General features: G+C 45.7%; 3 protein-coding genes across 8 annotated transcripts; 1 reads left to right on the top strand and 2 right to left on the bottom strand.

Annotated features, from left to right (window-relative positions):
* Positions 1 to 32,556: 32,556 nt before the first annotated feature.
* LOC141741579 (astacin-like metalloendopeptidase) lies at positions 32,557 to 43,083 on the bottom strand. Its single transcript, XM_074582425.1, has 13 exons — positions 42,983 to 43,083; positions 42,727 to 42,751; positions 40,422 to 40,438; positions 39,685 to 39,709; positions 38,671 to 38,742; positions 37,532 to 37,666; positions 36,728 to 36,845; positions 35,767 to 35,945; positions 35,556 to 35,640; positions 35,060 to 35,187; positions 34,401 to 34,516; positions 33,741 to 33,966; positions 32,557 to 32,788 (listed from the first exon to the last, which is right to left on the bottom strand). The coding sequence occupies exons 1-13, from the start codon at positions 43,049 to 43,051 to the stop codon at positions 32,754 to 32,756; spliced, it is 1,230 nt and encodes a 409-aa protein (XP_074438526.1). The 5' UTR covers positions 43,052 to 43,083; the 3' UTR covers positions 32,557 to 32,753.
* Positions 43,084 to 63,320: 20,237 nt separating this feature from the next.
* On the top strand, positions 63,321 to 80,420 carry SYT13 (synaptotagmin 13). Of its 2 annotated transcripts, none has more exons than XM_074584338.1 (6): positions 63,321 to 63,859; positions 68,973 to 69,195; positions 71,118 to 71,252; positions 72,883 to 73,193; positions 77,353 to 77,482; positions 77,757 to 80,420. In XM_074584338.1, exons 1-6 carry the CDS (start codon positions 63,677 to 63,679, stop codon positions 78,059 to 78,061), a joined length of 1,287 nt encoding a protein of 428 aa, XP_074440439.1. In that variant the 5' UTR covers positions 63,321 to 63,676; the 3' UTR covers positions 78,062 to 80,420. The 2 variants fall into 2 exon arrangements, with proteins under 2 accessions (XP_074440439.1, XP_074440438.1); XM_074584337.1 differs by having other exon boundaries at positions 63,329 to 63,859; positions 71,112 to 71,252.
* Positions 80,421 to 88,388: 7,968 nt separating this feature from the next.
* PRDM11 (PR/SET domain 11) lies at positions 88,389 to 139,773 on the bottom strand. Of its 5 annotated transcripts, none has more exons than XM_074584333.1 (8): positions 139,446 to 139,773; positions 121,450 to 121,568; positions 120,848 to 120,951; positions 119,659 to 119,921; positions 118,604 to 118,671; positions 102,491 to 102,678; positions 98,740 to 99,390; positions 88,389 to 97,904 (listed from the first exon to the last, which is right to left on the bottom strand). In XM_074584333.1, exons 2-8 carry the CDS (start codon positions 121,563 to 121,565, stop codon positions 95,740 to 95,742), a joined length of 3,555 nt encoding a protein of 1,184 aa, XP_074440434.1. In that variant the 5' UTR covers positions 121,566 to 121,568; positions 139,446 to 139,773; the 3' UTR covers positions 88,389 to 95,739. The 5 variants fall into 5 exon arrangements, with proteins under 5 accessions (XP_074440434.1, XP_074440433.1, XP_074440435.1 ...); XM_074584332.1 differs by lacking the exon at positions 139,446 to 139,773 and adding an exon at positions 138,927 to 139,398; XM_074584334.1 differs by lacking the exons at positions 98,740 to 99,390; positions 139,446 to 139,773 and adding an exon at positions 138,927 to 139,398.
* Positions 139,774 to 143,738: the final 3,965 nt, after the last annotated feature.

Here is a 143,738-nt window from a genome sequence, read left to right as displayed (position 1 = left end):
AGAAGAGTCTGCATCCATCCTCTTTACACCAACCCAGCAGATATTATACATTTTGATAATCTGTTCCTTGAGACTTCTTTTCTCCAAGCTAAACAATTCCAGCTCCCTTCCTCATAAGAAGACAGATGGTCCGGTCCCATGATCATTCTTGTGGCCCTGGATGGATAGACCCAGGATGGCCATTTTCTGGCTGGCTGGGTGATTCGGCTCCTTGAAGCAGTGTCTTTTTTACCTTTTCCTGAAGCACTGACAATTCTAAACTGGTATTCCTATTAGTGGTAGTTTCTCAGATGTTTGATGTTTAGCTCACAAACTTTAGGTTAAACTCCTCCTCAAACTGAGGTTTAGGAAGAAATTTTTCCACAGGTCAGAGTGACCAGAAGCCATTTAGGAGAATATCATTTGCATCAATAATTTATATTGAAAATATCTCATAGACAGATTGGACTCAGAGGACTGTTCTCTTTCCTTTTAAACAGAAGTTCTGGTTACACAGGAACTGTGAATTTAACTACTTGCTACTCCACGGAAACCTGACTGCCAAATCATGGTGTTTCCATGAAAGTAGGAAGTATTACTGTAATTTCTTTAAACTGTTTTTCTTCTTTCTGTCTCTAATGATATTTTTTCCAACTAAATTTTTCCATTGTTGCTAGCAGCAGTTAACGTCAAAGAAGAGAGCATTACTGTAAGCAGTGCTGCGGGCAGTAACTAACATTTAAAGCAAAGGAGGGCTAAGTGACCCCCTTTGCAAAACATCAGAAACTGTCAGCACTCTGTTTATTCTACGACTTTTACCTCTGATGCTTCTGGCTGAGCTACTGTACTGGCTTGCTTAAATTTAAAATTATTAAAATGGGCATTAGTGAATAATTGTTCCAGTATGAGCCAAGAGCTATTGCAAGCCCAGATTGCCACCAGGAGTTATTCTAGACTGTCTGTGAGGTAAGTTGAAGCTTGTAGACAGACTTCTAGCATGGTTAGGAAATTTTAGCAATCAATTCCCAGTTCCCAGTGACAGGACGAGGGGCAACGGGCACAAGTTAGAACATAGGAAGTTCCGTTCAAATACATGGAAAAACTTCTTTACAGTGAGGGTGACAGAGCACTGGAACAGGCTGCCCAGGGAGGTTGTGGAGTCCCCTTCTCTGGAGACTTTTAAGACCCGCCTGGATGCAGTCCTGAGTAATGTGCTCTAGGCAATCCTGCTTTAGCAGGGGAGTTGGACTAGATCATCTCTAGAGGTCCCTTCCAACTCTGAAGTTTCTGTGATTCTGTGATTCTTGATGGAGACACAGTCTCTCTAGTGTTCTAATTTCTTGGAATCTTCTCACTGAGGAAGATTTTGTCAAACAAGAAAGATGAACACTGCCAATTTACCTCTGAAGAAAGCAAATGACCTAAATAAGAATCATTACATATGTATTGACCATGTATTTTATATGTACTGCTGTAACACAAAACTGCAAAAGAATACAAAAGGTGTGCCTAGTTTTCTGCAAACAATTCATTCCTGTGCTGCTGTGGAAGAGGAACTGTCTGAAATAATAAGATATGGCTGAAGACTTAACACACAGTTAGGATCACAGTAGCTTAATAAATAAGATACCCCAGCAACTGGTAATTTGAGGGGAGAAAGAGGTCTCATTGTCAGCATGGGCTCTGAACCTAGTGTTTAGGGGTGGGACTGTAAGAAATTGAATGTTTTATGATCAGTTTTGTGGTTTTGTTACATCTTCACCTTTTCTGTTAAAACTTGTGAAGGTAAAAAACCCCAAAAACCTAAGTAACGCTCAGTTTTAGAAATTTCCCTTTTAATTGCATAACTACTTGTCTTATCCTGTCAATTTTGACATGAAAACAGATTCAATTCCTTGGCACCAACAACTCACCATCTGATAGCCGCAATAAAATACATCAAGTATTTAAGTAAATGAGATGCTGATAGAAAATGGAGAGTAGTATAAACCTGGACAATTCCTCAAAGTCTGTCTACTTTTTCTTGGAAAGATTTGAAGGACCAAAGAAAGAACAAATACTGCAAAAAGTGCAAAAAGGCAAAAAGACAGAATTAGGAGGACAATATGATGGCTCATCTAGTGCATCTGGGTAGTGAAAAGGCATAGCAAAATCTTTGCCATCTGGTAAGGAAGACGACATCAAAGGACTGTGGAAAAGAAGAGGAAAAGCTTGGTTTTCATTGAGACAGGTGGTCAGGCAGATAAAAACAAATATCAACGATGCAAAGCTTGGAAACCAGAAACAGGAATGTGTAGGTACTGTCAAAGAAGAACCGAGGATTTACTCATCTTTGCTAGGTTAAAGTCAGGTTTTAAAAAAAAAAACAGGTAAAAGAGCAGGGAGGAAACAAGAAGGCAAGAGACTGGGATTTCTGAACATTTTACATTCTTTTATTACTTATGGACAATTTCATTGTATGCATGATAATTTTTGGCAGGAAGGAGTGCAGCTATTGTAATCAGTACTGCACATTAGGAGCAGTAAAACTCATTTTAGGCCTAAACATCGTGATTAGCCTCTGGCAGTGTTTGGGTGTTCCATATGAGCAAAAATGGACTAATCACCTTTTCTGGGCCACCTGGTTTCTTGGTAACACAGTTACTATTTTGACCCCAAAACTGAACTGAAGTGTAAGGAATACATTTTCATATTTTACTTCAGGACTGTTTCCATTTCATTAGGTATAATTGAGCATGAGGTACCAGAAACTGAAAGTAATCTTTGCAGTTTAACACATTCTGATATGATATAAACAAGCGGAAGCAAACCTAGAAAAGTTATAAGAAAAAAATATTCCTATAGAACCTGCGTGACACAGCATTGGGTGTCAGTGTGTTTGAGGGCCATATCACACCCTTCACTAAGATTAATTGCTAAAGTTCTGTATTAAGCTAAATCTGCAAAGTCTTTAGAATTCAGCCGTGCTGGAAGCTTTCCTAAGCTGACTAAAATTCTGAACATTTTGTCCAGACTTGCACCACATACATTGTAAAACCTGGAATTAATTCTTCAAGAGCCTGCCTACTGCAATTGTTCTAAAGCCTTGTTTAACAAAGGAGAAAGGAACATGTGTGTCCCCAGTGATAGCTAAATCCCTGAAAATGAAAGAAAAGGATGAGATGTATTAGAGAGGGAGGGAGGTATATAATTAACTGTTCTCTGAATTATCCTTAGCGGAACGATCAGATCCAGAAGACCATTGTACGCCACTTCACAGTGAACCCAAGCAGGCGCAGGCCTGTGTTGTGCTACGTTGCACTTACAGCTTGGCCTTCGGGTGAGTGTGTTGCTGTGCGTGATCCTGGGACACAGGGAAAACTCAGCCAGATGATGGTAACAGAGGGGCTGACAGGCAGCTCCCTCGCAGTAACACTGACTAACCTGCGTGTCCCTGCCTTTACCTAAAAGTGCAGCAGCAAATTCCTCATGTGAACTTTTTGTTTGACAGTAGGAATGATGAATAGAGTTGTTTCTTTTAAGAACATCCTGTAAGAGCTCAAAAGACCAAAATGCTGGATAACCTTTCCATGGATGGGGACTGCACAGTGTGCTGCTCCATGATGCTCCATGCCTGTTGATGCTACGCAACTCAGGGTTCCCAACAACTGAAGGGATGTAAAATTATCTATATTATCCTCTCTCTCTTTATAGATTATCTGCCTTCAGGATGGTCAAGCTCACTTCAGACTGGTGAGAAGATGCCAACACTACTCAGTTCCACACAGAAATACCTACCCTTTCACCAAACCTAAAACTCAAGTTTTGCTCTGTGCAAGAAAAACTTTATGTGAAGCTCTTCACCAAAATCTCGTTCACTAAAAGATTGATAATAACTCCATTGAGAAAGCTACAACACACACTGTCAGTCTCCAGAAGGGTTTGAGTTAGACCTGCCCTCTTTCCCTGCTTTCATTTCTTTTGATCCGTCAGGGGAGAAGGAAGGAGGCGAACAGCCTGTGTCTCTGCTGCTTGTGAATGATCAGGCATAGACAATGCACTAGACTCCACTGGGGATGGGATTTTTGGAGAAAAAAATACCATGTTTTACAGCTGGTTGCTTATAGGACCTAAACACAAACTCATAAACCTTGAGAAGATATAAGCGCACATAAGGCAAACAGTCCAGTAATTCCTTTGTAATTCTGTATTTTGCGAGAAGCCATATGCCCTTTCAGAAAGCTTAACTGTCTCCTGGACACACCATTCCATTTACAATATTTACATTACAGCTTTGGTAGCATTCCGTATGGCCCCTATCAGGGTCACCTGTGTTTCTTGGCTTAGAAATGTACACTAACAACTTCCTCAACTGATTTTCTTCCTTACTGTTAAGACAGACTATCCCCTGGCTGTGAAATCAGTTCCTGGGCTACCTCACCAAACAAGAATTAATTTTCAACACAGTTCCCCAAGAATGAATTCTAAATATTCAGTCATTTAAAATAAGCACCAAAGCACCAAGCTACCAATACTTTTATTTCCCTGCCCACAAATAATCTCCAAAATATCTGTTGCTGTGCACATTAATTTGCACTTTTGAGTCAGTGCACCTGTCTGAGCCAGTCACCATTGCAATCTGGGAGGCCCTTTTCATAGTTTTGAAAATGCCAGGTAAAAATCTACACTCTGATATACTCCTATTTTGCTGCTTTATTTCTTGATCTCAACTTTGAGTACGATGCCTTTTGAGGCTGCTCCCAGTTATCCCATTATTCAGCAAAATATCCAGTGAGGATAAAATCTCTCTATATATTTACATGTAAGTATATACACACAAATATATTTTTATATATATATATATATTTTACATATATATATATATAAAAGTACACATCTGTACACAAATACCTGGCTGCAAATTTGACTGCTAAGGCTTTTCAAAGGCTGCCTTGGATCTTTCTGTGCTTAATCACTCCTGCCCACACTGACTGGTGGTTTCAAATTAATATCTTCAGATCTTGCATTGCTGCTGGGCACACTTGCAAGGTTTTTCATTTCCTCAGAATTAAGTGAATCTCTTTGTTCAGAGACAGTGGAAGCTAATTCTGTTTCCTCTTGAATGACTGCTGGTGTTGCCTTGATGCGTCATGAATTTTTTGTTACTCTGTGCTGGTCTACTCAACTCCACAGTGTAGAAATCCCCTATCTAACCACACTCCTCGTCTGCTATTTCCATGCTTGTCAGTTGAAAAGGGGTTTTACCTTTTCTGTAAACTGTGACCAGTTTTCAGCTCTGGCAGCTACTGTTTGATTTCTAGATCACAGCGTGTTTTTGTTTTGCAGGGGTCTCCAATTCGATGGTTCATCTAATTTTGTACTAATAGACTGGGGAGAGTATTGAGGTTTGCCCACACATTAGCTGTTGCTCAGAGGAGTTAGTAATGTCTTCTGCCGGGTCACACTGCTAGGCCTGTGTAAACTTCCAAGCACGGCTACTGTTACTCTTGCTTTTCTTCATTTCTTCCTGGCCATTCTGACTGCTAACTTTCAAACGAAGTGGCTATGATACAGTGCAGTGTTATATTCTCTTTCTCTTGCTGACATGAACAGAAACAAACTGCAAACAATTTTCTAAGTGTCAGAATCCCAGGATACCACTATTTTAGGCTGCTGAGCTCCCTTTTTTTTTTTTCCCCCTTAATATCTTATTTACTCAGTAGTTTAGTCACATAATGGCAGATTTCTTTCAACAGCTTCTCCCTTCGCCTTTATCCTGTCCTCTTATGCTGCTTATGCAGTAAAAAAAAAAAGAAAGTGGGAATGCCCAAGAGAGTCATGGGAGCAGCCTACCACTATGGGAGAAGGGATTTGCCTATAGCAAACAGACCTACAGTAGGAATGAATCCATGCGGTTCAGTGACGATAGCTGGCGTTATTTTCAGCAGAGTCGTTTCTCACATTACTTCTTTGCCATTTTGCTATCAGGGGATAGCCAGACAGTCAGAGACACAGCATCCTCTTGGGATTGTTATGAAAACAGAAAATGCCACCATTGGTTTTCCACTGGGAATGAATGAAGCGTTCAGTAAACAGAATGGTCCTACTTAAGGCAAGTTTTATATTATATTGAGAGGTAACTGCCACTCCCCTGCTGTCTTTCATCAGTTCACAATATATGAAATAGTAAAACTGGTAACAATTTACATAACGCCTTTCATCTTGAAGCATCCCAACAGGTTTAAAGGGATCGCTTTCCCTACTGCTAAAATACAATAATCTCCAGCACCCAGTAACACTATGCAAAATTACAGGACAGGAAATAGAACACTAACAAAAATCCCATGGCAAGACTAAGTTTGAAAGTATTTAGCTATATACTGAGCAGATTTCAGCAGAAGGCAAAAATTTCCTGTCTTGGAGAAATAAATCTCAAATTGTTCCAAATTGTTGGAACAATCCAACAGAACTGTCCTGTCCATGTGCTTCAAAATTGCTCTTGAGACATCAAAACCTTGGCATCAAAAACATGTTCAAACTTCATAGACTATGAAGGCTGCCAGTAAACTCTTTCATACTGCATCTTTTTGATGAACCCAGCTAGGAAACAGTGCCAAAATAAACAGTCGTCATTTGCTAACAATCAGTCATCAATCAAGCATGATATGCAGAGACTTTGTATGTAAAGTAAGAAGGCATTGTCATTGTCCTGAATAAATAACAGTATAAGCACAGAGATAAAGCAATGTTAATGAAAACAGTAGCTTCTTCCTTGAAGACAGAGGAGGAACAGCCAACATATTTAAGTGCAGCACAAACATAATGGGTACCAAACTCTTCCTCAAGTGTAGAGGGAATACCACAAAATTAAGACATTATGAAGATAGGTTTACCTACAGAAGGTTCCATTTGATCATTTTTCTTCTGGATAGTTTCTATCTTAGTAAGATTGAATGTTAGCAACTGCAAAGAGATGATGAAGATGTAAAGACGGGTAATACAAATTACAAGATGGATTAGCAGTAGTGAGAAAAAGAGGAAAAGGAGATAAAGGCATTAGAGCAAGGACGAAAGAGCGAATGCAGCATGACAGGCTCAAGAAATTACCTTAGGTCAACACAGCTAGTAAAAGGAAGGGAAACAATATTTCATATCCAAGTAGATTAGCGACGATATCTTTTCAGGTATTTGGACCCATCCATTTATTCTGTTTCTGATGTGGTATCTTTAGAACTAGCTATTTGCTACCTGAAGGATTTTTTTAACAGTCACTTAAATTTGAACTGAATCTGAACTGGCTACTATAGAAGTATTAGTGTGCTGTGCTACTCCAAGTCAGCCAGGTCATTTTCTTGCTGCAAGCCTGAAGGATGCAAAATATTTTGTAAAAAAAACCACACATGCAGTATTTGAATCAGGGAGAGGAGATGTCTGCGTTGGAACTTGGAGGGATTCCACAAGGCTCAAAAACATCCTTCTGCTACTTGACAAGTATTAAAACTTTCCTCTTTAAACAGAAAATAAAGCATCAGTAACATGATGACTACTAGCAAAACATGTCACTGTAATGGTCTATGAGAATCAGTCAGTGTCTTCACTACAGGGTTCTGACTCAGGCTGTACCGAACACTGTGTTTTGCTGCTGAAGTTTAAAGCACTGCTGCCATCTACAGGGGTTTATCCTTGATGTCATTTCAAACTTGGTGAGCTTGTGGGAATCTAAATACTCTCTGAAAACTTCCCCATCCAGCATCACGCTGTGGCCAGTATGTCAGACTCCATCTAGATTGCTCTTTTGCTTATGCCACCCTCACTTGGACTCAAAAGGCCAAATATATCCAAGGTTAAACTTCAAGCAAGTCAAAGGTAAATTGGGTCTATACTTGGCAATTTCATTGCAATTGCCCTTTTTTAGACTATATCCTTCCTGTGAGCTTATTTCTAGTACTATAAAATATATTATTAGCCTATTATGAAACGTTGCAAACTTGATCAGCAGTAAATTTATTCAGATTTCTGCTCTATAAAAAGAGGTGTGATTACCTCTTAATATGGAACAATCCTGCCCTCAGCTCGATGCTGGTCTTATATGTGCTCATGTACTTATATCCTACCTATATACTTTGAAGATAGCGTATTATATAACAATGAATAAAAGAAGAATCCAGGTTAGGGAAGGAAAAAAAGTTTCCTGGAGTAGACAACTTAGTATTTGATGCAGACAGAGGCTAAACTATTAGTGGTGGTGTATGGGATTATTCACAATGTAGACTATCTGCACCAAAAGAAAAGGGGAATGTTGGCTAAAAAGAGTCAGGAATGTGGTCATGTGAAGACAGAGGGACAGAAATGGATACAGCTAGAATGACATATGGGACTGAGCAGTAGGGCAGTAAATGGGAGAAAATGGGACTATTTAGTGCTGGTGTTATGTGTAATTTGATCATGAAGTTACATGTAAACACTCAGAATACTAGAATGAGATGAAGAACTGTTCTGCTGACACACATACAGGCCACTAGGCCAGATCAGTTAGTAAACTCAGGAATATAAGATATAGTACTGTGAGCTAAAGACACTGGATGCCATGAAGTCCTTTAGGCCCTGGGATTACAGGGTTCTGTACAGTTTGTTTGTCAGAGATGTTAGAATAGAATAGAACAGAACAGAATATTTCAGTTGAAAAGGACCTACAGTGACCACCTAGTCCAACTGCCTGACCACTTAAGGCATGACCAAATGTTAAAGCATGTTATTAAGGGCATTGTCCAAATGCCTCTTCAACACTGACAGGTTTGGGGCACCTCTCTACGAAGCCTATTCCAGTGTTTGACCACCCTCGCAGTACAGAAGTGCTTCCTGATGTCCAGACTGTATCTCCCCTATTACAGCTTTGAAACATTCCCACGCATCCTATTATTGGATCCCAGGGAGAAGAGTTCAGCACCTCCCTGCCCACTTCTCGTCAGGGAGCTGTAGAGAGCAGTAAGGTCACCCCTCAGCCTCCTTTTTTACAAACTAGACAAGCCCAAAGTCCATAGTCGCTCCTCACAGGACATTCCTTCCAGCCCTTTCACCAGCTTTGTTGCCCTCCTCTGGACGCATTTGAGGACCTTCACATCCTTCTTAAATTGTGGGGCCCAGAACTGCACACAATTCTCAAAGTGAGGCCGCACCAACACTGCATATAGCAGGATAATCACCTCTCTTGACCAGCTGGTTATGCTGTGTTTGGTGCACCGCAGGATGCAGTTTGCCCTCTTGGCTGCCAGGACACACGTCTGACTCCTATTGAGCCTGCTGTCGACCAGCCCCCCAGATTCCTTTGTGCAGGGCTGCTCTCCAGCCCCTCCTCTCCCAGTTTACACTTGTGCTCGGTGTTAACTCCACCGTAGGTGCAGAATCTGGCGTTTGGACTTGTTAAATTTCATCCCATTAATCATAGCCCAATGTTCTAATCTATTTAGATCCCTCTGCAAGGCCTCTTGTCCCTCAAGACAGTTGACAGCACCTCCTGGTTTAGTACTGTCAGCAAACTTGCTAATGGTGCCTTCAACTCCTCCATCCAGATCATTGATAAATGTATTGAACAGAACTGGCCTTAGAACTGAACCCTGAGGAACACTGCTGGTGACTGGTCACCAGCCAGACGTAGCTCTATTCACTACAACCCTTTGAGCTCTTCCCTTCAGCCAGTTCTTCACGCAGTGCGCCGTGAACCCACTCATCCCACAGCTGGACAACTTGTCCAGAAGGATGCTGTGAGGGACAGTACCAAATGCCTTACTAAAATCCAGAAAAACTACATCCACTGCCTTCCCTTCATCCACTAGTATGGTAACCTTATCATGGAAGGATATCAAATTACTTAAACAGGACTTTCCTTTTGTGAATCCATGTGCCTGATGATTGCATTATTCTTCAAATGCCTTTCAATAGTACCCAGTATAATCTTCTCTGTATTTTTTCCAGGAACTGAGGTTAGACTAACAGGTCTTGCCTCACGCCCTTCTTGTAAATTGGAATAACTCTGGGTAGCTTCCAGCCAGCAGGGACCTCCCCAGACTCCCAAGGCCTTTGGCAGATGATCAAGAAGGGTCCTGCCATAACATCCGCTAGCTCCTTCAGTACTCTGGGATTAATCCCATCAGGCCCACGAACTTGTGAATATTCAGCTGATACAGCTGGTCCCTTACAATTTCAGTGTCCACAAATGGAAAGTTGCTGTTCCCACACTCCAACTCAGGGGACCAGGCAGCTCAAGGTCTATCAATATTATTAAAGACTGAGGAAAAAAAAGAAAGCGTTGAATGCCTCCACTTCTTCTTCGTCCCTATCAGTCAGACGACCACCTTCAACAAGTATCGGTCCAATGTTTTCTTTAGACCTCTTCTTACTACTAATGTACTAAAAAAGCCCTTCTTGTTATCTGACACACCACAGGCCAATTTCAATCCTAATTGAGATTTGGCCTTTTGTGTCTTCTCCCTGCATGTACAAACCACAGCTTTGAGACACATGTTCTAGGGATTTGTTACTGAGAAGAAAAATAATGAGTTCAAATATAAGGATGAGTATGAGTTTCAGACGTGATTCCTCTGCTTGTCAGTTCCAAGAGCAAATTAAATGAGATAGAGCGAACACAATCCTGCTTTTGCAGACTAAGAAAATTTTTAGCCTTCTTTTCATGTGAAAGTACTTGCTGCTGAGGTCCCATTTTTCCTGGCCTGAACAACAGCACTGAAGACAAAGAGATTTACTTCTGATTCCATCAAACTTCTGACTTATCTTTAGCATCTAACGGATTGATTTGTTTCTCACTTGGAGAGCTCAGTTTCAGGTCAATTTCTGACTCTTCTTGATTTTTTTGACAGGGTTCTCTATCCTACACTCAGCACGAGATCAGTTTCACAATAGAGATAATTAAATATTTAGGACAGACAGAAAAGATTTTTCTCTGTGTGAACTGAAGGTAAGGTCAAAAAGGAATCCTAACCTTCAAATTTGTTTTATTTGGTAGCTGTTTTGCTTCCCCAAAAACCTCATTTCATGAACAGCAGCAACAGAAGTTTGCAACTGGTATTTGAGGTTAAAAAAACATTAGAAATTAGTGTTGAAATTTAATTTCCAGCTTTAGGTTTTTGTGATACAATCATTAGACACTGCAGCCTTGAACCTGCTGTCAAATAACTGGTATCATAACAAACCTCAGAATCTTTCCACTTGACTGGTAATATGGGCTATAGAGCTCCTAAGTGACTGAAATAAGCCTAAAAGTGTCATTGTTAGGCTCTGAAGCCCTCATCCCTAAGAATGCATGAGTTGTCCATAAGCTGTTACCTGGGACCAAGGCAAAGCCGTGCCATTTTTTTTTCTACTAATTAAAAGCGAGTATGTGCTCTGACATGTGATCTCCACAGGCAGCAGTTTGTTCAGGAATATCCATCTGCTCTGGTGTGGGTCCTCCTTGGGCTGCAGAAAATACCTGTTCTGATGTAGGTCCTCCACAGGCTGCAACAAATGTCTGCTCTGGTGGGGGTCCTCCATAGAGACTGGAGTGAATATCCTTCTCTGCCATGGGGTACCTCTTCCTCCTCTGACCTTGGTGTCCCCTCTGTTGTTCCTCACTTTTTGTTCCCTTCTCCTCTCTGTATTCAACGTTTTATACCCTTTCTTAAATATGTTTTCACAGAGGTGCCACCAACTTGGTTGAAGGGTTCAGCTGTGTCCTGTGGTGGGTCTGTTGTGGAGCTGCCCGCATCTGGTTGCGTCCAGCGCAGGGCAGCCCTTGATGTCTTTCCACGGAAGCCATCCCTGCAGCCTCCCTCTGCCCTGCTACCAAAACCTTGCCACCTTCACTCAATATAAAGTGACATTATAAATGAGATGAAATTAACTTCTGCTCATACACTTTTTGTTCTCAGGCCCTTCTCTCTTGAGATGAAGCAAGGTTATGCAGTGGAGGGGTGACTGTATGTGGGACACTGTGCAACACTTGTTAGAGAAAGCGTTGGAAATAGTAGGCTGAATAAAAAGATAGTCTTATGATTTGTGCAGTAAAACTTTACTCTGGAGAAACAGATTTAATCCAGATTTTTGCCATCAATTTACTAAGCAGTACTTACCAGTTATTTAAAACAAGGTTGACCAAGTTCTCTAAGGCTGGGAGATATTTTTCCTCCAAGGTAGTGACTCACAGCTAAGAAATTAACTGGATGAGTATACAATCGTATCTTCATTAGCCACGGTAGCAATGTGGCTGGAGCAAGGTAGGTACTTAGAACATACTAGGTATTCTAGGCCTGACAGGACATACCAAGGAGCATGGCATAATCCGGAGAGGATTTACATATAGTGAGCTCAGACCAATTGCTAGCTGAGCTCTGTCTGGGCTTTTTAGGTCAGTCTAGAAGTGCCTGCACTGCTGAGCTGGCCACTCCACAGCTCTTTTTGCACCACATTGCATCAAAGCTAACAAATCAGATAAATCATCCCTAGGTAATTAACAACTGCACTTTTAGTCCAAGGATGCTCAGCTTGTTCCCATATCCATGTCCCTTTTCCCAGAACCCATTTTTCTATGCTCTGTCTGCTGTACCACCACCACCCCCCGCTGCGCCTTGACTCTGTATTTTCTACTTCCATATAGAATCATAAAATCATAGAATTGTCAGGGTTGGAAGGGACCTTAAAGATCATCTAGTTCCAACTCTCCCTGCCATGGGCAGGGACACCTCCCACTAGATCAGGTTGCTCAGAGCCCCATCCAGCCTGGCCTTAAAAACTTCCAGGGATGGGGCTTCCACCACCTCTCTGGGCAACCTTTTCCAGTGTCTCACCACCCTCATGGTGAAGAACTTCGTCCTAACGTCCAGTCTGAATTGACCCATCTCTAGTTTTAATCCATTCCCTCTAGTCCTACCATTACCCGACATCCTAAAAAGTCCCTCACCAGCTTTCTTGTAGGCCCCCTTAAGATACTGGTAGGCCACAATAAGGTCTCCTCGGAGCCTTCTTTTCTCCAGACTGAACAACCCCAACCCCCAATATATACATTGGCGACTAAGAGCTACTTGTTCAACCTCTTGCACACCTTCTCTTAGACAAGATTGAGAGCTTAAAGTTGAGGATTAGGTATCTCACTCTTGCTCTGAAGAATTTCCTTAAAGCTTCCATTACATTCTTGAAAAACTGGAATGCAATTAAAGCATTGCCCATTTTACAAATCAGCAGTCAGGAGAACTTCAAAATGTTAAACAGTTTGTTTAAATAAAAACACTTGTTCTATGCTTGGCATTAAAGCTTTATATCAAAATTCATATGAACACAACACAAGTCAGATCAGAGAATCGAAACACCTGGAGAATCTTAGTTCTGTTTCTCAAGACCTCAGACTATTTAGTAATCATTTTCTTCTAAAAAAGCAAGTCATACTTTTACTATCCATATAGTCTGCACTAGCCGTCCAAGGAACTTACCTATTTTAAGCAGGAGTAGCTTGCTTGAGGATGTTAGGCAGATTTCCCAAATTTTCAATTACTGAAATAATATCACATATTGGCTCATAAAGTACAGTGTTATTTACAACATTGTTTTCAAATGCAAACGACAATGTCTCCAGCTGAAAAGTGGTTCCAGCTCTGAAATCATTTTCCACTTCCCAGCCACTGAAACAAGCATGCTGTTCAGTAAATCCAATTGTTCATGCAAGTCCTAGGCCCAGATTAACGAGTTTAGATACAGACACTAACATTCAGATACTCGTACCTGATATAACCCATAATTATTCTTTTTTTGAGCAAAACTCAATCCAGTTCCATCAGCCACATTCACAACAAAACCAAACTGAACACATAGCTCTGCTTTATTAATCTGTCACTGCTGCCTATTTTTCCATCAGGATGGGCATCAGAGCTCCCACCTACGGCCCTTCTGCACTTCGCCATGTGCCTTAACTTGCTGTACATGTAGGATGGCCACTATTTTTCCTACGTGCCATGGTTACTACATATATGCTGTAGTAAGTTATTAATAAAGAAACTCAATTTATATTACTTTCTGCGTTGCGACCATGGCATCTCAGCAACAGTCATGCCTGCTTTTCTCTCTGCGGATGCTTTGCTGACTCACCTGTTCACTGAGACAGCAGCTTTATTTAGCGATTAGCATTGTGTGCAGCACCCATGCACACCTATATATAGCCTTTACTTCTCCTTCCATGGAGCGCTGAATTACACAACTTCTAAAGGATGCAAGGAGGGTGGGTTTTGTCTTTGCTGACATGTGCTGCTGTGGGCTCAGGGGAGAGAATTAAGGTACAGCAAGTGAATGGGTGCATTCTGTAAAGTCAATAACCTAAAAAGAATGTTTTGGTTTTCTTTCATTGCCAACAGTTGGTGTTCTATCCTTTTCTTTCAAGAAGATGCAGAATTCCCATGAATTATCTAAAGCTCATGCCAAACATCAATAACTGTGTAAGCTGGCATTTTAAAAAGAGTTACTGGCAGTTAAACACTGTAAATAACGTACATGAATTTTGGTAAAATTCTTGAGAGTTTAAGCTGTAAGTTGTGGAAACAAGAACTGTCTTAAACTTTGTACTGATTTTTTAGGAGTGACTTTTTTTATATTACCTCAGTCACTAAAATAGAAGATACAACTTTGCCAGAAGGACTGGTATTCTACACACAAAAACACAGAAACAAGGAAAGGTATACAATAGAGATGCAAAGAGGTAAGTAGCATGTGTACCTTGTTATTTTAGTTTTCACTTGTCTTCTAGGTTTCTCCTTTCACCTTTCACTGTTGGTATTGCTTCTGCTGCTTGCAGCTCTTTGTATTGTTTCTTTCAATCTCAATCATTTTTTTTCTCGACTTAATAATCTGTACAGTCAGTGGAAACATTATCAAAAACAATAAATAAATTAAAAAAACAAGCAGACAAAAAACTGCAGAGCTTTGTCCAGAATACACTGGACTGAAAAAAGAAACGGCAGAGTTAAGAGGTTAAACATAAGTAATTTACTACCTCCTTATGTTTCAGTTGCTTTTGTTTGTAAATTTAGCTTATTGGGTAGCTTGTCTTTGTTCACCAGATTGCTTTTACCAATTCCAACAGTATCGCCATTGATATGACACATGCTAATACACCTGCCAGCTTCTCTCTTTCTGACCTCGGTTTGTCTCTCATGCAAAAGGTGATGGAAATATGCAGAATATCTTCTCATCCCCTGAAGAAATGTAATAACTGCTCTCCCAAACAGCAAACTCAAACTTCCCAGTGACATCAGTTTTTGTATGAGATTGCCTCTGGACAAAATGACCTAGGAAACTGCTGGAGTTCTCATTTCTGCCTTTGTGGTTTTTGCACATAGAGAAACAAAAAGGCCGAAGAAGTCTGATATGCATAAAAATGAAATGAAATTACAAAAAGGAAATCACAAGTGTGCAACAACAACGAAAAATAAAATAAAACCAACCCTCAAATACTGAGAGCTACTACACTGTGGAATTAATCCTTATAAGTCGTGAAGTGTCTACAACTGTGGAGTGCAAAACCAGATGCGAGCTAGCGCTGGAGAACACTAACCTGGGACCAATGTTGCATAAACGATGGTATCCAGTGCTGAATAAATGAGTTACAGATGTAGAGAGCATTATGGATTAATCCCTATCAGGACAATCAGTTCCTGGATGTCAGTTCTTTGTAGACTATTGCTTTAACTTCCTTATAATGCTCTTATAAAGAGCATGAGACTTAGTCAGGGATTTCAGCAAACATCTGAGGAGAAGCTGCATGTAAATGATTGTGAGGGTCACAGAACAACTCATGTTGAAAATCCTAACCCTCGAAAATGCCAGTTAAAAGATCTGCCGTATCATCCTGTATATACCAAATTAAAGTAGCCACCCAAATAACTTTTTAAAAGGGCTATGGATATCCTCACCAAAAAACCCTCTGTCTATGAGAGCATAATTTGCTGTGGTGGCTTCCATCGTTTCTCTTTTGCGTATAGATGGCAGACTTACAATGAATTTTGTGATTCAGTCAATATGCCAATATTCTGCCCTTTAAAGTTGGCTGTTGTTTGAGAAAATTCTCAGAGGCTAGGCTTTGGGGCTAAGAGGAAAGGAAAATGCTTGCTGGAAAAAATGGGTATGTTGGATAGTGCCACTTCAGTTTTGCCCGAGTTGAGTTTGAGATAGCTGCTCTTCCTCCCGGAACTGATGCTTTTCAGACATCGTAGAATCCTTGCAGTAAGACTGGTTCTGTCTCTGGAAAAGGAAGAGATGGAACTCATCAGCAGAAAGCTGGTGTATTCCTACATGTTCAGGAGAAGAATACACAACTTCTGTACTTAAAGAATGCATTACAGAGAGAAGTTGTTCCCACAGTCATGGAATAAATAATAAGCCAACTGGAAGAAATGAAATCATGCATCTGTGTGGAGAAAAAAATGCTTGGCAACAGGCCCTGCTCTCCTGTAGACGTGTGAGGTTCATAAACAGCTTTTCCATCAAAATGATATAATCCTTCCGAATGAGACAGTTAATATGTCAACTGAGGAAGAAGACACTTTGATCAAGGATAAAAAGAACATTTAGCTACTTTACAACAGTGCTGATAATAGTCTCTGATGCTGCCAAAATTTCCACTGTGAAGTAATCAATAACTCCAAGTCATATTATACAGGAAGAAAATTCATTTTCAGTTCCTGGACACTGTTCTGTGTCCTGAGATACTTTAGGCCTTTCTCAGCTCACAAACTCTTTCTCCCTACCAATTATGCTTTCACTGTACATTTAAAGTACAACCACCAGATTCTTTCCCTATTTCAGCATGCTGTTCCCTCCCCTACACGCACAGAATCACAGAATGGCTGAGGTTGGAAGGGACGTCTAGGGATCATCTGGTCCAATCCTCCATCTTGAGAAAGTATATGGAAAGGATCTTATATCTTGGGGTACCTTTCATCAAAGTATCCCAAAGGGCTTCACTGGATAAACAGATTTCACTGGAATGAAGATATCTGCAGCGTACTGTGACAAATCCTCCCCAGCCCATAGGAACTTTTCAAAATAGTCTAGAAGATGAAGTGAAGGGAGAAGGCTGTACACTGAAACTGCAGGGAAAATCTAGGTCAGCAAAACGCAATTACTAGAGCTGAGTAAGCAATAGGAAAAAATCCACTACTATTCATTAGAATTAAAAAAGCCAAGCCTTACTTTAACTTGCAAAAGTAAATTTAAATGTGAAAGCTTAAATAGTCCCCAAATATACGTTTGAATGTGATTATTCACACTTTATAGTCTAAATGGGAAATGTGTGAGTAAGCTGCACAAGTCACAATTACAATTCAGAAACTGTACTACTTAGGAACCATGCTATTTAGGAACTGAATTAATGCTATAATTTGAATCATGAATATCTACAACAAATTGTTTATAAAATATTCACACAGGGAAAACATTCTTCAAACAAATTTACAAACTCAGGCAATAAAGTTATGTAGGAATTTTCTGAGCATTTGGTGAACAGAAGAAAGAAAATAATGTTCTGAATAAATAGTCCATCAGAAATAGCCTCTTATTTTGAGATTACTGACTAGATTAGCAAGAGTAACAAAAAATATCATGGAACTGAGCATCAACATTACATTGTACAATTGATTTAAATGGAAACGCGTGGATCTTAAAATTGCTGTAACTTGTAAGTCTACCTCATTTTATACACTTGACTAGGATCCACTACTACCGCACTGGGATAGCCTTCGCCTAAATACTATTCTAGGGAGAGAAGAATTGTATATCCTGCAAGGAAGGGGCTGATTTTTCTGTTTCGAAAACCACTTGAACATTATTATCATTATTGAAATGGATTTTCCCACAGGGCAGTTTGGGTAAGATTCTTTATTGTGTGAAATCTAGGTGTGGGCGACCCTAACAGAAACTGGTAGAAATGGGATCAGGTACAGACTTCAGACCTAAGCAAACTAAGAATACGTTTAGTTTTGCAAAGGTATTTATTTTATTTGTAGTTATATTTTACTATGCAGAGTGTAACATAAAAGATTTTGGGGTAATACCAGTGAATTTAAGTAGACTGTTACTCCTCTTTCATTTACATTGCATTCTATAAACATTTCCCCTCAAACCAAGCAACGCTGTATATCCATTTCCCAAGGGTATCTAGTGTATCACACACATATCCAAAACACACAAATGCTAGACAGGAACATTGCTAGCAGTTACAGTCTCTGGAACACTTTGAACTGGAGTGTCGCCCATCAGCTGACATCTGTGTATTGCTTACGTACAAAAGACAATGCCAGATTTGAGTTAAAAATTGCACGTATTTTGGCTAAAAATAATAATAATGTCTTCTTCTGGAATGAAGTCAAAGGGGAACCTGAATCTTACTGTATCAGATACGCAAAGTATCTTGACAACTACTGTGAAAAGAGGCAGCATCAAAACCAGATCAAATTTAATGCACCACCTAATTTGTTTTTATAATGTATTGATGATTTTACTGCTGGTGAAAACAAAAACTAGGTTTCATTCAGAAAGGAATATTTTAAGCTCTCTTGAACATCTGCATTCCTACCAACAGCCATGTTACTTCCAAGAGCTTAAAAAGATTACATTTGGAATTTTAAACGTAACCACAGCATCCATTCTTTCTCACTTTGGTACACTCTACATTGCACTTCCTGTGAATGAGTTATATTTCAGATTCTAATAATATCGCTCAAGTTTAACCTGTAATACCTTACGTGATTCCAGTCTCGGGGTCTCATACAGCTTTGCGTGTTCATGTAAACAGCTTCTCCTTTTATTCCTCCTACATAATATAATCCTGAGTTTGCAGTCAAAATGTTGAATCTGGGTTTCCACAAGCCAAGTCCATCAGCTACCCCCAACTTAATGCTTCTACTCAACAGACCTACGTCCTCATCCCACTTTACTTTAAACAGTAACTTACAAATGTGATAAACTGCATCTAAATATGTGAGGAAATCTAATTAGCAACATTCATATGTACATTCAACAGGTGGATCTATACAAGCTGGAGAAGGCAAAGTATACAACAATGCAGAACCATTGAGATTTAGAAGCTGAGAGCTTCCAGACAGTTTTGCACTGTTTTCTGCTAGAAAATTATTTCTGAATTTCCATATTAAGATGATCATGCATCTTCCTAATAGAGAAGCTTCTCCAAGATTGCCATATACAAGAAGAATAATTAAGTATATTGCAAATGGAAGCTTAAAAGTCAAGAGAAAATAATTATATACATGTATCTCCCTGTGTGCATGTTCTCTCCCATTATGATTCTTTCAATTTAAATAGATTATGCACAGGCAAGTATGACTGGATTTAATCATTACAATCCCATAACACAATGATGTAAAAGGAAATAGCTATAGATTAAAAGCATCAGAAAAGATGCTCTAGAAGACAACTGCATAATAGAAGTAGACATCATGCAGATCCATCAAGGCACAGGACTGGAAAAAAAAGCAAAAGCTTCTTCCATCAAGTGGCTTCACATACAATAGTCAAAACAAATAAAATTGATAGGTGCACAAAATGCCAGCAGGGCAAGGTGGCAGCAAAATCACAGAATAAACAGTCATGGCCTGTTGTTGTTCACATGTTAACTCTTAATACATGTATAGCACTCAGTTGTCATAAAAAATAACTCCTATGATATAGTTACTGCCTAAAACAAAACCTCACAGTCTGGCGTGTAATTCAGATTGAGGTTTGAGAGAAATGGAAAACATTATAATTAATCAAACCGCTACCTAAGCATTCTCTTAACTTTTAAGAGCTTTTATTTGCAGATGGTTTAGCAGTTCCACATTCATGAATATCTGTGGTACTTGCCGTTTTGTTACCTTGGGACACACCTCGCAGAACCACCCTAAGCCTGCCCTAAAGTACCCTGCTACCTAAGGAACAGCAACATCCCCAACACCATTTACTTCCTGCTCTCAGGTCCCTCAGTGCACTAATAGGCTTTAATTGCCCTGATGAGCCTGACTTGGGACTTCCCTGCAAACCTTATGCTCATGGGCCCAGGAGATTCATTTAAGCTCCGACCAACACCTTCAGTCTCTGGTAAAGCTACATGGTAGGTATATCTGTCTCTAGTGCTGTCACCGCTGTGCCTCTACTGGACCATAGACCTTGTTTATCCTGACCTATGAATGGACTTCCTGGCTTCACTGTGGACCTACCTTGTCACTATGATCTTGCCCGGTGATCACTGAGCTGTGTCTGACCCTGGTTATGGCTACCATACTCAATCTTGATTTGCTGACTTGCATTCCTGGCTTGATCATGGATCTGCCTCATGCCATGGGCTCTCGGTTGAGCTTGGCCACGATTTCTGGGTCTGTCCTGCTTCTCTCGTCCAGGTACAGGTGAGTTCCCGGTGCAGTCAGTCTTATTATCACTGCTGACTGCCAGTCCCCTTCTGCTTCCTGACACCCATCCCTGCCTTTCAGCAGCACAAGGTTGCACTCTGCTGCCTTCACAACTGGTTCAGGGAGCTGATCTAGTGTAAAAGTTTCTATCTCTGTGTAGACGTTGAATCAGAACCTTCAGGAATGCACAAGTTACATTTAATTAAAAAAAAAACAGCTAGAGCAAAAAAATAAGCCTTAAGCATCATCAAGGACTTGGGGGTACTGGTGGATGAAAAGCTGGACATGAGCCAACAATGTGCACTCGCAGCCCAGAAGGCCAATCGCATCCTGAGTTGCGTCAAAAGAATCATGGCCAGCAGATCCAGAGAGGTGATTCTCCCCCTCTACTCTGCTCTAGTGAGACCCCACCTGGAGTACTGTGTCCAGCTCTGGAGCCCTCAGCACAAGAAGGGCATGGACCTGTTGGAGCGGGTCCAGAGGAGGGCAACGAAGATGATCCAAGGGCTGGAGCACCTCTCCTATGAAGAGAGGCTGAGAGAGTTGGGGTTGTTCAGCCTGGAGAAGAGAAGGCTCCAGGGAGACCTTATAGCCACCTTCCAGTACCTGAAGGGGGCCTACAAGAAAGCTGGGGAGGGCCTGTTTGCAAGGGCATGTAGCAATAGGATGAGGGGCAATGGTTTTAAACTAGAGCAGGGTAGGTTTAGATTAGACATTGGGAAGAAGCTCTTTACAATGAGGGTGGTGAGACACTGGAACAGGTTGCCCAGAGAGGTGGTGGAGGCCCCATCCCTGGAGACATTCAAGACCAGGCTTGATGAGGCTCTGAGCAACCTGGTCTAGTTAAAGAGAGAATCATAGAATCTTCATGGTTGGAAAGGACCTTTGAGATTATTGAGTCCAACCAAACAACCTACAATCTCTGCCACTAGAGCATGCCCTGAAGTGCCACATCTAGACATTTCTTAAACACCTCTAGGGATGGTGACTCAACCACCTCCCTGGGCAGGCTGTTCCAGTGCCTGACCACTCTTTCAGTAAAGTCATTCTTCCTAATATCTAATCTAAACCTCCCCTGCCGCAACTTCAGACCATTTCCTCTGGTCCTGTCATTATTCACTTGGGAGAAGAGGCCAACACCCACCTCTCTACAACATCCTTTCAGGTAGTTGTACAGGGCAATGAGGTCTCCCTCCCCTCAGCCTCCTCTTCTCCAAGCTAAACATGCCCAGCTCCCTCAGCCTCTCCTCATATGACCTGCTCTCCAGACCCCTCACCAGCCTGGTAGCTCTCTTCTGGACACGCTCCAGCACTTCAATGTCCCTCTTGTACAGCAGGGCCCAGAACTGAACACAGTACTCGAGGTGAGGCCTCACCAGTGCCAAGTACAGAGGCACGACCACTTCCCTGCTCCTGCTGGCCACGCTATTCCTGATACAAGCCAGAATGCTGATGGCCTTCTTGGCCACCTGGGCACACTGCTGGCTCACGTTAAGCTGGCCGCCCACCAGCACCCCCAGGTCCTTTTCTGCTGGGCAGCTTTCCAGCCACTCTTCCCCAAGCCTGTAGCGTTGCTTGGGGTTGTTGTGACCAAAATGCAGGACCCAGCACTTGGCCTTATTAAACCTCATACAGCTGGCCTTGGCCCATCGATCCAGCCTGTCCAGGTCCCTCTGTAGAGCCTTCCTACCCTCAAGCAGATCAACACTCCCACCTAGTTTGGTGTCACCTGCAAACTTACTGAGGGTGCGCTCAATCCCCTCATCCAGATCATTGATAAAGATATTAAACAAAACCGGCCCCACAACTGAGCCCTGAGGGACACCACTGGTGACCGGCCACCAAGAGGATTTCACCTCATTAATCACAACTCTCTGGGCACGGCCATCCAGCCAGTTTTTAACCCAGGGAAGAGTATACTTGTCTATGCCATGATTCGCCAGCTTCTCCAGGAGAATGCTATGGGGGACGGTGTCAAAGGCCTTACCAAAGTCCAGATAGACAACATCCACAGCCTTCCCCGCATCCAGAAGGCAGGTCACATGGTCATAGAAGGAGATCAGGTTGGTTAAGCAGGACCTCCCTTTCCTAAACCCATGCTGGCTGGCCCTGATCCCTTGGCTGCCCTGCACTTGCCGTGAGAGGTCACTCAAGATGATCCTCTCCACGATCTTTCCTGGTACCGAGGTCAGGCTGACAGGCCTGTAGTTTCCCGGATCCTCCTTCCGACCCTTCTTGTAGATGGGTGTCACATTAGCCACCCTCCAGTCAGCTGGTACCTCCCCTGTTGACCAAGACTGTTGATAAATGATGGAGAGTGGCTTGGTGAGCTCTCCTGCCAGCTCCCTGAGTACTCTTGGGTGAATCCCATCCGGCCCCATAGACTTATGTACGTCTAGGTGCAGAAGCAGATCATTGACTACTTCCTCCTGGATTACGGGTGGGTTGTTCTGCTCTCCATCCTTATCTTCCAACTCAGGAGGCTGAACATCCTGGGGATAGCTGGTCTGACCATTGAAGACGGAGGCAAAGAAGGCATTAAGTATCTCAGCCTTCTCCTCGTCATTAGTTGCAACTTTCCTCCCCCCCCCGCATCCAGTAAGGAATGGAGATTCTCCCTGGCTCTCTTTTTGTTGATGTATTTATAAAAGCTTTTTTTGTTGTCCTTAATGTTAGTGGCCAAGTTGAGCTCCAGCTGGGCTTTTGCCTTCCTAATTTTCTCTCTGTATAACCTAACGAGAGCTCTGTACTCCTCCTGAGTTGCCTGTCCCTTCTTCCAAAGGAGGTAAACCCTCCTTTTATTCCTAAGTCCCATCAGAACTTCCTTATTCATCCAGACTGACCATTTTCCCCGCCCTTTAGACTTGCGACACTTGGGGACAGCCTGCTCCTGGGCCTTTAAGATTTCCTTCTTGAAAGGCGTCCAGCCTTCCTGGACCCCTTTGCCCTTCAGGACTATCTCCCAAGGGACTCTCTCAACCAGTGTCTTGAACAAGCCAAAGTCCGCCCTCCGGAAGTCCAAGGTGGAGGTTTCGCTAACCCCTCTCCTTACATCGCTACGTATTGAAAAATTGACCATTTCATGATCACTAAACCCAAGACAACCTTCGACCACCATATCTCCCACTAGTCCTTCTCTGTTTGTGAGTAGTAAGGCACCTCCCCTGGTAGGCTCACCTACCAGTTGCGTCAGGAAGTTATCTTCCATGCACTCGAGGAACCTCCTAGCCTGCCTGCTCTCTGCTGTGTTATATTTCCAGCAGATACCCGGCAGGTTGAGGTCCTCAACCAGAACAAGGGCTGGCGATTGTGAGACTTCAGCCAGCTGCTTACAGAATACTTCATCTGTCTCCTCATCCCGGTCGGGTGGTCTATAGCATACTCCCAGCACAACATCTCCCTTATTTCCCTTCCTCTTCAACCCTACCCATAAACACTTGACTTTATCATCACTGGAATCTAGCTCTATACAATCAAAACACTCCCTAATGTACAGAACCACACTCCACCCTCTCCTTCCTTGCCTGTCCCTTCCGAAGAGCTTATAGCCATTCATCGCAGCATTCCAGTCGTGACAGTCATCCCACCACGTTTCCGTGATGGCAACTACATCATAGCTGTCCTGCTGCACAATGGCTTCCAGCTCATCCTGTTTGTTGCCCATGCTACGTGCATTTGTGTAGATGCACTTGAGCTGGGCTACCAATTTCACCCCTATCCTTGGCCCTTTATCCCTAGGCTCATTACAAGTGGGCCTGGTTTTATCCCCTTGCCCCCTCGATTCTAGTTTGAAGCCCTGTCCATGAGCCTTGCTAACTCTTGGCCTAGTACCCTTTTCCCCTTTTGGGATAGGGTTTTCCCATTCTTAGCAAGCAGGCCTGGTGTCCTGCAGATCAAACTATGATCACTGAACCCAAAGCCCTGCTCACAGCACCAGTTTTGGAGCCAGGTGTTGATCTGTCCGATTTTCTTGTTTACCTGTTCGTCAGTCCCCAAAACTGGAAGGGCAGAGGAGAACACAATTTGTGCTCCCGAGGCCTTGACAAGCCGTCCCAAGGCCCTGAAATCGTTCTTCATTGCCCTCAGACTTCTACTCTCCAGCTCCTCACTGTCTGCCTGTAAGATCAAAAGAGGGTGTTAATCTGAGGGCCGTATCAGGCCGGGAAGCTTCCTGGCTATATTCTTAACACGGGCCGCAGGGAGGCAGCAGACCTCCCTGTGGGAAGGGTCCGGCCTGCACATGGGACCCTCAGTTCCCCTCAGAATGGGCCCCCCTATGACTATTGCCCTCCTCCTGCCCTTCACAGAAGCAGTCTTAACGCACGGAGCTGGCTGCTCTGACAACTCCCTGGATGGGGCTTTATCAGGATCCTTAGTTCCCTCATCATCTATCTCCAGAGGCCCATATCTGTTCTGTACGGGCACCTGGGGGGCCATGGCGGGTCTGGAGGGGGCTCTCCTGCTGCCCCGAGCAGGTACCTGCTTCCATTCCCCCCCATCCTCTCTTCTGCCTGGTGACAAGAGGGCAGGGGATCCTCTACCTCTCATGGAGCTCCTCCTGCTGCTTTTTCCCTAAGGATGGCAGGGTGTGGCTCCACCAATCAATCTCCCTTTCACACTCCCGAATGCTCCTCAGTCTTTCCACTTCTACCTTAAGCTCAGCCACCAGGCTGAGCAGATCATTTACCTGGTCGCAGCGCACACAGGTACTGTCCTTGCTGTCCTCCTGACAGACATTCCATGCAGCCCGTCGCCCGAACGGCTGCATGTCTCTTCGTCACGTCCGTTTGTGTCGCTTTATTCCTTCTGGCTTTGGCTACAGACCTAGTGGAGACCATGTTTTCTTTGCGGTCTACCTCGCCTGCCTGCCTGCTCTCCTCTTGTTCCTCCCCTCGCGGTCACCCGTCCCGTCCCGTCCCGTCCCGCGCCGCGCTCTGCGCTGGCTGCCCGCCGCTGGCATCGCCTCGCCCGCGTACACCCTCCTCTGGCGCTCCCGGGTGGTTCCGCGCGTGACACCCAGGGAACGCCCGCTCGCCGCTTGCTCGCCCGGCGCCCCGGAGGGCTGCGGTCGTGAGGGGGCCGCTGGCTCCGCCCCGCTCCTCCTCAGCTGTCACCACGCCCCGGCTGGGCCTGGTCGCTTTTCCTGGCTTGAAAAGCCTCAAAAACGAGCCCCTTTGCCGGCCTTTTTTGCCGCGATTCCCTTCCCCCGTACAGACTTACCTGCCCTGGAGCTGGTCTCCTCAGCGAGATGTCCCTGCTTACTGCAGGGGGGTTGCACCTTTAAAGGTCCCTTCCAACCCAACACGTTCTATGATTCTATGATCATTTAGGATACCGTAGCCTCAGGTAAACATATTTAGTAGTTACATGTGAAAGATCGGAGTTAAAACTTACTGGCATGTATGCAATTGTTTGTATTGTCTTTATAGTGTGTAACCTTGGGCAAGACAGTTGAAAACCACAGGAGGATTTTCCAGTCTCTCCTGGACGTTCCAGTAGAGGAGTTGGACAACCTGTGGTTGTCCTGGCTGCCTCCTCCCATGGCTCGGCCCAGGGGTTTTTTTTGGAGGGGGGCGGGGGGGGGTTTACTCCTTTCAGTCTTGCTGGCAGACATCTGTGGGGAGGAGAGCTGATAGCGACGGGCAATGGGCGTGGGAGATGTGAAGAAAGAAGAAAAAGGGGGAGGGTATGAAACAGACTGGAAAATTTTGGGTTAGGATGGGAAGATTTTGGTTTAGGAATGATGGGGGAAGAGTGGTGTGAGGGCGGCAAGTGAGGGCAGGTCCAGTATCTCCTGCAGCGCCCACAGTCTCAGGGCAGGAGCTGTGAGATACTGTCATGCAGCTCCTGCTGGGGGCTGTGAGAGACTGTGAGGTATCCATCCGGAAAAGGATTTAAATCTGCCTTAAAAACCCATCAGTTAATATTTTCATAAGGTTATGTAATTTTCGATGTGATTTATTTAGATACCAGGTTAAAATCGGATGCCATATGGTTAATGTTACAGCAATTATGAATCAGAAACTTGTATCAGAAGTTAAATTATATTGATCTCGAGATAGGTTTTACCTTGCAACTGCAAGATGTGGGGGGAAAGAGAAGCTGTCAGCTATTCAGGGGCAGGAGGATCAGTTGGAAAAAGCAACTGCTAGAGAGCAAAGTACTGTTTGTAAGGAACAGAAACCTGCAGAGGGACAAGTTGGCATCCAGTATATCAGCAGGCTGGTGTAAATGGGAAAAGATGATGAAGGTGATAACTATACTTAGATTTATCCTAAAACACAGCTAAATGGTTTTTGGCTTTTTGCATAAGTGGCCATCAGCGTGGAAGTGTTGTTTGCTTATTGATTGGCATGCCTACGGTTGGTTAATTTTTACTTCTACCTTTTTAGGCAAATAGCTACCTCTACACAGTGTTACTCTCTCTCTCTACGTAACACTTTATACAATTTTATCGTTTAAAGTGACATCTTGAATGTGTGCATAAGTCCATATTCCTCCTATTTTCTTCTCTGCATACCACCCTAAAAAGACAGAAAAAGGATTTTACGTTTTATCCACTGGTCTGCTAATATCCAGGAAGCCAGATTTTCAAGTTATTAAAAAAGAATAAACTCTTCCCCAGAACAATCTTTTCTATGCAGAACGTCTCTTTCATATTTACAGCTTTTTGAGAACCCATTTGAAGGAAAGGGTTTCTTATTATTGTCATTGTTTGTTTCACTGAAATTACCTTTTTAGTACTGGGCCACAGTTGAGTTAAGATACTGTATAGTTACAGTACCCTGACTAAAAAGTTAATGTAATATACGAGAAATATAATGGATTTAGGTGAGTAACTTTAAAATGTATGATTTTCCACATGCTTCCTCCAGGACCTTATAAATAAATATGAAGTTTACCCTAATATAATGCTTCTCAGCTGTAATTCATGGATTGCTTATGGATTAGAGCACTTGCTGGTCACATAGAACTAGTTGTCAAATTGTGACTAAAAAAGTTTTCATTTCCCTTGTCTGGTCTCTCACTCTTTTGTCCATCACTTTGTTTAAAAGGACAGGTACTTGTTAAAGGCATAGAATGACATTATTGTTTAGTGAAGTTCTGAATGTGCTTTGAGCTGTAACTATTTTCCTAGATTCTTCTGGTAGGGGGTGATCCAATTGCTTTGAAGCTAGGAAGAGATACAGAATAGTTGCTACGAACAACTCTGTGCTAGAAATGGAGGAGGAAAGGGAAGGTTGTGCTTGTTTGCACATTTTTTTTTCTTTTGAGCATTCAAAGTAGTGGGAAAGGCAGACTAAAAGTTACCAACTTTCTATAAAGCAAAAGAAAGGTCATTCTTCATATAAAATAATAATGTGAAAGATATTTGTAAAGAAATTTCCCTTCTCGACACAGGAAGCCTGTGAGTCAATAGAAGAACTTCCCCTTGATGACCAAGCTAAAATTCTTTCAGATGTGTCACCAGCGCATGCATCAGTATGCGCCGCAAGAAAAATTCAAGGGGAAGATTACAGAGAAAGTGGAGCCTAATCTCAAATGAAAATGTAATCTATATATGTAGAACTGATTTTCACTTTTGCTATGAAATCCGGATTGTTCCAGTTCTCTTTTTATTTAGTGTTCCATACCAGAGCTGTTTAGAGAACTTTTTTATCCCTTGGGTAGTTAGATAGATTTAGAATAGTGTTTGTTCTTTTCTAGTTCAGTTAGGTATAAAAGGCTTATTGAAAGGATAGCGTTTGATACACAGTACAGAACATATTACTTGAGCATATTGATGCTGAGGTATAGAGTATTGCACTGCATTTCCACAAAGCAGTATTTCAGTCTCCCCCTTCAAGCACAGTGTCTTAACCCAAGTGGCAGCTGGTTAAGAAAGATTGGCTTTCAATAAGGTACCACTTTCCACAGAAACTAGTTGCCTGAAAAAAAATAAAAGCCAAAAAAAAAAAAGCTTAATCACGTAGCGAAGACATTTAACTTAAACGACTGAAGGGAAAGTAAAATTGCAAATAATGCTGCTCGTATTCCCCTGCTGCTGTTGCAGAGGAGGCTGAGGAGAGGGATCACCCCTGTGCATGCATCTCCTCATGCTGTGGAGACCCCATGGCGAGCTCCGTGTGAGGGAGGGTGGGGGATGAACCAGGACGGGCAGTGGGGTGGGCAAAGAGCTCCAGGACAGGAAGGAGTAGAGGGTGTAAGTAAGGGCTCCCACGCTCTCTGCATTGTCACCGCCAGCATGGGCAGCGTGGCAGGACGGTGCACAGCCCCGGCAGCCTGCACGTGCCTCAGGACTCTGAAAACAGAGACCCCCATGGGGGCCCTGGGGTTCAAGGTGACAGTACAACTGTCCCATGTCTGCATAATGCCTAGTGAAGAAGAGTTTAGACCGTGAGGGGGAACCACCACTGAAATAAGCATGGGAATTACAGCCTTGTGCCTCCCTACAGTAGAGCCTCTTGTGTTCAACCAACCAGTTTGTCATTGCTGGAAGCACGTGTCTGTTTTCCTCCTGGGGTAACAGGAAAAAGGAATGGCACATTTCGTAGTTGCAAACTTGCTGGCATGTGAGTGTGGGACCTTCCACTGACAAGTCATCTGTGCTGTTGCCTGAACGCAGTATAGACCCCGTGGTCATGCCATAAACAATGCATTCCTACCATGATCCTCCAAGGTGCAGTGTCATGGGAGCAGTGTCATGGGAATGATGTCCCTTCTTATCAATACAGGCTGTTCTTGTAACCCTTGTTCAGCTGCTTTTTCCAGTGCTTTCTCACACATGCACATTTCTATCCCTACAGCATTCCTGCCAATCTTCGTATTTTTGCTAAGAATCTCTTCACAAGGACTGGCCTGGCTGGATTGCTATGGATGTGGTTTGGGCGAAGAGATGGTGTCCTAAAAGAGATGTTCTGCCACATCCCTGGGAGGTTTTGTATATATGAAGGCTTCCACATACCCAAAGTGGGTTTGATCCAGTACCAGAAGCAGAAGTCCCAGCTTCATCCCTCTGGGGTAGCACCCCAGAAATAAAAACCTGCAGGGGAGCCTCACAATACTCCTGGTGCTCTGTCCTGCTGAAACAGCTTCCAGACTAGGACTGCTTGAGGGAGATGCCCAGTACTGTCCCAGAGGAGGCTGCGCACACACCTGGATATGGGCCTGGGGCAATCCCAGCTGTGGTTTATGATGCTGCTCTCCCTGCTGACGTACTCCCTTGCCCAGCAGGCATTTTCTCCGTCAAGGTGGTGTCTCTGAAGATGATGTTCCTGCATTATCTGATTTTTCTTCTGGAGATAGTCAAGGAAGAGGATGCAGAAAAATCCATGTGCGTCTGTGTCTGTCTGTCTGTCTGACAATGAGTGTTTGGAACCACAACTGGACCCGCTCAGTAGTAGCCTCATGAAGCCATTCCTAGGCTGAGACACCCATGGTCATGCTGCCCTGTCTGTAGCCTAGTGCATGTTCCTAGAGCTGGAGAGAAACACCCACCTACGTAAGAGAAAGGCTACACTTGTGCTATAGGGCAATAGGTGGAGATATGATCCCTCTGAACAGGATGGCTTCTACCCTCAGGCTGAAATTGGGGTGGGGGACATTTATGGTCACAGCAAGGAGATGTGAAACTCCTCAGGCTAGAAAGCATTTCCAGACACAGACAGCCAGGCTGCCTAGTATTGCTGTCCCCCTACACCCCAGCTGATGTCCGGGAACCCAGGCTAGGTGGAATCAGTGGCTGCCCTGGGCTGCTCACAACATCCTGAGCTGCTGGTACCTGTGGAGAGCTGCCCTGGGGCAAGTGAGTGGTCACGCTCGGCTTGAACCTTGGCTCAGCCTTTGTGACCAGTTTTACCCCTGCTCTGTGCAACAGGGATCAGACCAGCCCCACGCGTGCCTGGACTCTGCTGCCTGCCTCTTGGCAGGGAAGTGGCTCCCCTTCCAGTGGAATTAGAAGGGGAAATTGAGGGTCTTAACATCCATTGGGTTTGGTTTTTCTTAACACAGATAACTTTAATTTCTCTTAAAAGGAAAACCTCTTAATTATTTGAGCAATACACAGATGATCCCAGCTTTATTAAGTTCTCAGTCATTGCCAACATATTTCAGAGCTCTTTTCCACAAAGCTCATCTGCTGAAATCACTATCCCTCCTTCAAGCATAAGAATCTAAATCACCTGAAACTGCCTTTTCATCACCCTGTGGAACACCTTAATCCCAGCTGAAATTCCTCTCCAAAAAAAAAAAGAGGGCTAGGATGTTGGTTCTCACCAATCCACCACTAGATCGTGGCTTTGCAGTATTATTTCCTCCATTTTGTTTTGTAGGGACACAGGAATCAACTGTCCAATATTTGTCTATACAACTGCATTTTTAACAATATTTCAGAAGGACTACCCCTTTTATGATGTGTTGATAGCAACATTTGACTGCTGAGAGTAACTGGAACAATGTCTCAGAATTTGAACCCATCTTACAGTGTCTGAAGAACCGAAGAAATGTCTCTTCTAAAGCAGACTCAAAATTGCTGTGTTCAGAGGCATTTGCGCAGCCACTGTGGATAAAGAAGCAAACTTCAATGGAATATAACTTTCTCTACCATCAAGAAGTGACTGGTTCTTCATCAAATAGTATAAATACAGACAGGGCTTTGAGGATATTCTTGCAAATTACGTCTTTTTGGTGCCTCCTTTAACAAAAGAATATAAATTAAGAGTTTGTCATTTGCTGTATGAATTTTACTCTGAGATTCAAATTAATTTGCCGCTGTTCTTTTTAGAAATGTGTTTCTACAAGAAAAATTCCAAAGTTCCTAGTGTTACAGAGCAGGAACAGGAAAACTATTTGCTTTTTTCAGACCTAAACATACAAGTATTAATTACCGAGGTGAGTCGGAAGAGGAGAGTTAAGCTTCTTGCCTGGCAAAAAAATTTCTTCCCTGAAGAACTGAAGTTGTGCGTGAATTCTAGCAGCATTATCTAGGCCATCTTTTGTCCTGTGATAGGCTTAACCATATCTGTGGATAAAAAATGGCTTGTGGATAGACAAGCACCCTTAGCTGTCCCCTGCCTACCAGACCTGTACAAGCAAAACTGCAACAGGAAGTACCAGTCCTTTATTGGCAACTGCTTTGTCTTGTCCATCTTTCTTGTGATTTAAGGATGTAACAGGATTGTTAAGGGAGTGTCCTGGTTTGAGTGACACAGGATTAATTTCTCTTTCAGTAATTTTACTTTCCAGTAAGGTCTCTTCTAATGCTTGGGAAAACTGCATTTTTTTAAGACTCTAGTGTCTGAAGTTGTGAAAATATTTACTTTACAGGCAGCTATTGTATGTGGGTTTCAAGGTCTTCGTTTTCAAGCCTTGCCAGATGCAGGGATGAGGAGGAGCAAGACCTGGGCACTTGACCCAAGCTGGCCAACAGGGTTATTTCATACCATGAACTTCACATTCAATATAAATTAGAAAGTTTGCTGAGGAGTTTCTCTCTGCTATGATGGCTGCAATCCTGAGAACTTCTTGCCCTGGTGCCAGACCCCTGAGCCTTTCGCTTCCTCCCAAAGCCATAGCGCTCACAATGTCCAACTTCTGCTGTCCACTGCTGGGAGTGCACAGTTTTCTACTGACATAATTGGGTGAGTATAATCATTGTGCATTTTATATTGATATTGGGATCAATACTGGTTCTTTAGTATTATTAATATTAATTATTTAGTATTATTCTATTAAATCTGTTTGTATTTCTACCCTCATGTTTCCTTGTTTTTTCCAATTCCCCTTTCTGGGAGGAGTTATTGGGCAATCGGATAATTGTTTAAATGACAATAAATTGTTGTGGGTTCTTCAAACCATAACAGGGAGTTGTCATTTTTGGAAGCTTGAATGTTAGGCTGGGAAAAGAATCTGTATCTAAGACTTTCATGGTCAAGACCATGAAGATCATGAAATGAGTATGTGAAGTTCAGAGCTGGTCTCTTCAGCCAACTAACTAAACCTATGATGATATCAGGGATATACCTAAGAGATACCCCTGTGGCTGAATGAAAGGGGCTAAGAAGTAACATCACATTGATAGTGTGTATATATATGTACCAGAAAATAAAATTTTTTTTTATGAAGCTTTTTATTTAATTGTTAAATAGAAAGAGGTAATAACTTAACTGTGCAGACAAAAGGAGGAGCACACTGGATGTACAGAATTCATACATTTATATGGCTTGTGGAATAAACTTTCTTAGGAAGATGAAAACTTCGATTCTTAATAGAATTAAATTTCACACTGATCCAAGCCAGGATAGGAGCAAAGTAGGAAACACATGATTTCAATGTTCACAGAATAGGTTCTTCTTCATTAAGTCAGTTGTGGATGCCAGGTTTTCTTCGGGTCCTCTCTGTAAGTGAAATGAGAGAATATTTAGCTTTCAGAGCTCTCTGAACAAACTGTAGTATCTCTAAAGTATGTAAATGTTAAATCACATTTTATCTGACAATGAGGATTGTTTTATAGTTGTTGACACATCAAAGTGGCATGGGGAGTTTTCTTATTCTTCATTCCTTCCATAGCTACAATGGACAGAAAGAGTTACTACATAGAGACAATGCAAAATAGCTGTTTTGGTTTGGGCATAAAAAGCTACTGCATTTAGTGGATTTATGCAAACTCTTTGTGCTTGTTCTTATCCTATGGCAAATACAAGGACATATGACACAGCTGATCTTTCTTTCATACCAAGGCAAGATGCACTACCGTACAGTTGCTGTAGGCTACAGATACGCACACAGGCATTTCTTTATTCCAGCTGATATACGCTAACTTGGAAGCCTGTGGTAACTTAATTGTATAGTTGTGGCCTTAATTCTTAATTAAATCGGACTGAAGAAAATGGATACGTTCCAGGGATCCTGACCATGGAAATACTGCCTCTCTTCTTGTCATGGGGCTGGGTGATGTGGTTCACCATAGATCCGTTTCACCCTCTGAACTGTGAGATTAAAAACTACATCTTTTTCAGAGAAGCAATATATTTAAATACTGCATTAGGATTTATTTGCTTTCTAGTAACACTAGCAGGAACATTAAATTGATGTTACCCTTAGTGGCACATGCTTTGGAATGGCATATATCTGAGAAGCAAGGCAAACAGTGAATCACCTGGCTAACACCATCTGCCTGAATGAATAAATGGTACCAGTGTAGGACTGATCCATTATATCAAAAGCAGGGTAGGAAGTGATGGCCCTTGTAGAGAGCACTTCCTCAAACAATGTTTTTTCTCTGTGAAGAGGAAGGTTGATTTGGCACAGATTGTTTTTCTTTGCTATTCTCCTTGTTCTCAGACTTACCAGAAGTAAAGATTGCTTGGAAACCAGAAGCTGTATCAGCACCATCTGTGACAAACTCTACGAGCATGAGATTACTAGAAGCAACTACGTCATTGGGTAACTTTGATCCACAGGTCTTGTCCATTAGAACTGCAGAAGACTTGCTGGATCCATCATAAACTTTAACGTAATCACCCTGACAGCCTCGGGTTGTTTGCAGCTCAAAGGCTTGAAAGTGCAGGGAGATCTGTAAGGGAAGAGAAAACTAGCCTTTAATATACATGTATGAGACTTCTTTCATGGAGTGTCCTTTAATACAGAATCTAAACTGTAGCCAAGCCCAAACTGGAACTTCTCACCCGCTCTTGCCTCTCATCCCCTGAAGTTGGAGGGTTCAGACCTAATGGGCCTGTGACTGAATGCTCCTGTGCTCAGACTCCTTTGTCTTGATTTTGCAAACCTGAAGCCCAACATATGGAGGTTTTCCAAAACTGCATGCTCTGCAATTGTCTTTGCCCATACCTAGCTTAAGGACATGAAGAAGAAGTAGAGACTAGTCTGAAATGTCTCCCATGAATAAGATCTTATCTGGCAACTGGCATACAGACAAAGCACAAAATGCTTAACATAGAAAGAATTAAGTTCAGACATATTCCGAGACCACTATTAACCTGTGATTACCTTTCTGGATCGAGTTCGGATGAGCCAGACACAGTTGGTGTTATCTGAGTAATTTCTTGGGTAGTTGTCAGATCTCAGTGATCCAGATGCTGCATCGAGAATGGTGCTGCATCGACCTGAGAAAGAAACAATAGTTGCTTCAGCACCAGGCTTGCAGAAGCTTCCACTTATTTACAATTGCAACCTCTTCCGAATGGACTGGTCTCGATTTTCTGATCTGCCAGCATTCATTTCAGAGTACTGGTACATCTTGATTAAAATGAAGAATCATGTTGGCTCAGATCTTAAATACAAACTGCAATGAGGAACAGAGATGTCTGGCCCTCTGTGGGGTTTATAGTTGTCTACTGAGCTATAAGAAACCAAATTACTACAGTGAAGCGTACAACATGGTATGCAGTTAGGCCAGTCACACAGCAGCCACCTATGCCAATAGTGAATGCGTTTGATTTAATTTGGAAGCAGAAAGCATTTTGTCGCTAATCACAATGTGCCTCCAGCTTCACCTTTGCATTCTCTCCCAGAGTAACCCTAACGGATACCATTAATTTCGGAGAACAGCATCACAGTCTTTGAGAAACTGCTGCCTCTGCAGCGCACCCAAACATCTCTGTGAAGAATCCGAGTAGAAGATGAAAGGATGGCTTTGAGATACTTACTGCAATTGTAAAGTTTGTTGATTTTGGCCACGTCCAAGTTGCTCAGTCCCTGCCTCTGTCCAATAGGTACTGATTCATCAGGAATTGGTACAATAGTTGCTTTCCCAGTGGTATTAGAGAATGTGTATCTGCAAAAAAACCATGAAAAATTATGTTCTTTAAGTACAATTTCTTCTTTCAGAATTTAATGGCATGCTTTGGAGGGAGAACAAGAATTGTACACAATTTGTTGTTGTGATCAACAGTGCTGTTAAAATAGATGTGATTAAGATGTCCAGCAGTAAGTAGTCTCAATCTCAAGATGCCCTCATTTGCTCCCAAGCTCAGCTGTGAATGGCTTCTTAATGGAAAGCTAAAGGATAATGAATTAATCTTAGGGAATGGCTTGTCTGGGCTGATTTACGCTGTTTTTCTTAGTTAGGAGGGAGTTATTATAGAAAATAATTCTAGTGTAAGATTTGAGTTCCAACGAAAGCAATGCCATGCTGCTACTTACGGGCCATAGTGCATTACTGAGGAATAGTCATACGGAAGACCCAGGTTGTTGGAGTTTTCAAACTTCTTGAAGTCTGATCGGTCAGCTGTAATATATGATATTGTACTTAGAGTATGCTTCCTATTTACTCCCTTCAGGGAAGAAGGAAGAGCTGGGAACAGTAGGATGTGTCTACACCACTTTCTACATTGAGGAGTTCAAAGGTACTTACCCGGACTGATGTAGTCCCACATGATCTTTACATGTTTATCCCTGTCACTTCGAGAATGTTCATGCAAAAAGCCCAGAGCATGGTCCAGTTCATGTTGAATTATTCCTTTCCACATGCAGCCTCCTTTCATCACAGAGACAGTCTGTCCACCTCCTACTTTCCCGTAGTTGGACCAGCAGCTGAGACATTGAACACCAACAGAAGACTTATGGGATTTTTATTGTCAGGCAGGCAAAGGGACAGTACAGAGAACCTTGCTGCACACATGTCTTGTGGAAGTGGAAGGATTCCTTCCTGTCCACTGCGATACGCAGAGTCTACAGAAGGGCAAACCTGACCATGGTGTAGAAAATGACAAACTGTATGGTCATTACTAAAGCTTCCTGGAATACCTTCATTAGCACGGAGGCTCCTACATTCTGACTTTTTGTACACAGTGACTTTAACTCCTTAGAAATAACTAACTTTATTTTTTCCCCAAAATACTGAACACTGCATAAGAGCTGGAGCTAAGATGAATAGCACTTTCAAGCTAATGGGTGTTGAACAATTGTCTCATAGGCTCTAATTCTGACCTTGACAGCCAACTGTGTGTTTCAGATAACTGTTTATTTCATAAGTTGAAATTGGTTTTGCCTGTGCAAGTAAGACCTACAGTAATCTGTTATATACTGTGCTCAATGTGCATTATACCACATAGAAAACATGAGCTTAGATATTCTTTCCACTTTAATGGTTCTTTCCAATGACCTGCATCACTTCAGTGTCTTCAGTGAGCCCCTGATGTAACTTCTGAGTCCTTGCACTAGCAAGGTATCCAAGGAAGATACCTTGGCACTGTGATAAAAAAAAGTTTCTTCAATAAATCCATTCCTCTTTCCTCTAAGGTCACACAGAATGACTGTAGTGAAGAACTGAAATACAATCTAGAAATAACTTGTTAATTTGTCATTCAACTCACCCATCGGCAGATTTAATGCTGAGGTAGTCACGTTCTGTCTTGCGCTTCACAAAATTAATACAAGTCAGTGTTTCAAATTCTGCCATGGCATCATGAATCCCCTTTATGTGGCTCTCCTCTGGAGAAGAAAGGGTTAATTTTGGGAGTCACACAATGACAATGGCACGTGACATTAAAATCTTACTTAGGTGTGCTCAAAAACAGGGTAAATGGGGGACAGAAACATTAGCCCATGATCGTTCTTGCTTTTTGTTCAGTAATGAATTTCATTTAAGATATTAGTAGCCTGGCACAAGATCCTCTTTATCCAGGTATTTGTCCAAATGGATTCAGGTGGGAGCCTTTTTTTCTCAACTACTTGTTTTAAATTATAGTGGCGATTGTTGATGTATCTTCTGATTGGATACTTGGAGACAGCTTTGTGAAGCTATTTTGCTAGTGAAAAGAAGGCCATTGGAACCACATTGCAACAGGCATGCAACTTATAAAGGCAGGTATTCTGGCAGCTACCATTAGAAGGAATGATCAATATCTTGTCTCCAAAAGACCAGACCAAAACATCACGGATGCAAACATCTCAAGGAAATTTGATCTCATCTCAAGGAAATTTGATCTCTTTTCTTTTTCCCGTTCAGGTCTTTGCAATTTACAATTCATCTGTGCTTGCACAGCACAAGTAAATCCTCAGAATTGATTTAATCAACTATTTTTTTGGCCACTAGAAGTATGTTTCTACCTGAAGCTTATTGGATAAAATCAAATTTAAAAATATTAAAAAATATAACAATAAAAATTTGCACCCACCGTAAGTAGGATCCAAGACATAGGGAACACGAACAATCCCATCACTGGACTGGGGCCAATTGCAATGGCGACAGTTGATGGCACTGCGTCTCCTTTGTGGAGCTATGTCACCTTCTTGCAAGTACTGAGAGCTGTCTGTGGTGAGAGAGAAAGCATAGAAATAGATTGCTGGACAGTTGCTAAGCACATTTGGAAAAGTGTCACTCCCTACTCATCCTCCTTTTCTATTTTTCCCTAAGCATCTGCTCCTGGCTGGCATGAGAAATGGACTATTGGGCTAGATGGACATTATCTGCTTCCCTGTCTTTGCTGCTGTGTTCTTTAGCTAAGAGGAGAGGTTAGAAGCTCCAGCTCTGTTGGATGGAGTTGAGGCAAGACAGGGAATGACTGAAAGCAGTTGCAGTAGTGAGAGGGATGCTGTACTTTGATACTATCTCATCATCCATCACGTGACATTGAATGAACGGCATCAAACATGTGCCGAGGAAGGGTGCTGGGCAAAGGCAGGAGGTGCAAATAAGGAAACCCAAGAGGGCAAGCAAATCAAAAAGAGGAGTGCTGTCTAGAGACTGCAGGAATGTTTGGTGTCCATTTCTACAGACAGCAGCAAAGCTTCTTGAATGATTGTTGAAGGGGAAAATGTGAGAAAGGTAAGCTTACAAACAGGGAATGTTTGGAAGAATCAAGGAACAGGAAGTCTGGAGCAGGGAGCAGGAGTGTAGAACTGACCACAGCTTATCTAGGAGTCTGCATTACAAAGCCGTATGATGACTTAATGCAAGCAATGCTTGCATTCAAGAAAAAGGCAGTTAAATAATAAAGCATCCAGATATCCAGCTTCTCTTTTTATGTCCAAAGAATGACAAAGGTATTGAGAGATAAAGCTGAGGCAACTGCCTGGACAGTTCAGTTGCCTCCACACTTGGTATCTTCAGTATAGACACTATAGATTTGAGACACCATGGGGCTTCAGCAGACCATGCAGTAGTCCCAGTGGCCTGTCTCTTGCCATCTCGTACATGATGGTGTGTAAGATGGGAGAAATATTTGCACAGATTGTGGTAAGACATTGTACCTGCCATATCACTCCCAAAAAGCAACAGGGAGACCCATTATAAGTAGGGCTTTGCTGGCATTACCTTTGTTAACTTTCAGAATTCTGTTAAAAATAACTTCATCCTCAGAGTAGGTCTCTGTAGGCGATGGAGATTCTGTGCAGAAATACAAGAGTATCACTTTCTCGTTCACAGGGAAAATACGAATCCTGATTTTTAATCGGATGAGTTTCCAGGAGCTCACTTAGATCAGGTCCTGATTACAGAGATGCATGTAAAACTTACAGAACCTATTTAGGGACTGGCATAGTGCTCAGTCATGTAGGTATTTCCTCAGTGTCACGGTCTTGTGAACCTCCCAGCTGTGGTTATTTTGGCATTAATCCAGTCCCAAGAGCCATTTTCTCTTTCCCTCTTTGCTTCCCCCCACCTCCCCGCCTCCCTAGCCATTGCATTTTAAGGCCTGTACCTTTGACTTTCGTAAGTCTGTATTGTCCCACTCCAGTGGCCAGCTGGCTGCATGGCTCCCTCTGTGCACTCAGACAGCACAGGTTTCCTTCTGCAGGAACAGTTCACTCCCAACCCCCAACGTAAGGCACCAGGAGCAGAAAAGGATGGAGAGCAGTCCTGCTGTTTGCTGCTGGGCATGCTGACCTCTTGAAAAAACCTTGAAACCAATGAAATAGGAACTGCCCTCCTATTCCATGGGTCAGACTGATGTCCCAGCATCAGGGACTCCTAGGCCTTGCAAGGAGAGTCAGGCAACTCCGAGCATTATGCAAGAAGTCTTGACATCAATAAAAAGCACAAGCGCATGGCCTCTGTGCTTTCTGTAACCTTTGGAAGTGACGTAAGTCAGGGCATTATCTAAGCAGAGCTATTTTTAGCAAAAGTAACAGCTGAGGTTTTTAGCAAGGCCAAGCATTGGCCAAAACGAAGAGACTCTGTTTTCCATGAAATATTATGATGAGTGCATTCATTTAAAATTTATTCCTTAAGATTAATTTGTGTTAAGCACGTGTTATTTTCTGGAGTAACTGGGTGGCTAACAATCAGCATATCCTACCAAATACTTACATTTAGATGAATAATACATACCGTATATATCCTCTTGTGTAGTAACCTGCAAGAATGATGCATGAGTATTATCTCACATTTTATATTATAACATAAATATTAAATAATATAACATGCAAAGGATCAAAAGTCTCCAGGCTGTCACTGAAAGTATCTTTCACCACTGCAGTCTCCAGCTTTTATATACTGTGCTATGTGTAAAGAAGTACCATGGTGTGGTAGATATTCTTCTTTGATATCTTGGCAAATATGGACATCATAAAGGCAATCAGCATAGGACACTCTGGAAATGCAATCTGAAGTGTGGAGTAAGTTTCAGATCTTCCAGCTTTATTTATGTCCCTGCTAGTAGAAGTGCAAGGCTGATGAAATTGCCGACAAAGTCCTCCCTCACCTCACAACAGTGGTGAAAGGCCATGGTACTGCTTCTAGGGAACTGTGGGGCTGGTACCCAGCCGTGGGGGTCATGTCTGTAGCAAAACAGATTGCCATACTTCCCTTGCCTTGTATAAATAAAAAGCGAATTTGAGTTTCCTCCATGACCGCAGAGAAGGCAAAAGCTTCCCGGGATGTGGGCTATATCTGGACATTGTGGAGCAATAAGTGGAATAGGAATGAAAACTGCTCCCTCTGTTACACTTATGATCTGAGATTTTCCTGCAGAGATGGAGATACAGGTGGAGTACCTGAGTCTCAACCTCACTTTCCACAATGCTGAACCCCAAAGTGATGAAAAGAGCTGATTTAGCTGTCCTTACCTCAGTAGGTTCTGTTGCTGCAGAATGCAAGGAAGAAAAAGACAAGCAAAAAGGGTCAATTAGATTCTGAGTGCAACTTCACAGTGTTCAATAGTATGGCCCTCCTCAGCAATGGGAATGCCTTTGGCAGGTCCCTTTGCTTGGAGGGGAACAGGGTGCACCAACTGACGCATAGGCACAGAAATTAAACTGACATTGAGACAAACAGTTATGAAAATTCCTAGTAGATTGTGCTGAAGGACAGAATCCTGGTCATTTACCATCTAAGAATCAACAAAGCATTTCATCAGCTTCAGTGTGGAAAATGACAAAGGAAACTCAGGACAAAAATAGGCTAGATTTCACTGCAACAGGTGCAGGCTAACCAGCTCAACAATCCTCTCTGGTTTCACAGAGTCAAAGAGTGAAGTTATAAAATGGGATGAAGGCTATAATTTAGCATGGGGCAAATAATCTCAGCTTCAGTATGTACCTCACAGCAGCTTGGAACCATTCTGAGTCCTAAGGTGTTTTTCTAGTGTGGTCTCTTTTGATTTCTACTAAATGTCACTTTCTAGATACAAACATGGAAATGAAAATATGATCTCATGTATAAATTTCTGAGCAGAAATTTCATTGTTATAATACCATAAAAGTTTAGAAATTGCAAAGACCTCCAGAGGTCATCCGGTTTGTCTGCTTTCCCCAAGGCAAAAACGGTTTTATCTGTGTTATTCCTGACCACAGTTTGTTTGACCTGTTCTTAAGTATGATGGATATGCTGCAAGCCTTTCTAGCAATCTCTTCCAGTTTGCCAATAATTGCACTCTTCCTTGTCAAAATATAAAGGCATAACTTTTTTTTCCTATCCAACACTGACACAGAGAACACTTATGCAAATAGTTCTTATTTCTAAGCCTATCCGTGTTCCTTATCTTTTTGACCATATTTTCTCAATAGAAGACGTGCCAAGTGCTGTCACACTTTTTAGCACCTTTCCCTTTTCACAGTGGTTATTGCCCAAACGTACTGAGGGGACTTTCTCCTATTCAGAATCTACCTAGAACCTGCAACAGAATTGCTTTTATTGAGCCAAAAAGGCCTCAGGTTGTCTTTCCAGACTGTTACTTCGGTCATATGGTGATGGAAGTCCACTGTAATGATAGTGGTTTATTATAGAAAAGTTCATTTACATCCCACCAGCTACATCAATGAGATCCATGGCATCTAAAAAAATTCTGCAGGGAAGCACATTGCTGAGATGGGTCGACTGGATTCAGAATTCATGCACCCAAGAGGCACTAGATTAATTGACTAGTCAAAGTCAGTGGAAATTAGTCTCTGATTCCTAGGCATATAAAGCCTGCAACACCTTTTTAAAACCCAAATGAGGCATCACAAAAGGCATCTGCCATGCCCTTGATCGAATGAACATCTGGTATGATACAGCTTTCAAAATGATACAGTTCACGTTTTCCCTGCACTGTAAATATTGAAAGATGACTCAAAAGACACAGAAAGCAGTAACAATGGTAAATTAAAGCTCCTTGTATACATTTGTCCCAGTAACCCTGCAACTTTGAGTCCCAGCGGCTGACTACTTTTAACTCGAGCAAGCATGTCCCTCTGCTGGCTCTAAATACACTGAGTGGTAATTTTACGATGTCCCTTTGCTGACATGCCATAAATGACAGCTCAAAAGAAGAACTGGTCAGTTTTCATTAGCCACTTCACTTGCTCTGACTCTGTCAAGCAAATTTTTCCAAGGCCTCTTCATCTCACACAACACATCACATCACCCCCAACCTGGCAGTTTCTTGCTGTAGTTAAAGTCTACCTACAGATTTATTTATTTCCATTGGCTTCTCTGGAGGTCTGCAATTACCTCCTTCTATTTTGTGAGTTGACAAAAGCTGTTCATCTAAGCCTGTACTATTTGTTTTCTATCCCAGCACAAAGCAAAGCTTTCTGACTCCCTTTCTCTTACTGCTGCACTAAGGTAGGCAAGGAGGCAAATGAGTAGCGGTCTTTTTGTAACACTCAACTTAATGGAAAGGTATCAAAATGTCTTATTAAAATTTTATTTTTGAGCCTGTGAAAGCACATCTAAATTAACCTAACAAACCATACCCCAAAAGTATGTGTAAAGCACATTTGTGTGAAAACACATCTGCACTCAGCCCAATAACAAATCAGGAAACATGGCCTTATTCAAAAGGCCTGACAGTCAGCGCTTTCACATGCTTTACTCACACACCAACAAAGCTTGTGATACACAGTCAGGAATAAACAGTTGCCTTTAAAATACAGTATAAATCCTACTTACTTGTTGTGCTGTTTTCATAGTTCTCCTGCAAAACCAATAGGTAAAAGGCATTATTCTTCCATAGCTCATAAATGCAGCAGCAATAGAATCAAAATCAGGCCAAAGGGAGGAAGTAAATCATTAGATTGGCTTTATATATTATTAAATTACTAATATTTTTCTTGCAGGAAATTTATCAAAATGGGTCTCAACAGCTTCACTCCAGGAAGAACAGGTCATTGGAAGATGGAGCACAGTTGCATGGAACAGCTCTCACCTGAATAGGGAAGCCCAGGGCAGTGTGAAGCAGAAATGCAGTGAAGATTAGGAACATCTTCAGATCCATTCTCCAGACCAGCGCGTGTGCTTATCTCTGCCTGCCCAGGAGCACTGCCGCTAGATATACCAGCAGAGCCTGCTCTGCCAGGGCTGAAAAAACCTGCCCCAGCCAATGGGGATCTGAGCAGGAAGCGAACTTCTTTTGCAGCCCCAACAGCCAGTTTAGCCTCTGGGCATCTCCTGGCCGCTGCGCTATTGCTGACATTGTGATCTATAGCATCCCTTGTCTTCACGCTGTCATTCATGTCGCTCTCTAGAGCTGGATCAGCCTCATGCTTGTGCTGCCATGCACTTCCTCTGTTTCTTGGAGGATCTTTCCTGAAGTGTTCACTTTGACTGATGCCACCTAGAAAGCCCTTGTTCCCGCATAACTTTCCAGAGTGCTGTATTGTTGGGATTTCAAATGGTAGGTGATTTTTTTCATTGTCACAGAAAGCGCAGAAGGCCATTGTGTTGCTTTGGAGCATACAACACATGACTACTCAGTGAGGTTGTGTCTCTGTCTTCCCTGAGAAGATATCCTTCATATTCTCAGTTTATATAAGTAGAATTTTTGTTTCCTCCTCTGTATTTCCTGATGTTTCGTAAAATCAGGAACATTTCCTGTGTTCCATAATTTCTGGCAGTCTGATAGTTGTAGGTGCCCTCGTGAGCTTTGTGACCAGCAGTCAGAGAGGGGAAAAAAGACAGCAGCAGGAGAAGCAGCACTTACTCATTTTGAGAGTGATTAACAGCTCTGCTGCTTGCTCGAGTGCCCCTGGCCAGAAGCGGATGTAGGATGCAGTGAGCAGACCTAGCAAGAAAAAGGAGGTAAACCTGCAACCACTGAGCTTCTTGTCATGGCAACCTCTTGTTGCAACCTCTTCTCGCAGCGACACTCTGCCTGGTGAACCATTTGCCGTAGGTGCTGTAGCTGCGGAATAGTCTGGTCTCTGATACACACTTGATTTGCGTCGGAGTGCATTTTCCATGCAAGGAAACTGAGTTGTAGAACGTACAGATCCTGTCTCTAGATCATGCCAGTACTCAGGTACCCTCAGAGTAAGTTTTTAAACCCACTTACACTGGTATTTCTTCTTTCTGTATTGGATAAGATGTTCTAGAAGTTATTCATGTTGATGAATGAATCAGGAATCACCAGAGGGCTTTCCACCTATTTGTTTCCAAGTCATTCTCAGTCAAGACTAGGAGTTACATGGAAATAGAATCTCGATTGCATTGGTGGGGATTACTCTTCATTTTAATGGAGAAATGTTCACAGTCACACACTGCTGACTATTTTAGGAAAGTCTGGACTGGCAAAGTCCAGGGGTAAACTTTCATTGCCCCCACAGGGAGGCAGCATAGGGGAATACTACTTCTCCCCTTCTGTCCCTGCACTCTGGCTGAATTAAGGTATGCCCTAGGCATCAGATAGTAAAAAGCAGGGTAGCACAGGGTCCTTGTTACCATGACAGAAAAAAGACCAAGCAGGCATTGTCAGCATGATAAGGCAGTTTGTGCGTCCTCTGTGTGCATAAATGCTTGCACTAAGCAATGCTAAGTGCTTTTCTTCATATTTGTGTTTCATAGGGATGAAAATCTTCCTTGTGCTGAAGCAAAGCTGTGCAGCTCTGGTCTGCAGTCCTAGAATGGTTCTCCAGGTTTCTCACTCAAAGCAAGGGCAAAACAATTGTCTGTGATGCCAGATGCCTTGGTATGCCAAAACCATACCAAAAAGACAAAGCAGAATGGGGATTGAGTATAATCTGCTTCCATTAGAGTTTTGGGTAAAAAAGCAAAAGTCAGACCACTTTCAGGGAAAACCTGTCCAGGAGCAAAAGGAGGGATCAGAGATAGTGAGCAAATAAAACAAAGTTAAAAAGCAAGTTAGGAAGGTTGGTAACCTGAGCATCTTTGCAGCATGTTATTGAGAACTGGGCCAGCAAAAAGGATGCTGCACATTTTATGCTGGACATGCTAATCTGCTGACATATTAAGCAGTGCATCAGACAGATTGCTGCGTGCCACCTTTTCCGTATGCCAAGACTAGGGATGACAGGGGAGATTGCTGTTACGATCAAGAATGTGTCTGTAAACGCTACAGCTGGCAGAGTACGTACAACAGAGCGAGGGGGAAGGCTGACACTCACGCCTGCTGCCCATCCTGAAGGTCCTATCAGCTTTAGTTTGTGCCCAATATTTAGATTCAATATTTGGTTGTTTTCTTAAGTGTGGTAATCATAGGGGAGGACTTATCAGCAGTCCTGTTTTCACTAAACAAAAAATTGCCTGATTTTTTGAGACATTGCAAAAACAGATGCAGTAAAGCTGGTACCTCCAGCAGAAGAAGTGCCACAGAAATTGTCTTGAACCTGTAGGAACCAAGCTAGGGCTTAGCAAAGAGAATCGCATGTATAGAAGAAAAGCGTGTGGGAAATTTTGTCAGGCTTGAGTTCTGCTGTCTGTATATCCCAGTTTCTGGTGGACAGTAGGGACCACACAGATTTTGCAGATGTGAACAATGATTGGCAGGTGTCCAAAACCAACAACAAAATGTCAAGAATTACTTGGGCGGTGTCATAGTCTGCAAGAAGTCTGTCAGCAAAAAGAGCACTGCTCCTGAAAGACCACTACAAACCCTGGGAGTTACACCTGAGGACATACGCTGATTTGCAGAGACCCGTACGCGTAACCAAGGAAAGACTTTACAGACATGAAAAAATGTATGTTCTCCTCTGTTGCATATGGGAGTTCACTGTAAAGTATACACAGCCAAAACCAAAACAGCAGATGTATAAAAGTTACAACACTTCCGTAGACATCTTTCAGATTTTTTTCAGTCGCGTGTCATTTAGTCATATGTGTTATACAATTATTATTCTCTTTGGAGTGTTTCATTGTAAACAGCTCCCAAAATATAACGTAAACCATCAAGACCTAGTTATAAAAAAGAAATAAAGTGTCTATTAAGGCTAACTACTAACGCCTATAACTACTAATTACTAATTGCTGTGTAGTAAAATGCAGGGAAAAATAACTTCAAGAAATAAGAAAATAGCCACATTTATGTTGAACAGCTTATGGAACTTATGCGGTAGCTACCGTACCTGATTCATGGTAAGATATTAACAAATCTTTAAGGTTTAAAATCACCTGGCTTTACCGAAACCAACCACTGAAGCACCAGTATGGTCCACAATGCATAACTGAAATTGCTGTGGATTGGCATCACATAAATAAGCACCACACAATTACACTTACAGTCTGGGGTTAATGACAAGTCTGAACCAGGAATATATTATTTTAGGCAGAACTGCTCAATATAATTTCTCAGGAATGTCTGCTTTGTGCAGCATTTTGGTATTTTGGCTGACTTTTATTTGGAAGTGGAATTGTGGTTTCAGCTCAGCCCCGGGCTCGTTCATTCTGAACCCCAGTCCTCTGGCCAGGAATTCTGCTCCCATGCACTGCTTCCAGCTCAGTGCTTTTTGACTCCTTCACACTAATTCCAGGTGTCGTAACACTCTATCACACAGAGTTTGCTTCCTTTTCTGTGGTGTCCTTATTATAGCTACTTTTCAGATATAAATCAGTCCTCACACAAGCTTTTTCTATGCTGGATTAAAGGAGTTCCAGCCTTTTAGTCTTTTTTATAATTCAGCTCTTCTTGGTTCTACAATCACATTTTAATTCCTTCCAAATTACCCATACCTTTTTGATAATGCAGTGATCAGGAGTTGATAATTTCAGTTGAGTTTCACGCCAGAGAGTATGGCACTTTGCTGCACGAGACTATTATTGAAGCATTGGCAGCTTCTAAGGGTTTCACAGGTAACCAGCATAGACTTCAAGTCCCCGTATAGAAGACTGACATGGTTCATAAAAGACAACTCTAGACAAGGCAAAGAGCAGTTAAAGCTGTTTTCCCACACCCGAGAGCATACTTGTTGAATCAATAGATTTACTTGTACGTCATGTCCCTCTCCACATTTCTTTGGATCCTGCCTCCTAGAGAAGACCTGGAATTGCTCAGCATAATTCCTGTTCCGCTCTCTGTTGTGCTTCCAGTTTCTGAGGGGCTCTAAGGTATTCCCACGTCCTTGCTAACACCATCTGTAGCAATGAATCTGCATGATCTGCAGATTCCTTAGCAGAGCACTCATATTCTCTATTATATTAATGATTAGCTCCAGCTGTAGTCCTAGCCCTGGCAGTGTTTCTGTGAAAGAACTCAAACCTAAATAATGAACAGAGGCTATTGATTAGTCACTTTTTTATTCAAAGAGCCAAAACTAGAAACGTGATCTTCAGTTTGTCATCAGAAGAGGGACAATGAAGAAAAACTTGGGGTTTTTTTTTGTGATGTATTGTTCTTTACAAAAGAAAAACGTGCAGTTAGTTAGCACAAAAAAAACAACCAAACAAAAAAAAAACTAGTAAAGAAACAAATTGGAGAAGTCAAAACATTGTAACTTCTAAAAATAAATGTTAAAACAAAATTGATTTTCATTTCAGAATCAGATTTCAAGGCCAAATTTAGCGAAACATAATTTAGTAATTAAACCAGCACTTGTAATGACGTATAATCCAGTGATTAAGTGGGCTGAGGGAGGGGAATGGAAGTGATGAAACTGGGACTTTAATTTGGACAACTCTAGTAATGAACTTCTGATTGTCTTGAAAAAAACAACAAATTCCTTTCTTTTATCAGGAGAAGCCATCTGATTTGTCTGCTGCCCTTAGGTGAAGAATGGACGGATCAAAGGTTTTACATGATGCTTCCAGCCTGCAGAACAATGTTATGCTGATTGCAAAGGAATTCATGTGATGGGGTAAGGTGGCGAGCTGTTGGAGCGGTGCCTGGGGTTATCTTTGGTCTCTCTGCCCTCTGAAGGGAGACATGCCATCACATGGTGCTGCCCCAGCTGCACACGTATAGCACTGGGGAGGTCCCCTGTCTGCCTCTCCTTGTGACAGATTGTGCAATGCCAGCCGGCTCCCCTGCTTGGTTTCATCTGTGAGAAAGGATCTCCTCTTACCAACCGGTAGCTTTTGGTCACGTTAACTCTGCCATGGCAGCCACCTTTGTGAACGCTTGTTTAGCGATTTAACTAAGGGAATTGAAACATCATCTCATGTCTGCTTCTCAGATGAGTGCATGGGAGCTGACTGTGTGTGCTGTAAGTGAAAAGCACCACATCTCTGCCTTTACAGTACACAGATCTGCCTGATAAAGAGTCCATTGGTAATCCTAGTCATTGGCTCTTGCCCTGGAACAAACATGCTCCCATACAAGATCATCATCATCATCTAGCACACTCCACTGGCTTCTTTTTTCCTTTTCATAAAGGCTGTCTATACTGCCTATCTCCATACCTTTGCTAGTTATTCACTTATTGGCTTTCCACCTGTCCTCTCTGTGGGATTTTTGATATTTCAATGGGAGCCTCGAGAAGACGATTTCTGTCTTACTATGTTTTTTTCTGAATGCCAGTTCCCTGCGCAATGTGAGCCTTGCTGTGAATTACAGCCATTCACCAGGTTAGCATATGGCTTTGCTTCCTCTTCTGGGGGGATAATTTGTAGCTCCTCTAAAGTACATCACTCTCATCCCTCCTGGGCAGGTGGCTTTGGACACCTTCCCTGCTACTTCTGGCTTTATCTGGATGCACAGAAAAGTACTTTAGGAAAAGTTAAAGCATAGCCCTTGCAGACCCTGTCTTGTTTTAAGAAAGCTGCTATCTGGGCAGTCAGTAGTGACTAAATATTGACATTGGAAAGATTGCCTGATAATAAACTTTAAACTATCTAGTAACAAAGAATCTCCTTGTTGCTCTCAGAGCCTTTTGCCAAGTAGAACATTTGGCTACAAAGAAGAGTCTATTGTTCTTTAACAGCTTTGACCACCATAACCAATGCAGCATGGGTTCCTGGGCACAGCAGGACAGCCACCAAATTTGTTTTGCTCGTTGTCTGTTGTGAGCACGTTAGCAAAACCCGGTGGGTCTCAGGCAGACAGACTGAGGGCCACGGTCTGGCCTGAGGGCCAGGGGGTCTGGACTAGACCAGCAGGGCCTGCCACCCCCTCGGGTGGGACAGTGGTGCTGCAGCAGAGCTGGGGACAACAAGACAAGTGACTGGACTAGCAGGTTTGCTGCAAGGGGGGCTGGAGGAGCGCTGGCAGAGCTGCTGTGCTTAGGGGAAGAAGGGTGGGAGGCTGAAGGCTTCTCTGCCCCGTGCTGGCAGAGAGTCCCTGGGATCTGTCACAGGAACCACCACCCCCTTCATCCTCTTTCAGCTTACGAGGGCTGCCTGTTCCTCAAGAAGCAGAATTTTCACGGATTTCATGGAATTTTTCAGAGTTGGAAGGGACCTCTAGAGATCATCTAGTCCAACTCCCCTGCTAAAGAGGGACTGCCTAGAGCACATTACTCAGGACTGCATCCAGGCGGGTCTTGAAAGTCTCCAGAGAAGGGGACTCCACAACCTCCCTGGGCAGCCTATTCCAGTGCTCTGTCACCCTCACCGTAAAGAACTTTTTTCTCATATTTGATTGGAACTTCCTATGTTCCAGCTTGTGCCCGTTACCCCTTGTCCTGTTACTAGGAACCACTGAAAAGAGTCTGGCTCCATCCTCCTTCAACCCACCCTTTAGACACTTGTAAACATTAATAAGGTCTCCCCTCAGCCTTCTCTTCTCCAGGCTAAAGAGTCCCAGCTCTCTCAGCCTTTCCTCATAAGGGAGATGCTCCAGTCCCTCAATTATCTTTGTTGCCCTACGCTGGATTCTCTCCAGTAGTTCCCTGTCCCTCTTGAACCGGGGAGCCCAAAACTGGACATAGTATTCCAGTTGTGGCCTCACCAGTGCAGAGTAGAGGGGGAGAATGACCTCCCTTGACCTGCTGGCCACACTCTTCCCTGTGCAGCCCAGAATTCCATTGGCCTTCTTGGCAACAAGGGCACATTGCTGGCTCATGGATAATTTACTGTCTACCAAGACACCCAGATCCTTTTCTTCAGAGCTGCTTTCCAGCAGTTCCACCCCTAACCTATACTGGTGCCTGACATTCTTCCTCCCCAGGTGCAGGACCCTACACTTGTCCTTGTTGAACCTCACTAGGTTCTTCTCTACCCAGCTCTCCAGCCTGTCTAGGTCATGCTGGATGGCAGCACGGCCCTCTGGGGTGGGGAGAGGCCCTCTGGGGTGGGAGAAGGTTGCCTCTTTCTTTGTGCTGTAATAGGGCTCCTGGTATCAGCATGTACAAATGTGCCATAAATTGTTATGGATTTACCCTTCCAGCACTCCTTTCTGGAAAGGAAATAAGCTTTTTTTCCCCTGTTTCACAGCAGGAGGAGCTGAATGTGTAAACATATGCATGCACCCCTCTCCCCCTCCCATTACTGATTTGTGCTGGGTCACCCAGGAACTGCAGCATTTTCCACCACAGGGCCTGGAAGGATCACGGAGGAGTTGGGTGCCAGTCTGGTACCTTCACTATTCACTTAGGGAAGAGGGGACCTAACAGGGAACCCAGGATGGCTGCTGCCTGAACCATGAGCGATCTATCCATGATGCTTCCCAGGGGAGCTGTGGCTACATTAACCTTGGCTTACAGCTGTGATTACATTAAAGATAAAGCTTCCAAGGGGGCCTCTCTTTTCCACTCATCTGCAGTGACTCTGCCATTAGTTACTGAACACATTAAAGGGACATTGCCACATTACTTACAATTATCATTTTTTAAGCACTTACCAGTGTTCTCTCTGTTGCTTGATGAACGTATCCGTCTCCTTAGAGAACCTGCAGTTGAAATAAATCAGAGAGGCTGCCTTGAGATCTTCTGCTGGAAAGAAAAGCCTAGCTATGTTTTTGTATTTCATTTATTTTAGATTTATGTAGTTAGCTGATACAAGCGTGCATGGCTAAACTTTGATCTGAGGGCTTTCAAGTCTAGCCTTTTGGCTTTTGGCTTCAGATTCATCTTTTCATTCAGTTCTGTGCAGTGGACTCAGCTTTGGCCCTAAGTTCACAGGCTTTATGCAGGAAAACCATTTATTTGTACTGGAAGATTTGAACTGCAGCTCTGGTTTCTTACAGAGATGGTTCTGTTGTGGATCTGCAAATGATACAGTGTGAGTTCAGCAGCAACTCAAGGTCAAGGCACTCTGAGAAAGCTTCTCATAAAGGTCTGCTCCCATCCTTTACATATGTATCAGCCTTCTATCTCTGATAAGAAATGTCATAAACAGGATCTGTGAGGATATTTGTATTCCTCCTTTAAATAAGCAAATTCTTTTTGTATGAAATTGAAGAATTAGGTGATGTGGAATATTCAAAGTGGTTGGTTTCTGCAAAGGAGAGACGGGTGGAGTATTTATCACTTTCTTTATTCTGATAATCTTTTCTGATCTACCAGAGAGAGAGGCCCATGTGTTACTCATTTTGGACCATCATAAAAAAGAGAAGAGAATGCAGAGTTCGTCTCTCCGAGAATTTATGAGGGCCATAGAAGCAGTCTCTGTGGCCTGCCATTGGATGAATTATGGCTGTACCCTCGGACCACTGCAATTCTGTTATCTTGAGGTCCGATGAAGAAACAAGCACTAAGGTGCTGATTTATGCGATGACATAACTAAAAAAAAAAAGTAAAAAACAAATAGAAAAAAAAAAGTATGTATCAAATGATCAAGTCAACCTTTGTACCCAATTAACCAGGAGAACTTTGTCATTTTTTGCCTAATCATGCAACTAACTGGGCAGCAGTCTTGATGACCTACCGGTCCTCACAGGAGCAGGATCCCATGCCTCTCTGCTGACGGGTGTACTTGATTAAAGCACAGACTGAAACTAATGAGGATGCTCTCTGCTGTCAGTGAAGGCAGCTGGCCCAGATTATGAGCGGTTATGAGACAATGATATCTTTTCCACACTCCAGTGTATGGTTGCTGTAGCAGATGGTTTGACTGCTATCCTAGGGTGATTTAGAGTAGCCTTTCATTAAGCAGTATTTTCACTTAAATTCCTCACACTGTGCTGCTTACACATACATCTTTGCTATCAGCCACTTGCTAGGGATAACAAACCAAGCCTAGCAAAAGGGAAGCAGTGGTGTTTCTCCAGTGTGATAGTTAGGCACTGTCACACCTTGAGTGCATTTCCTGGCGTATCACATCAGAATGGGTCGTTCCCTGCAGGCATCTCTCCTGTCACAGCTCAGGTTCCTGCAGGTGGTCAAGGGGCTCCCTCAACTCTCTCCAGGGCTCCTCCTGCCCTATGCCATTGAAGTTTCTAAGGACTTGCAGGTCTTTCTGGTGGCAGGAACTGCAGCTGGGAATGAAGATCTGAGTACATTTGGAGCCAGTATGTTGGTTGTGTGTCCCTCTGTTAAGTAAAACTGGAGAGGTCGGGGGAACACCAAGCTGATCCTTACACTGAATAACTGCCTGGATTTGCAGGTCTCCACTTGTGTCTAAACGTGCTCACCTGGCCAGGTCTGGAGGGGAGTGACAGAAAAGCTGGGGAGTAAAAGGGACACTGCCATGTCTTTACTTTCAGCTTGGGAGTAGCTTCTTCTCATCTGCCTTCCTTGCCCCTCACCTTTCCTTATGTTGCAGGGCATGGGGAAGGGGGCCTACTCCTAACTGAGATCTGGGCTCTGCACCCTGTCCTAACCATCAGCAGTGCCACGGGATGGAGCTGTCACGTGCTGGCAATACAGCATGAGGAAGGGCTGGCAATATTTACTGCCTCATTTAGCCTTATGATCACTCTGAATTTCTGATTTTGGCAGAGGCAAAGATCACTGCCATGTTTGGAAGCAATCTGGTTCTGTGGCAACAGAGGCAAAAGGTTTTTCTCCTTTCTCATGACATGCCACAGATCTGGTTTAGAAGATCAAGCTACAAATTTTGCAGCTTTGCGTGAAGAGACACCATCTGAGCTCCTTCTTACCTAGCAGAGTACTCAGCATTGCTGCGGAGTACAGTGTTATAAGGGGTGTGTGTGTGTGTGGCACCACACTTTGCAGACACTGGTGTCTCTTTGCCTTGTTTTTTTGCGGCCTGTGACATGAGAACGGATTTTGGGAGCTTCCTCCCAGGGTCCATTAGTATGACCCAGAAGGCACTATGTTTTCCATTGTGGCTGGAACAACCCCACCAAGATTTTCAGGATGTTTAGACCATCTACATTGTTGTTTTCAACAAAGAAATAGCCTCTGAATCTAATCATAGTGTGCTTTCTGTGCCCGATCGTTTCTGTGTCCTGATCTGTGCAGAGCTAGCCAAACTGGGAAAAGAATTTGTAGCCAGCCGTCTCTCCTACACACCTTGCCAAGCAACTGTTCAAGATTACACAACTGTTCCTGTTGTAGAGACAGGAGACGACCTTTCCCTCCTACTGTCTGTTACCAAGCGTGTCTCAACTTTGAACAGAAATTTTGACACAAGATTCATGTATTTTGCCACAATTTAGGTGAAATGCAGAATTTGAACTTTGTTGGAACAAAAAGTCTTTCTCTCCTAAATTGTAGCTTTGGGGTGATTTAATCTTAATCACATATTTTTGTCTGATAATGCCATGAAACATCTTCAGTGGAATTGGTATTTCAGAAGAGTTAGGCCGTATGGACAGCAAGAAGAGCCTGGCACTGACTGAGAAGATGTAAACTGCTGCTGATATGATAGGTATATGTCATGCTGGGGACATCCAACGTGTACGGGCTTGAGTGTTGAGGGCTTTTGATATGTAACTAGTGGTGTGAAAGAGGATGTTGGATGGTGAAGGCAATTTGGAGGGGAAAATCATGAGTTTTAATATGATTATGTTAGACTTAGGCTCATATGAAGTCTCTTGGGAGAAGACATTAGTGTCAACCTGAGATTTCACATTGTAAGAAGGCAGATCAGTCAGATGTTGGTATGGGGTCTGTAAACTATTTATGGATAGGAGAGTGGGGATGGATCAGGAAAAGATCAGGTGGAGACAATGGATTCTCATATGGTGAGGGTAAGAGAAGAGGACCTACAAAATTAACAGACAGAAGAAGTAAGAGGAGAAAGAGGAGGGAAAGGTTTATGAAAGTAGGGGGAGGATATAACTGAGTTTCAAAAGTCACAAATGTGTCCATGAACAAAGGACGGAGCAAGCTGGCCGGTGTAAGCACAGCAGTGCAGTAGAGACAGTGGAAACTGGAGTGGAAACAACTGAGTCAATTAAAGGAATGTGCAATAAGGGTTTTACTCTTCACCATAACTGTGTCAGATTTCCTCATACTTTACTGGGGGAAGAGCCTCTGATGCACTTTGCAGTTTTGCAGCTGGAAGACAATTTACTCAGGGGTTTTGAGAGGGGCTGGGGAACAGCTGAGGACACAGGGCTTCAAGTCAGGGAGCCCCCTGGGGAGAGGACATTACTCTCTGAAGTATGATTTGGACGACTGTGAAAATGAAGGAAATGACTCAGTAGAGCTACTGAAAGGAGCACACACGGGAGGCCTCCTTTCAAATTTGGATATAACTTTTTCAGTCCCATGTAAGGCGAAGGTTCTCCCTTGACTACTCTGGAGACTGAAAGTTGCGTACAAAGCGAGTACAGCCCTCTGGGGCAATCACAGGAAATGCCCCTGTGCTTTCCACCACAGAAACGCCTAAATCCTGACTGTGGTGGGTATCTCAAGATCATTTAGATTAGGCCTGACTGCAAAGCTGTCAATAAAGGTGCTGGCTGGAGTGTGAAGTGTGAAAGACCTATTGCTCTATTTCACACTGGACAACATTGATTCTGGGTACAATTACCTGTCAAACTTGACCAGGACGAGGTCAGATCTCACTATGATTTCAATCTGAAAAGCTAAAAATAGCATATATTTCTGTAGACGGCAAAACCAATTCCCAGTCTCAACTATTTCAAAGGAAAGCATGGAGGTCAGGTGGGTCACAGCAGTGGAGCAGTAAGGATACCACAAGCACGGACCCATGCTACTCTTTGCACTTAACTCATTGTCAATAAACTCGATGGAAGGCATCTATCCTGATAGCTGGAGGCTGTTTTCTGAAAAGGCTGTTTTTGTAGAAGGTGTTTGTAATGTCTCTTTCTCTCTTGACTGGAATGTCTGGCTACATGATCGTATGTGCCAACTTTTTTTATCAGAGTGCTGGCTGAAATTTGTATAGTACTAGTGTTACAGAAAATGTTCCAAAACCAGACAAAAACTTGTGGGTCACAAGCAATTGCTAGAGGTGAGTGTGAACAGATACATAATTTCTCAACTCCAGAACTAGAAACTGTGAGTCTCTCTTATCTGTAATGATTTCCTCTGCTCTTTTCTCTGTCTCTCAGTCAAGGAACAGGATCAAACAATGTTGTCTCAGGGAAAACTGTTCCTGTGGTGTTCTTGATATTAATAAGAGTACAAAAATCACTACAGAAAGTGGCTCACTGTTTGACAGTAAGAATTACCACTGCTCAGGTAGTTGCAGCTTCTGCTGATGAGGGTACCTAGCAAAAGACTCCAATAAACACAGTGAGTAACTAGACGAAGCAGATCAGCTCGCAGCCTGTTCACTGTGATTTCCTACCTGTGCCTCTTAGACGAAGGGACGGAATACATGAAAACTCTGACCGAGACTCAAAGAAAGTGTGGAAAGAAAGAATAAGAGGCCGAAAGCTGCTGCCAAACCGCTACTTTACATGAGTCAGTGACTCAAAATAACATTTCCAAAAAAGAAGCTGATTCTCAGGGTTTTACTTAAAAGATGAAGGAAACAAAATTTGTACAGCATGTGATGACTGCTAGAATAGCAACCCAGGATTAGACCACAGGCCTCTTCAACCCTGTGTCCTCTCTCTGACAGGGGCCAAAAGAGGCTGCCTGGAAAAGCACATAAGAAAAGGGTAAACATATATGATACTTCTCCTTTGTGTGTTTTGAACTTGGATCCTGCTTGTGTCTTCCCTGTCGTTCTTATACTGGAATTCGGAAGTTGATCCCTAGCCTCCCTAGCCAGTTCCCCCAGTACACGCGGTATTTCAGAGACGTCTTTCTTCTCCCCTTGCAGTATCTGTTTTCCAGGCTGAGGATTTGTAGCTTGCTGGTTCATTCCTTACGCAGAAGCTCTTCCACACCTTTGATCATCTTTTCTGATCCATCTATGAACTTTTTTTTTCCGTTTGGTGACATCCTTTTTTTAGACCAGAGAGGCAAGAACTGCACATAACGTTTAAGGGAAACACAATCTGCTCCCAAAACAGAATTAACTCACACAAAAGCAGATGCTGCTTTGGCCATTGTGTTGCTAGTTTGCTTCTTGCGCTGCAGTGAAAGGCACAACAGCCTTTTTTGTGAGTCTTCCTCTCTTTCTCTGAAAGTTTTTTCTGCAGTGACAAGTGGTATCTGTGGTTTGGGAGGCAGTGGGAAGAGGAACGCAGCCAGGTGGGAGACACAGCCTCCAAGCCCGGCTGCAAATGCAGAAGGACTGCTTGCCTCCTTGGGCTCTCTCACACAACGTTACCTCCTAAAGACCTGTTGTACGTTATTTTTTTTTCAGAATGCTTAATACCACCCATGGCTCCCATGGAATTTTGCTGCAGATGTGAGCGCTCAACTCTTGTCTAAATCAGACCACAATGTACCAGCTTGGGAGTACAGAAAATGAGAAAGAAACATGTAATTGTGTATTTTTCCAGATGTTTAAACCATAAGATCAACTAGTGATCTGGAATCTTGTTTTTCTTTATCTACTCCTTCATTGAAAGGGGGACACACATAAAACCGAGCTGCTTTCAGTATATAACCCTGATTCATTCCTCAAAAGAGTGCATCTTATCGGCAGACTATTCAGAGATCATTTGGAAATAAAATGGTATGTCATCCTGTACATAAAGATTTAAAGGCAAGGCTGACATGGAAGTGGATAGAACCAAGGCTTTAAAGGCAACCATAATTTCTGAATTTCCTGGCTTTTCAGCCTTAACATAGCTAGACATATAATTTTAGCAAAAAGTATGAGATCCCAATGCTCTTGTCTGCCAAATATCCTTTACAGCATTGCATTGCAAAAATTTGAAACTCTAGCCAGCATGTTAAGCAACTCTTAAAAGAAACTGTAAGAAAAACATTGTCACCTCTAGGAGGCAGCATTTTATTGCAAATACACAATGTATAATTTGGTGTCTTAACACTTCAGAAGGTTTTGAGGCTTCTCAAATCTCCTGTGATTATAAAAAAAAAGAAAATTCTAGTAGAAAAGAAATAGGCCTAAACTTACAGTTGAACTACCTGTGCAAAAAATAAGCTCTGCTTCTCCAGCCAGCAAGAGGCAGTTCTCAGATGAAACTGAGATAGTGAGGCACAAAATGCACCCTGTTTTCCTGGGTTTTCAATAGTAAGTTAGCAGAGTTGGGTGGGAAAGCAGAATATCTGGGTTGTTCATCTGCTCTCAGCAAGATACCCTTCCCCATTTAGGAAAACGTTTGCTCATTTGCTTAACTTCACCTGCTAATTGGAAGGTACTTAACCTTGTCTTGCTACTGTACTGGTCAACACACTTTCCTTTCAGTTGCATACGCAGTGATTTATTTTTCTTTCTTTCACCCAAGTCTGTCCTGAGCTGGAGCTGACTCTTTCTCAATCTCCATTACTGAGGTGCTCAGACCTCACACTAAAGCAGTTCACCTGGAGAAGAACAGACATTGTTTTTCTGCTGGGATTTGTGGTGGGATGTGACTTTCTATAGCACAGCTGCCTTTCTCTTTGCAGATGGCCCTTTGGTGCTCTCAGAGGAACTGTGATTTTTTTAAAAACTGCCTCACACATTAATACTCTTTTAACATCCCAAGCGGACCCCATGTAAATGTGAAATAACAGACACCACCAATGTGGCGTCATTGGTGTTTAAACATCAGTTTAACTTGTAACTGAATGAAAATAGATCCCGTAAAAACGGCATAACGCTAGTTTTGATTTCAAAACTACCCACAATGGAGAACCCTCAACAGTACTGCAGAAATTGCTCCCACTGAAATTGTGCCTATTGTTGGAAACTTGCAACACGTTACTACTCTGAGTTTGTCTGGCACCAGCTTCTGGCCATTAGCTCCTGGTAACACATTGTTTTCTCAACAGAAGAGGACTTCTATTATCAAAGATTTATTCCCCAGGTGGGTACTTAAGGATTTTGACTGAGTCAGCCCTTAGCCTTTTCATCGATAAACAGACCGACGTCCTTGAATCACACTCTGATCCACTGCCTTCCAGCCCCTTATTCATTCATGTGTTTCTTTTCTGAATTCCCTCTAATTTGCCCAGCGAGTTGGTGCTCTGCCCAGCAGAGCAGAGTGCAGCATTGTTATACAGCAGTCACACCAATGCCCAATTCACTCACATGTTCCAAACCCTTCCTATTCCTGCACAGTGTTTTTCCTCTTACCCTCCTGTGGATCACACCACCTTTCACGATCACTTTTGCTTTTTAGCACCTCTCCCCCCTTCCTAGTGTTGAGACTCCCACCCTCTGGGAGTATTCACAGAATAATAGAATAGTTACAGTTGGAAGGGACCTTGAAGATCACCTAGTTCCAACCCCCCTGCCATGGGCAGGGACACCTTCCACTAGACCAGGTTGCTCAAAGCCCCATCAAACCTGGTCTTGAACACTTCCAGGGATGGGGCATTCGCAACTTCTCTGGGCAACCTGTTCCAGTGTCTCACCACCCTTACAGTAAAGAATTTCTTTTTAATATCTAATCTATAATACCCTCTTTCAGTTTAAAACCATTACCTCTCATCTCGTCACTACACTCCCTCATAAAATGTCCCTCTCCATCTTTCCTGTAGGCCCCCTTTAAGTATTGGAAGGTTGCTACAAGATCTCCCCGGAGCCTTCTTTTCTCCAGGCTGAACAACCCCAACTCCTTCAGCCTGTCTTCGTAGGAAAGGTGCTCCAGTCCTCTGATCATCTTCATCCAATGTTGCTGCAAGGAATGCAAGAGCTGTACCATAGCCAGGTTTACAGTGGTTGCTGGTGGTAGGGGGTACACAGCACCATCCTGAAACAGGTACACAGCCAGATTTTTTCCATAGATCTCCTGAATCCCACACATCTTCACCTCAGGACGGTGTGGTGTCCTAGCACAGAATCATTTACCATGAGGCCTGGACTGCACACGTGCAACTAACTAGCTGTACCCTTTTGCGTGCTAAATCCTTATCACCATGCTGAGGGTGGCAGAGTGGCGAAGGGCTAGACATGCAGCCCACAGGTAGTCCTCTAAGTCTGGAGCTTTCAGGAGCTCTATATCCATTAACACCAGCTGAAGCATCACAGCTTGAAACTCATTTTCTTGAGGTTGATCATTGTATATCTCCATTTTAGAAAATTATTCTTTGTTTTTCCCTTAATTACTTCATTTACTTGATTTATATCTACAGGTCTGTTTCAGTGACAGTGATGGAAGGGCCAAGCCCACATTCCTCTCACAAATCTTCCTACTTCTTTTTTTTTCATATGAATATGTAGAGACAACTGCTTTGTCTTAATAGCACTGCAAAATATTATTTCAGTGGTTTGCAGTACTTCACCATCTGGAGGAATACTTCACCACTTGGAGGAAGACAAAATCCCTTTTTTGAAGCATTTACAACCTGAGGCAACAGCATACAAAAGCATAAGGAGGTAGATGTAGTCATTGTAAGCACAAGCCTTTTACCTTCCCTTTTGTTTTCACTGTCCTTCATTTTCTTGTTAAAGAAATCCATGACATCCGTATGTGATCTTCTGTCATTAACTGGCTATTTCAGCGCCAAAACTGGGTGGTGTAAACACCTTGCTATGATCTGGCAAGCTATTTTAGACCATCATCCTGTCCAAACTGCCCCATTTCTGTAGCACAGAATCTCAGAATCTCATAACAAGTCAATACAAGTGAAAACATGAGCTTACACCTTCAGACTAAATCTGACTGTTACAAGGATTTCCCTGCAAAAAAACTCTCTCTCTCATTTCCGTCTGCTAACTCACACTTCTGCCTAGTGAAATGCCTCAGTGAGAATCAGAGTATCTCTGACAAATACCAGCCCCTGATAGAGTGGGCTGAGTCCGGGAAAGTAGTCTGCAACCATCTTTCATTCAGATGTATGTCGGCTTTTCCGTGTGATAGCAAGGGATTCTGGAACTTTAATTTGTGTCTTCTAATGCCAGAATAAAAGTTGCAAATCCCTAACCTGCTTATTCGAGTGGCTGGCAATTGCATTAAAGGGCTTTTTTTCTGGTAAGACATGAACTACAGCCAGGCAATACAAAAGCTCTTGTAATTCTCCATGTGATCTGTACTACCAATTCTTCATTCAGAGAAAGCTTCTTTCATGCAGCCAATGGACAGAAAGGTCCAAAATATCAGTGGAAAAGCTCACAGCAGGAGCAAAGAATCTATAAGCACCAAAGGTTGTCCAGTGCCTTATATTTTGTCATCACAGAATATTCATGTCTGAAGTATCAGGAGCTGCAAACCATGTATATGATTTTGTCATTCTAATACATGCCTTGTATCAGAATCTGGAGAAAACATGTGGATAGAGTGTCTACAAAACATGTCGTCAGGCCTGAACCTGCCCACAAAGTTTAGCTTGCAAAAACGGGCTTTAACCTTTCTGCCTCGGCAAGTCTCTTTCCAGTGGTAGATGTGACAGATAAAAAAGCTATGTGATTCTGAACAATATCAGTGCAAAAGGCCAGTGAGAAATGTCATTAGCCTGGCGCCATTTTTTCCTACTACTGCTTTAAAGAAGTAATTTTGTTATTGGGTGTTAAAACAAGCAAGTGTAAAGCTGACTTTGAAATACATTTATCGTCCAATTTTTTTTTAGAAAAGGATGTGTTAAAAATAAGCAACCATGATGGATAGATGCAGTGACGGTATGTGCCAAAGCTACAGCTAAATTATGTATCTGTACCAGTTACATGCATCAGTGCACGCAGAAAATTCCACAATCTTTGGCCTGTCGCTTGTAGAAGCTCACATAATGCTAATATTCAATGGTTAGCAAGAGCTGTTTTGTTTTCCTAGCAATAGCAGCAAAAGGCTGCTGCCTGGCTGCTATTATTAAAATATGATATCTGATGATGATTCTGCACATCTTACATTTCACAGCATATACAGTTTCTGGCAAGGAAAACTTAATCTTCATATATGAGCAGTGAGAAAACATCTTGGAGAGGTGTACTATTAAATTATTGTCTTGCAGAGGGATTTTGATGTGGCCCTATTTCCACAGCTGTTGTAAACACCCTTTATATAATTCTCAGAACAGCTTGTAGAAAACATATGAACATTGCATCTCATGTATGGACTAAACGCCTTCTCCACGCTAAATCTCCGTCAATGTTTTCTACCCTTAACAGCACCTTCTTCCTTTTCATATGGTTTCCAAATCGCAGGGGCCCCTAACCTGGCTGTGTTATATTTCATTAGCACCTTGAGGAAGAACCCATCCCGTGGAGGAAACCGAAGACATCTAAACAGTGTCTCCATCCTTTTTGTCCCCCTCTCTCCTACTTCTCTTGAGTGGTGGTGGAAGGCCGTAACAATATGGTACATTCTTCACATTCAAGAAAAGACCTCGTGGTCCTATGATTATGATGATACCTGTTCAACCACCTGCTGAATGAAGTAGTTGTTAGGTAAGCCAGCAAATGGTTGCAACAGTCTCCTCATAAAGCAGAAAGATCAGATCAGCAGAGGTAAGCACAAGGATGCTGCTCAAGGCTTTGGAAGCTTCTGAGCCACAAAGAGCAAGAAGCAAAGGGAGTGTTTAGTCAGATTTCTCAATCCCCTCTATGTGATGTTCTTCCCACTGCTGAACACAGTGAGGGATGTGCCAGTGGTCCAGCCTGGTGTGGCCATTTTTATGTTCTTGTATAGACAGAAGACAAAGCTCAGGCTTTTCCTTCTGTGGGCTGAGCTGGAACGTCAGTTTCCATGGGCTCAGGAGAGTATTGGAAGGTTGTCTCTGCTTAAGGAGTCTATTGCAATTCTCTTCTTTATGGGGGTCCGGCGAGTTGGAAATGAGGGGCGAGACACATGTCTGACAAGCCTGGTAGGATGAGGAGAAGGCAAGATGATGGAATGGTTAAGGATGCTGCAGTGTTAAAGAGGAATCTTTAACAATTAAAGTGAGAGTTGGTTGTGTGAGGGAAGCTTTGTACCAGTGAGGTGAATATGTCATCTATAATGGAACAAAGGCTGAGTGCACCATCATGAGTAAGGTGTGAGACACCAAAAAAAAAAAGGCAAGAAAAAATCATGGCAAAACCTGAGCTGCAGAAAGATCAAAAAAGCTGAATTTCTGAACATTTCTGTGTACATAGCTCATTTTTTTCCTGATCAGGAAATGGCATCAACTGTATTTCAAAATAGAAAGACAAAGAAACTCCCAGTAGAACTGCGTATTTTTTCCAGAGCCTTATAAGGAATATTTTGCTTCTTGCTTACTAGTTCCACTCTGGCCCAGACATATAGTGACCCAGAATTATAATCATCTTCTGGCCACTAGGTACTCCTTGTGAAGTACCCAGAAAATGATTACACATGTCACAACAAGCACATCAAAAGGTGGCATTTAATTATCTTCTTCCCCAAGTCGGTCAGGCTGAGAAATAAGGCAAAAATAAATGAGTCAGAAAAAGTTAATCGCTCCATCACCTCAAGAGAAAACTGAGACGGACATGTAGGTCTTCAGGTCTAGTCATGTAGGTTCTTCTACTCTGCTCACCAACCCACTGCCTGACACCGGTGTAGTGAGCAGTATGACTAATACTAGCATATGTTGTTTGCGCTCTCATCCTCTCCAGAGGAAGCAGCATATGCGCCACTGTGTCTTGTTTGATAGGATTTTCTGCTGTCTTTTTAAATAGAAGTGCTGCGCCGCACTGATGCTAGAGAAAGCAGGTCCAAAAGGTTCAGACCCTGCGCTCTGAGGGGAAGCTGGCGAGGTGTGGCACAGCGCTCAACTCTTGCCTGTGTTTGTGCCCCAGCCTCTGAGGAACAAGAAAGTTTTGCCTGACTTCCATGCAGGCTTTACTCTGACTATAGTGCTATCGTGCATTGCTATCATAGCAGGGCTTCTCATGCCAGCACCTTTTGGCAATCATTATCTTTGCCTTGAGAGAAAAAAATTCAACCTCTTGAGCAGATTAGCAAGCTAGCCCTCGGAAATATTGCTAGGGAGCTGATCAAACATTTGGATGCACTTTCTGTGAGTTAGCTAGCAAGGCCCAGCCCCTTCTGCTGACGTCTTTCCTCTCTATCACACATCAGACTTTTCCCAGTGGAGCTCGAGAACAGGCTTCAATGAAAACTGCCTGTTTGCAGCTATATGGAGACTGCAGGCACCACATCACTATTTCCTCTACCTGACCTGGAGCAGAAACTCCATCATCAGGATAGAACGGTAGCCTTGTTGCCTAGCAAAGGTGGAATGATTTATCTCTCTCTCTAGATTGGTCCCTTTGCTGCACAAGAGAATTGTTTTCAGACTTCCAAGGAGAATGAAGCCAGGCTAGAAATCGGAGTGGATGTGCAAAAGCTGCTCTCCCACGGAGGAGAAGGAGTCACAGGGTTTCTCTGCTTTTTGTTCCTGTGCAGGGCAGGACAATGGTTTTATCTGCCCCAGTTATAGCCCTGGGGGCTACCTTAGGGACTGCAACTAGCATCCTTGCCCTCTGCGGGCTCACCTGCTTCTGCAAATGCAAGCAACCTGGGAAAGGACTCTCAGAAAAGGACCAAGAGGAGGACACAGAAAATACTAAGCCCAGTGTGCTTCAGCCAGTCCAGCAAGTAAGACACAGTCTCTAATTTACTCTGTGATTTTTCTTTAAATGCAGAGGGTGGGAATGCAACTTCTCTGTTAGGCTACTCAGCATGTGATTTATGCTGCCTATTTATCTGCTTACTGTGCTCAGGATGTAACAACATGCAAATGGGAGGAGGAGTGAGGGAAAAACAGAGATGGGCTGCGTGACCCACAGAATTACTGGAGCAGGAGGCAGCTGCCACATTGCCGAAGAGAAAGCTGCTAATGGCAAAAACAGGGGAGGAGGACTGGAAATGTTGCTTAGCTGTCACGCTAGATCACAAGGGAAATCATTTCCTGAGGAGAGAAGGCTGGACTTTACCAGGTGGCATGCAGCAATGTAAAGAGGAGATGACTCCTGCTGGGATCTCCTATAGCAGCTATTTCTCGAACTCTATTCACAGTATCTTATGGTTCCTGCAGGATAGTTCCCTGTCAACAGCTGGTTTCTTGTGAAAACGATCACTCCTCCTCCCTCTGCCCCTCTAACTGAGGAGATTAATTATGTGTGAAGTTAAAAGGCACTGAAATGATAATAAAATGCAAGTGAGAATCTAGAGTGTGATGACTGGACAGCCTCATCACACTGTGAATTGCTTTTTCACTTACTATAAGAGCAATGTGGAGTATGGGTAATGTCAGGCATCCATCCCTGTGTGGTCTGTCTTTCTTGTCAGAACCCGAAACCCCTGATTTACTCCTGAGTTTTGTGCAAGAGAGAGCAAGGGGCATTATAGGACCCTCTGTTACACTTATTAATGGGAAGCTCACCTTTGAAGGGAAATGTTTGACTGATCTCCTTAGTTGACTATGGTCTTTTGCATGAGCTATGGCGCTGGTCAGTCAGTATTACCTGTTGGCTGATGCTCTTGATGTTTGTATGTGCCTATGTCCTTTTCATTTTCATCTAGCCATTCAACCAAATGGTATGCCATAGCAGCCAATTCCAAAGGCCAGCAATCCATTGTATAACAGTCTTTGTTTGCCTTTTAATTATCTGAGCTGCCTATTATTTTTTTGTTCTTAAAGAGTGTAGCAGGAGTCCTCATTGAACTTCTCTGCAATGTTGGCAATTACATATTCAGTCTCTCTCTGACTACCGCTCTTAGGCTCTTAATAGAAAAGAGCCCTGGCATCCTCATGCTACTGTTGCAGTTTGTTCTGAGGAAAGATGACCCAATCTACTAATTTTTTTGTAAGATCTGGTGCAGATATAAAGAATCGCATTACCAGAGCTTCTGGTTGCTGGGGAATGGGAGGATGGCTCCACTGACCATGGATGAACATCTGCACGGAGCTTAGAACGTCTCAGGAGATTGCTGCTAATCCTAAATGTTCACCCATGAGCACGGTGAATACCTCCTAGTGCCTGTCTGCATTTTCCTAGGATTAATTTCACCTGCTATGCTATGCTGTTTGATGGTTTTGTCATGTCTTTTCTAGGCTTCTTTCTTGTCTTTTCTAACCCATACAAGGGATTTGCCAACTCCTGTATAAAAGGATGCACAATAATGCTGAGATTTTCCAAGTGGACTGTTAAAACGAATGAGAAATGTGTAACTTTGACAGTCATATCACTTTGCATAGCATTTTTTCTAGCCATTATCTGAAACAACACTACCCACCGATAACTTTACCATCAGTCTCTTTCTACAAGAGACTTTTTGTTGTTTTAATCTCAGAAACCTCTCAAATCTCTAACTCCATCCTTGGATCTGACATTTTTCTTTTATACAGCCTTTTGGGAAGCATCTTGGGAAAGTGTTAATCCACCCTGGAGCTTGTCCTCCGGGGTGTCATCCTCCTTGCATGACTGAAATAAGCACTAAGTCACCATGAAGTCAAATTAAGCCTCCAGTACCCAGCAGCTATTAGGTTATGGTCCTCACAATATTTCTACATTCATCAAGTTTTGACATAACTTAATCCAGTATTTGACCAACAAGGGATCAAATTATTCAACCTGCCCTCAGTGTATCACTATAACCTGAGTGATTGTACTCTTTTAGCATTGTAGACTTTCTAATTAGAAGTATTATTTCTAATGTTACTCGTTTTGTGTTTTGTTTTGTTTTGTGTTTTTTTTTTTATTTAAAGAAATCTGGCCAAATTATAGCAGCCGAATGAACATTCTGTTGAGAAAGTGCAGAATGTTCTTAGTTTGCATATTCTGTATGTTTAACAATTCTTTCCAATTAAAATAGTTTTCTTGCCAAGAACATGCATTCTCCTATGCTGTCGCTGACTGAGAATCAGTCTATATACCTTGAAGGAATAAATCTCAAATTGAGTTCTGAGCTTGTGAAGTTTTATCATCTGTGGCTATGTTTATGAATTGTACTGTCAGGACTTTTTTCTGACTACATTAGTACACCGTATGTCCTAGTCAGTGCTTGACATACTTAATTATTGAAGCCTGTCAGGGCCACCGATTCTGATAAAGAGAGATGACAAAAGAAAGATGAAGCGAGACTGCATTTTATTCACTTGGCATGTCTCCCATGACAGTGATGCTTGTATTTGCTATAGACAGAGGCTTCCCATGGACATGCCCTGCATACCTGAGGAGGAAGAGTTCGAACACAAAGATACATCTATGGAACAATTAAAAACTGGCATAAATTTGCAAAGTCTCAGAAAAACATGCGGAATGAAGATTCCTAAACACATCCAGCAATGGCTACAAGCCGGTGCATTGTTTGAGTGACACTAGGTGGGGACCAGAAGAGTCAGTTGCAGCCTCCTTGCTACTTCTGGTTTCTTTGCTTTCATGCATTTTATGCAGAACTATCTGAACTCTTCTGCCCATCTCTTTGTTTCAGATACTGCTGCTGATTTGCAAAGGGAACTTCCATAGGACACTGCTGTGTAACTAGATTAGCAGACAGCACTTGGGAACAGAGCTGGCAGCAAAAATAATAAACAGAGGCAGATGCAGTTGGAAGAGGGGGTGGGCTGGTCCCACTGTGCTTGCATATGTCTCTCATCTCCAATTCTGCAGAGCAGACAGACAAGAGGAATATTTAGACCCAGTGGAGTTCTTGGTTGCTGTGTGCTGATGGATTTCCTGACTAAAGATCTGGCTTTTAGCAAGTGGAAGAAAAGATCGTACTAACAATACCTCACATTTGTATGGTGTTTTTCATCCAGAAGGATCTCAAAGTGCTTGGTGTGCTAGCAGCACAGAGCAATGCAGGCATCCTGCTCTGCTGTGATGGTCAGTGACTGGTAGGACAGCAGCCTTATGCAGCGGCTTCAGGAGAGAAAAAACAGCAGAGACTGACCACCGTGGCAGGCACTGTATGCGTGTTACAAGTAATGCCTTTGCAGAACATGAGTGACCTGGTTTTTCAAGCTGCTATCTAGTGAGTCCTAATGTATTTTGCCTAGTTCGTCTGCTTTAATTTTAGGAGAATGGAAAACTGCATTTAGGGTTCAAATTTCCTATGTATTTTAGCACTGAGGCTCATGTCTCTAAAAGAGGGATCTCACTTGCAGACCCCCACCGTACAACTTACCTAATGTCTAAACTCAGCTGGATGCTAGGTGGAGACTGAACACATTGACATTTTTCTTTCTTAACCCACTTCTCTTTCAGAGCCCTTAAAATTAAACAAGACAAAACACTATGTTGCATAGCGGGCTTCCTAAACACTGATGCACTGGCTGCCTTGAGAAGATGGAGCCGCTGACCTAATTAGTTCTTTACCACTGCCAAGTGCATGTAATCATAGTGCTAGGATCTCCATAAGCAGAGTATGACTAAAGAGCTAGAGTCCAAGACTGCTCGCTTTCTTCAGCTGTATTTCTTGAGGAATAGGCAAGCTCCCTCAGGACACGTGAACAGGGACCACGAAGTCCCAACACAGACAAGTGCTTCAGGGCATCATCTACATTCATTATTAATAGGAAACAATGAGACTAATGAAAAACTTTAATTACAATTAAGAACATTTTCTGGCTCACCCTCAACCTAAACTTAACACAGAATGGGCTGGCAGACAGCGGGGTTGGAGAGAATCCCACTGCACAATAATCAACCAAAATGGCAGTTTTACTCCTGCTTTTTATCTTTCGTGTTTTGGAAACATTAATAAAATCTGTTGCAAGGGTCAGGGTCATTTGCTAGTCAGCTTTTGTTCTTTCCCATTTATGAATCCAAACGTAAATGAACCAGGAATGATTTCAGTTGTGAGCAGACAGGATTCTTTCCTGGGACATAAAGGACTGTTATATTCCACTAAAATACTTTTCATTGTTTTGGGAGAACAGTAATGCCTTTGTGACAACCTTTGCTTGAGCTGCCTGAGCATTACACCTTCTTTCAGTTTCTTCTTCTCATTCCATGTTCATGCTTCAGCAGGGAACTGAAATGTTAAGAACAAACCCAGATACAAATCCAAATTTAAATCCCAGTATAATAAAGGGGTAATGTGTCTCTGAGGGTCAGGTGGAGCTCTGGTCCACAGAGCCAAGAGATAGTCCAAGAGGCCGAGATGACCACCGGATCAACTACTCTTGGTATGCCATTGCAGGGCTCATTTGTTCAACTAGTTCTCCTTTGTCTTATTACAACATGGTCATACTTTCTCCAAGTGACTGTATGATCCAGGCCTTTGCCTTTCTAATACTTACTACACACTCGTGTAAAACATTGTGAAATCTGTGTGTGGCTATGGCCTCTTGATCTTGGATTTGACTTCAAACATCAGGATAAAAAATGCCATACCTTAATCACAGCAAACTGAACTTCATGGTTGATTTCCGTGCCAAGAGAAAACACAGACTTATGAAGGATTAACTGGTACAGGAACAGAAGAATAATCAAACAATAAGAACATATCTTTTTCTTGTTGCAACCAAACATCTGTAGAGGAGTAAGTCTGAAAAGACATACACCAAGTAGCAGGGTATTGGCTTTGGTAAGGAGAATCTCTGGATGTACAGGCAGTGATTTCTCCAATGCAAGAAACAATGATGGTAAGAATGACCAGAGGCACCGTCTTTTCTGCCTTTCTCTCAACTCATATAAAATTGAGAGAATTGGAAGAATTAGTCTAATTAGTGCAAAGTACTAAACAAGGTTTTAATTTTCAGTTCAACGTTAAGAAAACTGCAGAGCCAGTCCAGCCTCGAGCACTCCTGAAGTTTCCCAACATTTATGGCCCCAAACCAGTAGTAACTTCACCTGAAATTGTTAACTACACGCAGTACTCCCTGAAGACAACAGAAGAACCAGCTACTGGAAAAAATACTAGTTTGGACGAGAACAGGATGAAGATACAAGTCAACGAAGAGCTGTTTGTTCTCCCTCAAAACGGTAGGAGCATTTGGTCTTCAGACTAACAACTGCTTTTCTGTGTGTAGATCTGTAATATTTTTGAGCATAATGTGACTTTGGTTAGAGAAAAAAATGTGAAAATGAAGACATGGGGCACTTTTTGCTCTCTCATAATGAGCATTCTAAGTAAGTTCTGTCTTCAATGCATGTGTTTAATAGAAAGTAGTCGTGGAGCTCATCAGGACATTCAGATAACAAAGCTGCAGTTGTGTCTGGTTGTAAATTTTTTTACTTAAACATCTTTTGTGGTGAAGAATCTGGCTCACTGGAAGCAGACATTTTGTAGAGAAACATGTATTTAGTGTAGTTTTACTGACAGCAGTTGCCAGAGTATGGATGAAATATCTGGCCAAAATTAGGCAGAGTATCTCCTCCAGGACAAATGCTAGCTGTCTAGCAACCGTCCCTGTCAGGGTCGTAGGCAACAGAGGTTCAAGCTTCTACTTCATTTTCTCTGCTGCTTTTTTTCCACTGATTTGGTGAGATGGTGCTGGCTTGCTGTAATACGTGCAGTGAAACCAAAGGCTGACACCTCAGACATTTTTGCCAAAAAGAATTCTTGTTTTCCAGCCAACCCAAAGGGTAACATGCCAAAGCCTGGAATGTAAGATTCCTGGAGCCTGAGAGAAAATGCAATGTTAATTATATACATCTGGCAGCATGTCTGGGTTGCTTCCATACTGATTTTTACCTTCACAGCTGCCTTTTAACAGGATAATTGACTCTTATGGTTACCACATTAATAAAACCTTCCTGAAGATTTGCCAGAGAGACAATGCCATCTGATGATTTTTTTTGTAAGATAGGTCTTTTTAGTTTTTAAAAGTTGATTGAGATTATATTTTTGTCCTTCTGGGAGGATGATTGCTGCATTCACCCCTCCACCCTGAGATTTGTGAATATGGAAAAGAAAGTACGATGAGAAGCAGCTGCACTGGAGGAAGAGACTGTCTATGCCACATCCTTAGGTGCCAGGGAGAAGATTATAGGGTGGAGAGGCTGAAGGACGATGGCTCTATGTAGGCTAAAGCTTTATATAAGTGTGCTAGTGTAAGAGCGTCTCTGCGCTGCTAATGGCACAAGCCACTTTGCTTCCTGCTGCGCCTGATTTCATAGCTCAAGTGTTTCTGAAATTAAGCGAGAAGCGTTGCGTTCTCCTTTTGGTGCCACATCGAACTGGTCTGAGCTGTGGCTGAGATTTTTAGGAAGAAATGAGCTGAATGAGCTGGTCCCACTATTGTTTTCTGTGTAAATCAGAACTGACCGTGCAGATAAGAGCTTTTGATGACAGAAAGCTGTGGCTTCCATTTTAATCTTGCACCTTGCTTTATTTCAGTATGAAATACGTACTCAACTTCAAAATCACACATGGAGAAACTGCCTCACAGATTCCCAAGTTTATTATCTTCAAAGTGGTCAAGCACTATGGAAATAGATGTCTTCCGCATGACAAAGACTGTATAGTTAAAATTAAAAAATATTTAGAGAAGTCTGAACTAGTGCAGAGTTGCATGGCAGTTCAAAAGCAGACTCAAGTTCTTATTCCAAAGAACACAAGATTTAATTCATCAATGCGAGTTAAAAACAATTTAAAACAATATAACAAGTAATGAGTGTAGTTTAGACACCTTGACCTAGGCACAAGGTGGAAGAGCAAGTGTGTGAACCATTTTAGAGCACAAGATGGCGGAGAGCAGAAGTCTTGTCCAAATGCTGTAGAAACAGCCGAAAATGTGAGACAACAAAGCAAAAAGGAGATATGGTAATGGAACATAAATGATATTCCTGCATAAAAGGGTACAGGAATACTGAGACATTAGAAAAGTTGAGTCAAGATAGGGTGGGTTTGTTCTCCTTGGAAGGTGAAGACCTGCTTGTTAAAGGAGCTATTTCAGTTCCAGGTGTAGTAAAGGATGTGTGTGTCACGGAGCACTTGAACCCCGAGAGGGCAGCCAGCTGTAACCAGGCCCCTGAACTGCGCTACTCCCTTGCATATGATCAACAAAAAGCCGAGCTGCAAGTGGCCCTTCTGGAAGGTAAGACGCAGAGATCTTCCACTGGTGATTCTCTATCTGGATGGTACGAGACACCTGTTGATTTTATAGAGAGTTTCCCTCCTACCTTAAAATCAACATGTGTCCCCAGGACCTCTGGGTGTTTCACTGGTTCTGGGCTTGCAGAATAGAAATACCTCGCAATGTCACTCCTTGAAGTGAGCGCTCAGGGCATGGCTTGGGAACAATTGTTTGCACAGCTCAAAAGCAGAAGTCAGGAACCAGGATGGGCTCCTTCAGTGCCAGACATGGTACAAAGCAACTCTCATTTTTATTTTTTCCTTTGGGGGTAGGGGGTTGCTATCTCCTTTCTCTCGATAATTTTCATTCTTCAACTTGACCCACTCCCTACTTCCTCCTCATCAAGTCAAAGACTGAGCTGGAGATACCAGACTTACCTTGTAGGCCACTGAGGAAGGTCCCTCTGGCTGCACCTGGCCGAGCAGCCAGGCTCTGTGTCACTCTCTGAAGTGGGAACTGACAAGTGTAACAGCTTCTCCACTCAGGGCTGGAGCATCATCAGTTCCCCTGGGAAAATAAAATAAGCTGACTGAATAATTCATGCACAGTGCAGATCTCTGTGGAAACCTAATCAAATCACACCCTCTGAAGTGAGAATTGAAAGGGTGCTAAACGGCAGCCTCTGCTGTGGGTCGCCCACCAACAGCAAACCCACAGCTTCCCTCCAGGGTGGACACCCGCACCTGCAGACTGCCATCTCAGCTGTCCTGCACGCATGCTCCTCCCTGGGTGTCCCACTGCCACCCGGGCAGGATCTGGCTCTGCTTCCCAGCTCCGCTCCCCCGAGAAACCTCTGAAACCTGTTCACAGATCCCTGTGAATAATGGCACCTGGAAGCTCAGGAGCAACTGTCCTTAGACTGGCTGCAGCAAGGCTTCGGTTTTGCCCACAAAGCCATGCTGTTTCATGAGCCCCCTAAGGAAGGCGTGCTCCTCTTGCTGCAGAGAAGGTAACAATTCTGTTGATGCAACTGAAGAGGAGTGTGAAATGCCATTCTCACTCTAGGCTTTTCAATGTAAAAGAAAGATAAAATTAGGGATGACTGTTTCTTGACACAGATCTTCTGGGATGTGGGATGGCTTCCGAAGGAGTCATTTACCAGAGGTTGGACAAGCAGAATGTAATAACCCTTAGATGTATCCCACACTGGTCTGCAGAGGTGGATGTGTGCCAAGAGGGAGGTCTCTCCCATCTCTGATGTCTGTGACTGACCATCCTGCTTTTAAAGCCATTGTGAGAAACTTTCTCTGTGTGCCAAGGTAAAAGTAAATGAGAGCTGACTGTCCCTGTGCCATGCTGTGTCTCATCTCATTGCTGCCCAGCATCTTTCAACAGAGTATGTTTCCTTGAACTCAGCTGTTTCTCTCCCAAACACTAACAGAATCCTTCTACAGTGTCAGAAGGACATTGCGTAGCATGAGGAAAACACTACAACATGGCCTCACGGCTTAGTCTGCCCCATGCAGACTAAGGGGGTCAATATCTATGCAGCTGATCTATTTTATGGGTCCCATGAAATAAGACATTTAGCCACAGATATTTCGAGGTTGTCTTTTGTGAGAGGTCCTTACAATTAATCTTTCTTTTCCAGCTATGCATGGCAGAATGAGTGGGGACCAAGACACTGGCTGCCATTGCTACGTACTGGGCACATTGGTCAGCAAGTCTGGTATTGCTGAGGCACAGACAGAGCTGAAGAAGAAGGTGCTTCACACCCTCTGGGAGGAGGTCCTGCGATTCCCATTAACGGAGGATGAGATGCCAGAGGGGACACTGACTCTCACCCTGAGAAACTGCGACAAGTTCTCCAGGCACAGCATTGTGGGGGAACTCAAACTGAGCCTTGCTAATATGGAGTCCTTTGGGATGGCCCAGTGGGAAAGGCTAAAGACTCCAGAGAAGGTATGGACTCGGTCTGTGTCGGTAGTCCAGAAACTCTAATGATTAATTGTTCGGACAAGATAAGCCCTCTTCCAAGATGACTGCATGTCAGTGGGCAGCTTGCTTTGTTTGGAGACAGGTTTAGAGGGGTGGCGACGTGTGACTGCAGAAGTCACTCAGCATTGCTCTTTGTTGGCCTGGAGCTAACCATCTCAGAGAACAATCAAATGCCCATCAACCCAGCCCTTCCATCTGCAACTCCCGGCAGTTAAGATGTGTGAAAACTTCCTCTCCTCCTCCCTCAATTACATGACAATCTGACACTGATATCTGTAATTCAAAGCCTATGCCTAGAAAAAGTTACGTGAGTTTCTGTGAATTAGCGATGCAGGACCGTGGTGGCAAGAGCTGAAATACCAGAAAGTGCCTACAGAGAAGGCCGGAGGGACTCTGCAGAGCTGGGTGTGGGTAGGGCATATGGTGGCACCCCAGGGAGCCTTAAGCTAGGAGTGAAATGCATTGTTGGGAATTAAATGTTTGACTGAAGACTGATTGAGGTCAATCCAGCAGTGCTATTCATTCTGGCACATGTGAAAATGTCACTCATTGCATTGTGTTGGTTTTCTTAAACATCAAAACCTCCCTTCCTTATCCACAACTTACCAGCTGCACAGACAGGGAAAATGGAGGGAAGGATTCCAACAGTACTTGAAGTAGCTACAGGGGATGCTTCAGGTGCGCTAACCTCTCGCACATTTCCTCAGGAGCCTTTTCCCTGCCATGAACTAGATTATTCTTCCAGCAGCAGCAATACACTTCATAACATGGCAGCAGGGCGCTGCTATTGTTGCTACTGGTACATCACTACAAACCTGTACCTATTGTACTCTGGTATGGTACAGGGTGAGCAACGCAAAACAACACCGGAATGGTGGCTAAACATGCTGAAATAAATTATTGCCTGTCACTATCAGGGGTGAAGGCTCCCCACTGAGTCGGCCACAGACACAGGGTACAGCGTTAGCATTTCTCATTTCCAACAATGCTAATTTATCTTAGCGCCACTTGAATGCTAATAGGGCTGGCCAATCTTAAAAAAAAACTGACAGAGAGAGAGGCAGCAGAAACAAATGGGTGGTCTGAATCACTTAAATAAACTTCAAGCACAAGGCTAAATATTCGCCTAATAGCCGTATATTTAAATGAGTTCCCAGTCTGCTGCTGTAAAAAGAGATGTCCAAAAGAAATTATTCCAATATAATGATTTAAATTTCTAAACTGAGATAGATGGAGCCCCCCCGCATCCCTAATCTGCTGTAGCATCTGCTTTGTAAGCAATGCCCAAGGAACAGCCTGTTCACAGCAACGGTCAGTTGTCACTCAAGCACACCTGATGGAGTCCTGACATACTGGGTACTCTGCCTTGGTCCAGCTTCCCAACTATGCACAGAAACCGGGCAGCAATCATTTCTTCCCCAGGCTGACAGCACAAGGTTAACGCTAACAGTACTGCTGAACAGTGCCCCAGTTTGAGCTGAGGATGTGCAGTGAAAGCTGAATTTGCGTCATCTGGGACCTGAGAGAGCCAACCATTGCACAGATAGCTTATATACAGATCCTGAATCATTCATCGAGAACCTGAGCAGGAGGGAGTGAGGAAGAGCTGATCAAAAAAGAGGAGCTATTTTTGACAGCATCCATCCAGGAACAAAGTTGCTGGGCTTTGTTTAAAGTCTGACATTTCCTTGAAAAGCCATGAGCTGCAGAAATTTCATTCCTACCTTCCCAGTAATTCTCCCACACACAAGTGAGCGAGCTCAGAGGGGAGCTTACAGCGAACCAGGTAATGTAATTAGTATTCAGGAATTCATGGACTGCTGTGAGCAATGCAAAGCGTAGATATTGCAGACTGATATCCTTATCTTGTCTTCCTTCCCTCCCGGTGCTTTGCTAATGACAGTGATTATAGTGGCTCCTCGCACAGCACCTTCCCTTTTGTGATTTCGTGGTGCCCTGCACGGGTAATTCATTGATAACCCCCGATGATTTTTATCCTTATTGCACAGAAAGGAAGACTGGAACTCTGGTGGTTGTGTGAATTTGCAAGGTCGCAGCACAAAGTGCAGGTTATGGATTTAATAGGAAAAAGTTAAAAAAAACCCAAAACAACAAAAGCGAGAAGGAAGGGGAAGGAAAACTACCTCTGGCTTGGTCTCTTCAAGCAAAACTCCAGCAGAGACCAACCATTGTAGGTTTTGGTTTCATGTGGATACAGGCAGGTCAAAAACTTGATCAGAATATTAGGAGCTAGAAAGCCATAAGCACAAGATGTGACGTGTGCACAATGTGTGTGTTTGTGTGTGCGTGCCTGTGTGCGTGCCTGCCTGTGTGCACGTTTACAGAGCCCTGCCACCTCCTGCCCCCCGCAATCTCCACTGGATCTACCTGTGCCTGGAGCTACAGGAACCGAATTTTAGCCAAGAGCTATAGAGTGGCAACTGATGAGATGCAGAGGGATAAATAAACAAAAGCAGCTTATGACTTGCCTAAACAGTGGTTTTGGATAGAGGTGGTATTTGTATTTGTCCTTCCATGTCCAAACATCTATTCTTTTGCAGTGGACATACAGCCATTTGAATCTGCCTGTCTGTTTTTACGTGTGTCTTTTTCTAAGATCCACTTAGATTTAAGACAGGATTTATGTACGTGAGATGCATATGAGCCCTTCGTTGATACCTGAGCGCATGAAAAAAAGATTTACTCGGGCTGATTTGGGATTGAATTTCAGGCTTCCTTGCTAATGGCCTCCCACCTGATTTGTGCACGACAAATAAGTCATTCAAACCAGACAGTGATGACAGCCATGTTTTCTGGAGAGTCAGTCAGTTCATACGGAGCACACAGGGGCCTGTCCTTGCCTGTTGCGAGTAACTGGGTGAAAACTTAATTTGAAATATTTATGGCTCACTTAGAAGCGAGAGTGCAGAGCACAGAAATGGCCTGGAGAAGGGCTGTCTGTCCTAAAGTGTGTAAATCATGCTAAGGAGTCTAAAGGGAGTCTATCGAATTGACATTGGCTTTCTGGGACTCTTCTGGGTCATTAACCTCACACTAAACCAGATTTCTGTCACAAGCTCCTACTCACGGAGAGAATCACTGCTCCCCTCTCGCCCCTCGCCGCAGGCTGGCAGCTCTGCACACACCGGCGTGGGATTTCTCTCCTTCCCCGCCAGCTCCTGAGGAGGAAACGGGGCTGCTGTCCCAGTGGAGAGCGATGGGCGGTGTGGTTATGTCCCTCTGCTTCCCCCTCCGGGGGAATTGTCCAGGACAAGCAGGAAGGAAGGGGAAAAAGGTCAGGAGGCTAAGAGGCCAATCACTAAAGGGAAGAAAGGAATAAGAAAAGGAAAGAAACAAAAAAAAAGTGTGGCCCCCTGAAGTGAATGCCTGATGGTTCAGAGCAGGGTTTTCCCTGGAGGAAATCCCATGGGGGCAGCAGGGACAGCCGCTCACAGGCCTGAGGGAAGACAGGCAGGGAAGGAAAAGTATTGTGCCCGGCTCCTGGCGGACTTCAGGTTGGCTGGGTTTTTGCCATACTAAGGGTGTCAGAGAAGGTTCAACTCTAGCTCCGGGGTCTGGCTGTGTGACACAGACCTGGGTATCGCCTGTTCTTTCCCAGGGAGCCCTACACTCCTGCTAGGTAGTGTGGACCTGGGTCCATGTCTGGTCAGAGCCTCCTCGCAAAAAGAGCAGCTGAAATGAAGAATGAATTATGAAAAGCAGTAATGGAAGTAGGGGACATAAATAAAGGGCAGCTAGACAACCCCTCAAAAAAGGAGTATCTGACTACTTGCACATAGGTAAGCCCCAAGTCCTCTTCTTCTGACTAAATATTCCAGTAAAAGTAGATGTTAGGAAGCAGTTACTTTCCAGCAACAAAAGAAAGCAGTAACTGACATGATTGGGCCTTATGAGTGGAGGAGCCCTCACCTTTGCCAGGCTTATTCCATCTTTGCCAGGCTTATTCTCATCCACCATAACTGTTAAGATCTCTTGTACAAAGACAGAGAGACAACTTGGTCAGCCCACGACCTTCCGCCCATCACCTTGTACTATTTAGTTTTCCTAATGTTACGGCCAAGATTGTATAAAAAATTAACCCTTCCCATGTCTCCATTTCCAGGAGCCGTCTACTGGTCATGGGGAGGTTCTGCTCTCTATCAGCTACCTGCCAGCAGCTAACCGCCTCCTAGTGGTGATTATTAAGGCTAAAAATCTCCATTCCAAGCAGCTGAAAGATCTACTTGGCAATGGTGAGTAGAATAGCAAGAAAACAGAGACTGTTGTTTCTGCTATTATGTAAATCTTGAAAGAAAGTGGGAAGGGTGGTGCTTGGCAGAAAAAAATAGGTGTTTGGCTTAGAAAGCCAAAGAGATTTGAATAATTTCTAAAACGTGAAAACCAAACCCATGAAGATCAATGTTTCTTACGTTCTCTCTCCCAGTCTGATGTCCCCAGTTAAAATTCTCTTGCATTCATTTTGTTGCACGCTCATTAATATGGTGTCTCTCTCCACTTCCTATACAGATGTTTCTGTCAAGGTGACACTGAGGCATCAGTCCTTGAAGCTGAAGAAGAAGCAGACCAAACGTGCAAAACACAAGATCAACCCTGTGTGGAATGAGATGATCATGTTTGAGGTGCCTCATGAGCTCCTGCGTGCCTCCAGCGTGGAGCTGGAAATGCTGAGCCAGGATGGTGCTGGGCAGAGCCACGTGCTCGGCAAGTGCAGCCTGGGCTTGCATGTCACGGGCACAGAGAGGAACCACTGGGAAGAAATGCTGAGGAACCCCAGGAGACAGATAGCCATGTGGCACCAGCTCCACATGTAGGCTCATCATGATTACTACCAACCAGATTTCCACCAGGTCTCTGAGCCTGGGGGAATAAGCTGCATTTCACCTTCCACCTTCCCCTCCACAAAGTTGCTCGGCACAGCATTCTTCTTACACCACCTTCTCTGATGTTCCTGCCTCATCCTAGCCCAGGAAACTGTCTGGAAAATATATTTAAAGGACAATCTCTCACCTAATCCAGTGGTTCTCTCAAACGAGGGATTTGGCTGCCTGGATGATTTGAATTCATTTTGTTAGCCTGCCCAGTGTCATTTCTGTGAGGTCCCTGTTTCTGTAGAGGAGCAGAGGGGACCAAAGGTATCATGGCAATGTAAGCCCCTCCTTGGCATCTGGCACTGTCACCCAAGTTCCTTGATGAGTGCTGGCTCCATAATCACAAACACACGACACATGTTTTACCGCCACTGTTTTTCATTATACTTTACAAGACTGTGAGAAATGAAGATCACAAAACTAACTTTCACCACAGGCCCAAAGTATCAGTATGAGAGACAGAGTGAAGCCATCGTGCAGTAGACGGATACCTAGGAAAGTAAAGAAAACTAAGGGAGAGAGTGAGACAGTCAACACTATCATCCTGCGTAGCCTTTGAAGCAAACACTGCCAAACAAGAAGTCGAATACCTTCCTTCACTTTTATTTCCTGGAGTGTTTGTTACCTTGTATTTGGGATTCAAGAAAACTGCTGAAAATATTAATGTTTCAGGATCCTTTAGCAGAATACCTATATCTTCTGTCTTTCTACAACATCACCCAGGAACGTCCTAAACATGAACAAAAAGTTATTGTTGATGTTACCTCCAAAAACTTGGACCAAATCTTTCTGCTTACTGCCATCTTTTCTGTTTGGCTTTTTCCGAGATAGAAAGTTTCAAATACTCGAATTATGTTACAGGCAACATCTAAGACTACACAAAAGAAGTGGGATCATTTCATACCTTAGCAGTTGATTGATGTTTTTGGTTTGACAGTTAACTATTGCACTCAAATCCTCATACCAGCATTACTCGAAGACAACCCTTAAGAACTGACATATATTTCATCACTTCCAGACAGAAGGAATTCACTGACCAGACAGACTCTCCAGGGCTTGGTTTTTTGTGTGCACTTTCAAGATTTGTTGTGGCTTAAATGTTACTGTTTACTGTCCTTTTTTTTTGTGTCTAGATGGACTGAAAATCTGTCATTGGCAGTGATGATGTTATTACCCCATAAGCACACTCCTTGTCCTACCACTTTATTTCACGTCGTAGACACAGCTTTAAGGGACTTGCATGGGGACAAGGCATCCAAAAATCTAAAACCAGAACCATGTAGTTTGTAGCACTGAAAAACTCAGAGAACTTCATTTTTGCAGGGTCAGCTTGATCTTCTGTTTAATTCAAAATATTAAGCTAGGCTTTATCTAGTATCCATCCCATTTTGATGACTTAGTCAAACAAGTCTAGTGTACTGTAAAGTGAAGGCTGCCATCCTGTTTGCAAAGGGAACCCACCAGAACAAGTATTTGAAAACTGGAGCAAGCTCCAGGCACAGAGGGCTATGAACGGGGGAATGAAATTCAGCTGGAAGCCAGTCACTAGAGGTGACTGGGGGTTGTAGTGGGACTGACACTGTTTAACATCTTCATAAAAGACTTGTACAATGGGATAGACTGTGCCCTCAGCAAGTTTGCAGATGATACAAAACTGGGAGTAGTGGTTGATACACCAGGCCATTGTGCTGCCATTCAGAGGGATGTGGAAAGGCTGGAGAAATGGGCTAACAGGAATCTTCTGAAGTGCAAAGTCCTGCACCTGGGGAGGAACAACCCCATGCAACTTTGCAGGGCTCGGGGCTGACCATCTGGAAAGCAGCTTTCCAGAAAAGGACCCGGGCGTCCTACTGGACACCAAGTTGAACATTAGCCAGCAACGTGCTCTTGCAGCAAAGAAGGCCAACAGTGTCTCGGGCTTCATGAGGAAAAGCATTGCCAGCAGGTCAAGGGGCGGTGGGCGATCCTTCCTCTCCACTCAGCACTGGTGAGGGTATGTCTAGAGTGCTGTGCCTAGTTCTGGGCTCCCCAGTGCAAGAAAGATATGGACTTACTGGAGAGAGTGCGGCAAATGGCTATGAAGATGATTAAGGGACTGCAGCACCTTCTGTAGGAGAAGAGGCGGAGAGGGCTGGAACTGTTCAGCCTGGTCAAGAGAAGGGCCGAGGGGGAACTTGTCCATATGTATAAATAAATGAGAGGAGAAAAGAAGATGGAGCCAGACGCTTGTCAGTGGTGCCCAGTGACAGGACAAGAGGCAAGGGCACAAATCGCAATATGGGAAATTCCATTTGAACACATGAAAAAAACAAATTAAAAACCCCTTTATTTACTGTAAGGATGATCAACCAGTGGAACAAGTTGCCAAGAGAGGTTGTTCAGAGTCTCCATCCTTGGAGTCACTCAAAATTTGATGGAATACAGCGCTGAACAACCTGCTGTAGTTTACCCTGCTTTGAGCAGGGGGTGGCTTTGGACAAGATGATCTCCAGAGGTCCTTTCCATCCTCAATAATGCTGAGATTCTGTGAAGAGACTGATAAGATTGATGCATGCTGAAAACTCTGTTATCTTTATGCTGCTATTCCCTTTCTAGATGGTGTAGCCAGGAGTTACAAGATCATTTTGAAGACAGTGATAAAAACAGCTTTGACCAAACAAACAAATAAACAGAAAAGCAAAGTATGCCAATGAATCTTACACCCAATGTTTTAATCTCTGATATTGCTCCACTGACTAGAGGGGATTTAAACAAAAAGAAAATTGACTTCTTGTTTTGCTCTGTGGGTTTTTGTTTATTAACAAAAAGCTGTAGGATACTGTGAATAAAATAGACATGGGGTTTTAGTTGATAGTGAATTCTTAATAGTTGCTGTGTTCATGATTTGCCTGTAGATTGGGAATCGTTATTTCCATTTAAGTCCAAAATTCATTGTGATGTTGGCCTATTCTACATATAGGTTCCTGGCAGCGCTGTGATTCTTCCTTCTTTTTAGGATAGTGATAAGGATAACTTCATGGTATGATGCTATTTGTCTGGCACCGGAAAGCCTGAAGGGCCAAATATTTGCCTTGCTGCCAAGAGATTTCTCTAGTTCTGCCTCCTGATTATTTTAATGAGCCTTTTATAACATCTTGGTGACTAATAGTAAACAGCATTATCTGCCTCTGCCCCTGGTGATTTTGGCACACCCTGTAATTAGATTGTAATCCTATAGGATCTAAAGGAATAGCCCCTCGCAATCTGATTTTGCTTTGACAAAATAATGTCCTCTTTTACAGCAGACAAATACGTGTATACACTCCACTTAACCACAAATCTGACTTACAAGCAAAGTGGTGCCGTCAGTCTTAAAGCAGGGTGTCGTTCCCTCCTTTGCTGCAATGGGATTTAAATGGAGAAGAGAGTGAAAACGCATGCATCTTTCCCGGCTGGATCATTTTTGTTGTCTGGCATTTTAACCTGGAAAGAATGTTCCTGGCATTCAGGGCAGGCTGAACAAAGCCTGCCAGGTGTTCATTTAACGAGGCAGCCGTTTGCCGTGCAGGGGCTGAAAGGGAGCGCAGTTAAGGGTGCTGGCTGGCCTGAACAGGAGGAATGCTGCGTACGTGTGGTACCGGAGGTGCAGGGATGCTCAGCCCGGGCCCTTTTGAACTCTGCTGATAGGAGCTGTTTGTCATCGCATTCCAGCGCCTGCCCAGGGCCCTGCCCTTGTCCCTCTGAACCTCCTGCGTCTCGCCTGTTTAGCAACCCTTGTCTGCCCCCGAGCCCCGCTAGCCCAAGGGCCGGAGGTGCTAAGCTAGCCCAAAGCAGACAAACTGCGGGGAGGGGTTGTGGTAGGTGGAAACGTCATGAATTTAAACGCAAAGCGTTTGGGAATGCTCAGTGCCATCATAACAAAGCAGCTTCAGCAACATGAGCTGTAAAAGTAGCATTTAAGTGCAATATGGCCGGAGAACAGAGCCAGACAGCCCCGTGATGTTCAGCTCCTGAAGCTGTAAATACAGGAGCATCGGCGAGCACCACGAACGTGTCTTAAATTAAGGGGTGCTGCTTTATAAACTGCATCATAAGAGAAGAAGCAATAAACCAGTCATGGCAATTAATGTCTTTAAGCTACATGTGTGATCAAAAATAGCTATTAGATTCCCCAATGGCTATTCAGTGGTTGCACTGATTATTTTTCCTACTATAACCCAGTAACATGAAGGAAGCAGAGACTGTAGGGAGGAAGGGAAAAAAAAAAGGTGGTGGTGGGGGCAGTCTACTTGGTCAGAATGAACAATCCTTTTTGCAAAGGGCCAGAGAGTTGTGAGTTTAAGCACAGGGATTCACAGTCCCTTGTCCGGTGACAGAAACCAAACAATGTGACTACTGTAAAACAGGATGGGAAATGCAGCTCCCACGTTGCACCCAGCGTCGCCTGGGAGGGCTGGTCTCCTGCTGTGGCCTCTGTTCAGAGAAGGGGACTGAGAGGCCAGAGGAAATAACTTGGGACTACATTAAGGAGTTACTTGGTTAAAATATAGATTGTAGCCATATGTTGTTTTGCTTCGACCTGCCCTCAGAGCCAGATCTTCCCAAAGAAATTATCTAGTTTGATTTTAGGCAATTTGTGATACAGCAGGAGAGGTTAAAAAGCACAGATCATCGATAGTCACTAAAATGTCTCTGGGATCTGGTTGGGGGAGTTGGTCTCCTGTCAGGCTAGCACTTTTTCAGTGCACAGTTTTCCCCTCACTTCTTGTCCCAAATATCCTTGCATGGTGATAGGAACCATGATTTCTTGTCAAAGAGGTAATACATCAGAAATTAATGGAAAATTTCCTTCAACAGGGCTGGAAAAATTTTTAGCCTCAACTATTCTCCCAGGCATTACTGTGCTTTCAACACCTTGAACAAAAGTACTTTAAATTTGGCTAGCATCTATCATTGGTATTATCTGGCAGTAGTATCCAAAGGCATCTTTTTTTAATTTTTTTTCAGAATGGAGGAGATTGTAATTTGGGCTACAGAAATACAGCCCAAAGTTTGCCCAGAATTTCCTGATGTCTAAGATGAGTTGAGCACAATGACGTTTAGTAAGAGTTGGGAGCTAAGGTGGCTTGGACCACACTTCTTGCACTTCTCTGAAGGTCAGTTTGAAGTTTGAATGAATTGAAAGGCAGACTTCTGGGTGCATTTTTCATGTGTTTCAGAATTTAACTAGGTCTCAAAATGTATTTGGTTCATTTGCTGACAGATAAGCATGATGAGTAAATACTAATATTTGACACTTTATATTGTTTCTTCTGTTGGTAATAATCAAATTGCGCAAGAATAGTGGCAAAGTGAAATAATGCTTCATGGCCTTCCAGCATGAGAAGGCTTTTCTGCTTACTTGGTCCTTTAGTGTCCCAGTGTGTTTATTGTACAGAGACAGATATTGTTTGTCAAGACTCTATATTGCTCGCACAGTCCAAAGCACAAAAAACAGAGCATGAGGCTCGGGCATTGTGTCTAATGTTACAGCACAACATGTAAATCACCACAAGTAAACAACTCCAAATGGTATCAACAGTGTGTCTGCATTGTTTACTCTAGGGTAAGTCCCCTCTGCTTGCGGTCATGTCAGGGGTACGAAGTACTGGGGTGAGTCAACAGAAGGTCCTCTGAAGGGTGTCTTCAAGGGATGGATGTATGATGAGAGGGGGAGCAGGCAGCAATGGAGTCCTATCCTGGCCAAGCACAGGAAATCTATTTTTTTTTCAGCAAGGTGGCAGCTAAACAAAGCTGTAAAGGCTTGCCTGAAGCTGCGAGAAAATTAGGGAGTAGGATCTGGGAATCAGGTTCCTCCCAGATACCAGCTCCATCTCCAAAACAAAATTAAGAAGCGAGTTTGGATTCAGTCTTTTTGCCTACCTTAGTACTTTCAAGGTGGTGCATCTGTAAAGAGGAATACCTAATTAGCTGACCTAATACCATCACTGGAATTAGCTAGTTCCTAACAAGACATAGAGATCAAAAACTGCAGATAAAAGTAAGAGAAAATAGACTTTGGGGGCAGGAGTGGGAAGTATTTACCTCATTGACAGTTTGGGGGCACTCTCTCACCCGTCACAGTCAGCGTCAAAGCACAAGGAGAAACAACAAAACGAGTCTGCCGGAGCTCCAGGGGGCTGCTGCCGGCTTCCCAAGGAGGGCTGCCACCAGCCAGTCAGCTGCACAGCGAGGATGATGCTCTTGAAACATTTGCCACAGAGGTGGAGGGGAAGGTGCTGTATTTTTGCCGCACAGGGAGCTGAACACAGGTGGTGCATTTGCCAGGGGCCATCTTTCCCGTCTAGGGGATTAGCGTGGGGTTACTCTGTAATTCCCAGCCCAGCGTATTGAACAGCAGCAACAGCCACTGCAGGACCACTCCTCTCTTAACCCTGCTGTTCACTGTCACTCTGGATTTATTAGAAGTTCCCCGCCCCCCCCCGCCCCCGGGTATTTAAAAATTAAAATGGGACTGGCCTGTAATCCTCTGTCTGCCAGGAGAGAGTGGCACCTAATCCAGCAGCTGTGTTGCGGCCATTACCAGTGCTAGCCCTGGCGGTTTGCAGCCAGTTCCTGTGCTTCCCTGAACTCTTAGTGATGGCTGAACGTGGAATACACCCAGCAAGGAAGGGGCTCCAAGATGCCCTCAAGAAGACAGATCAGACCTGAAACCTAACTGCTACCTGGTTTTCCAGGGCAGCTCTCCCGAGCGTCACGAGGTGCAGCAGCAGCCGGAGCATGGCTCTGCAAACCCCATCCCCACGCTGCACACAGCCCCCCGTCCCAGCCCCGGCACCTCCACGCTGCTCTCCCACCCTGCGTACCTCTGAAGGGACCACCAGTCTCCCCAGAAGCAGGGCGGCTGACAGCAGCGCAGACAGCACGCTTATTTTTCCCCTTGGATCAAAACAACTTCAAACGGCAGACTTCAGAGAGCTGAAAAGTCTAGTTAGCGCATATGCTGTTCTGCGGGAGCCTTTGATTATCCTTCAGATATTTTTAGAGCCCCTTGTAAGCGAGCTGTGGCTCCGTTCGTGTGGCAAGAGCTCTGCGAGAAGCAGCCTCTGGTCCCCTTGTGCCCACTGCACTGTGCCACCATGGAGCCAGACCCAGCACCGCCCCGACGCCTGCCCCGTCCCCCCTCCGATTTAAACACCTCAGGGGGGCACCCACTTAAACCCACTGATGTGCTCGGCTGCCCATGTTTTCCCTCCAGGAAAGGTAGATAGGGAAGAACAGCCCCCAGGAAGCACCGCAAACCCCCTCTGGTTATGCCCGCAAGCCCTCAGCGTCGCAGGCACCACAGTCCTCCTGTTTCCAGGAGGAAACAACACAATGGGTATTTTTGCTAAATCACGTTTTAAGTGCCAGCTGCTAACAGCAGCCATCTCTGTGGAGCACATCCAGGACACCAGCAGAGCCGGGGAAAAGCACGCCGGGCTTCAATGCTATGACAACCACCGCAGAGGAATTTTTCAATTTCCTTTTCACTCATATTGACATGAGAATCAGTGGTTCTAAAAATGAAGGGCACCTTTAGCCCTAGATCGGATAAATTTGTGCAAGTTTCCCTTCCTGACACCGGCTCAGATTGTGCACTTGGCTTGAAGGGATCTTGCTTTTAAGTCCTTGGTTTGAAGTTGTCAGCAAGGAGGCTGATCACTGCCAACAGCGGCGGTCAAGAGTCCACAGCACAAAACCACTTCTAGGAAATTAATTACAAATCAGCAATGCATTTCACACGCCGCTCTAAGTCTTTACACACGGTTGAGCTGCTGAAAGTGAAGCATTGTCCTGCTTTGTGTGCTGCTAATTGACTAGTGAAGGCAAAACCCCAGAGATGCAGTTTCCATCGCTGGCAGCCGGGTGTCCAGCAAACCCAGAGCCCATTAGGTTGGAGCTAAGCCCTGACAACCACCAGGATTTTGCTGAGCTTGCCTACTGCTCAAAAATAAGCAATTTTAAACCATTACAGTGAAAGCTGCCAGAAAGCAGCAAATTGTTTGTAATACTTGGACTGCTCGATGACTTCGAGGAAGTCATTAAAAGCAACCTTTTCTATGGGATCACTGATTTGGGGCTATTTTCACTTCTGAGTCTGTAAATTACCTCTTGCTTACAGGCCCTGTGTCTACCGCCCCTGGTTAAAATTGTGGGGCATTCACTCTGAAACCAGCGCTTCTGCCCGGCCCATCACCCGCAGGGAATAACGCGTCCCCACGCATGCACGCACGCACGCACGCATGCACGCTTCCCCCGGGCCCAGAGCCCTCTCAGACCAAACCTCCCTCGAAGCCAGAATTTCCACCCAAATTTCCTTTCCTTTGGGAGGACCAGCAAGCTGTGTAGCACTGGCACCTTACAACCAGAACAGCCACCAGTGGGACACAGCTGGGCGTCAGGTTAAAGTCCAACACTGTGAGCATCCATATGACAGTGGAACATCAAAGGGGGAGCGAAAACCTCTTTATACCATATGGATGCATTGTGTTAAATGTTTGCTAGAGGGCTAAACTGCTTGCCCGCTTCATGGAACGCTGGTTTATCCGCTGGTATGCATTCCTGGATATCCATACCCGGGATCAATTGGAAAACTGAGATTGCTCCAGACCCAGTTAAATTAAAGAGACAGTCCTGTTAATGAAAGCTTTCACCTCTATGTACAGAAGCTCGGCAATACTAGCAGTATCAACACTCGCAGTACGCAGTGCCACATACAGGATCCATGCAGTCAGCTGCACAGCTTCCTCCTGTGCTTTCTGGTTCCCCCCACTGACACACAGACACATTTACAGCTGAGTGAGCAACTTTTTGAGCTGGAAGGATCTTTTTCTGCCTATGTTTCTCTCTAGCTGCGGTTTGCACCCTGTAGCCGGGATGGCCCAGACCTTTGCAACGTCCTCCCTCTTTGCACTGCCGAGCAAACCTGAACTGCAGCGACAGAAGGATGGCCCATGATCCCTGCTGTGCCTTCCTGTTGGGGTGTATCTCCAGCAGCAGCCAGGATGAGCCCAAGAAGCCTGTTTTCAGCTCTGGCAGCTGTTTGGTGAGAAAACACACTCACAGTCCAGTGCTAAACCACGGACACTCGTACTTGTTTCAAAGGTTGGCTCTCTTGCCCACACTAATTTAGCGGATATAAGAACCTCCACGTGCAGAATTACTATTATTTCATTGAACTATTTTAAAAGTTGCACCTTTAGTTAATCCATCATGGATGCAGCCTCAACCAAAACTTTCATGTCAAAGAAGAAGAATCCAAAGTTAAACCAGCCCTTTGCAGAAAAAGCCCAGCTTCCCCTGGCTTTGGAACACGTAGAGCTCAGGAAAAGACTCTCCATCCTTCAAACCAAACCAGGTACACAGGCAAGCCAAAGATACCACTGCTGTACCCCACTAGAAAGGGAGTGCAGAGATTGCAAGGGCACCCACTCCGCAGCCCTGCCCGACCATGGCATGTGGTGACACAGGGCAGCCACAGGCTTACCTGTGGTAAGACGGTGCAGCTCCCCAGTTCAAGACAGTGAACTATTGGGGAGAGTCCAGCAGAGGGCTACGAAGATTATCAGGGGTCTGGAGCACCTCTCTTATGAGGAAAGGCTGAGAGACCTGGGTCTGTTCAGCCTGGAGAAGAGAAGGCTGAGAGGGGACCTCATCAATGCTTATAAGTATCTAAAGGGCAGGTGTCAAGAGGATGGGGCCAGACTCCTCAGTGGTGTTTGGCAACAGGACAAGGGGCAACGGGCACAAACTAGAACACAGGAAATTCTGTCTCAACACGAAGAAAAACTTCTTTACTCTGAGGGTGGCAGAGCACTGGACCAGGCTGCCCAGAGGGGCTGTGGAGTCTCCTCTGGAGATACTCAAAACCCGCCTGGATGTGTTCCTGCCCAGCCTGCTGCAGGGGAACCTGCTCTGGCAGGGGGGTTGGCCTAAATCGTCTCCGAAAGTCCCTTCCAACCCCTGCCATTCTGTGATTCTGTGATCACAGGACACGCAGGACCTGCTCACCAAGGGGCTGCAGTTACACCCAGCAGGAAGGAGAGCTACCAGCACCTCAGAGGGGTGCAACTGACCCTTCTGGATAAATTACCTCTGGACCTACTCCTTACAGTTGTGGGCTGGGGAAAAGGGAGTGCATCCCCCTTAGATGCCCTTGCTCTGGTAAAATTTTTACATTAACCTTTAAGAACAACGTAAAGAATTAGCAACCCAACTTGGTAAATTTAAATGTTTTTTTATTAACAATCATTTTACATTACAAGGATAATATGACAAAAGGAAGATTCTCGTGTACATACTATGATATATCAACATAGCTCTATTCGTATCCAGTGTCCTAGGTCCTTTCACACAGGTACTATAAAGCATAGTCTGTAAAGTAATAACTTTTTAATGTTCTCCAAAAGAGTGATATTAACATATTAATACATATGTAGTAATAGACGTCTAGATATTTTTCTCTCATTTTGTGTGTGTGTGTGTGTGTGTGTGTGGGGTGGGTGGGTGGGTGGGTGAGAGATTGCTTGAAACAGTTCAGCAGGGCTGTGCTTGGACGTGGATATGGAGAGGTTTGAGGCAAAACCTCCTTGTTTTCTGGAAGTAGAAATGCATTTTTGCCAACAGTCGGGTGAGTGAGTCTATGAGGATGCCAAAACTGGCAGAAAACTCCGTAGCCCTCCTATAGCATTCGGGACATTACAGCAAATGAGACATGGTTCCCCCACGTAGCCCAGCGAGCTTATTCGACATGAGGTGCAGTGCATGGGAGCCCCGTGCCGGGCGGCAGCACCGCCGGCACGGGCGGGCGGGCGGGCGGCGAGGCCGCGGGCTGAGCCTAGGTGAGTGTCAGTGGCATCTGAAGGAGGAGGCTGGGGGCGAGGAAACCGTCTCTTGAGGTTTGTGAGGAACACGTGCCGGGGAGCTCCCCGCCAGCGCTGGGCGGCCGAGGGGCTGCGGCGGAGCAGGGAGCCGCCGGCAGGCGGGTTGCGGCTGAGGTGGATTACCAGTTGTGTGGAGGAGAGAGGCCTGGGAGAGGGTGCTGAGGTGTGTGACAGGGCTTGGGGGGAGCTTGCACAGCGTCTGCTCGTGCAATACCAGTGTAACGAGTCATTCGGCCGTCGGGAATCATAACCCACCCCCCTCCCCACCGAAGCCAACCATTAAAACAAACGGCGATGAGTGCAGTGGTTGCCAGGCCCAGCGTGGGAGCTGCAAAGCCAAACCTCCGTGCCTCCCCGTCGACCCTTGTGGGGAAGCAGCACGGTGACCCACCACCCGCTGCCAGCCCGGCCAGAGGTGCCTCTTGGGTCCCCCGGGTACCAGCCAAGGCCTTCACCCTGCAGCGGGGTCAGTGTCCTACGAGCGGCTGTGTGAAGGGAGGAATGGAGGGATGAGGCGGCTGTCCGTCCCGCAGGCATCGGCAGACTCTCGGGGAAGGCTGATCCATTGCCCGGATCCACCCCCTGTCCCAGCACGGAAATGCCTGTCATGTGAAAATAGGTGTCTCTTTGCACGGCCAGGGCAAGAGGGCTGCACCCTTCGGCGCTTCAGTCCGGCAAGGTCAGCACGCCGCGTGTTGGGGCCCAAAGGCACACGTGTGCCACCGACCACATCTTCCACACAATCACATCATTCCCTTTCCTGCAGAAAACCACCTGGGCCCCTGGCCAGGCAGGCTGCTCACCGGCCGAGGAGCGGCTGCAAGACCCAAGGGAGCGGAGCGGCTCCTGCAGCGGAGCAGTGGCCGGCCTGACCCGACAGAGCCGCACGTGCCTCCCCAATGGGGCTGGCATGCTCCCATCCCTATCACACCGAATTCGCAGTCCCTTCTCATTCGTGCTGCTCCAGCTCCGTACGCCATCCCTGCCACCTCCGACCGCCTGGCAGCGACCCTCCCTCCACTCAGTAAGGCCTTTGCTCTCCTGCTACCTTTACCCCAGCACCATGGCTGCCTCGCTGGCTGATGCCTGCGAGCAAACCCATGCTCTCACCAGCTGCTGCACGGGGTCTCCCCGGCAGCATGCCGGTGATGGCCAAGGAACGCCAGGTGGAACAGCAGAAAGCCACGTTCTCATGGCACCAGTGCCCGCAGTTGCCAACCGCATCCGTGCAGAGAGAGAAAAGTGCATATGAGGGTGGGATATGTATCTGTCCATGCGTGAACACACAGGACCTCAGCCAGAGGCTTACTTGGGAGAAGACAAGGACACTCGAGCATTTTCCCCCACCAAGACATTCCCCTATTACATAAAACCTTATTTAGCACTTGGTTAACATGCCTGCAAGGAAACCCCTTGCCCTAACCACAGCAAAGTCCCTCTCCATAGAGTGCTATACACATAAATGTAGGCCTCAGTGTATGGCTAAAACTATCCCAAAGTCCAGAGTCTTCAGTGTTACGTGCCTTGTGCCAGAACACAGGGCCAGCCTTACACAAGGGTGGTTGAATCTATCTCTATATTATATCTTTATATCTATCGAAAACATAGAAATATATAAATATATAGGATTTTATTTATAGATATATAAGCATGTGATTTTAATCTTTTGTACTGTGTGTATATGTACTGGGATGTGCGTATATACAATATATAGACCATATGCATATGTACTGTATACATACACTAGCTTACATGCACACACATCATACGTGTCTCCAAGGGAGACAGGAATTGCATAGGCATTACTGCATTGAATACAATGGCTGGGGGACCGACGTACCTTTTCTCTGCTTTTAAGACCTCTTTCGACAGGGCTGAGAGGGGAATCTGCAAAAGCAGAGGCTGTTGCTGCTTATTTGCAAGCCGGCTGTCTAGGCTGTCTTACCCACTGGCCAAACAAACAGCAATCCTCATGAGATAAGAAAGAAAAGAGAGCTCGAAGACCCCGTGGGCCACCTGCTTGAGTTTGTGCTGTGAGAAAGAGATGGACCGAGCCTGAATCACGTCTGAGGAGTCATATCAGCAAAAGCGCGACCAGCACAGGGGACACTGCCACGGTCAGCTCGAGACCCAGGGCAGACGACACACCGGGACCCTGCCCACTGTGTCCCCTCGCAAACCCCGTGACTCCTGCCTGCTTTTGCTGGTATGGGAAGAGCTTTGGTCTCTTGTGAGGATTATCCCTGTTGAGTTCGGTCTCGCGGCCGGAGGGCCCGGACCCCTGCGGCCACTGGCGAGCCCTGCAGAAGGACATGTCTGCATGTGCTTCACGGATTTCTGCTTCACAGCAGGGTAAAGGAGGCAAGGAGCCTGAGCAAAAAGCGGGGAGGGGAAATTGGCAACAAAAAAACCCACGGGCTAGAAATACAAACCCGAGGATCTGGAGAAGTGTGCATTATTCACAGTCAGATGCCATAGCTAAGAGGCGGGGGGAAGGAGAGAATAAAGAGCTCATTTGAGAAAAAGCTAAACCCTTGCGGCCGACGCAGTTCAAGATGCTGTGAGCAACACGTTGAAAACAACCTCCTCTCGTTTGCTCAGCACAGCAGGAAAGGCATTGATTAAACCCAACGCATGGCCATCTCCGAGCCTCCCTCTGTGCCCCGCCGGGCCCTCCCCATGCCTGTTGCCACCCCCCCGCCTCCCGGCCTCGCTGCCCGGGGGTTTGCAAACCGGGCACGGAAAGGCGGTGGCTCCCAGGAAAGGCTGGGCAGGTGGGGCACTGGGAAGCCAGGGGCACTTTGCATTGGTACTCCTCCCTCCTCCCTATCTTGCTCATGCCGGCAGTCACGTTTCCATCCACAGAATATCCATGGGAGTAACCGCTACAGATCTGAGATAGGCGGGTAAACCTAGAGGGAAAGCCTGCAAAGCACCCACATTTTTGTCTAGGACAAAGGCCGGCTTTATTTTCTGACGTGAGGGACACAGGGTATTGTTTGTGCTGGGGAAGCCAGGCCGGGCTGGCTGTTCCGCCAAGCCCCCATCACCAATGCAGGGGGTCTCTGACCTTTCCCATCGCGGGTACCTGCCACGTCCCATGGCAGGGAATCATGCTTCCTACCCACGCTGCTCACAGGTGCACGCAAAGTCATTTGCGAAAGAAACAGGCGCTTTGCCTTTGCCAACTGACTGCCTGGAGAAAAAAACACCACTTGCCCGCACGTTTCGCTCTGCCAATCAGGAATAAGAGCAGCCGGTGAAAGATGTCACTGACGAGAGCGGGATTTGCAAACAAACCAACGGAAAGGAGTGACAAATTATTTCTGAACAAGCCTCTGGCAGCTCCTACTTTGCCGACAGGGCAAGGCACCGTTTTCTCCCCAGTGGCAAAAGTAAAGAGGCTCAGAGCAGGAGTTGTAAACGGGCCTCTCAGGCGGCTCAGCACAGGCCCTGGGGGATCGCTCTTGTCTGCAAAGGTGTCTAGAGACTGTCCCCAAGTGTCCCTTCCCTCCACGCAGACCAGGCACTTTGACAGGCCTCTGCGACAGAGCCACGTGCCGAGGAGCTTTCACTGCTCCAAACAGAAAGGCAGGTGCTTTTTTCCCCCCAGACAAAGAGCTATGGAGTTAAGCAAAGGAAAGAGAAAATGGGGGAAAAAAGGGGAGGAGGGAAACTCTCTTTACAGCCTCTTCGACAGCCACAGCATCAAATATCTTTGTTACTTTTGCTTCTGGTGCTGCGTGAATGCTCGACAAGGAAGACTCTCCCCCCCGGGCCCATTCCCCTCTGTGCGCCAGTTCACTTCTTGTCTCCAACACCTACGTTCACCTTGCCCATCTCCAGGCCAGAGACTAACGGAACAGCAATTCTCCTATCTTTTTTTTCTCTTCTCTTTTTTTTCTTTTCACGTCTCCTCAAATTTGAACTGCGGAGGGAGGCTGCCATGTCCCCGGCAGGGAGCAGCTCCGTCAGCTTTGTGGCAGCACCCCGAGCAGAGCTGACTCGCCAGGCCTGCGGGGCTACACGCACCTCACATGGAGAGATCCCTATTTTACCGTCAGGCAAACAACCGCCCAAGCCTGCACAGCTGGCAGAGGGTTTCCAGTTTAATCTTTACTCCTCTAGATGAATGGGTCCATTCGATCACATCACTTATTGTGGGAAAGACAGGAAAAAAAGCAAGCAAAGCCATTTTTTTTTTTGCTTGCTAGGTGTTGCACATCAATGCCCCTGCACTGCGATGGCGTGATGCCCTGACCTGCTCGCGACGTTTCCACGAGGACGGCAGGGAGAGGACGGCAGGGAGAAGCGCCTGGCACCTGCGGCCCCACCGGCGGTTTGATGGGTGGCCCTGGCGCAGGTGGCCCCATCCTGCCCAAGCCAGCCCACGGGCTGCACACGCCATCTGAGGTAAGGCAGAGGGGTCAGGGAGTAAGTGCTATGGAGGGTATGCCGCCTGCCCAGCCCTCGCCGCTACATTTGCGGGGTCCGCTCTGCTCCCCTCGGACCCTTGAGCCCCATTTTACAGCAAAGGGGGAAGAGTCAGGAGGCAAGGACTGGCCACCGCTAGTGCTTCAGGCGGGCTCAGTCCCTCCTCAGTCCCATAGGGACAGAGGGGAAGCACTGCCAAAACCCTGCCCAGCACCAGTCTAGCTGTTCCTGTGGGGTCTGAAAGCTGAGCCAGTACGTAGAGGCTTGGCTGCAGGCCTCTGCCCGGTGCCGGCCGCGTAGTTCTGCTGAGGGCAAAGGGGTCAGCTCGCGGGAGGTGAGCGAGACCTAGGTAGAAGTGCGTGTTTTCCAGGGGAAGACAGTGCGTGAACCCTGGCAGTGAAAGTGACTCCGAGAGAGATCGGTTCCAAACATGCTACATCTCCATTGAAAACAAACAAAAAAGTTTAAAAAATAAAATAATATTATATAATTATATATATTTATATAAATGAAAAGCTATCAACTAGCAGCAATGGTTCTAGAGATATCTTAGCACCAAGACCAAGGGCAGGGGTGTAACAGGAGAAAGGAAAGGTTCAGTGTTGCTGATACCACCATCATGTTTCCAAACAACACAGCTTGGCACAAAGCTCGTCCCTCTGGGAAGTGAGAACATGTCGGCTCGGACACTTTCTGGACAACAGGTTCTCACTCCCACGATGGTCTGGTCAGGTTGGTGCTGTCCATGCCGCATCAGCGGGGCAAGGCACTAGCATCTGTGGAGTTTTTGCACCTTTGTGGGTTTTTTTTGTTTGGTTTTTTTTCTTTTTTTTTTTCTTTTTTTTTTTTTTTTTGCTTTTCTAACCTGAAGTGATATTGTGTGAACGCTTGGAGCTCATTTAAGAATAAAACAAAGAACCCCAAGCCCACAGAACAATCTCTTTGTGATGGAAGGTGCAAGTCCCCCATTCACATTTCAGCTGGACTCCGCATCCCTTCAAGAAAGGAAGAAATATTTCGCAGAAAGAAGCAGAACATCCCTTCTTCCTGCTGTCATCAGTCTGCTGTGCTGTGGAACATGTTACCTTGGTCACAAGAGAATACGTGAACCTTTGTAGGACATCATCACATGAATATAATCCAAGATAAACTTGCATTGATAGCTCCTGCCACCAAACCGCAGCAGGTTTTTCTTTCAGTCATTCCAAACAAAACAAAACACAACAAAACAAAAAACCCACAACAATCTAGGATTATAAAGACATAGTATAAATAATGTAAATTAGAATATAATTTTTTAAGCCTTTGAATCTCCGCCCAGAGATGGCTCTTGACTCATTGGCTGTCTAGCTTCCACAGCAGCCCTGGTTTTGAATGAATAGTTGTATATATATATATTTTTATCTCCTACAATATAAAAATATAAATGCAAAAATTTCCCCCTGCCTTCTCTATTTTGCTATTTTATAGTCTGCACATGACATCATGTTATAATATATGTATGATAGACTGGTACTACGGTTATCATAAAAGGAGCTGAAAGCCAAGTATTACTCTACAGCCCAAAAGTAGGGAGAACTGAGAAAGGGGCATCACAGTTTAGTGGAGGCATTTGTTTCTCAATCGGAAGAAAAACCCCAAATCAGGCCCCCAGCCTTGCTCTCCTGCCAGCAATCGCTGAGTGAAGAAAGCTCCCACTCGAGCGAAGAGAACTGGGTGGAGATGGAGAGACGGGGGCAACATAAACGCACGGGATGCTCTGTCGGAAATCAGAAATCTGACGGTCGTCAACAAAAGGCTCAAATGGCTCAATAACTGGACTGAACAACGGAAAGAGAGGCAGAGATTAAAACTGAGGGGAAAAGAACCAACCAACCAACCCCGAAACAAAACAACACAAAAAACAAGCCAACAAACCGACAACACACATACAAAGGAAACCGCCGGGAGGATGAGGCTGACAAAGACCCGTCGTCTAGCTTATAGATCATTAGGTTTGAACATGTAGAGTATGGCCCCAGCACATGCTTCTGAAGAATGAAATGTTGCCACCTACACTGCAGCTGCCATGGTTGGAGACACCAGTAAATGTCTAAACATTGTCTCAATCTTTAAAATTCTGCTTAGCTTCTATCAGACGCACATCGTCTTAACTTTTAAATTTTCAGTGTGGGTTTTTCCTTAATATATATAATATATATATATATTTTATATAATATATCAAAGTTTAGAGTATAGATTAAAAAAATTATTCAACAGCTTTCTGATCTGAGGCATTCCTTCCTAAATATCAGGGTAAAACTCAGAGCCATGGTCCATGCTCTGCAACATCGGCTTCTGATCAAGAGACGACATCCTGCTCAGCATTTCGGCTGACAGCGCGTAACTATTGCCCGACTTCTCCTCGAACCAACTATCTAGCGCCCTTTTGCAATCGAAGTTGGCAATGGGCGGCCCGTTAACAGCAATCGTCAACAGATCACTGAGCTGCTCCAGCGTGAGCCGAGAGCGGTTGTTTTTGCGCACTCTCTGCAGGGCCGTGCGCCCCTTCTCACAGCAGGCCGATGAGGTGGGAAGGACTTTGAGGATCTGAACTATTTTATTTAGGAGGGGGAATCTCTGTTTGTATTTACAAATGTGACTGAGCAAGTCTTTAAAACCATTTTTGGTATAATAATCCACCTTGAGTTCTCGCCACTCCATCAGCAGACTCCCTCGGGTGTCCATCCCCTCTCTGCAAACCTCTCTGGAAAATGATGGGACCATCTCCAGGTGTTCAAATATTTGTACCATATCCTCCTTCCCATAGCTCATGAGCTCATCAGTGCTTCTGGGCCAAGCTGCAAGGTCAAATACCTGACAGGCCTTCACAAATGTCCGGCTACGGGAATCAAACCTTTGGGCTAGGATCACCTGGGTCTTCTGGCAGATCTTTTCTCTGATTGACTGGAATTTGGCTTCAGCCACCCGTAGGTTTTTCACAGCAATGCCATTAAAGCTTTCACGGAAGTTTTCCTCAAATTCCTGCAAGTACTCCCCAGGCGAGTCTGCTAACCGGCTGATCTCCTGGATGGCTTCCTCTATTTTATCGTCCACCTGTGACACAAGAAGGTACTCCCCTTGGAAGACATAGGCAAGGCGTGAAAGCACAGCAATCACATCCAGGAGGAAGTAGATGAGTTTAATCGACTGGTAGTCCATCAGGAACTGCAGGAGGGCCAATGCAATGGCAGAAGCGTCTGCCCTTTGGGTCTGGCCACTGACATCTTTGAGATGGGCCACAACCTCAAGGTAGTCCTTGATTAGAGCATTGAGCACATTCTGCTCCCCAATGATCCACTTCACTGCTCGAATGTCCCCCAAGAACTCGGTCTCCTCGCACAGAGTGGCAGCAGTAACCCTCAACTCGCACATGAGTCGGGGAGAGTAACGATAGAAACTGAGCAGTTGCTTCAAATTGTTTTCTAGCTCCTCCAGGCATGGCAGTTCCTTCCCGCTGATTGCATCCAAGATTTCCAAGTGGGGCCTGTGTACCATAAAGGGCAGGCAGAGAAGCCAAGGCAAGGTCTTTCTGATTGTCATGTACAAGTTGGCTCTCAGGCTGGCTGTAATGTTAGCACCATCAACTCCCAAGCCAATAGTCGGCTTCTCGTCCTGCAGTCGTATTCCCAGGCTGGAAAAAGCCCTGTCTAACGCTTGGAGGTAACTGTCTGTTGTAGAAAAGCCCAGTTCCTGAAGAGACAGGAATTCAGTTGCTGGAGGCCCATCACTGCTTGTGTACTGTACATAAACTGCAACCGTGTCTGCAAGTAAGTCATCGCTCTGCCCGTCCAGAATGATGCTGAGGAAGGGAGACTGTCGGATGCGTTCAACCAGGTCCTCTCGAAGAGCCCGGGCGATATGGTGGATTAAGATTTGGCAGTCTCCCTCATTCATGTATTGATCCACCACCTTGAGTTCGCATTTTCTCAGTAGTTCTGCCAGAGGCCGAAAGTCGTAGTAGGGCCTGCCCTCCAGGGCCAAGTGGTAGGCTGTGTTGAAGAGCAGGGTCATATTTCGGCACATCTCTTCTGTCTTCTCTGGGTGCATCCTGAGCTTGTAAAGCTGCAGGCACTTCTTGTGGAGGTTGCTCTGGCTGTGAAGCTTTATCGTGTGTATCTTGAACTGCTTTGAGCCAATGATGAAGGCTGAAGTCCGCGAGGATTGCACTGTGTACTGCCTACAGACATGGCACCACATTTCATTCAATGTCGGGGAGTACCGCAGAAACCAAAACTTTTTAAGCCACTCTTGCTTGAACCGTCGTATCCTCCGGCCCGTCGCAGAAGACATTTTGGAAGGCTCGTCTGTAGCAGCAATCATGTCATTGGAAACTGACTCATCAGCAGAATCCACCTCTTGGTCGTCGTCCTCCATGATGGTGGGAACAGAGATGATGCTTTCTGAAGCTGTAAGAAAAAAAAAAGGAAAAAAATATGGCATTTACAAAGTTGCTGAGCTAGAGAAACATCCTACTGGTGACAGCAGAGCACTGCCTGATGAGCTGGCCACAACCTGCCGTCTCCTGCCTACAATGCACTACAGGTAGAATTAGAATCATGGCTTTGAAGGGAAAATAAATCAATGTTTCTGCATGTGAACTTTGTCTCCAACGTGCCACAATGAATAGCAAGAAATGACACTACATCCTGGCCACTTGCACAATACATGGTGTGACCCAAATATTCCCTTTAGTGAAGGCTCCTGGCTGCTTGACAGCATGTTCCTGGAGGAAATGGAATGTATCTTCAGAAAGGGACACATGTTTGTGGTAAGGCAGTGGAGGAAACAGAGAGAGTTTTCCAAAAAGGGACACGGTTGGACATCATTTCATACACAAAGAGCGCACATTCCAGTGTTACCACGGAGTCAATCAGACTTTCTTGGTAGCATGTGAGGCACTGCGGAGGGAATTCCGCTGTAAGAGAATGCATCAAAAATACAGCAAACAAACTGTCTGCAATGGAATGTCTTTTTTATTGGCAATGCATTATCGATTACAACGGCAACAAATAGAGCAAGTTGTCATACAGAGTCTTTCCCAGCCAGTGTTTTCCACTGTGCACAGAGCTGTGTCAGCTCCTGGCCCACCCAGTCACAAAACCTGACAACGAATCTTCCATGGAACCACGTGTTCACCTGAATACTCAGAGCAAAATGCTTTAGATGGGTACACAGCACACAGGCATCTCACTACTCTCCTTAGGCAGGGTTTGGAGAATGCTGTTACTCGGCAAGCCTTACCTGTGGGGTCTGAGAACTCTTGGAGCTCGGGTACCTGGGGCTGTAGCACGGGTGGCTCAGGTAACTTCCCAGATCTCAGCATGTCTAACTCGGCCTGCAGCTCCCGGATCTTCTTCTTCAGACGGATGCAGTTGGGGCAAAAGGAGGTGGTGGGGATTTCATGGGAATTGCCTTGTGCGGAGGCCAGTGACAGCTCAGTTGGGCTGTCCGCTTTGAGTGACAGAGGCTCTTCTTCCTCGTCTTCAAGGATGCCCACCTCTTTGGCTGAGCTGAAAGAGGAACCGTGGGGGACCTTCCACTCCCCCTCACTCCGGTTTCTGCTGAGGTTCAGGGAGCTGTGCTGCATGGCACTGCCACACCTCTCAAATATGTCTTCAGCCTGGTATTTAGATGCTTTTCTGATGGAAAGCGGCGTACTTGTTGCTAACTGGTTCTCTTCAAATTTGGCAGACTCCAAGGAAGCCTCCAGGACATCTTTGAAGATGAGGTCAATCTTTTTTTTCTTTGTTTGGGGGTGGGATTCCCCCTCGTCACAGCTGCGCTTGTAGGGGCTCTTTCCTTGCTTAAAGGTGGCGAGTTGGAGAGGCCCTCTCAAGTCCTCTTGAGTTTCCACATTCTTTTCCGACTTTTCCCTCTGCAACTTTTTGTCTCCTGGAAAGAAAAATGAGGGGTGGGGATTATCACCAGGAACCGAGCAACATCCCTCAATCTAAAAATCAAATGAAAAAAGAGCAAAAAGGCAGGCGGAATCCCTGCAGGTCTGCATGTTGTATTACAAACCAGGGAACTGACACAACTCAGTGGAAACCAAGGCTCGTGAGAGGAGGAGCCCTGCTAATGGGCACGTCTGCAAAAACAGAGACAGTCCTGGGTAGCCCCAGCAGAGTAGGACCCACACACTTTAAAGAGAAGAGAAACTACAGGCAGCTTGTTTAACCTGAAGGTATAACCAACCCGCGCTGGAAGAGGACTACAAGGTGAATGACTGATCGCGGTGGAATCTAACACCTAGAGCCCAAGAGCCATTTCGGCTGGCTGGAAGACCTGTGCCTATTTTGACTTGGTAAAAGGTATCAAGCGTACAGCAGTGCAGCGAGAGATTTGGACCATTTCATGACAACCCCAGCATCTGCGCACAACACGGCACAAAGTTTGCAAGCCCCGTTACTCTCGTTCAGTTTGGAGGCTGCTCCAAGTAAAAATAACTTGCACTCTTAAACCCCAAGGTACTCATTGTCAACTGAGCTACAGCAGTGAATGCCCTCCAAGGATGGGACATCTAGCTTGTCCCGGTGGATTCTAACAGTGTGGCCATTCAGTGATTAAAAAAAAAGAAATAATAAAAGCAACCTCATACAAATTATTAATTGTTTAAAATAAAGGGAATAGCCAGATTTCCTTACCTGGAAATTCAAAAGACGATAGGTTTGGCTCAATTTCCATCATTCTTCTATCTTGTAAATAACTTCAAGCATTGATGGCTTCCCAAACAAGACGCTGCGTTATGCTGATTTTTGGTTTTGTTTGCTTTTAAAGTGTATTCATGCTTTCATAAGAGTTACGGAGCAAAAGCTACCATTCCCTCTCTAAGGAGAGCAATGCTAAGAATGCAGAAAAGATGCAAGACTCGAAACAGTTAGAGTAAGGCACCGTAAAAAGGGCTGGCCCGAATGGCAGGGATTTTGCACTGGGTTTTGATGCTGGTTGGCAAACCCAGCCACTTCTTGAGTGAATCCATAACAACAGATCTCATTTTCAGCACAGTGATGAGAGTTTCTATGGGCAAAGCTCTGAGTCTCTGTCTTAGTATTTCCCGTTACCAACTATAATGACTACTGGCAGAGGTAGGGATTTAGAGAACGGATTCTTCTTTTTCAGTGATTTTTTCCCCCAACCAACTGAGTGGTTCAGCCCTATGGAAAAGCTAGAAATCACAAGACGATCCCTCATATTATTGGTCTCAACTCTATTGATGAGGCGGGTCAGAAATTACCAATGGAAACAAAACCCAGGAGCTGTGACATTTTTCTGTCAGTTAATAAAGCATGCCACTTCACTCGGCAGGCTCATCTGCAGGGGATTTGAAACTTTTTAAATAGAAAGTGACTCAACAGATTTTGGTGCTGCTCCCTGACCACCTCCCAGTCCCCTCCCAGCTGAGGCTGGATGCCTCACAAGTCTAGCAATGGCCCATGATGCTCCATTTTAGCAATGTCTCTGCGCTCCTTTTGTGAAGGAGCCCAGAGTTTTGTGCTGAGCCCAGCTTGCTGCAGGATGAGCTCACCGAGATGTCAGGGGGTTTCTATGATGGTCTCTGCAGCCACATGGGTTTCTACCTGAGCATGTGGTAGCCTATGGCAGGTCCTGAGGAGCCCAGAGGCAGATCTTCACCACGCTCGTAACACAGAGCAGGCTGTGAGTAACCATTTCAGCTCACATAAACCATGACACCATGACATACCATGACTAAAGGCATATCTGTATGGCAGGGCAATCATTTGTAGCCTTGGTGGCCCTCCAGAGCAGCTTCTCCAAGGGCACAGTCTTTCTCTTGCTGTGCTTTCAGAAAGTACTACGCCATCTGGACAACTAACATGTGCATGCGATGCGGCAAAATCACTGCAGCCTGTACCTAATCACTCAGTGATGTTTATTAACATAAAAAAGCACATTCACACCGATGTTAATTCAGAAGTGGGAATTGCCCAAGTACAGCCATCAAGACGTAACACTGCAAGTGCATAATAACTCCAAGGTGATGGAGGATAACCAGCTTTTTCAGGACATCTGATCCACCCCATGATTAAAGAGGAGACACCTTTTACCAAGTCAAGGCAGCAACAGCAGCTGTGTAATAATATACATGGGAACCTTAATTAGAAAGTTGTACTTAGTGTGGCTGCCCCTATGAGGCCCTGTCATTCTGTGGCTAGGCCTGGGAAGAAACGCCCTTAATTAACTTCAGGTCTCGGCATTGTATAGACGAACAGATGCATTAAGAATTTTTGCCTTCCTCTAAAGCTTCCCATATTGCTGACAGTACACTGACCTAAAGGACCGCTGGGTTTGTTCCAGCATGGCTACTCTCAAGATAAGATAACAATTTTTATCCAGGGACGAGTCAATCTGAAAAGTACAAAGCCTCCTGTACGTTGTACGCGCACTCTAAGGTTGTGAGACTAAGGAGTCTCTAGCTGATGTCGCGCTGGTCCCAAATTATCTTTCTGAAGAAAGAGGAGATAAATTAAGCGAGGAAAATGGACATACAAACACACCAAAGAAATCTCTCTTTCATATGTATACCAAACCAGCTGGAGCTCCCTCAAACAAGCTGCTCACAGGAGCCAGAGAAAGCAGCTTGTTCAGAAGAAAAACCTAATGCCTGTCTGTGGGACCACCAGCTTGGCAACCTTCAGGCCAGAAAGTCTTGTGGACAGAGGAGCTCTGTGATCCCCGGGCTTTGCATCAGGCCCTTGCAGCACACACACCACATGATACAACACGGCACATGACACGACAGGACACAGCACAAATCTATCTTGCATGATCTCCATGACAGTGGTTATATTATTCTTCTTGTACACCCATCCATCCATGCCGTGCAGAGCTCTCACCCAGAGGTGCTCTGCTTCTAGAAATGCAGCTGTCTTGGTACACCCTGTGCATCACCTACTTCACCCACCGCACTCGGTCCAACAAGTGTGGCAGCCCAAGGGGATCAGGGGGGAGGCTGGAAACGGAGGGGACTCACCGCTTGTGAGATTTCTGTTGATGGTCTCCTGGGACATACTGTGCAACCGCTTCATGTAATCCTCACTGTACCAGACCCGCAGCTTCTCCCCAGGGAGGATGTCACGGCAGGCACGAAAGTAAATCCTCTCGCTGTGCTGGAAGGCCATCAGGTTCTGCTCCCTCTCCTCCCGGGAGATGATCACGTACCTGAGGGTGAGGTGACAAGGCAGGCGTGAAGCACAAACTTTTCTCCTGTGTCCCCCTTTGCACCAGAATGACAACCACGATGAAGCCAGAATGACCTTCAGAGAGAGCCATAAACACTGCCAGACTGGAAAGCATGGAGTTATAAGTAATGGTGTGCAAATTGCCAGAGATGCAGGACAACGAGCACAGACACCCAGGGAACACTAAGCCAGTGGGTCCATTTCTGCTGTGGCAGGGATGACGGCAATGTACATCCAGTATGAAGGAATATCTCTGCCGGTAATGGTGACACAGACTCTCATGGGCAGAAATATCTTTGCCTAGTGATGGAAACAAGGACTTCTGGATTCCCCCCCATCACTTCACATCCCAGGGCTTTCTCCTTTGTTCTCAGGAGCATCCAGAATATGGCAGGGTACCTCTGCCTGTCTCTTTCCCAAAACCACCATCTTCCTTTTTAGCAGAAAACAGATTTCCTTGCTTCTCTCCTCTTAGACAAGCAGAATTGAGATACTCAGGGCAGAAACAGGGACACCTAATGTACATGGGAGTATTTGCTGGTTGTCCAAAAGAAAACCAAGGACATGCCAGTACTGGAAGGTTTTGCACTTGAGCGTTCAGCAGGGTGTGACATAAAAATACTAACAGCCCTACAAGCCTCAGGAAAGCCCAGCACCACATTTTGGGGATCTCCTGGCAGTGCTGACAGAAAGACCACTTCCTGGGCACGGGGTTTGTTTTCCTGATTTAAAACAGCTAAATTTCACTTCAACAGAAATGTATTATTTCACACTCCAAACAAGTGGCCCTCTGTGCAACTTGGTAAGACAGAGCTATAGCTAGGATCATAGTATTCGCTCTCACGCTCCCCATGCTCTTGCTAGAGGAGATGGAAAAGGCTTGGTAATACTGGTTCCAGCTGCCACCAACACGAGCTCATAACGCCCACCCATTACCAGGAGGAGGCCCTGTCATGGTGCACCCAGACGCAAGAGCAGACCTGAACAGTTCGGAGCTAAAAGCTTTTTCTTCTCTTATGCCATTTGCCATTATTCAGCACTCCCCGCCATAGTAACATCAATGAAGGTGAGCGGCACATGGCTTCTCTGACATCTCCTGCTACTAGTCCTTGTCCAAATGCTCCCTTATATCTCACAGGTAATTCTTTGGCTTAAGAAATCAGTCAGTTTTTCCTTGAATGCTCACCCCTTCTCCAGCCACGTGCACGCACAGATAAAGATACAAGCCCACCTGTGTGTAATCACACCAACCCCCACACATAAGGTCACAAACTTGGTGAAAATTCCCGCAAAACACAGAAAACGAGTCTGCAGTGTCTCAGAGTGCCTCAGACTGAGGCTCCAGCAATTCTGGTTTTAATGTTAAGCAACCGTGCATGTGCCTGCAATCAGCTGTATTTTTCCTAATGTGTGCCACCCAGGATTCTCCGCAATCTTCAGTAATTATTTAAACAGCAGGCTCTGGCACTGCCAAAATTAGCTGAACATTGCCTTTTATTAACCCTTATTTTACTGTTGATCACAAAACAAAGAAACTTTTAAACCACCAGTTTTTGTATTTGAGAAGGAACAGAGGCCTGGACCAGGGTGGTGGGAAGGAGGTCCTGCAACAGCACACGGATAGCCCTGCCAGGCTGTCACTTCTGGGTGTTACTGGATCACGCCACAAAAGGCGTATCAGGTATTCAGACAGTCATGAGAGACACAATCCTTGAGATACAGCAATGTGCTGTGGTCAGTCTGATACCCTGAAGCACAGGAGACGCTAGAAGATGCTCTCCCCAGGCCAAGCAAAATGCCAGGATGCTTCCTAGAACCAGTTAAGGAAAGGCCCTGCGGCAGCTCTGCATCCCGCTGCCCAAACATGAGCAGGAGCAATGGCAAGATCAGGCTGCCCCTGCAAAGGAGGCTTGTTACCTGCAAAGATTTATGACCCTGAAGTCGCTCACAGCTCCTTAGTACAACATAGAGGACCCACATCCCCGCAGCCAGAGACACTGAGGAATTCACGGGGCAGCAGCAAGACGGTCTGTTGTGTTCCCAGCAAACTGCATTTGACAGTGAGATTTAGAAAATTCTCTAAAACACAATTTTGCGTGGGAAGGGGAGAGCCTGGTTAAGTGTTCCTAACAGGGCCCACTTTTAGTATGAAGGATTGTATCAAACATGAGCACGCTTCTCCTGTTTGCTGCTCGCCTCCTGCCTCTAAAGCCCTCCGAGTGCCTGCCTGAGAGCGTCCTTCAGCTCTGCGGCTCCAGCTGCTCCTGGGGCGGTGGGGAGCTGGGAGGCGAGCGCAGGATGGATGGCGTGGGCTGGATGGCGTGAGCTGCGACTGCCGCAACCCTGCAGCCCGGCACCCAGCGCCCGCTCCTGCCCAGCCTCCTGCAGCCACCGGCGCTGCCCATTCCACCCAGAGGTATGAAGAAAGCCCTTAGCAGAGAGTTGTGGAATAAGCCAGTCGCAAACGTGTTTCTTCACAGCTGCTGGCAGCTAGTAACTGGTTTACGCTCCCAGAGAGGAAGCTTTACATCTGGGATACTTCCCTGAGGTAACGTAAATGAGGATGAGATCATCCACATACATGAACCGCTTTCGAACTAGTGCTGCCCAGCCCTGGCTCCAGCAACCCCGGGGGCACAAATGACACAGGTTATGAAGGATTGCGTACAACCCAAATTCCAGCCGTCGGTCTGAGACACCTCGTGCCCCTGCACACCACAGGTTAGAACCAGGCGCTTTCCCGAGGACAGAGGAAGTCCCTCCACACAATGGCAGGCAGGGGCACAAACTGCCTGCTGAGGAGAAGACAGACTGTACCAGTCCGCCTTTACTGACATATCTTCCCAAGGATGAAGCACTCTTGTCCTGAGCAACCCTTCCTGTGAAGGCTGGAACGCAGCCAGTCCCCCTCCTGATGCCAAACGCTCAAGCTGAATGGAGGCAAGGCGGCTACCTCGGTGCAGATGCCCAGGACAGGCACAGCTAGGCTGACACAAGTACTGCGCACAGATGGGCATGGCCCTGCTTGAACAGCAGGTTTCCCCGAGGGACCACGATCCCCAGAGGAAGAGCAGGGTTGGGACCACCGCTGGGGCAGAACTGGTCACCCAGAGCTGCTCTCGGTCCTGCAGACAGGCATTGCCACCAGCTGCAAATAGGTCATTTCACGTCCTGCTTAGTTCCTGGGATGAGCCAGGCTCAAGAACACCACAGACTCTGCCCAGGCTACTCAGGACCAGCCATTGCACCAATGGAGACCATTCATGACCCATTTGCAGCTACTGGGGCTTGGATCAACCCCAGGGGTGCGGGAGGCACAGCTCCTTGCTCCCCAGGGGCACCTTTCCCAAAAATCATCCTTACCTCCCTTTTTTCTAAGCCACAGCCCACTCAGGACACCAAATTGCCAAGTTTTGGGATGGCCCAGTGAGCATGCCCGGAAAAACATCAAGGTAGTTTTTGGCAGCTGGAACCATTCCTTCCCAGGAAGGGAATGGAGCAGCCGGGAGAGACAGCGAGGAGGAAGGAGAGCCCTGCAGCTGGAGGAAGGCTCAGGCTTCCGCCGCCCTTCCCCAGAATTTGCCCCGTGCCTCCCCTGCCCGCTGGCCCCTTTGCTGCTCACCCTCTGTCTGGTCCCAGGGGTGCTCTGCTGACGCCCTGCCAGGGCAGAGCACTGCAGGGAAAAGGCCACCGGCCTTACCCAAATCAACGTCAGGCGCAAAGCGAGGGCAGGAGGTCCCACGCATGAGAGCTGCCACCAGCCCAGGGAGATGCTACAGGGTGCCATACCCAGCCAGCTCTCTAATGCCGAGTGCCCTCCAGGAGACCCAGCATCTGTGAGAGGCTTGTAACCAGTTCAGGCAAAAATTGCACGAGAGAAACAAATGACTCAACAGCAGCGGTGTTAAAAGTGTTATATATTTATTGCATTCTTAACAAAAATACTTTTAAAGAGAGAATTTTTTCAGCATGTACAAGACATGGAGATATTGGGGTAGAGCATAGCAGTTTGCTTTGACACGGGCACTTACTTCAACAGCCAGTTAACATGTTGGGTGCAGGAGGAAGTATCCTTTGCGAGCCAGTACAGAAAAGCCACTCCATCAAGGGGTCCACACAGGGCAGGAGATATGTCCCCAGATCTGGGCCAATCTGTAATAGTCCACAGAGGAAACTGGGGGAGACATCAGGCAGTTTATGGTACAAAGTCCTTCCTCCTGACCAGAGGCCAGGCTTTGCATTGAAGGCTGTGCATCCTGCACCAGGACAATGGGGTACTCTCTCGTTAACGCGTCCGCGTGGGCAAACTGATGGCAGCGACAGTGCCAACTCCCTCCAGTGCCCAGCACCTGCGGGAGTCTCCTCCTCTGCAGACCTGAGGGTTCCTGGAAGGGATCCCCCCCCGACAACATCAGAGGAGTTAATCCTATCAGTATATCCATGGGAGAATATCAGCAGGGACCAAATATTATAAAAATATAAAATACCACTTCTAATATATAGCAGCAGCACTGTATTGACTCAGAAAGCCTTTTAAGACATATCACCATTTTTTCAGTTCTCTGTGATTCATAAATTAGATCCACTTCTACCAGATTTCCCAATCTTCCCTTCAACTGAAGAGAGACTATGACTTTTGCAGAATACAAATGTTACAACAGAAGTAAAATGACATCCTCAGAGGCAGGTGAGCGAGTACTGCCCTGGTCTGACAACAGCACTACAAGGAACGTCCTCTGCATGAAACCAGCGTGGGTCATTCCTCAGAAGAAAGGAGGTTTTTCTCCTTGCCAGACCTCTACTTCCTTGAGCAAGGGCCTTTTACCGCACCACTAAAAATAAATTACTTGAATTGGAATTACAGAACAATTTAAAAGAAGAAAGGAAAAGCACGTCAGGAATGCCTGACACAGCAGACTTACAGTGAGCTTTCCAGAAGAGAAGCTAGTGCACTATACTTTCAAAGGACAGGCCAGACAATTAAAGAAGATCCCTCAAGATCACGTAAAATGAGCAATCCTTCTGCTATACTGAGCTGCCTATGTTCAATTTCCACTGAACTTTATACAACTTTTTGGACAAGTCTTTAGTCCAGACATTGCATTACGATGTGCATTCATATTAACTTGAATAGTTTCCTGCAACCCACCTCCAGATATAATAGGACAGCCCAGGGAGCAGCAGCGGGCTAACTGTGCGCGGGTAGCACCTTGGCCCTTTTCCCTCCCGGAGCGTAACATGATAATGGTCCCGATTTTTCCAGAGATGGGAGCAGGATGGTAAGTGTGGATGTACAAATAAAGGAGAAGACAAGACACATTGTAAAAAAGCTGCCACATTATCTTCTCACCACCTGAGGTGACATTATTAAAGCCTAGTTTCAGAATCAGGATGGTACATGGGAACGTCATGCAGCACTAAAGCAATTTAAATGTTGTAGCACAGTTCTTTCTTGCATCTGTATGGGGAAAGAAAGCAGTACAAAACCAGCATGTCTAAAATTTTAACCTATATAGCCATGAATTTAGATTGTAAACTCTTCATGATAGGAGAATACAGTACAGATCCCACCCTAAATAACACTGAGTACGTGCAAAGTAACTGTACTGGAGTTGACAGAATTACAGTGATACAAAACCAAACTGTTCATGAGGTCAGAAGCAGGCCCTACACCTTCCCTTGTTTCTGTGCAGTCTCTCACATTTTGAAGAGGGTGAGGTGGTTCAAATCTAATGGTTATAGCATGCAAGAAAATAATACCATACAATTCTGTTTAAACGTTGTCATATTATGAAATAATTGTATTTTAACTGCAATTGCGAAGGGTAGGTAGGGTTTTCAGACTGGAGCAGACAAAGATTAAACTCTCTGATCTAAGTGCATACGGTACTGCAGGATCCAGGCACGTGCCATAGCAGCCCTTCTCAGCAGTCCAAAACCGCACAGTGCTCAGACCTGTCCTCCTGTCCCCAATATCGTGTCTTCTGCCCTTCCTTGCACAAGCTCTGCTTTTACACCCCTCTTCCCAAACCCTGCGCGTAAGTCACAGTAAGCCCTGGATTGCCCATTATTGCTGAATGCAATATAAAAATAATGAGCAATAAGAGTCTTTAGAGCTGTAAGGATGTATCTCTGCACAGTGCATATACTCATTTGCAGGAAGATGATGGGAAGGCAATAGGTAGGGTAAATTTCTGGGTTGATTGCAAAGGGAGCTCTGTAGTACACTATCCCAGTAATTAACATTTCACAGGCACGAGAAGAGATCAAGATAATGATTCCTATTGCATCTCTTAGCTTATAGAGCATTCAAAGCATGGGGATGCCGGTGAAAACTCCTAATCTCTATCAACAGAAAGATATCCTGCACTCCAAGCTCTGTAAGATTTGAGATTCTTCTTTGCCGTTGCAGAGGGCCAGCCCTACTATTCAGCTGCCATAATTCATACTGCTCTGTTAGCTAGCAGGGGGATGGACGGGTTGGGGCAGCTGTTAACCTTCCCCATGGAGTATTGATACACATGGAGAGGCCACGTGAGCATGAGTCAGCTCAGGAAGGGGCACCCTTCTTTATTTTACATAAAGTAGACTAAAAATGATGTTTTCTCTTTCGTGACCTGGTAGTCCGTGCAGGAGGAGTCTGTTTCGGGGGGTTTTGGTTAGACTCTGCACTGGGCTCAGGGGGCTGTTTTGAGCAAGCTGCTTGCAGAAGAGACCCCTGCATGACACTAGGATCCTGTATCCTATGGAAAGCCTGGACCCCATCACGGATTTCCGACAGGGTCTGGCACATCTGGCCAAGCTGGCTGGTGAGGTCAGCCATCCTCTGACCGATGACATGCATGCTGTCTGCCATGTCTCTGTGAATAGCCACCAGCTCCTGGCAGAACTGCCTGAACAGGTCTGTTTGCTGCGTGTGGGAATGGAGAAGCTGGCGATCAAAGCTGGAGAGGGGCGGGCTCCTTGTGCGGGGGTGTGGGGGTCTGCAGGACGAGGTGGTGCGCGGGGATGGACAGTGCAGTTCCTGCCTTTGGCGGGTAGCTTCTGAGTGCTCTGATGAGGAAGAAGTGCGGAGGAAGGAGGGCCCAGAAAGCTGGTTGACTCCTGCACTGGCCCTCTGTAGCGATGAGAAACGGTGTTCCCGAGAAGTGCCTGGCATCTCTTCGTCTTCGTCAGCTTAAACAGAAGAGGGAGCATGAATTATTAATGTGAAATCTCTCACAACTCTGACTTCTGTTTCATGGTATCACATGGAAAAAGGGTTTTCCCCTCCCCCCAAGTCTGCCAGTTGAGACAAGCCTGATGCTCCTGATGCTTAACTCAACATGCACGTGCTGCAACGTTAGCATCTGGGTGAGAAGCTTAGTCATAAGAGGCCTGCAGAGCAGGCAAACCCAGTCAACTGAGGAGGAATCCAAGCTGCCATGGTATCCTGTACACAGCATTGTTCATTAGTAGAATATAAATCCATTTCAGACAGTAGCAATGACTCCCCTTCCCCAAAACCACAAGTAGCTAGAATACTCCAACGTTTTGGAGGGACAAAGGCTCCTGGCCTTTGGTCCAGTCTCAGAACACCCTGGCACATTCAGTTCCTCATGCCAAAACCCTGCTTCCATGTAATTTCTTACATACTCTGCACTGAGAAAAAGCATAGTCGAGTATTTGCTGCTCACGAAGTCTGTACTGCAAGGCCACTATGTGGCTTGGCGTCACTAAGATAACCAGGTAGTTAGGCATAGCAGCAACAGGACCCTATATTAATCGGGAAGTATACTTGATGCAAAACCAAAATCAAAGCAAAACACCATGGGAAAGTTCTCATTAGTCTGATAAATATCTAGTGATGTGCCAGTTCATGGCACATCAAGAGTAAGAGAAGACGATACTTCACTCGTTGCAACTGCCCACTATGTCCTTGCAGAAGCTGTATTCATTTTACCTCTGAAACAGTGCAACTGGCTTCCAAGATAGATGCAAAGAATGACCAAGTCCCACTTTGTCAGTTCTTGAAGATCTTTGTCCTTGCTTTCCCACTAACATTACTTCAGATGTAAGAGCTAATGCAGTAGGACAACGCCACCCATGAAGTGTTAGTTGGCTCACTTTCCAAGAAGTTATCCCCTTTTCCTCTCCTTTTTATCCCTAAAAACTCACAGACCAAGACAAGAAAACCGTATGTACACAACTGGGGAAAGAAACTGCAAAAAGCGGCTTGTGGTTCAGCACTGGAAGGTGTTTGAGAGTTGCGGTGTAAGAAGATCAACCTAGAAAGCAGGGCCAGTAGTTTCTTAAAAAACAATGAAGGGAGTCATTATCATCTACCTTTTCACAGCACTTGTGCTGGGCCTTCAGACCACTAGTTAGAAATCATTAGTGGCCTAGCCTCAGAGCATAAACACCAGTGATCACTGAGCCCTCCCAGTAGTCCATCTTGGAAGATGGTTACCACGCAGTGATCCATTAGTGACTGGCACATGATTCTCAGCTTGACAGCATTGCTGTTTTATTGGGGTGCACGTAAGATGAAGAACTCCTAATCCTTTACAAACACTTTTTCACAGACTGGAGGTAGTTGTACTTCAACTACAGATGTTCCCTTGCTTGTACGATTAGTTCAGACTTATGACCCATTAAGAAAGTGGAATCTGAACAATGTCTGCCCTTAGAAGACAGTATGGAAAAGGCCTAGATAAACAGATAAAGAAGATGATCTTAACTTGCAAACAGTTTTCCCTCAATCCAGCTCAATACCCCATGATCACCAGAGCAGGCTGTCTTGAAGCCGAACAGGGCAGTAGGATTTGGTTTGACGGGCAACCCAGCATCTTACAAAATACACAACGCTCTTCTGGTGTCAAACTGATTTATGCAAGCATAAGACAAAGAGGTTTTAAGGCAATGATACTTACAGCTTGTTGACGGGCTGTCAACCACGTCCAGATCCGCTCTCCGGAAGCCGTGCATCTGGCGTGACGAATGCAGCGTCGACTCGATGGCTCTCTCGTGGGCGGTCAGGACGATGGCCGAGGGCCGCCCCGTGCTGCCGGGGCTGGAGAGGGACCTCTGCATGAATGCCAGTTTGTCCTTGGTCCTTCTCTTCATGTCGTCCCATCTGTGTTTAATGTCTTTTACAGACCGGGGGACCTGGCTGACTGATGTGATCTGCCTGGCTATGCCTTCCCAGATCTTGTCCCTGTCAGCATGGGATAGACGCATTGTCTCCCTCCCAAACAGCATGGCTTCATTTCGGGTCACCTCAGTGACCAGAATGTCCAGTTCTTCCTTGGAAAACTTGGGCTTCCTCTTTCGTTCAGCCATGTTCCTTGGGTTGAACATCCCACAAAGCACAATTGGGTAAAAGGAAATCAGCGCAAAGCATCCCCCTGCATCCAACCATTTGGCCAGTGTGGCAGAGGAGTTCGGTGGGATCCAGCTCCCCCCACCCGCAACAACCTCTCGGTTTTTCTCAATCGCACCAGGAAAAGGCAGCCGTTTTGTTTTTAAGAGGCAATTTTCAAGCTTAAGAAAGAAAACACCAAGCGACACTAGTGTGAAGGAGCCTTCTCAGCTTTACAGTTAAAATGAAAAAAATTAAAATTTACACTTCGTCTGATGCCCTGACTTACACATGCGAATTTCAGTACAGCCTCACATCACTTGCCGCAGTTTGTGCACAGAAAAAAGTGTGAGAACTCACAATCAAACTGACGAATTAACTTCTAAAATGACACTGCTCAAAAATGGGTTCTTGAGGAAATTTAGAGGCCTGAAACCTGCCTGGCACAACATGCAACGGAAACTTTTACACCACCCTTTCTGTTAAAACTTGCAGGATGCCATGCAGCGGCTACACCAAACTGGATTTGTTTTCAGGGAAGGGAAATTTCAAGTAGACTCACAGGCAATTTCTGCAACTTGCTCTTCCTAAGGAAAAGCCTTTTCTTCAGCAGCAGGGGTACTGCACATCCAGCGTTTGCTTCACAACAAGCTCTTGTTTTACCCAGAAATGGTTGCCGTTTCCTATTGTTCTCAAAAGGAATGAGGCCACCCACTTGCTTTTCCTGGCTGGGCTGTGCTGTCACTGCTGCTGACAGGAGCCTGCACCCAGTTTCTGGTGCTTCAAACGAACATCTCGTAGCCTCAGCCCACTGAGAAGAGGCGGCAGCCATCCTGACAACAAGTAGTTTTGTCCAAAGGGGGTGGGGGGTTAATTTTTCCAGCCACAGTCGAAGGAAACTTTAAAAATAAACAAAACATTAGTCCTAAATATGGGTTTTTACTGGGGGGTGGGAGGAAAAGGAGTCTCGTCTCTTCGATAGGGAAGGAGAAAACAGACTGCGTGAACATGCAGTTCTGCACATAAATGAGGTGGGATTGCGGACAGGAAAAATCCACAGCCTGGGCAGTGGACACCTGTGTACAAGCATGCAGAACAGCACTGAAGAGATCAGAAGGCCACGGAGGAGCAAACTGTTGTGAAAACTCAGTGTACACCTTGATTTGAATTATAGCAGGGCGAAGTAAAATGCCAAAATGGTTATTCTAGTGCTACATGTTAGAAAAGACATCTTTTACATGTCTTCATACAAGTAAAAGCAGGGATGTTGGGCACTTTTTTGACAGAGGTCAACCTTTTCGATATTCATGTCATACAGTTCTTAATACTTTAAAAGGAAGTTCTCAGATAGAAGTCCACATCGGTATGGAGTTACGGCGGAGAACGCAACGCTCATCTGAGGTAGAAGACTTCAACGTTAACATAAATCACTCCAAAAAGCTGTCACTATAAACCTAGAAAATTAATGTTCAAAAAGGATATTAAGATGTAACCTACAAGAGATAAGACATCTTAATGGTTAGGACACCTAACAACTGTAACTCTAAGGTGACACCATGGGAGGGCTTCCCCATGTGTTAGTTTTCTATCTGCTTATCTAGGTATCTACTAGTAGGTATTACCTACTAGCAATAGCATCTTTGGTTTCATTTAATTTGGGACCTGTTGTTAGCATCTTTGCAATGTTAGGGGAACAAACTCTGCCTGGGATAGCTCAGACCCTTCTCTTTCAAAAAACTACATTTAATCCTACTTTCTTGTAGGCTACACTTTAGCCACCCCAAAATACTTTCTGAAAAATTGGTATAAGCAAAGGCCTCAGCAGGCTCCTCGCTTGTCCCACGTATTTGTGATGGCCCTGCTCATACCTCCTCAGAGATAAGTGCCTTTTTCAGCGCTGCTGTGGCCCAGCAGAAGAGAGGTGGTCTGGGATGCACTCATGTAAAAGGTGCTTGTGGGCTGCAGACTAAGAAAAATCTATGGAAGGGCAGAGTTACCCCTGTCAAATGTCATCCTAGTTTCTCCTTAGTGCTATTACACTGCTGTTCAATGAATCTCACTGACACTGCTGCCCTCCATCGGGGTATGAGAAGTTGCTAACCTTGGTTAAAGCTGGGAAACCAGGAAGAAATGGTGGTCAAACCCAGGCCACATACAGGGAGAGCTGGGAGCTAAGTGCACAGGTACATTTCACTGGGACAAACGTAAATGCATCCTTGAGATACTGTTTTGGTAGAGCTTCATTTATGGAGGGATAGAAGGAGCATTTAGGGAAGATGGTAATGAAATCATGGAGAGCCAGCAAAGCACTTGCTACACGGACCTCAAGGGAAACAAAAAGCCCAAACTTAAAAAGAAAAAGGAGCTCTCCCAGCTAAACGCTGGAAGGAGGGAAAAGTCTATGTGGAACAGTGAGGAAGGGAACATTTACAACTCGGTTTTTATCACATTCAGTAAAACTGGGCTTCATGTATATTCTCCGCAGATACCCATGACTGCGCAAGTATCATCAGTGCCTCCATGTGGTGAAAAGAAACCTCCACTGACAAGCTGCTCTGGTGACAAGGAGTAGCAGTATTTTGCAGGATGCCCTGCGTAGAGGTAAGCTTGCAGAACAGAAGTCTCCCTGGAGCTGCTCGGAGCTGCTGGTGGGGTCAGGAAACCTGTGCCCCCTCTACCCTGCTGTAACTAGCAAAGCTGCACCGATGGGGAACTACAGCCCCTTTTTGCTCTTTCCAGACAGGGTATCCCATCAAGTGTATTTAGGACAACTTGCGGTATACCTAAATGTTGAGATTTCAGGGTTTCCCCTCATTTGCTCGGGTATGACTTGGGTCAAAACTATTTAAGATAACTTAAGTATTCCAAAAGCAAACTCACCACGCAAAAAGTAATGAGTTCTGGCCAGTTTTAATCACGAATTCAATTAATGTTAGGTTCCCAGCAGGCACATTAACCTCCTCCTTATAAAAATGCAGACAGTATTACTCTCAGACCTTTTTCCCCTCATGCATTTCCTCTAGCGTGCAGGATGGCCCGGAGAGCAGTCACTGGTATTTGGAAGTACCTCTCTGGGGAGGTTGTGTGGATTTTAGCACGCTCCAGAGGAGCCCCAGCTGTGGCGCTGCAAATTCACATCTCCGCCCAGGTCAATCTGAAAGTGCAAGACCGTACAGCTGTTTCTTTAAAAAACACGCGACATTGTAAACTATGTGAACAGTGGGCACTTAATGATCACCTCACAAAGATATCAATTGACTCCACTTTTCTTGGCCCCTAAGAAGCAAGCATATAACCACTTCAGAGCCGTGGGGAAATCTTATTTTTTTAAAAGGATCCCTTTGCTTTGCATAAATTTCAATCTGTAAAGCATAAGAACATTTGCTCCACTTGCTGCAAGGTAACAGAGACCAGTTTATTATGTTCAGCAAAATGACTTGTGCATAGGCTGGTGGCTTTTACTTCACCTGAACTTATGGGCAGACACAGTAGCCCCGACTTTTTTAAATTTTTATTTTTAAAAGGTCCTGTAAAGTCGAAACAGCAGCTTAGTACTTAACTAAGTTGGTCCTGCTTTGAGCAGGCCGATGCAGCGCCTGACCAGAGCACCCTTCCAAGCTCTATTATTGTACGAAGACCAAATCAGACATCTCCGCTATAAGGAAATACAGGAAGATTTACAGAACAGTCTTGCTCCCAGTGAACTATTCGTTACTATGTTTGGAGGGGAAAGGCGGCAGAGAGGAAGGCAAAGAAGAATTGAGGAAGTCTTGCACCAGCCTTTTCACGTGGGCTCAGGTAAAGGATGAATCTGAACTCTGCCAAAAGCCTGAGAACTCAGGTACTCACATGTAAGAAGGGACACAGACTATAAATGCCAAAACTAGCCTGGAAACCCCACACACGAGGCACTTCACTCCAACAATAGGTTAGGCACCACCAGTTTGCTGGTACTTCCTACCCTGCATCTCAGCCTGGGCCAAGTGATACGCACATAGAGGGATGTTTCCTGGACTTTCTGAATTACTTTCATGCTTTGGTCAGATCCATTTTTTCTAATGGAACAACTGAATAACAACTGAATAACAGAAATTCCTCAGAAGTAACAAGGTACAACAGCTGGTTCTGCACAATCCTTCAGAAGCCCCAAGAACTCCCATCAGCAGCAGTTTATGGTTTGTGTCCGAGATAGCATCGGTTTTGCGATCCGTGGTAATCAGTCACCCTGAGCCCCCAGAAAAATAAAAACAGAGGAAGAGATTTGCACACATCCCTGCAGATCAAAGCCATGGAGTTTCATAAAGCATTGGAAACAACGGCACTTTACTCTGGACAGAGATGAAGGGTGCACTATTCTTGTGCCAGCGGCCAGTTTAGGAGAACACGCTCCCAGCATCAGGAGTTTGTCTCGACTGACTGAAGAGGGAAAAGGCAAGGGAATGTTACTATTGCCATGCCATATGCTGCACTTTGTACTCCTTCCTCCCTGTCATCCGCTGCCATGGGCAAACAGCTACCTGAAATTAAACCAGCAAGTGCCGCAGTGTACACATTGTCCTCACTGGGAACATGAAAATGGACTCAGATGTGGTAGTGAAACAACAAAAACAGTAGCCAGATCTACAAGAAGAGAGAGGAGTCAGCCCAAGCTGCCCTCCCCATGCCATGCCCACCTACCCAGAGGGTGAGTAGATCTGCTTTGCAAAGCACTCCATCTGTAAGTGATGGCAAAGAGCACCATCTGAAAAACAAAAAGAGTGCTGTCTACAGCCTCCTGGAAGTACGGTTTCTGTGGGTAATCTCCGTGACAGGTAATGTCCTAGCACAGGATACCAAGTGCATCTCTGCTTGAGAGCTGCTAAGAAACAAAACCAAGGCTTTTTGAGGGCTACTATCTCCCCTTGAACTGTCAGCCAGACTACATAATACTGCTATTAGAAGCAATTTTCAAGAGTCAAAACAAAAAGATCAGTAAGACTGGTATAGCCTGCACAGGTTCTGTCACACACCCTTCCCCAGAAGAGTTGCAAACATCCCCTTTCCACAAATCCGTAATGTCCTTGCCTTTCAAGGCTGTACAAAATGGCCCAGACTACACTCATCTGGAGACTTAACCATGGCAAATAAAAGTTTAGGCAAGAACATCCTGTTCTTTGGTGCTGGGACCATGAGTAGTGCCCATTTAAAGCCAGACAGCAAGCTTATGTTCATAGCACTAGGATGAAGAGTTCATCATAGGATTTTTGCTTTCCAAGACTCTGTTTTCCCCCAGTTTCACTGTCATCCAGATCACATAAAAATCCTGATCTAAGCAGAAAAATCTCACTCTGATTTTTGAACACTGCATTCTTTACTTCAAGATATATGTCCCCCTACCTATCTGTCCACTGTACCACTGCTTCTTTTTGGAGTGACAACTCCAGCCTCAGCCCAGGTCTAGCATTTTCTCTCTTCCAGTAGTCAACCAGTGTAACGACTATAATTCTAACAAAAAAATTAGATCCTTCGCTGAACTTTATGAGCGTAAGTGTCAGAACAGCTGCTATCCATGTGAAGACTCAAATGGAGCAAAAGTGGTGCAACCAGCTTTGACCAGATAGGTCAGTCTTGCATCTACCTGTACTTCACACTCTCTTCCCTTATTGAGTGACAAGTGAAAATCCTAGGCATCCAGGCCAACAAACCAGTTAATTCCCACACTGCTTTACTCTTGTATGAAATGCCTTCTTGACAACAACTGCTTACAAAATTCACCCCTGAAAGCAGGATTGGTCCTAATGTGAGATGGGCCACAGTATGCAGCGATGTCCCATTCTGATGACTCACCATACGCACGAGGCACTCTAGTGCTTTGCCTCCGCCTCAGGAGGCTGCAAGAGTGACCTACATTTTGCAGATACATGCCAATACTTGAAGCACTGCATCATGGTTAAGAATGTTCCCTTATTGCTGCAGTTAACAAACCGACTAGCATTTGGGTTCTGCTTTATTGAGTCCTGGGGCCGGCAGAGGGAGCGCAAGCGCACGCATCATTTCTGCGTTCAGAGCTGCAGCAACTCGCTCCATGTTTCTCCTAACACAGTAAAGCTGACACTATCAGTGACAGCCAGCACAGACAATTGTTTCAAGTGATGTCCAGGAAAAAAAAAAAGCACCTCTTTCAACGTCTGTCAAATGGGAAAGCACAAAAAATCCCAAACAGAATCAAACGTTACGTTGCAAAGCATTTTGCATATTTGAACATAAAGTAAAAAGAAAAATAAAAAAAAGAAATAATGGAGTGAGACCTTGGTCAGCATTTGTAAGACTGGATAAACAGGATCATCTTTATCATTTGTCCTCGTTTCAGAAAATAGCCATCCTCCATACACACACCCTTTCACTGAATCTGACTCCAAAAGATTCTCATTATTGTAAATACTGGAAGAGCACAAGCACACCCTTACAGAAGGGACTGTGGCATTTTGGTTTGTTTTTCTGTCACACAAAACAACGAGGAGTGTATGATGGCCTCTCTCTGGAATACAGAGCCCCAAAAGTGAAGGCAAAAGAGAACTGGACTCACCTCATCCAGTTTGCTTTGGTTTCGTCCGTCCCATCGATGGATTTGTAGCGGTTGTTCTTATCAACGATCTGCAGAACAAGAGAACAGATGCAGCATGTCAACCAGCTGGTCCAGACAGGACCCCTGCTTCAGAAATCACTGTTTCAGTTCCAGACTCAAGTCAGGACATGAAACTCTATGACATGAGTCTTGGCTCTCCTAGTAGTACAGGCTGCTGCCCTGGATATTTGTGCGGAGGCTACTCTGAACTGACAGAGGCATTTTCCTAGGTACAAATACCCGTAACACAGAACTATGGATGCGGCTGACAAAACTGTTAACAGTCTTGAGATATAAAAAATTAATTTCCCTTTCAGGGCAGGTCTGAGACACACATTTATTTCACAGACAGAAAAAAGCGAGCAGCATTTCATATCAGCAGCTCTTAAAATTTTTCCCCAACTAAAGCTCTAGCCCCACACCTCATTTCTCATAATAAATAATATCCGTCGATCTAGTGACATCTCTATCTCATAGGCTAAGAAAGGCCTGTAGTACTAGGAAAAAAAAAATACAGTTTTGGTGCCGGAGTCTACATGTAGATCAGTTCCTGATGGACTGAATCTCCTCCTTCCCAGCCCCTCGGGCCACCTGCTCCGTTCAAGCAGACTGGGAGGGAGTGCTGGAGGCCCACGAGAGAGGTCTGCAATCTCTAGGTACAATCTTTCCTCTATACTCAAAATGATTACCAGAGCAGAAAAACGTACTGGAGGAGCTCTCGGGGTTGAGTGGAGATGGAAGAACATGGTGAGAGGGAGAGGAGAAGCAAGCTCTGCTTCCTACAGCTGTGGAGTTAACTCAGATGCCATGGCATCTGATCTCCTTTCATGTATTAAGCCCCCTTAAGCCGCTAACAATTATGGTGGGTCAATATTTGCCTACTACCCACATGGGACAGTGGAAGATCTCCACAGAAGGGGGAAGATGGCTAAGGTCTGCCTCCACAGGCCCATGAATCCCCCAGCTCTGAGCTATGTGGCTGGGGTGTCACTTTGTTAGGGAGGTATCTCACTCACCAGCCATGAGAAGAATCCTGCGGACTTGTCCTGGCTAGAGATCTGCCCCTCGTATGGCCCAAAGATGTGACCTTTGGGGATCACCTCGTTCATACAGCGCACGTCGTTCTCCCCATTGGGCTCTTTCACCACCTCCATTCCAGGTGGGATGGTCAGCGCTGCCCGGTCTGGGATGCCAACAGGCACTGGGGTGTCAGACACGAACACTGGGGGGCCGTGGTTTGGGCACTCATCCACGAAGTACTCCTGGCAGGACTCGCAGACTGCAGGTGCGAGGGGAGCAGGGGTTAGGCTGGGCAGACATTACTGATGCCCATACAGGTTCACGCAGCTCGCAGGATGCACAGCGCTCAGGACAGCAAGCCCCAGCTCCCCATCCTCCCCCGTGGCCCGGCCGAGCCCCTTCCCCAGAGCCTGGCCTCCATGCACAGATGCTTCACTGGTTGCTCACACGTCTCTCAATGAGGGCTCTGCCCCAACCCACACCTGCCCAACCAACACCTGAGCTTGCGTGAGCCCTGGTGCCCATCAGAGATTTGACACACATGGCTACATGCACAGGGAAAGACCCCATCACAGTCCACACAGACAGAGGGTGGGGGCCCCTTGCACATCACTGGTTAGTAGCAATGTCCTCAAGCTGAAAGGTTTGATTCCCTACACACCAGAGGGGAACTAAACCAAACATCCCTGAAAACAAAACCATCACCATACAGCCTCCATTCTGTGCTTGGGAAGAGAGACAGCACCCCCAGGCACTTGCCCTGTGGCCGGACAAGGACCAAAACCTACAATTTGATATTTTGTAGGTATGCCAACATAACTGGCACCTGTTTTCTTTCCCAGAATATGGGGGAAAGCACGGAGTTGTCACCCGTGGAATGCTCCCTTCACAGTTTCTGAATTCAAGCCTTTGGGTTTTGCAGACTCTTGGGGTTTTCCCCTGTGCATTTTCATGCTTCCAGCATGCTTTCCACCTAACTCCCTACCGCTGCATAGCCCCACGATGGATAAGCTGCTTTGTGCAACAGCTTCCCAATCAAACGTGCCAGTCTTTTCAGGAGAGCATGCAGATTTGTCCGACTTTTTTCTTTCCCACTTACCACCCGAAACCAGTAGGGCAACTACTAGACTAGGAAAGTCTGTACAATCAGCGACATTGCTCTTCCCTCACTCACAAGACACTTACACCAGAAATCCACTTGCTGAAAGCTCTTGGTCATGATCAAATCCCGTTTCCCTTTCAGTTTCTTGGGCTCCACCTCCATGGACTGTGGGTCAGGCCTTCCAGAGCTGGGGAGGGAACAACAAAAGATAACATTAACCTACCAAGATGTTGGGACTGTGCCCAAGAGAGGAGCAGTGGCAATGGGGCCTGACCAACTCTCTTAGTCCCCACACCTGCAGCAGAGAGATGGTTCAACTTGCCATCCAACTTGCCAAAAGCTAGTATCTGAGATGGCTTCAGGTTAAAGCCTACAGCTGTGGCTTCAGCTAGTGCACGTCCATGCTCCCACCAGCAGAGCAGCTGCAGCCCGGGAAGCATTTTGCTCAATGGCAAGGCATCACCCTCAATGCACGCCAGCAGCAGAAGGCCTGGTGCGAACCAGCAAACAGAGCAGACGTGTCTAGCACACGAGTAGATGACCATCCCTGCCATACACCTCATGGATGACCTCTCAAGGGAGGGTTTTAATAACTTTGAGAAGTTCAAGTATATCCCTCAAAACCAATTTAAGCTGGGGGAGAGGAGGGGATTGGAACACATCAGACCAGAGGTCAGCTGCATACCAAGGCTGTCCATACTCCTGGTCCCGGCGCGGAGAGCAGGCCTCTGTTTTTATCGTCACCATTTCCCCTAAGGAAGCCTGGGTCTGGATCAAACAGTCCTTCAAGTTTTCACTCATGTTCTGAAACAGAATGAAGAAAAGGAGGAGAAAAATGAGAGGCCAGCAAATCACAACTTTTTTCGCCCAGGAACCACAGCGTTCCTCCCGTGGGCCAGGACACAGCCAGCAGGGCAGGCTCCCTCCCAGCACCAAGAGCCACCACCACATGCCGGGGCATCTACATGTGCATGTAGGTGGAAACCCCTTCCCACACTGGGGAGGGAGGAGCAGCTCAGCTGCAGGCAGGTGAGCAGCTTGAGACACCACGGAGCAACCTGAGGCACAGGGAATCCGAAGTATGCTCCACAGTGCCCACAAAAGACATTGTGCATGGAATTTAAGACTGATGGGTGGGATATGTTACGGAAATGCAGAGCACCATTACCTGAGAGCAGGTCTTTAGGGGCAGAATGCCAAGAAAGAGGAATGCAGGTGGTGGCATGAACCAGGACCAGGAGCTTTCCGTGTGCTCCAAACACCTCTGACAGGCATCTACAGCACCCTGCCAGACTCCATCAAAATTGCACAAGTCATGCTCTTTATATTCCCATTCCTTACGATGACCGGAGCTGAGCTACCACCACCTTCTGGCACACAAGCCACTCCAGTGGAAAAGTTTCTCCCTCAGCTCAACATAAGAGCTGGGAACCACTCAATGATGTCTAAAGACAGCAAGCTCCAAAATGATAACGCTTCCCTCCTCCCTCCCGTCATACGGACGGTGCTGAAGAGAAAATATTGATATGGTGAGTGATGATAATTTGGAATCGGTTTAATTAATATTTTTGAAAGGGCTGCTAAGGTTCAGAGCATCCCAGCTTGAGATAAGGAATAAAGCAGAGCACCACTCATTTCTTCATTGCATTTGTCTTGAGGCTTCCTCCAAGGCACGCAACCTGGTGGCGCTCAGGCACCATACCAGATTGGACAGACTTCACAGCTGCTCCCTCCAAAGTCTCCTATGATCCCCCTTTCCAGGTCCGCTGCCCGACAGGACACTGTGTCACGCTGCACGCTTGCAGTGCCCAACAGAGGGGCCTCAGCAGCTGATCAGACCCCTTCTGTCAGAGGAGCCAGTGGAAAAGCCCGTCCCCACCGCAACTTGGTTCTGGACACCCCAGAATTTGTGTTCTGAGGCTACAAACCCCTGAAAATATGAATTTTCTTATTCCACACGTGCTTGTACAGGACTGAGCACCACAGAAGTCTGGTCTGCGTTTGTGCCCTGTTTACAGTCAGAAGGAATGCTATTCCCATCCTCTGTGGCTCCTCTCTGTGCCAGGGGACAAATGATTAATTTTTCCAGCCCAACTTCTCACGTGGCAATGTGCAGCTTGAAAAACCTTTAATGAGCCTGTATCAAGAAAGCACTAGTTAATATTCTTATAGTGCTCTGAAAGCAAAGCCTCAACGTAAGTTCAACTAGATACATGTAAACACATGTACTTTTAAGCCTTTACAGGATGCCCAAAACAAGATGCATTTTCTTTCAGAACTACTGCAGCCAGTCAGCAGGAAAGCGATATTAAGGGCTAGGGTGGGCCTCCATTTTGTCAGACTGAGCCCCTGGTCTGCATTCTCCAGAGCGAGAGGGAACCTCTCCGGTCCTGTCCCCGTGCACCAGACGGTGCTGCAGTCAGGGGCTACCTGCCCCTCCTAGAGGAGAGGGAAAGGTCTTTCCTGAAAAGTCTGCAATAAAGCAGCTCAGGAGGAAAAAAAGCAGCAGCAGGCGGAGGGGGGAAATGTTACAAAAACAAGAAGAGTCGGGTGCTGCCTCAGAGCTGGTTAGCTGTGGGGTCTGTGCTGGTGCAGGTCAGGCGGACGTTGGCAGTGGGGCAGATGCTCTCAGTCAGGAAACCCAGCCATTTGGGAAGCCTGGTGGACAGGGCACATGGAGTTTAACACATCGCCCAAGGCTTCAGTAGGAAGAGATGCAGACATCTGTCTCTCAAGAGACGCTGACTGTTCCTTTCCCACTCGCCCCTCGCGGAGACTCCTCCGTTAGGGACCGAGAGAAACCCTGTGATGGCACAGTCCGACCTCCTGCACCAGGCAGGCCACAGCGCTCCCTTCAGCAAACTCCTGGTTAAACTACAGTGTACCTCCAACAAGAAAAAAAAAAAAAAAAAAAAAAAAAAAAAGGAAAAAGAAGAAATCCAGTGTTTATTTTACACACAGAGCTCCTCATTTTACTGCACGGCACATTTTGCAGCCCTCCCCTCTCATGGTCCTCCCTGAACTCTCTCCAACTTATCTAGCAACATTCCTGGGCAGCACCGGCCGCAGCGCTCCTGCGCTGTCGGGAGCAGCACCTTGCACCGAGATAACACCCTCCCTGCCCCTGCTCAGGTTTTCCATGGTTGTGTCCAAGTACCGCCTTTACTTTCTGGTCACCGTGCCCAGCTGGGGTTTTGTGTTCGGCGAACTGCTGTGCCGCCATAAGAGCCCTGGCTCCTGCAACAGCTCCCAGGCCACTAGACGCCCCGCCAGCCCTCCTGCCTGCCCTGCGACTAGGTGCCTGGTTTTTAAGACACTCACACAACTCCTTGCTGCCTCACCCAGCACACACGCCATCACAACTCCACCACTATCACTAACATGCCTCTTCTCGTGACCTGCAACTCGCCAAAACTTTGCATTCTCCACAAACATCACCAAAATTAACTTTGTACTTTCTTCCAGGGCGTGCTGATTAGCATCAAGCCAAAAACCACAATTCCCAGATGACACTACTAGAAATACACTTGATCAGCCATGGCCCTCCTTCTGTTGTCACATTGTGACCTTTCATTTAGTCAAGTTTTGGTTTATTCAGAGTGCAACACATTGAATCATTCTAGCTGGTTATTCCAGTGACCTGTGGCACAACTGCAGTGCATTCAAGATGCAAGACACGCCAACACTTTTACCTTTATGAAGCAAAACAATAGCAATATCAGAAAATTACATCAGGGTAGAAAAGACCTATTTTCCAAAAATCTGTACAGATTATTACAATTAATTCCCTTTAATAAAGAGCAGTCAAGTCCCTATCAGCTATTACATTATTTTACTGTAAGTCAACAGCAGCCAGCATCTAGCCTAATATCCTAGTTTGCCCAGATTAGGCTTGATATTAGCTTACTTGTTTATGACTAACACACGACATTTTTTTTTTTTCGGTCTAACTCATTACAAATATATTTTTTAAAAAAAATTAGCATTTATGGCCCAGAGAGCGCTGCTCAGTCAGCCCTTTTAAAATCCCTGGATGCAAGTCAGCTAGAACAGCAAACTTAAAAGCGTACTGCTGTCGTAGCTGCTGTTTGGTAATTTCCCAAGCTACTGCTACAAGAGAAAGCATTACCTTACCGCTGTAACTGGTAGCATCATCTAGCTTTTCTGCCAGCTACAGGAAAGAAACATCCAACATTTCTCCAGTTCCAGGCATCAGTAGATGATTCTGCTTTTAGCAGACTTTTAGCTTCCGATATAGTTAAAGCTGCTTTTAATTTTTCTTAATTTTATTGCTGCTAGTTTCTCTTTCTTGCTCTTTCTCTTCCCCCTTTGGTTTTCCACAAGTACAAGATTCCAGTTCATGTTCTGTACTTCACACTTGCTCCACTTCATTGTTTTTTAAGGCAATTTTTATAGTTGTGTTGGTTCTAACACCTTAACATGAAGTCCCCCTGAAGATTTCAGGTAATGTGGAAAAGCAACGTGTACGCATAAGCAGAGCAGGCTCCTCGGCTGCTGCTGAAGGTATTCAGCACAGGCCATCAGGAAGGCCATCAGGACAGTCAGTCCTCCCAAGGTCAGCACGCACACAGCCTACTGCAAAGTCCTAGCAGCACCTTAGAGAGGACAATCCCCAGGACAGAGGGATGCTGTGAATACCCAGGTGTGGTTTGCACACAGCAGCAAGTCCTTTGGGCAGCAAAGGCAGCCATGGTACGAGGCCCAGTGCTGCTTGGCAGGCCCAGCCTGGCTGCTGCAAATATCCCTGTCCTCACAGGCAGTGCGACGAAACCTCTCCCTTTTTCTTTACAAAGTAGGCAAGGTCCTGTCACATTTCTGCACAACACATGTCAAGATCTCCAGTGGCTTTACCATGTCGCTCACAGTGAGGGAAGCAGAAAACACAGGAACACCTGAGCTGTTAATCTCTAATGCAGAGGGGAAAAGCATCCAAAACGGGGTTAAGCATGAACGAACCTGTGAATTCCTGTCCTCAAGTATGCCGCTTTTATCACTGCCCCTCTTGTAGTTATTAGTTAACAGCCACAGACTCTTATCTGCGTGGATCAGCCACCAAAACAGAGCTTTGATTTTACATTTTACTGGCACGTTTCCCAGATCGGGACATTCTTGCATGTGAAACAGCTGTATAGGAATCCATCCCCTCCTCAGCACACAGCTCCTTCACTCAGTTCCTCACTGCTGATCTTCTGGAGGTCATCCCCTCTTCTTTTTAGAAAGATCTTGCGTAGCTTGTACCACATTTTAGTTTCAAAGTGCAGGCCCATGGTGAAAGATGGACTTGAATTCATATGCTTTTTCTACAGTTGCATATTATTACCAGAAATAGTAATCCAGAACAGTCAGCTACTGACGACGGAGAAGGGGGAATAAAGCACAGCATTCAAGGCTCCGAGCTCCCCGCAAACAGCCACAAAAGAGCCAGGCTGACTGCTTTCCCCGAGGTGAATTCACTTACCAAGGTCCTCAGCTATGCCAAGCCTTTCAGGTCACTTTATAAAGTACCAGCTGGCTACACAGCTCACGCTCGCAGCCAGTGCAAACACTGAGAGATCCCACAAAATAAGTGGAAGAACCAGTTTGCTCAGAGGAGGACCACTGTCCACAGACAGACACTAACCTCATGCTCCACTGGAAAAACTGCTTTTGCCTTGATGGTTGCCACAGCACTGGCTTAATTTTGCCCCCCGAAGCACGATGTTCCTGTGGGTAAAGCTGTCCTCCATCCAGCAGTGCAGCAGAGCAGCATCCTGGCAGGGTGAAGGCTGGTGGCAGGGCAAGACCTACCTCCCAGCTTGATGCAAGGCCAGGGCTCTTCCCAACAGCCGCAGAGCAGGGCTGAATGAAGCCCATGCAGCCAGAGACAAGCTGAGGCAGTCACAAAATCAAACTTAATTACTGAATACTACAGGGCATGGATGATGTAGGATTTGAGCAGCATGGCCTGCAACTAGGACTTGTCAACATTGCCAATTACTCCACTACAGATAGTAGCCATAAATTAAGCAGAAGATAAGTATGAAACATTTTCTTTGAGTTTTGAATTCTCAAAACACTAAGGAAGGTCAGGACTACAAGATAGATACCTGGAAGCACCACCAGTTTTGCCGCAGCTTTTGAAAGAAGCTTGGAGAGCAAGCTTCAAAACCATGAGACGCAAACCCATTTTACAGCAGGGAGGGCTCAGAGTTCCTAGTGGTTTCAATACACCCCAGACCAGCAACATCAAAACAAACGGCATCGAGGTGCCACGACATCAAGTTCCCGGTCTCATCCTGACTGCAGACAGGCTGGAGACCGGGAAATTCCCGTTCGTCAACCTGGAACTCCTGTCATTTCAAGTGGATGCCAGATGCGTTCGTACTCTCACTCTTACATGGCTCATTAGCAAAACATGTCATCAAAACCTGCTGTGATCTACTCTAGGATGGACATGTTTCACAGTGGGAAGAAGGAAAAGAACCTCTGAAATAATCCCTGAACTAGTCTTAAGTTTGTCTTATGGTGGCTTCTAGTCAAGGTAGAAAACACCACTGACTTTAGAGGATTTGACACAAAATTCTGTATTATGGTGAGTTCAGAGCATTTGCCCTTTGTTGATCTAAGGGTAGGAAGGTAGCGTTATGGATCAGCACAAGCCTCTGCAAACTGGGTATTATTTGGTGCAACTTCTCTACGTTAAGTGTTGAGTAAGGACTCAACACAGCAGGATGCTGAAAACGTAAAGCTCACATGCAGCCTAAAAGCCTCTGAAACAGCGCAGCATGCCATGGACCCAAGGCAGCTACTCACTGCAACTGAAAGAGTACGTTAAATGACTTGCGTTTTTAAAATACATTAAAAATAATTCCCTTAAACTGGAAACTTCTCATTTTTGCTATGTTCAGCTTCCTGCATTTTTCTCACAGATCTGTAATTTAAGGGTAGGGAGAATTACATCAACCTGGCTGATCCCCTCTACGTCACATGCCCTTACCCATAGCCTACAAACAGGACAAAATCTCCACCCGAGTCTAGCAGGGGGAAGAGAAGCCAACATTTCATCAGAAGTTCACCTCAACTGTTAATCCTCATCACAGACAAGCTATATGTGAATCTCTCTAGTTCTGGGTACCAGTCCGCATTTCTTTCAAAGGTCCTGCACCCAGTGGGAAAGGCTGGAATACCCGGCATGTTGGGACGCTGCTTTGAGCAAATGGAAAGAATCACTTCCCAGGTTAATGGCTGTAACAAACCTCACCATCTTTGGTCAGGACTGCCAGTTACACCTCTTTGCCTTTGGCTTCTTCAACATAAATATATATATCCATTTAAAAAGTTTAAACAAACGGGCACAAAACCCCGCACTAAACCAAGATGCTATTCTACCAACATTTTTCTCCTGAAGGACAGAATAAGAGTACAACCAAGTGGCAGATGTAAGCCTTGTTCCTTAAGGCACCACTGAAAGGTGTTTGGAAGCAATAGTGATAAGCATTGAATACAAACACATACATAGCAGAGCCCTGGATATGTACCCATGTAGTATCTTCTCAGTTTTCCAACAATTTTCATCATCCTTCTTTGAAACTCTTTCAATTTTCTCTATATTCAAGATGCTGGCACCAGAAAGCCACGCTGATTTAAGACTGAGTCTGAAGTAAATATAAGGGTTACAGACATAAAACCACCTCATCACCCTGATTCACTACCTCCTCGTTTGTGTGCCCAAAATCACAGTTGTCTTTTCCAGATAGAACTTGGCACAGAAAGCTCTCCAGAGCCCCCTGCCCATTCTGACCCCCACGTTCTCACATGGGGCTGCTCAGGACACAGCCTCCCCTTTGCAGATCATGTTCAGGACATGCTTTTCCAGGTTCATAACTCTCTACTTGTCTGCATGAAAAGGGTTTTGTTTCAATGGGTCCATTCACCAAACAAACTGCATTACTCCGTCCTTCCTCTGTCAATAGCTAAAATTCATCAAACTTGTTTCATCTACACATTTCGCCAGTGGTGAGCCAAGCTTTCTTCTGCATCATTGAGTAAGCATCGGCCAGAATTGGCTTCTCCCTTCCCCTCATTTGAAGGGAAGGGTCATCAAGTCTACTTCTTTGAAAACACAGTCTCCGCATATCATGTTGCGGAGACTCTTCTGTAAAACGATCAAGCTCTAGCTTAAAATAGCTGGATTATTTGCTCCCCTCATCTAAGATGGCAATGCCAGAGCCTTGATCTTTTGAGGCTGAAAAACCATTTTCTACATTCATCTTAAAGTTAATACACAAACGGTTGATTTATTAGTGTGCTAATACTGTGCTTTAGCTTAGAGTATCCTTTATCCTCCTTACTGTTTACACTGACACTTCAGTTTATTTATTGGATGCTGACTCTCTATCAATCACTACCTTCACTTCCTAAGCCACTCGTATTTTATTGATATTCTTTGGCACTAGATATTAATTGGGTTCTCACTCATGCACTGAGTTAACTGCCTTATATACCTAAGTATACCACATCTACGGATCTTTCTTTAAACCAACGCTAAGCCTCTCAAAGAACAAAATCAGACATGTTTGAGAAGTATAAGACCCTTTCCATAACATCAAGTTTCAAGCATGAATTACTTTATATTTACCCAGGATTGGTGTCATGCTACCCAACCTACCATTTCCTAGGCCATGCACTTGGCCATTTTCAGAACTGTCCCAACGCTATCACTCCTCCAGTCTCCTGGATTTGCTGTGATCCACCAAGACCGATTAAAAATTAACATCAGCAGGCTTGAGACCTCCTCTCTTTTATCTAGTGCTTGCTTTGTTTCAAGGGAATGTGCTTTTTCCTAAGCGCAGCTGCCAGCAAAACTTTGCTTACTGAGAGAACCCATGATACGCAACTCCTGGATCCCTACTTATAGGACTCAACTTCTGGATAATCAACTTATCCTCTCCTTGCTGCTGGCCCAGATGACAGCCTTGATGGCAATCAAGCACACACAACTCAACAAAGGGAAGCTATGTTTGGGTCTGGAAAAGTTAAGTTTTTCACCATGCAGACGCTTTTATAGAAAGCAGAGATGCGAATTTACTGCTCAAATGACCTGCTGCTCTCATCCATGGACAGACAAAAAGGCTGGAGTGAAGAAGCTCTTGGTAGTCATGCCACAGGCTGGGCTACCATGGCACTCCTTCTCTTCTGCTGTGCTGGGAGAGGGAAAAGACGCTGGAGTGCCTTTAATGTTTTATAAGGCACACGCAGGAAATTCAAGACGCCCTGGTCGGGTCCTGCCAGCCTCGCCGTGCGCCTGGGACCCTGCCACATAGCACTCAGCACCCACCAACCCTGCCACCAATGTCACCCAGCCGCCCACTGCGACCTCACCCACATCCAGAAGACCCCTGCGTTGTGCAGGCTGGCCAGCCTAAAACTTTCCCTGGGTGAGCGACACCAGTGATTCACATTATTTGAACATCGACAGAGGTAAAAAGGGAAAGGGAAGAAGGCGTGGGGGCGGGCAGGAAGCAAACCCCAGACGCTACTTTCTAAATAGCAGATGTGGCTATTCTGGCTAGCAAACTTCCACTTTAATTTCTAACCCACAGAGATGGGAAATGATTCATGAAAAATCAACAGGATAAAATTAGCTGGAAGGCAGAGAGATAATTCATGCAACCCAACCGTCTTGGGCTGAAGTGCCAGCACTACCAGCGCTGCCTGGCATTTCAGCCTCCGGTGCCCTTCAGTGGCTGGCACCTGGCCAGCAATCAGCTCCACATATATTTCCTTAGTGTCTAAATTAGCCCCTCTGGAGAGCACATCCATCTTTTAACAAGACGGCCTTTCACTCAACACTTTTCTAGAAGTTCCAGTTTGTTTTTAAAAAAAAAAAATTAAATAAAAATTACCTGGAGTACTCTTTTTCTTCCACTGGTGAACGCTTAGTGGCATTAGAGGGGATGGACTAATGGGACAGACAGGATTGCACACACGTCTGTAAGCCATGGACAAGCTATGCACGAAATTAAAACTGCCCCACGGAGTCAGAAAGTGCATTTCACCGGAGCATCCTTTTCCTGCACGAAGCCACCAATGCACTCAACAGTGACAATCGCGCGCCGGTCTGCCTTTATATGCACCGGTGATTTTTGCAAGACTGCCCTTAAATTCTGTCACGTAAAAAGCATGAACTACAAAACAGTTTTACCCTCGACACAGCCACATGACAGCAAGTTTCCTGAGCAGATGGAATTACTTACAAATAAGCTTTTTATCCCAAAGGCAGATGAGAAACCCCTACCCCTCCTAGAGACCTCTGGACTTCCATCAGGCACTCGCTTACTGAGCAATGCCCCTCCCCACCACCCAACTCAAAAGCTTCAGGAATCAATTGTTGAATTCTAAAGCCTCTGCAGCACCAACACCTCTAAGCAGGTAGTCTCAGCTGCAGGAGAATCTCCATTCAATTGGGACCTATGGGTACAGACGCAAAATAAAGATGAAATCCTGCTTTTGTACAATTTGTCCAGTTGGTGCCCATTAATTTCTGTTGAAGGATGCAACATGACGATTCCTTTATGTTGGTTACAGTGGTCTGAATCTACTTGGGTTTCAGGACATGGCAAGCAGCTCCTTTCTTTTAAATTGTTCAGCAAAAAGAGACAGAATATTTGGGGGTGGGGGAAATGAGCAGCTAGGAGCAAATAATATTTTCATTTGTTCCTAAAATTCTAACAAACTAGCTCAGTCCTTTAAAAGCACTAATAAACACACCAGGCAGAACAAGACCAAATCAACTATTCCACAAAATGCAGAGGAAGCAAAAGCAAGAGCCGTATTGTATTTATTTCTCCTCATTTGTACCCTCTTGCAGGCCATTAGGGAGATAAGATCTCACAGTACAACAGACATTATTCAGGGCTGGTAAATCTGTCTACAGGTTAGGGGCTCATGTTACACTGCTTGGATGAGTACTGGCTGAGCATGGGTCACACCGACCCCCTTTTCCTTGGGGCAGGCAGCAGTCCAGATACTCCCGGTGTCAGATCTGCCAAGAAATCAGATATCCGTGTGCTGAATTCACAACCACCACCATTTGATCTGCACATTCCCTTCCATACAGAGAGGGATGTTCGGACCCTGTATATCCTAACGCAGCTAACTACAAAAAAAATTCCAGCAGGGCCCAAATGCTTCTGGTCCATTCCTTCAACACCCACTCCTTAAGTGTGTCTTCTACATAGAAGGTATTGGGTTGCACAGAAATTCCTGGGGCCTCTACACTGCGGACATTTTAAAAATGCTGATTAGCAGAAGCATGGAAAGAGCCCAACAACTCATCCAATTCCAGTCCATAAAGAAGTCACAACGATTTCATGTACGGAAGGCACTGAGGGACTACAAAAGTTCATCGACTACCCCAAAAGAATTCAAAAGCAACATTTCAACACCTGACTACAGAATGAGACTTACTTTAAAAAAAAAAAAACAACCAACCAACCACCAGTGAAGTCCATCAGACCTAAAAAGGGTGTGCCATCCAGAGGGACCTGGACAGGCTTGAGAGATGGGCCCGTGCAAACCTCACGAAGTTCAAAAAGACCAAGTGCAAGGTCCTGCATGTGGGTTAGGGCAATCCCATGCACAAATACAGCGGAGAACGGATTGAGAGCAACCCTGAGGAGTGGTACTCGGGGGTATTGGTGGATGAGAAGCTCAACATGAGCTGGCAATGTGTGTTCACAGCCCAGAAAGCCAGCCATATCCTGGGCTGCATCAAAAGAAGCGTGGCCAGCAGGTCAAGGGAGGTGATTCTGCCCCTCTACTCTGCTCGTATGAGACCCCCACCTGGAGTCCTGTGTCCAGCTCTGGGGCCCCCAACATAAGAAGGACATGGACCTGTTGGAATGAGTCCAGAGGAAGGCCACAAAGATGATCAGAGGGCTGGAGCACCTCCGCTACAAAGACAGGCTGAGAGAGTCGGGGCTGTTCAGCCTGGAGAAGAGACGGCTCCAGGAAGACCATATAGCAGCCTTCTAGTATCTGAAGGGGGCCTACAGGAAAGCTGGAGAGGGACTTTTTACAAGGGCATGTAGCGATAGGATGAGGGGTAACAGCTTCAAACTGGAAGAGGGTAGATTTAGATTAGATATCAGGAAGAAATTTTTCCCTATAAGGATGGTGAGGCACTGGAACTGGTTGCCCAGAGAAGCTACGGATGCCCTGTCCCTGGAAGTGTTCAAGGCCAGGATGGGGCTGGTCTAGTGGGAGGTGTCCTGCCCATGGCAGCAGGGTTGGAACTGGATGATCTTTAAGGTCCCTTCCAACCTAAACCACTCTATGATTCTATGTTGGCATCTAATTTAGTTGGTGCTAGCTCTCAATGCGTCCAGCAGATGCAGTAAGTGGATCCACCTTCCTGGTGGTACTGCTTTTGCAAGTGAAATGCAGTGTTAGCTGGTGGTCTGCACTGAGGGTCAGGTACCTCTGCACCCATCCAGCAGTCCTTCACAACACGATTTAGAAAAAATTTCTCAAGGAACAAAGCAACTTACACACATACCATACATGAAAAAGTTCTCTTCCCAATCACGAAGGCAAGAGAAATTTCAATAATTAAAAATCTTCTGTTCTTCAAAACCAGAACGATCTCATTTGAGCCCACAAAAGATAATCTGCATGCCTAGGTGCATACACATGACAACTCTAGAATGTATTTTATTCTTCACAAAATTATGGTCATGTGTCAGTATTGATTTTTCCTTTGGTCAGTTTCTGAGTGTTTTCATTACTTTCCTCTGAAGGGATAAAAGCACTGGATTCTTCAGACTGTGCCGTATTTAACATTCATATTAGCCTTTCCAAGCAAAAGGTGTCCAATTTAAAGAAAGCAGCGGACCACATGAAGTACTCCAGCAGCCTCAGAACAAAAGAAATTTATTTAAAAAAGACAAAACACAGCAACAGCAGCAAAACCCCCTGGTACACAGAGACACAAGGAAGTCAAGTTTATCCAAATGAAAGGTGCAAAGAGGAACATGCTAGGAGTGGAAAGGTAATCCAGCCAAACTTACAACGTCTTTCAAGGAAGATGCTGTGTACACTTAGTCTGCTTAGCTGTTTGAGTCTGCAGTTGAAGGACCGCATTTAACTCCACTCAGCATATTATGATACACTTTCAAAATAAAGCTTCATTGTACTGAAGAGGAATGTACTGGACAATATTTCACATTGGTTATCAGCCTGGAAACAGCTGATGTCCCTGCCCAACATCAATTCCAATTACTGGCCTTCACCACCCTGAACCACTCTGAAAGGGTGTTCGTGGGTAGCCACAGGAGCTGTGTGCCCATGGAGCACTCAGGAGCCGGGAGCCAGTGCTCCCCGGCATGCAGGAGTGACCTGGCTCGGGGACCAGCAAAGGATGCTCAGTGCCTTGGCTCCCCGCTGCGCAAGGCAAGAGCACCGCTGGCTCTCATGGGTAGCTAATTAAAGCAATTCTACAGCTGCCGCACAAGATAATTCCCCATATCACCTCCCATGCACTTTCACCACTCTGTCCTCATACATCACCCCCAGTACCCACGGTCAAGCTTCCAGCCCCCAGCAAGTGGGCCACTGGGAGCGCCAGCCACAGCACGGCTCGACGCCGACACTTATTTCGGAACGGCAGTCCCCCCTCCAGGACAAGTCACAGCAGTTGAAGTAGAACTAGCCTTGCTGAAAAGCCAAAGCCTAAGGAGGAAAAACAGAAAAGGGGCAGAGAAACGAAGCCATTTATCAGAGCGTGCTGAAATCGGATGATTTTTGCCCTTCTGATGGGCCCCTTATTGATGGCTGTCCGTGACCGAGGGACTGCACTGAAACGGTCTTCTGCAGTATGCATTACTGATCTCCCTCTGGAGGCTGCCAGTTTCTGCAGCTTAAACCTTAAATCATATGTATAATGTTTTTACCTTCTGACTGCGGAGAAACTGTTCCGAGTCTGAAATGCTGGAGCGCTGCCTCCTTGCCTTGCGGAGAGAGGAGGGAGGCCTTTGACTGGCAGCTCTCGGGGATGTCGGCTCGCACAAACACAGCAATGCCCAGGAAGCACAACTGCAACGCCTGACGGTTAGCAGAAACACAGATTCTTGAAATTATGTGTGAAGTTTGGGACAGAGGGAGGAAAAACGCTGGTGCTAGCACCACCTTCACCGACTCTAGCTGAAGCCTAAAGTGAGACCTCTAAAAACTCACAGTGGACATGTGAAATGCCAAGTTAAAATTTACACTGGTCCCCCTTCACCGCTGCTTTCTGCCCTCCTTGCTCACAATCCTCCGGGTCTTTTCTGTTAGTAATGTAGTGCCTACCACGTGGTAGGCATTTTAAAAGAACAACTATCTAATGTGGGATGCCTGCGTTGCCCTCCTCACCAGCTTTCTCCTCCATCCACCTTGGCTGCTCCCACTTTCAAAGAAGTCACAGGACTGCTCTATGTTTTCCACGGCTCTTTGTTTGGCCTCTCACCTGCAAACATTCTCCCTTTGCGAAGAACTCTTCCCTCACCTTCTTTCTGAAGATGCCACGCAGGGCGACAAGAACCTGTCTCTCACCTTGTGCTCTCCACTTTCTCTTTGGGAGGCTGGACTCACTGCTGGCATCCACTGGCATGGGCAAGTTTAACTAGCAGGGATTCCTAAAAAGCAACATTTTACTATGCAGCTTTAGAAGGACCATTGCTCTAGGGGCCTTGTTTAAAAAACACCTTCAGCAGCAGAGAAGAGGTCACCGGGAGAATGGAAGAGCCTGAGGAATTAAAGTCTTTGCTCCACTACTGTAGAGAGGTCAGTGCAAGAGGAAGCACTGAAACTGTCTGCAGCTGCACAGGAGCTTTGGTCCAAGAAACCTCACCCTGTACAACACAGCTCCGGGGCGGGTGCGCTGTAGAAGTGCCCGTGATGAAATACGCCACAAGCCTGACAACACGGGGTGAGACACAGAGCAGCAAAGGCAGCACCGCACAGCAGGGCTGCCCAGCAGCAGGGTGGCAGGAATTCTGCCACTTGCTCAATGCCAGCAGTTTTTCCAGGTGCAGACCCACTTCAGCAGCTACGCCTGTGCCTCAGGCAGCTCTCAGTCCTGGGGTCCGAAGGACTTGTACTCAGGTGAGAGCCCAGGTCAAAGATCTCAACGCTGATGCAAGAAGACAGATAAGTCTATCCGGATGTGCGTCCAACTGACTCCAGATTTCTTAAAATGCCAAAAAGCTGCAATCCACACTGAGGAAGAAAAGTGATGTTTGCTTGTTTTGGCCTTCTTGAGAAAACCAGTTGTTCACAGGTCTCAGATACACATGTTCCCAACGCATCCAAAGTTCCCACCTGCACTCCCGCTACTGGGAACAAGAGTCATTACTCCTTACAGCTACCCGGCCTTGTGTATTCGGATCAAGTTTTAACATCTTAATTTTTCCTTCCGGAGGTCCCCCAGTTCACCTACAATTTATAATCTATTTGGCTGACCAAAAACCCCAAACACCAACCCTAAAACATTTTGTCCTTGGGACCACGTTTAGTTTCTTCATGCAAATCTTCACACATGTGCCAGTAATACCACATCAGTAATAACAATTTTAAATATGCTACTCTGAAATGCCATGAATTAAATGAGGCTTTTTTTGATGGTGAAGGCAGTACTTTAAGAGCTTTGGAAACGGTTAGTAGCATTTGCAGCCAAACCAGCAATAGAAAGACCCTGCTACCAGCAACTTTAAGAATAAAGATATAGGTAAAAGCACGTGCTTCTCTGGTGTAAATGGATACAGGGGAGGAAAAAAAAACAACCCCAAAACACAGCTTTGCTTGTGAATTAACCAGCATGAGACAGAAGTTACAAAATGAAAGAACACCCAGAAAGGATAAAGTGTACGTGGTACTCTTTATAAAAAGACCGGAGACCTCTCTTGCCTGGGCTTGTCGTTTCCCCCCTCACTACATGTACTTTACTGATTCCTGACTCAGGGCGGTGACTTCCATTCGGTGGCTCGTGGCCCCCCAGCCACTGCGGCAGAGCAGCCCTCCCGCTTCAGGCTCCTCTTACCCTCCCCCAACCTGTTTTGAGCGGGCCCATCGCTTTCCAGCAGGCAAAATGAGTAAACCACCAACCCCGACCCCACCCCGATAAGACCGACCTTGCCTTAGTACGACAAAAGTAAGATTTCAGACAAGCCTTTGCTTTTGTTCTTATTACATAAAACCAGATATGACCCTCACAATACTTAACCTGTCAGAAAAGCACAAGTAATTGCTACCAGCAACCAGTAAGGCTCACGATGAGAGCACCCCCCACAAACTGGCCCAGAAAGCACTGTGCTTCACACATGGTCCACCAAGGTGCCAGAGGAGCAACAGGGCCGCTCTCCTGAAGTCAGCAAGCTCTGCAGCAAAGCCAGCACCGAGCTGGGAGCACAGGACCTCCCTTGCACTCCATGGACATGGCCACCAGGCAGGAGGGAATGCTGGCTTCCCCTGGTCCTGCTACTCCACACCACAGCGGGATCAGTCAACTCAGCACCCAGCCAAGAGCCAGGGCAGCCTTCAGCATCTCCCACTCCTCCCTCCAACCCTCCCTTGGTGAGTGGTTCCATCTCCTTCCACCGCCTTTCCTTGGCCAACACAGCCCTTCTGCTGGCCACACCAAGAGCCCCCACGCCTGAACTCGTTCGTGATTCGAGAGCCCTGCGCTGCTCGGCCCCGTGCTAAGCTATTTTTGCAGCGGGAACACTTTTGGTCAAAGCACCCCTTGCAAGAAGCAAATAAGCATCATCCGAGTACTTTCATTTCCGATTGCAACTCGCACTCGAAAACAAAAAAAATGCGCCGCTGTCCTCCTCGGGGATGCGCGGCTATTGTGGGGTTTGTACACAAGACATGAGAAAGTCGAGAGAGTCATTTCCCTTTCCACTTTCATTGCTTATAAACTCGGTGAAACGGAAATTTAGGGGGAGACGGAGCCCAACCCAAGCAGCGTGCCGTGCTCCCGCTCCACCGGTCTCTAACAGAGTCAAACCTCTCGCCGGCAGGACCGGATCCAGGGGGAATTGCTGGATATTTGGGGCCGGGGCTCAGCAGAACGAGACGCACACCTGCAGTACTAGAAAACAACCTTTTCTTATGGTCGTATTGGTGTTTTATGGTTGTTTTGGGTTTTTTTTTCTTTTTTTTTTTTTCCCTTTTAAGCTGGTTCTGCCAGTTCTCCTCCCTGTTAATGAGAGGCATTAATCACTGGGAAAAGAGGAAGCAACAACCGAGCCAACAGCTTTGCCCACAGGCCAGCATATTTTTTTTTTTTTCAAAAAGGGATTTGAAACAGCACACTGGAGGCATCGTCCTTTTCCCTTCGGAATGTGCCAAGAGATATACAGGAATCGGGTTTAAAAAAATGTAACATATATATATATAAAAATCACGTTATTCTGGAGCTTTTACAAAGAAGCCAGAAGTACAGCGACTTAACAATAATGATAGAGGGGGGAAAGGCCAGAAAAACAGGCATTTGGTGAAGTTTTTCCACGCGAGTCAAGCAAAGCATCCCGCAGCTACCGCGGGGTTCCCGCCGCCCGCCGGGCTGCGCCGGGCCCCGCTCCGTCGCGGAGGATGGAGGGAGGCCCGGCGCAGCCCGGCGGGCGGCGGAAACCCCGCGCCGAGGTGGCCCCAACCCGCCGAACGAGGGCCCGTCCCACAGCGGGGCGACCCGGCCGCCCCCGCCGTCGCCATCCCCGGGGAGCGGCCCCGCCGCCCCGCCCCCGCGTTCCAATGTGGCGCGCGCCCGCCCGCCCCCGCCGCCCATTGGCTGCCGCCCGCGTCACTCGCCGGCCCCGCTAACGGCCGCCGGTGGGGGGGGGTGTGGAGGGAGCGACCGGGGGGGGGGGGGCGCGATGAGGGGAAGGGCGGGAGCGGCGCGGCGGGGACGGGCCGGGCACAGCGCCGCCCGCCCCGTAGGGGAAAAGGCAGCCGGGGGGGGGGGGGCCGCTACCTGTGCCCGCGGGTCGCCGCCGACCCGCCCGCTACGGGCACCCCTCATCCGCCCCCCGCCCCGGGATGGGCCGGCTTCTCGCCACCCCACCCCCCCGCGCTCCGCAGCCATTTTCGTGGCCACCTTGGCTACCAGTGGGGCTGACTCACCTCGGCGCTGCGGGCGCGGGGGGCCCGCCTCGGTGTCCGGGGGGCCCGCTCCGCCCGGGGAGGGGAGACAGGGTGGGGGGAGGGGGGGAGAGCCCAGCTGGCTGCGCCCTCCCTCCCCGCCGGCCCCGCTGGCTAGTCCCAGGCGAGGACGGGTCCCGGGGCCGGGCCGGGCTCGGCGGAGGCGGCGACGGCGGCTCCCTCCCTCCCGGCCGTGACCACCATCTTATTAGCACAGGAAATGACATGGAGAACGGAAGAGAGGGGCGTTCGGGGGCCGAGCCCGGGGACCCCCCGAACCGGGGGGGAGGCGCCGCCGGCCCGGCCCGGCCCGGCCCGCCAGGGCTCCCGGGGCCGCGGCTCTCCCGCCTTCCCTCCAAATATCCGGGGTGGGAAGAGGGGGGGGCGAAATAAATAAAAAACAAACCCCAAAAGCCGCACGAAGCAGGGGAGGAAAAAAAAAAAACAAAAAAAAAAAAACCAGAAAAAGCCGAGCAAACCCAAACCGCCCCCGGTTCCCACCTCCTGCTCTGGAGCCGGCGAGTTCCTCGGGGAGCCGGCGGCAATCTGCGCCCGCCGCCGGCCAGGGGCTCGGGGGGGCCCTTAAGGACAAAACCCGCCCGGGCGGGGGGAGCCGCCGGCCGAAGGGGCCCGGCCCGGAGGAGCCGCTGGGCTCCCCCCCCCCCCCGCCCTTATCCCGGGCGCTGCCGCGGCCACCACCTGCCGCCGCCCGGCAGCCGCCGCGGCGCCCCGCCGAGCGGGACCCGGCCGCCCGCCTCGGGGGGACGGCGGTGAGACCTGTCCCCGGCCGGGGACGGTGCCCCGGGGCTCCCCCACCGGCCGGGGGAAGGGTCTGAGCGGCCCCGGGGCGGGCCCCTCTGCCGGCGGCGGGAGCCCGGCGGTGCGCGGCTCCGGTCGCCCGTTGGGAGCCTCATGCCCTTGTGCGAGCGAAAAGCGAAATGCGGAGGATGCGGTGTTTTCCCTGGCGCTCGGAGCTCGATCGTATTTCAAATTACCCCCCCAAAAAAGCAACCCACCCAACAGCAACGGCGGCAACAACAACAAACCCTGCACTCGGGCTCTGTGCAGAAATTACGGGCAGCATGACGGATGACAAAAAGTAGGCATAATTTAATAAACAGAGGAAGCATGTCTCACCAATAAAACAATTTCTAAATAAAACCATCTGCAAGCATTAAATTTGAAACAATGCAAACTGTTGAGCTGCTTTGCCAAAAGAGGCACAGCGGGGGGTAAAGAGAGGGATGGATAAATAGCCATAATTTTCCAGTTCCTTTGGTTGACAATGGGCTTGTATGCAAACAGGGCTGTGGTGACAACGTGCATGCTTGGATACTTGGAACTACTTCCCTTTTTCTGCAGCCCTGAGAAATACCCTTTTCTGCAGTCTCAAGAAATAAAATTCTTTCCTAATATCCTCCACCCTGAGGTGCCTACTACAAAGGGATGGTGTGGAGCAGAGAAAAAGCAGTGAGGGCATAAAATAAAAAAGGATGTAGCCCAAGAAAAACAAAGGCCCACTTCTGCCATCCTTGAGCTGCTTCTGCTGCCGTCACTGAGAGTTTGGGAGGTGGCAGGACTTCAGGATCAGGTCTTGATGTATCACGTAAGTCGGCAAAAGATAATTTGTCTGCAAAAGAAGGAAGGTAATTAACTCCGGTTCGAAACAAGTTTGCTTCGCAAAGGCAGCCAGTGTGGCACAGATGATTATTCGGAAGTTCAAATGAGTATCATTTGTCAGATCTCCAGCTGTGGTACACTTTTTTTTCCCCATTTCCAAGCTCTGGGGAGAGGATTCCTACTCTGAGGGTGAGCGTGCTGTGTAATTTTACCCCTTCCAGTAATCGCAGATAGATGGACTTTGAGGCACTTGCACTTGCCTGGGAAAGACATACCATAAGCTGTCAGCACCTTCAGACTCCTCAGAAATATTAGAGATCCTAATAGAGCTGCCCTAGTTTGCAGTTTCTGTCTGTGTGCTGAAATGTGTGAGAACACTGAAGTGGCAGCAAGTACGACAATGGGCTTGTAAATATGATTGACGAATGAACCGAGGGAAAAAATAATAATTAAAAAAACCAATAAAAATCATGGAAGTAATACAAATGCATGCTGAATGCCATGCTAATTTGGAGTAATAGTTTTGCTGTAGCTGTTATAGACTAAGGCTGTAAGAGCAGGCTTAAAGGGAGGCATAAAGCTTTTATTTATAAAGAAAATTAAATATGTAAGTACAGTATAAATAAAAGCTATTATGTCTCCTTGCAAACACAGGCATGCTAATTTATTGGGAGGGAGTTGCCTTCTCTTAATGCGTGCCTGTTGTCTCTATACGTTTAATAGTCGGGTGATAAAATGCCCGTGAAGAAGCTTTTGTGTCTTTTCTGTCTAGAAAGTAATTACAGAAGGAACACAGCACAAGCTTGTAGTCTCTCTGCAAAAATCTTACCTTTGGGGCTTGGAAAGGCTCCCCCTTCCTCAGCAAACTGCCCCCTCACTCATTAAGAAGACAGGATTTATTTTGTTTTAATGAGTGCTTCAGCACTTTTTCCTTGCGTTCAGCCCCAACTCCATCACCCACAGCAATTCCCCTCTGTCTGCCGGGCTCTCAGAAAAAACTTTACAAACGGCAACATCAGTTAGGAATGAGGTAATTAGGTGTCGACTTTCCAGTATTAGGCTGTCAAATCTGTTCCTCCATGAAATGCTGGATAGTCTCCCGGAGAGGCGAAAAGAGTTCTTCTACTGACGCTAAACTTTTAGCCAATGGTATAAAAAATAACGCGTGCAATAGTGGATAAAACAGAATCCAGCTTGTCAACAGCTACGCTTAAATGGTCTTCAGAGCTCAGGATGCTGGGAGTCCGCAGGTACCTCTGCCAGCTGCAAAGTCCGACCCCTGCAGCAGAAGCGACTGGATGTATTTTGCGCAATGAGCACATCATTCCCTAAAAACGCCCGGTGGCTCAGGCGCGACGCTGCAAAGAGGCGGGGAAGTCAGGACCTGTGCTGCAGGTGGGCTGGTGGGGGGCTGCCTCCCCTGGGGGTACCTGGCTGCCTCCAACAGTGTGCCCCAGAAAAGGTGGAGAAGCGTTGGGGTTCTCCTGTAAGCCAACACGCACAGCAGCTGTCACGTTACTGAATATTCTCTCATTTGAGTTTGCCAACATCCTACAAAACCACATCAATACCAAAAGGCTGGTGTCTGCTTCCCAGGCTTCGAGGAATCAGTTACTTGGGGCCAAACTGCCTCTTCCTCCAGGAAAGGTCGCTGGGTTGCAAGCCGAAAGGAAAATCCTCCTGCCATTACCCAGGCAACACCTTTCCTGCACACGGAAAAGATTCAAATCTGCAGGACCATCGGGCTGATGCTCTCAATCAGTGTGAAGTTAGCTGGCTGTTAAGTCTGTTAACTGGCTTTTAGCATTAAAAAACGCTGGTAAGAAGCCACATCAAAATGAGGGACATTTCTCTTCCACACCGATGGGTTGTTGGATGGTGAATTGCAATACAGATTTTTCCCTTTGAAAATCTGAAAATGTCCCACAAAAGAAAAGAAAAAGGAAATTGCATGACTGAGAAGGAAATTCGGCCAGAAACCCATAGTTACAAATGACTGTAGCAGGGTGGGACAGGCCCCGAAAGAGGCGCGGGGGAAGAGCTCTTTGAAGAGCACATAACTGTGCAGAGCTGCAGCTTGTGTTTATTTCTGCTGTACAATGGAAGCGGCGATGACCTTTACCCAGCAGTGCTGTGTCTTTTTCCTCATCATGCTATAGGAGTCTTTCACCGTTATCAGTAGAAGAATATGAATGCTTTAGCAATCATGAATTTTGAACTTTGAAGTTCTCCATGAATTTTATGGATGTCACTGGATTAAGCCCCCAAGGAGGCAGATAACCATTACTGAGTTCAACTGGGAAGTAAGAAACTTCTGGGTGCAACTTTCTCCCCTTTTCTGTCTTCTCTGGGCCCTGCCAGTTGTGCCACCATCTACTGAGCCCATCCCAAGAGCTAACCCGAGCCTGCTTGCACCCGCACCACAGCAGTTCTGGTGCCAACAAGAGAGGAGGAAAAGGCACCATTAGGGACAGCAGGGAGGGTGGGATCATCTTACCTGGGGTTTAGATTGTGTATGGAGACAGGGAACCGCCCTGGGAACGCTGTAGAGCTATATGGGAATTCGAGGGTATGGTTTGATGATAAAGGTGCCATGATGCTGCAGGTGGGTAGGGCCACTCCAGCAGGCGTAGTCCCTTAGGCTGGCACTGCTGCCCTCTCTGAGCTGGCTGGCTAACTCAGAAGAAAATTAGCAGCAAAAGGAGGTGGTGGGACCATGCTGTTGGGGGAGAGGAGGAAAGCCGGACCTCATCTGTGGCAACTACAAGCCACTGGATCAGCCTTGGCATCCGCACCTCTGAGGCAGTGCTGCCTTGAGGATTTCATGCTCTGTGGCGGGTGGGCGCTGCCACAGCTGCCCAGCCCCGGCCGTGCTGACAAGGCTGTTTGCAGGCCATGAACTGGAGCAGAGAGCTGAACTGAGTTAAAAATAATCCACCAAAAAAAGAAAAAAGCTGCTTAGTTATCGTAGTATTGGTGCGTGCATGTGGGTTGCCTTTTACCCAAATCAGTGCCCGTGTCTCAAGCTGCGGGGACAGCAGCGGGAATGAGCACCCAAACTGCAGCCAGAAACCCAGAGGTTAGATCACCTGCCCAAAAACCAATCCTGAAATCTTTTGGACTACATGAGGCACATACAAATAGTGCCCTTTTCAAACACTGGGGTTTGAGAAT

Source organism: Larus michahellis, chromosome 4 (genome assembly GCF_964199755.1).
Source record: "Larus michahellis chromosome 4, bLarMic1.1, whole genome shotgun sequence".
NCBI classification, from domain to species: domain Eukaryota; kingdom Metazoa; phylum Chordata; class Aves; order Charadriiformes; family Laridae; genus Larus; species Larus michahellis.
Note: the sequence above shows the minus strand (reverse complement) of the source record. Positions and strands in the feature narration are given on the sequence as shown.

Bases quoted from the DNA above. Each gene is read 5' to 3' on its own strand.
- LOC141741579 (XM_074582425.1), bottom strand. From the start codon at position 43,051: ATGGATCTGAAGATGTTCCTAATCTTCACTGCATTTCTGCTTCACACT. The intron at 36,846-37,531 runs GTGGGTGCAAAT...TTTCTTCTCCAG, and splicing joins TGTCTTGGATCCTACTTACG to AGGAGAGCCACATAAAGGGG. The intron at 35,641-35,766 runs GTAAGTACCTTT...CATATATTACAG, and splicing joins GTGGGACTACATCAGTCCGG to CTGACCGATCAGACTTCAAG.
- SYT13 (XM_074584337.1), top strand. From the start codon at position 63,677: ATGGTTTTATCTGCCCCAGTTATAGCCCTGGGGGCTACCTTAGGGACT. The intron at 73,194-77,352 runs GTATGGACTCGG...CTCCATTTCCAG, and splicing joins GGCTAAAGACTCCAGAGAAG to GAGCCGTCTACTGGTCATGG. The intron at 77,483-77,756 runs GTGAGTAGAATA...CTTCCTATACAG, and splicing joins GAAAGATCTACTTGGCAATG to ATGTTTCTGTCAAGGTGACA.
- PRDM11 (XM_074584333.1), bottom strand. From the start codon at position 121,565: ATGAGTGAAAACTTGAAGGACTGTTTGATCCAGACCCAGGCTTCCTTA. The intron at 119,922-120,847 runs GTAAGTGTCTTG...TCGCACCTGCAG, and splicing joins TCAGCAAGTGGATTTCTGGT to TCTGCGAGTCCTGCCAGGAG. The intron at 99,391-102,490 runs GTGAGTCCCCTC...TTTTCTTTCCAG, and splicing joins CAACAGAAATCTCACAAGCG to GAGACAAAAAGTTGCAGAGG.